This window comes from Scyliorhinus canicula, chromosome 16 (assembly GCF_902713615.1).
Source record: "Scyliorhinus canicula chromosome 16, sScyCan1.1, whole genome shotgun sequence".
Taxonomy (NCBI): Eukaryota; Metazoa; Chordata; class Chondrichthyes; order Carcharhiniformes; family Scyliorhinidae; genus Scyliorhinus; species Scyliorhinus canicula.
In genome coordinates, this window is record NC_052161.1 from 11629049 (window position 1) to 11773227 (window position 144179).

At 46.3% G+C, this 144179-nt stretch overlaps 2 protein-coding genes across 5 annotated transcripts; one reads left to right on the forward strand and one right to left on the reverse strand.

Annotated features, from left to right (window-relative positions):
* Positions 1-4015: 4015 nt before the first annotated feature.
* Positions 4016-86393, reverse strand: sfxn2 (sideroflexin 2). 3 transcript variants are annotated; one of them, XM_038773331.1, is made up of 12 exons: positions 86257-86393; positions 60024-60209; positions 57032-57202; positions 47222-47320; positions 44733-44808; positions 35455-35540; positions 32031-32091; positions 27682-27748; positions 14166-14215; positions 8898-8947; positions 6317-6364; positions 4016-4548 (listed from the first exon to the last, which is right to left on the reverse strand). In XM_038773331.1, exons 2-12 carry the CDS (start codon positions 60191-60193, stop codon positions 4449-4451), a joined length of 978 nt encoding a protein of 325 aa, XP_038629259.1. In that variant the 5' UTR covers positions 60194-60209; positions 86257-86393; the 3' UTR covers positions 4016-4448. The 3 variants fall into 3 exon arrangements, with proteins under 3 accessions (XP_038629259.1, XP_038629258.1, XP_038629260.1); XM_038773330.1 differs by having other exon boundaries at positions 86201-86329; XM_038773332.1 differs by lacking the exon at positions 86257-86393 and adding an exon at positions 72866-72944.
* Positions 86394-86564: 171 nt separating this feature from the next.
* arl3b (ADP ribosylation factor like GTPase 3b) lies at positions 86565-119795 on the forward strand. Of its 2 annotated transcripts, none has more exons than XM_038821438.1 (6): positions 86565-86681; positions 96014-96157; positions 102920-103036; positions 105379-105429; positions 108354-108539; positions 115077-119795. In XM_038821438.1, the coding sequence occupies exons 1-6, from the start codon at positions 86679-86681 to the stop codon at positions 115122-115124; spliced, it is 549 nt and encodes a 182-aa protein (XP_038677366.1). In that variant the 5' UTR covers positions 86565-86678; the 3' UTR covers positions 115125-119795. The 2 variants fall into 2 exon arrangements, with proteins under 2 accessions (XP_038677366.1, XP_038677365.1); XM_038821437.1 differs by having other exon boundaries at positions 86665-86763.
* Positions 119796-144179: the final 24384 nt, after the last annotated feature.

The following is a 144179-nucleotide window of genomic DNA, read 5'->3' on the forward strand; positions in this document are numbered from 1 at the left end:
AGACACACACTGATTGACACACAGCAAGACCAATCAACACACACAACACCGCAGCCAATCACCAGTTATGATGTGGAGATGCCGGCGTTGGGACTGGGGTGAGCACAGTAAGAAGTCTTACAACACCAGGTTAAAGTCCAACAGGTTTGTTTCAAACACGAGCTTTCGGAGCCTGAGGAAGGAAAGCTCGTGTTTGAAACAAACCAGTTGGACTTTAACCTGGTGTTGTAAGACTTCTTACTGTAATCACCAGTTAGAGTACACTCACTATAGAGACAGAGGGCATCAGTTTTCCAGCTCATTCAGGATGCAGCCTCTTAGAAGGATAGAGCTTACAGCTTACAGCACAGATCTTCACCATGTGCTGAGAGCATTGACTGGTTAGGATAGGCAGAGGTCTTTAGTTTAATCTAACATAGTGTCGACCCACAGTGAAAGTATGTTCAACAGTTTCTAGCTTAATAAAATAGTGTTGCACTATTTCAAGTGTTGGTAGCCTGTATGTGTTTCTGCTGAGGTAAACGCAGTCTCCACAGATCCAGAGTACCCAACACATCATGGGGGTGAGTGAACAGCCAGAGGTCTGTCTCCACATTGCTCCGGTTTCCTCCCACAAGACGTGCTGTTAGGTGAATTGGACATTCTGAAATCTCCCTCCGTGTACCCGAACAGGAGCCGGAGTGTGGTGATGGGGGGCTTTTCACAATAACTTCATTGCAGTGTTAATGTAAGCCTACTTGGGGCACTAATAAAGATTATTATATTGAAACCTTAAAAAGACTTATCAGAATTTATCACGTGTACCTAATTCGCTACTCACTTGGCTACATCTCACTCAGGCAGAGTCCCTTGAATGTACCTCCATTGCTCTTCAGGGCTGAGGCCCCTACGCTTCTTCAAAATAATACCATGAGATCTTCTGCACCCACCTGAGTCTCACCTGAAAGGCAGCAGCTCGGACATTGTAACATCCTTACGGTAGTGCATTGGGACTACTAGGGCGGGATTTTCAGGGCCTGCTCACCGCTAACTCTCGAAAGAGGGCCATAGCGGGATTTGAGGTGGCATGTCTCCTGAGCACAATGTTTCCAGCCCTCCCCGAGGACACGATCCAAGTTCACGCCCAGAAAGGATGCAAACCTGGTTTCCATAAATTAGAATACATTTAAATGTAGTTAAACAGCCTGAAACCATGTTACATAGAACGTAGAAAACACAGCACAGAACAGGCCCTTCAGCCCACGATGTTGTGCCGAACTTTTGTCCTAGATTAAGAACAAATCAATCTACACCCCATCATTCTACCGTAATCCATGTACCTATCCAATAGCCGCTTGAAGGTCCCTAATGTTTCCGACTCAACTATTCCACAGGCAGTGCATTCAGTGCCCCCACTACTCTCTGGGTAAAGAACCTACCTCTGACAATCCCCCCTATATCTTCCACCATTCACCTTAAATTTATGTCCCCTTGTAATGGTTTGTTCCACCCGAGGAAAAAGTCTCTGACTGTATACTCTATCTATTCCCCTGATCATCTTATAAACCTCTATCAAGTCGCCCCTTATCCTTCTCCGTTCTAATGAGAAAAGGGCGAGCACCTTCAACCTTTCCTCGTAAGACCTACTCTCCATTCCAGGCAACATCCTGGTAAATCTCCTTTGCACCTTTTTCAAAGCTTCCACATCCGTTCCTAAAATGAGGCGACCAGAACTGCACACAGTACTCCAAATGTGGCTGTACCAAGGTTTTGTACAGCTGCATCATCACCTCACGGCTCTTAAAGTCAATCCCTCTGCTAATGAACGCTAGCACACCATAGGCCTTCTGCACAGCTCTATCCACTTGAGTGGCAACTTTCAAAGATCTGTGAACATAGACCCCAAGATCTCTCTGCTCCTCCACATTGCCAAGAACCTTACCGTTAACCCTGTATTCCGCATTCATATTTGTCCTTCCAAAATGGACAACCTCACACTTTTCAGGGTTAAACTCCATCTGCCACTTCTCAGCCCAGCTTTGCATCCTATCTATGTCTCTTTGCAGCCGACAACAGCCCTCCTCACTATCCACAACTCCACCAATCTTCGTATCGTCTGCAAATTAACTGACCCACCCTTCAACTCCCTCATCCAAGTCATGAATGAAAATCACAAACAGTAGAGGACCCAGAACTGGTCCCTGCGGTATGCCACTGGTAACTGGGCTCCAGGCTGAATATTTGCCATCCACCTCCACTCTCTGACTTCTATCGGATAGCCAGTTCGTTATTCAACTGGCCAAATTCCCCACTACCCCATGCCTCCTTACTTTCTGCACAAGCCTACCATGGGGAACTTATCAAATGCCTTACTAAAATCCATGTACACCACATCCACTGCTTTACCTTCATCCACGTGCTTGGTCACCTCCTCAAAGAATTCAATAAGACTTGTGAGGCAAGACCTACCCCTCACAAATCCGTGCTGACTATCCCATATCAAGCAGTGTCTTTCCAGATGTTCAGAAATCCTACCCCTCAGTACCCTTTCCATTACTTTGCCTACCACCGAAGTAAGACTAACTGGCCTGTAATTCCCAGGGTTATCCCTATTCCCTTTTTTGAACAGGGGCACGACATTCACCACTCTCCAATCCCCTGGTACCACCCCTGTTGACAATGAGAACGAAAAGATAATTGCCAACGGCTCAGCAATTTCATCTCTTGCTTCTCATAGAACCCTTGGATATATCCCATCAGGCCCGGGGGACTTGTCTATTCCTAACAAGTATCTCCTCGAGCTTACCAGTCTATTTCACACTGTCCTCTTCAACGATATGGCCCCTCTCATTCGTAAATACTGAAGAAAAGTGCTCGTTCAAGACCTCTCCTATCTCTTCAGACTCAATACACAATCTCCCGCTACTGTCCTTGATCGGACTTACCCTCGCTCTAGTCATTCTCATATTTCTCACATATGTGTAAAAGGCCTTGGGGTTTTCCTTGATCCTACCCACCAAAGATTTTTCATGCCCTCTCTGATGTTGTTGGGCCATGTCAGATGCTCCCGCCCCCTGCCGGCGCACCAACCCCCCCCCCCCCCCCCCCCCAAAAGCCCACCACCAGTGTGACATCATGCCAACGGGAATAACTACTGGCTTCCAAAAACGGAAACCAGTCACGATTACCACGCCAGGGATGTGGAGGTGAGTGTAGCCCCCAGGTGGTGAGCAACATGGCTAGGCCCTGGCAGTGCCAGGGGTCGTGGCCCCTGGGGAACCCCGTTGGGGAGGGAGGGGGGTTCACCATTATGTGGCAGGGGACAGGGAGCTGTGCTTGCATGGTGGTGGAGGCAGACACTCAGAATGTGATGGTGCCCCGATGCCAGCAAAGAAGGAGGGGGGGGCAGAGATTGGGTCACCCTGATTCCTCTGTGGTGTGGAGGGATGACCTGACCGTTATGTGGTCTGGGGGAGGGGGAGGCTAGCCCTCAGCATTGGAGGGTTCGAAGGGATCCCCCTTGTCTGCTGGGAGGGGGTTCCGGTAACCTTTAACCTTACTTGGAGATCGGGGCACCCTATTGAATCCCAGCTTTGCTGGTGAGTTTAGCGCCCCCCCCCCCTCCCCCCCCCCCCCCCCCCCCCACCCTCCCTTCTGACTCCGAGACGAGACTGCTCCCCACTGAACCATAACCAACATGGAACCATTTGCGAGGGAAGGCTGTGCCTGGCCACTGCAAAGATTTGGAAAGGACTCACGAGGTATTCAAGCAGCAATCAATTTACACATATAATTAATACGGTGACTGACTGGGGTCGATGAAAGTATGAATGGGCTGAAAAGAGACAACTTGGAACATCTCAGAAAATACTCAATGCACCAGGCAGCATCTGTGGGGCAAGGAACAGTCAAACTTTCCAGCATTTTTAAAATTTCAGATTTGCAGCATGCCCAATATTTTGCCTTTGTATTAGTGTTTAATTCATGGACCCACCATCCTGATTTTGGCAGCAAGACCAAAATAAGACAATAAATGCACAAGCAGTGTAAAATGTTTACTGCCCCCTCACACTCTTTTCATTTTCAACTGGGAAAGTGCCAGGACATAACTTGACTTCCAAGAAATTGCAGCTATCTATATATGATCTGGTTCGATTCAGTCTTGAGGTTTCTCAGCTTTCCGTGCGTGTGTGAAGCGACGTTTTGTTCCCTCTGCCAAGTCACTGTGTTAAAAAACATTAACAGATGGCAAACACATTGGAGAGAATAGCCCAAAAGTGACTCTTGAATTTGATGGGATCTCAACAGGGGGAGGGAGGAGGGAGGAGGGGGGGGTTGGGAAATGGCAACAGGAGCTTCAGACACCATAGTGAACATGGGCTTTTCCTTTTTGTGATCTGCACCCTCGATTCTGTTGAGGTGAGTTCGAAAAGTGAAGGAGTTCTCAGCTATTCCTGGGACATCACCTCCTACAGCCCCTTGTTGAAGTAGACAGAGTTCACTTTGTCTCCGTGCTTCGTGGATATTGAGTTTCTCAGCTCTGGTTCCAATTTAGAAACTGACATAGAACTGCGGAAAGACAGAGAAAAAATTAAACCTTTCAGAGTGCAGCTGTGCTTCCACAATAACGGTTTGGACTCTCAGCATCCCGTGTGGATGAGGGTTTGAGACGACAATTAACTCATCACCAATCGTCTTGCAAACAGGTAAACGTTTCAATCCTAATTTGGAAGCAACCCAATACGTCCCCCCCCCCCCCCCCCCCCCCCACCCACCCCCTTCCCACGTGTTAATGAAGACCTGTATATCCCATTCTCTCCCCCACCCCTCACCACAAACACGCAGGCAAAGTGCAGCCGACTTGCTGGGTGCCAGCCTGCCCTGCAGCCATAATGCCCTGCCAGTGGGCCAAATAGCCTGCCAGTGGAACCCCCCGCCCTCGCTGGGGAGGACGTTCCGCCCACGTGGGAGCTGCTGCCTAATTCAAGTGGCCAGCAGCCCGGGCAGGCCCGGCTGCACCAAGAGCACATTAGTGGGCATAGCCAGGATTGCAAGCAGGCCCAAGAAGGTGGTCCATGGAAGGAGTTCAGAGAGCGCGACAGTGGGGCTGTGTATTATTGAGCGGTTCTGTGGGAAGAATGGGGTGGGGGGGGGGGGGGGTTCTATCTTAAAGGGGGGCTGCACCTTCATGTCTAGCCCTTAGACTTTGGGAGTGAGTTTGGGGGTGGGTGGGAAGGTGGAGGGGTTGGCACCTGCTCTACTTTACATGCCCTCCCCCACCACCAAATGCACACAAAATCCAGCGTCATGTTCCCACATCCCAATCCACGGAATGCTCAGACCCCAGCGCCTCCACACCCTACGGTCACTCACAAGGTTAGGACTCCACACCTCCTCCTCTGCCATTGACGCCACCCTCCAGAACTGAAGGTTGAGCCGGTCTAGCTTATGAATTCAGAGGGCATTATCTGGGCAGGGTGATGCCAGCTGATGCCAGCCCGGCACCCAGCAGTGCCGCCTGGGCTCCTTGGCAGCACCATCCAGGTGCCACCCTGGCACTGCTCGGGTTCCCAGGTGGCACTGGTAAGGGCACCGGCAGGGTGCCAGGCTGGCAGTGGCGAGGTACCCAGGTGGCATTTTGCCCGTGCCAGGGATCGTCTGTCCGCATGAGGTGGGGTGGGGTGGGGCTTGAGGAGCCCCCAGCAGGTGAGTTGGGGCGATGGGGGTTTCAGGGGTCACGTCGGGGCGATGAGAGATTGGGGCCTGCACTGGCGAGCAGAGCTCGACTGAGTGTGGCCTCAGCGGGGTGTTCCCCACTAAGGCTCGGGAAAATGACAGTGCCGTTCGGTAGCGGGATCTTTCCTGACGCTTGTAATGCTGCCCAGAAGGCGCCCCTGTTTTTCCGCTCTGTTAGATTTCCCCGTGAAGCATTCACTGTTACAACACAAACATATATGCCCATTTATAAACGTCTGCCCAATTTCCCTCGGTCATGGTTTAGAGCCGCGGGTTATAGGCAGGGTGGGGACCGGCAGTCTGACGGACACCTGTACCCGCTGCTGTATAAGAAAGGGGTCTTGTGGCTCACTCGTCGCGTTCTTATTCTTTTCACAAGGATCCTTACCTCGCCTCCGTCCAGCCGTCTGGTGTTGATTTTGAGCACAGAGAGAAACCGAGTTCAATCCAGATTTGTGGATTGCTCACTGGGTGGTCTCCAGCTCCCCTCCAGCAACTCCACACAAGTGCTTCTTTTCACGCATGAATTTTAACAAATAGTAGTTTGAAAAAGCAACAGCCCTCGAATACCAATGTTCAGAACTTTAAATAGCTAACTTACCACTTTTGAGGGAAAAGGGAACAGGCAGCAGGCACCATGAAGATCAAGCTGTGGGAAAAAATAGAGTAATTTCTATTCAACATTTTTAAAATGTAGATTTACAGTATAAAGATAACAGAGTGAAAATCTTGAAAGGATGGTAAAGTCCGTTAGGTACAATAATATATACACACACATACACACACACATACGCAAGGTCACACCTTGCTTTCAGTAGGAGAGTTCAGGCCTTTTTCATTCTTGTACAGGTTCCGGACGTCACTAGCAGAGCCAGCAATTCTTGTCCATCCTTAATGACCCTAGCGAAAGTGGTAGTGAGCGACCTTCTTGAACCACTGCAGTCCACGATGGGGGGTGGGAAGACGACAAGTAGGCTTACATTAACACTACAACAAAGTTACTGTGAAAATCCCCTAGTCGCCACATTCCGGCACCTGTTCGGGTACACTGAGGGAGAATTCAGAATGTCCAATTCACCTAACAAGCACGTCTTTCGGGACCGGAGCCCCCGGGGGAAACCCACGCAGACATGGGGAGAACGTGCAGACTCCGCACAGACAGTGACCCAACGGGAATCGAACCTGGGACCCTGGCGTTATGCAGCAACAGTGCTAACCACTGTGCTACTGTGCCACCCACATAATTGTAACTGCAGAATTACAGGGTTGGGTTTTTTTTCTTGAAAGACCTGGGTGGTACTGCAGGATTCTATCAACACTGAAGAGATGAGGCCAAAATTGGATTAATTGTGATAACCTTTCCAGTTGAATAGCTTGTAGCCATTTAATCAGGAGACGTGGGAGAAATGGAACTTTAATGAGGGAGGAGAGAGAAAGGGAGGAGAGAGAAAGGGAGGAGAGAGAAAGGGAGGAGAGAGAAAGGGAGGAGAGAGAAAGGGAGGAGAGAGAAAGGGAGGAGAGAGAAAGGGAGGAGAGAGAAAGGGAGGAGAGAGAAAGGGAGGAGAGAGAAAGGGGGGAGAGAGAAAGGGAGGAGAGAGAAAGGGAGGAGAGAGAAATGGAGGAGAGAGCAAGGGAGGAGAGAGAAGTGTAAACAGTGACTTGTGTTGTTTCTTTAACCAGAACAGAGTTTTAAAAAATTTATTGGCGATGTTATCATTTTTTGCTCATTCCGTTTTTAAAACAATGCTTTCATTGGTTTGACATTTGTACGTTGTGCCCATCTTCAGGGCTATCACACTATATACTAATGAAGTCTTTCAATAAATAAAGTGGATGGATATACCAGGAGGAAAACAAACAAAAGGAGACAAAACTATACAACAAATGAAGAAGTATACACACAAATGTAGTCTATGTATAGGTGTGGGGGGGCCCCTATTGTTGTGCCCCTGGTGGTCAGTTGCTGCCACAGCAATGTTTTGGTTACAGACTGCTACCTCCTGGTATTAGAACATACCGGAAGGGGGCGCCTTGGCGTTGCTGTCGAGATTGTTCATGCCCCCACTGGCTCTCCGCTTGCCCTGTGTTTTGTTGATGTCACCCCCCCCCCACCCTTCCTCCCCACTTCCTACCCCCAACCCCTTGCCCCTCCCCTCCTGTCCCGTCCGCCTACCCCCTCCCCTCCTCCTTTCCGTTGCCTTTCCTGTTTCTCCGCAAATCCCCCCCCTCTTTACTTATTGGCTGCTGGTCACGAACAGGTCTGAGAAGAGGCTGGTGAATAGCCTCGAGTTTTGGAAGCCTGCCTCTCAACCCCAGATAGCGTACTTTACCTTCTCCGGTTTGAGGAGTTCTGCTAGATTGGACAGCCAGTCTGTGGCCTTGGCCGGCCCTGCCGCTCGCCATCCGAGCAGGAGACTTCGGCGGGTGATCAGGGAGGCAAAGGCTGGGGCATCTACCCCTCTCACCGTAAAGAGCTCTGGCTGCTCCAGTACCCTGAAGACTGCCATGACTGGGCATGGCTCCACCCTCACCCCCACAACCTTGGACTTGGCCTTGAAAAAGGTGGTCCAGTACCCGACCAGTCTGGGGCAAGACCAGAACATGTGGCTGAAGTTGGTCGGGCCTCCCTGGCACCGTTAGCACTTGTCCTCCAACTCTGGGAAGAATCCGCTCATGCATGTTCTGGTTAAGTACATCACCTTGAGCTACGTTAGGCTCAACCTTGCACATGAAGAGGTGGAGTTTGCCCTACGCAATGCTTCGATCCAGAGTCCTCCCCCTATCTCCATGCCCAGCTCGTCCTCCCATTTCCCCCATGTCTTGTCAAGGGTTGTGCCTCTTACTAGACACACTGCGATTATAAATGCTCATTTTCGGTGATAAACGTGTTTTCAGCTGCATTATTCAAACTGCACCTAGTTACCTCTCTTAAATGCATCAAGAAATAATTTTTAAAGTGAGTTTTAAAAACTTATGCAGTAAAATGGCAAATTATGCAGACAGTGGTGCGTAAATGAGTTTGAGTGGAAACTCCAGAAAGGTGGAAATAGCTTCTCCTGAATGGTGCAATTCATGCCCAAATTGCCCAGTTGAGCTCAAAAGTGGAAACTCTAACCGCAGGCACACAAATTTACACAGGAGACAAGACAAGGCTTTTAAAGGCAATAAGTGCTCCTACTTACAAGCATCCAACGAGCATCACTTGCATCGGTGCATGAAGAAACTTAATCCTCTACAAACAAAGAAACAAACAAACATAAATTCAAGATCAAAGGGAGTAAAAAGTGATGTTTTCGAAGATGCGCCTGGACAAAGTGTTCTCACTCCACGGCAGACACACTGATCAAAATTGAGGAAACAACAGGGCGCCACAGGTTGTCTTTCCCTGCAAATTATTAGGCAGAAAATACTTTACTGTCCCCGGTGTAGAGGACGGTACTGTTCTTGAAAATACAGAAAAATGTGTCATTTGAAACATGGAAGTCTGGCAATATCTGGTCTGAGAGGGTCACAGGGAAAGATCCCCCAAAAGGTTAATAGCAGCTGCAAAGAGCAGGGTTGTAAAATGCAGATTATCAAACATACAGGTTTCATGTGGTAAGCTAAAACAATGGCTCACACCTTCATGGAATGTAACTATCTCAGGAAGTATCTGGAAAGGCATGGGTGAGAGTTTCAATTGACGAATGTTTAAAACAGGCAGGTCTTTCAGTTAAATTTTAGCATACAGCTAAAAGCAAAGTCTCACACCTTAATTGAAATAAACTCTTAGTAAACAGCTGGAAAGGATGGAAGATGCTCAGTCGAATTTGGTGTAAATTCTAAAGTGTAAAATTCTATGGACATCAAGTCAATTAAAAGAAAATTGGAGACGACCTGTCTACGGGAGACACAATTTGAAGTCAAAATCAAAGGCAAAGTTATGAGCTGGGGACAATTGGAAAATTAAGCGATTCAAAAGCAGGAAGTGGAGGTAACACCTATTGAAACCGGGGCGTTTTGTAATCAGATCTGAGAGGTGACGTTATGCGCAAAGTGAATAGTTGGTTGTATTTGGATGTTTGCATCAAGGATACTTTTTGACAATCAAAGTGAAACAAGCTCATTTACAATAAAGTCGTTAAAACTTGGTGACTCTTCGAAAGAGAATATAAACCCGAAGAAAGGGGACAGCCAGCAGCGCCAGCTCTCACAGCTTGGTGCATGGGAAGGATAGGACACAGCAACCGAGTTCACCAGCGAATACATCTCAAGAAGACAAGATTTTAAGAAGATCGATTGTCAAGGTGGGCCTGAAGGTCCCTTCAACCAACAGGAAGGATCCCGAAGCAAGATCTTTTTTCCTTTCTGTAAAGAAAGTGTTTGCAGCTTTTAAAAGAAAAAATATAATAATAAAGTAACTTAACTTAACCTGAAAAAGTGGTTATTAGCCTACTTTACTTCCTTAACAACGCAGGACCTAGGACATCGATGCTACTAAGGGGTAAGTAGGTAAAATTCTTCGGTGAAGGTATGGGTTATACGGGGGGATAACTTGAAAATATAGTTTGACCTAAATAGCACCCACCGAAGCCTGCATCGGAGTCAGGGAGTGAGAATCCCTGTTCACCATTTAGAATATCGACCTTTTTTTGGTATAGGGGGAATTCTAAGAATAGTGGTGAGTTTTAAATTCAGTACAGTTCGGTGAAAATAAAGGCATGTGTCACAGAATGTTTTCCTAGCTGATGAATGATCAACTTCAGGTGTACAACCACGAAAATCTAATCAGTGGAGCCCGGTTTCTCCCACACCAGGGGAAATGGGAAGAGAGGGCAATAAATCACGCAGTCACACCCAAGTGGAGGTCAATACTGAGAAGTTAGAACACAGAAGCAGGCCATGCAGTCCAACCAATCAGCATATTCACCCTGTTCCCTTCAATCACTTTAATTAACGCATGAAGCCTGTCTAATTTTCAATCGTTTACACCTCAACCAGTAATCCAGGAGGTGAATACAGTACCTCACAGCTCCCTCGAAAGACCAGTTCCTGCCCTCGGTTCGAAATTTAGCAAAATTTCATTTTCATTTCAAATTAGTCCTGTGTCTCCGGCCCCTCGTTCTTGGCCCATCAGCTACTGGAAGCTACCCCATTCTATTAACGTGTTAAACACTTCTACTGTATCACTTTCTAAGTCAAATTGTTCTAACGGGAAAAGAGTCGCAATCTACGGAGAGGATCGCCGCAAGGATGACGAGGGAATGAGTCAATCCCAAGAAGGGGCAAATAAATCAGGGAGAGTGTCTCCTTGGGGCAAATGTCCCAATACTTCCTTGTTTCAGTTAAACTAAGCTACACTGTTTAATCCCACGTCAGCAACATTTACACCCAAACAATGGTTCTTACGTACCTGACAGATGAAATACCGAAGTAAGTTTGCTGGAATCGCCGACAGCTATAGAGGGGGCGAAATTGGACTTTAAGCAGGGACCTGGGGGAGGTGGTGGCATAGTGGTATTGTCACTCGATTAGTAATCCAGTGATCTGGGTTTGAATCCCAACACGGCAGGTGGTGGAATTTGAATTAAATTTTAAAATGGTCTGGAAAAGAGATGAAGCCATCTACTTCACTAATGTCCTTCCCTTGCGGAAGGAAATCTTCAATCCTTCCCTGGTCTGGCCGACATGTGACTCCAGATCCGCAACAATAACTGAGTGAATTTTCAAAAAATAACAGGAAGAGTCACGCTTTACACAGCATGCAATGTCCAGTCCCGTTGAAGCCAACAGAAGTGGCAATTGGTTGGTTGGTTGGTGGTGGTGGTGGGGGTGGGGGGGGGGGGGGGGGGGGGGGCTGTAGAATGAGTTTATCATCCACCTTGCATCTCCACCCTTGTCCAATTTCACCCCCTGTGGCCCCAATGAATCTGGCAGGTTTTCTTTGGTTGATTTGGCACAGGTCAAAGGTTAAAATAAAAGCAGCTTCACCAGTGGTTGTTTACCCACCTTACCTCTGACTTGGTTAAGCCATGGGCAAGAGAAGAAAATAAAGTTTAAAGCTTTATTTTAATATTTAAAATAAAAACCTTGCCTCGAATCCAACTCAAGAGGTTTCACAGCTTGCTCGCTTGCTAGTTTCGGAGATGTGTGTCACCTATTTAACTAACAAATTCACCGACTAATGGCTCATAATCTATTGCAGAACATGCTACTTTTGGTAGAAACAGCACTGAACATTCGGTTCCCTAATCTTGCAAATCCTTAAAATGAATCCTTCCTGAATAGCGCCTGTATCATCTCTATTTTGCTTTTGAGAAATTATGAAATAAAAACTTCCTTATTTCAATGACGGTCAGGTCAGACACTGGATAGTCCCTTCGTGTGGTGTGTCAATCTATGAGTCTATGGCATCAGCTCTTTCATTTATTTTAGAAGTAAAAAGGTATTTTAGAATTCTCCAAATATTTTAGCAAAAGGACAGACACTATCCATTTTATCAAATGGGTCTTCCCTGGTCTGAATTTCCCTTAGTTATACTGCATCAACAGATGTGCTTTAAAAAACAAAAAAAATTCCAACTAAGGGGTAATTTAGCGTGGCCAAGTCACCTAACCTGCACATCTTTGGGTTGTGGGGGTGAGACCCACGCGGACACGGCGAAAATCTGCAAACTCCACATGGACAGTGACCCGGGGCCGGGATCGAATCTGGGTCCTTAGTGCCGTGAGGCAGTAGTGCTAACCACTGCACCACCGTGCCGCCCTGATAGTCCTAAGGAGGAAGGTCAAATAGGGGAACATTGCACGTACTGTTTCCCAATAAATAAACATGCCCAACCAACAGATAGTGGCAATCAACACAGACTGCACAGACAACAGTAGAATATAAACTAGGTATGGTAGTAAACACATTTTATAGCGTAATGGGCAACAGTATCTATAATACTGTCTCTAGTTATTGTCACCAACAAACAAGGTGGTCATTCAAGCACTGGATACTATGCAGAGGGGAGCTATGAGGCTGATCCCTCGTTCCCAAGAGCTACCGAGAGTTACAAGGATGACTTGAGAAAGCTTTTCAGACTAGAAACGAGGTTACTTTTGTAGCCGTACACAGGATTGTCAAGGAAATGGCAAAAAAAATAAACTGGAAATATCACTCCAAATAAAACAGATAGAAACAAAGGGAAACTTGTTTGAACCAGGAGAAGGCAAAATGCTTCTAGGAAATACTTCTTTGTACAAAGAATGATAAACATAAGGGACAGATTTACAGGTAGAAAAGTGGATGCAGAATCATTTGAGAAATGACTGGATGCCACAATAGGGCGGAGGGGTGGGGGGTAATTTATAATGCTTCTAGATGGATGTGTTAAGATGGTCTGAGTGGCCTCAACTCATCATAATTATGTTGCGACGAGTATTAAACCTGGCTATATGGTGATCTAGTCTCAGCTGGTGGGTATAATAAAAGCCTTATAATTGGCAGATCCTAGTCCTGACACTTAGCAACGCATAATGGGATTCACAAATAACTGAGCGATAGGTGAGACAAAGTCAGTGTCAGTTCTTTAACACCCTCCATTCCCCCATCCATACCCCAACCCCATGTCACCCATTTACTATTGAACAGCCTGGTCACATTGGCCGGTTGGCTTATTCATTGGGAACGCCAAATTAGGCAAATACAGGAGAGCACCTCCTGGGGCAGCAGGGTAGCATGGTGGTTAGCATAAATGCTTCACAGCTCCAGGGTCCCAGGTTCGATTCCCGGCTGGGTCACTGTCTGTGCGGAGTCTGCACGTCCTCCCAGTGTGTGCGTGGGTTTCCTCCGGGTGCTCCGGCTTCCTCACACATTCCAAAGATGTGCGGGTTAGGTGGATTGGCCATGCTAAATTGCCCGTAGTGTCCTAAAAAGTAAGGTTAAGGGGGGGGTTGTTGGGTTACGGGTATGGGGTGGATACGTGGGTTTGAGTAGGGTGATCAAGGCTCGGCACAACATCGAGGGCCGAAGGGCCTGTTCTGTGCTGTACTGTTCTATGTGGCACAGAGCTGCACCTTAGCCAGGGTCAGCGTCTTTAGCCCAAGGTGGAGGGGAGAAAAAAGTAAAAGTGAGAATAAAGGAAACATATATCACTTGAATTATCCCTCCATTGTTGACTAAGTTGTTGACAAAGTGAGCAGCTACAATACTGGCACTATGTTCCCGTACCAGCCTCCGCGAACAGGCGTCGAAATGTGGCGACTAGGGGCTTGTCACAGTAACTTCATTTGAAGCCTACTTGTGACAATAAGCAATTTTCATTTCATTTCATGTTCCTGCTTCACCACATATACTTATAATATTGCCTACAATTTAACACTGAGGGTCATGATAGCTTTGGGTAATTCTTCAAAATGGCTTCCTCTTCAGCATAGCATGTTTTACTGTAAATTTGGATTTTATTTTTAGAAACAGGTTCCACTTACTTGCATAAATGGATATTTCTCCAGACGCTCCATCATGATGGGGAGAATAACTAAAAAAAAAGATAGGAAAGCGATGAGAATGAAGTTCGGCAATCATTTTTGTTAGAAACTTCGATCAAAGGTCATTATTGACATGAAATTTTAACTCTCGTTTCTCTCTCCACAGATGCTGCCAGACTTGCTGATTTTTATTCTGATTTCTAGCATCCACAGTATTTTGCTTCTGTATCTTTCTTTGTTGGTGGAAGGCACAGTGGTTAGCACTGTAGCCACCTGGGTTGGCCACTTCCCGACTTTAAAATGGAGATTCGCTAAGAATGCAGGGAAAAATGGACAGGTACAGGGAAGCAAGCAGAATGCAAAGCTTCCTGTATATTAAGACTCGCAGAAAGCAGACAGCACTGAAACTGACGACCATCTGCATATTGATGAGCGATCCCCAGGAACAATAGCAACAGTTAAGATAATCGAGGCAAAGCCAAACTCCTCTGTGCCAGCAGGAGCCAAAATAAAAGAAGCCAATGGACACTTAGGAACCGCCCAGCGATCAGCCCCAGTATTGGGGAAATCAAACCAATCGATTGGAACATGGTCCAATCAATTGGAACCAGGTATGGGGTCCGCCCAAAAGGGTGCAAAGCCCCTGAGGACTATAAAGTAGAGTCCCCAAGTTCAATTCGGTCTCTTGGCAAGTCTTCTTAGCAGCCCTCAAAGAACTCGACCGTGACTCTCAACTCGGAAAGACTTGCCTAGCAGCTACACCAACAAGTGTCCAGTCAACGCACGCTACGAGATAGGCGCTCCTAACCCTTAGTCCATACCAGCTGGAAGCCTGCAGTCTCAGGATTGAACGAGAGGCCATTGTTCCCTGACCCAGTGGGTTCCTTTTCCAAAGCGAAGTATTGGCCTTTAGTGGTAGAAATAAGTCTAGTTCTGTAGTATTTTATGCATGAGTAGCGAGTGACTGCGTATATAATAAATGTGTTTTGATTTGAACCTTACTAACTAGCGTATTGAGTTATTGATCAGCACTTGAACTTGAACCTCGTGGTGGTATCATAAAAATACCTGGCGACTCTAGAGCATGGTTATAAAAATTAAGTGTAAAGCACACTTAGCAAAACGAGCAACAGCACTGTTGCTTCACAGCTCCAGGGTCCCAGGTTCGATTCCTGCCTTGGGTCACTGTCTGTGTGGAGTCTGCACGTTCGCCCCGTGTCTGCGTGAGTTTCCGCCGGGTGCTCCGGTTTCCTCCCGCAGTCCAAAGATGTGCAGGCTATGTGGATTGGCCGCGCTAAATTGCCCTTAGTGTCCAAAAGCAGGGTTACTGGGTTATGGGGATAGGGTGGAGGCATGGGCTTAAGTAGGGTGCTCTCTCTCGGGGCTGGTGCAGACGCAATGGGCCGAATGGCCTCCTTCTGCAAATTCGATGAAGTTTATGAAGCAACAGGGGAAGGGTTTTACTTTGCAAAGTGAGAATTTGAGAGCCTATGCAAACTCTTCTGATCTTAATTGAAATTTGCCTTCTTTCCAGAGGACATAGTGAGCAGGATTCTTTGGTCCCCAGCTATGTATTTCTCGGTGGTACGGCGTTCGCTGGCAGCTGGATTCTAACATTCCGCCGCTTGTCAATGGGCTTTCCCATTGAAGACACCCCCAGGCCGCCGGGAAACCCGTGGGCTGGAGTTCACTTCCCGGGGGAAAAGAAGCAGTCAGGTGCTGAGTTTCAGAGTTCTCTTTTAGTTTCAGATTGGGATGTGAACAGACAAGAAACTGTGCTCTCAATACAGTTCAGATAAAGGTCTGTCTGTGAACAGACCAGCAGTTTCCGGGGGAAAGAAACAGTTCAGTTAAAGACTTGACTGGGGCCAGACCAGATCAGACAAGCAGCTGTTCCAGACAGTGAGTTAAAGATCTGCCTGTGAACAGGAAAGGAACAGTGCCTCAGGTTGGCAGTTTAAGCAGTATTTTGAGACAGGCAAGATTCTGCAAGCTGGGTCCTGGTGGATAGTGGTTTACCCAAGACATCGCTTTACAGCAAGTATTCCTGAGTCTGCAAACTGTATTTAAAAGTGGATTGTGACCCGAGATATGTCGGTGCAACTTATGGCTGTTGCGAGTCTACTGTTGGGAGCTGCAGGAGGGGTTTGGAGAGAGGCGGACCGGAGAGGCGGACCGATTCGACTGAGCAATTTGATGAAGGTGTTGAGGAAATGCTTTTGCAGATTGCTGGTGACTTTTTATTGTACTGTTGACTGGTTTAATGCCTGGAGGATGTGTGTTTGTTTACTGCTGCCCCTTTGCTTTTGAGGCCTGGAGTAAGGAAAGGAAGGATGTAAGATGACTTGCTGCCAGTGCTGGGGGGGGGGGGGGGGGGGGGGGTAGCTCTTTCTATCATCTGGTGTGTTCTGCGTCGGTGTGACTTTCCGGTGTTAGTGATGCACCCCCAAGCGACTTTCTACTGTTAAGACTCTACTGCTGGGAGGTGTGATTAGGAGACAGAGAGGCGGGTTGATCTGAATATGCAACTTGATGAAGGTATTGAAGAAATGCTTTTACCGATTGCTAGTGATTCTTTTGTACTGCTGATTGTTTAATGTTTATATGAATTGCTGTATCTTTGTGTTTGTTGATTGATTGTCACATGTACCGAAGGACAATGAGGGGCCGTTAAGGTCACTGCAGCACTGAACATCTATGCTGCGGGTTCATTCCAGAGCTCGAGCGGGGACTTATGTGGCATTTCCCAAGCTACAGCTGACAAGTGCATGCATGAGGTAACGGATGCCCTGTTTGCCCGGCCAGCTGGCTATATAAACGTTGACCTGGGCCAAGCCCAACAAGGTGCCTGGGCTGCAGGATTCTTGGCCATCGCTGGGATGCCTCAGGGGGTAATGGATGGCACGCATTTCGCCTTGCGCAGACTGGGCCAACAGGGGTTGAATAGGAAGGGGTTCCACTCCCTGAACGTTCAACTCGTGTACGACAACCACCTCCAGGTCATGCATGTGTGTGCACGCATCCCAGGGAGTGTGCGCGACAGCTGCATCCTGGGGCACTCGGAGATTCCCAGTGTCTTCGATGAGGATTTGGCTCTTGGGGGATAAGGGGTACCGAGGTCCAGGTTGATGATGCTCTCTAGTGACAATTGCATAACAAGACTTCCTAAAACCCAGAGTGTGCTCCAATTACTTCAATTAATCCTGCCACTTCAAGCCAGCCTTTTAGACAATCCTTATCTTATCCTGATTGGAATGCTCTCTGCTAGCTGATTGTGCAGCAGTAATCCAGATCCTAGTGTTTCCTTGATCCAAAACAGATTCCTGGCCCTCCATGAAATGATGGCTCGACCTGGACAGACGCAACACGTCCTTGTAGCTAATATCATTGGAATACTTCAGGTGGGGAGGAAAGGATACCAGGCTTTCTTTAAGTAAGCAATTGAAGGTGTTAACTGTAGCTCAGTGGGTGGGTACCTCTAAGTTAGATGGTTCAAGTCCCACCAGGGTATATGCACACAATCTAGGTTGGTATTCCAATGCAGTATTGAGGGAGTCTTGTTGCTGTCAGAGAAAACATTCAACTGAAGTATGCCTGCCTTCTAAGTGCAACTAAAAAATCCCAAGGCCCTATTTGAACAATTCTTTTGACTAACAAGTGCCGCTTAGAACAAAATTTTGATCATGCCATCATATTGTCGTCGTGGAATCTTGCTGTGTGAAAATGATCACTTTTCCGACATTCCAACAGTGAGTAACTACACTTTAAAAGTACGTTACTGGTTGTAGCGAATTTGGGGACATTCCAAGATCATGAAAAATGCCACATAAATTCAAGTCTTTCTTTTTTAATTATTTTGGCACCAGTGTATATATTAATTGGGGTCATTCCTTGAACAGATAATATTCCTTCCAATGGACGCAGTTAAAAGTTAAAGTGGAGATGCACCTGGACTGAAGTCCCTTCTTGTCACTGTCCAGCGTTCTTCTGTATTTGTTTGTGGAGAGGCGAGGGGTTATAACCACGTGTGTTGCTTTGCAGAACTCTGAGGCAGGTTTACCTTTAATTAGCCTGGTTGCTGTAGCAATTCACTGACAGCATCCCAGTCTTGTGACTTAGAATGGACGGTTTATCGCTCGGCACAGCAGAAACTTCAGCAGCTCCGAGAGATCAGACCCCCGATTATGCCACGGTTCTAAGATTAGATTTGCCTGTTCATATCACCAAGGACTACGCTCCATTTTAGCAGTAAATAGCAAAGTACAACACCCATCCTGCTTCAAAAGGTCATTCCCATGTTGCCAACACTGGAGTTGGCATGGACTGTTAATCAGGAAATAGGCATTAAGTTAGCATAGTGGCCTGGTAACCTGTTGCACAAGCTGGACAATCATTTAAATGGATAGAGTTAAAAAGCAGAGAGTTAGATGAAAATGCTTTTGAACCTTGGGCAGACCACACATGGAATACAGCGCACAGTTCCTGTCTCCATATCAGAGAAAGGATGTTGAGACACTGGGGCAGCTGCAGAAAAGATTGACAAGGATGATACCAGAACTGTGAGGTTATACCTATCAGGAAATATTGAACAGACTGAGGTTCTGTTCTCCAGAATAGAGAAGGTGAACTGACTGGATTTCTCTGAAGAGAACAGGCATCAGCTCAATGGATCTTTCTTTAATGTCTCATGTGGCCTGATTGAAGTCTTTAAAATTCTAAAAGGATTTGAAAGGGTAGATGTAGAGAAGATGCCTCCATTTGTGGAGATGATCAAAACTAGGAACAATAAATATAAGATAGTCACTAATAAGACCATAAGACCTTATTAGGAGCAGAAGTAGGCCATTTGGCCCATCAATGAGATCATGGCCGATCTGATGTGATAATCTTCAGTTCCACTTTCCCGCCTTATTCCCACACCCTTGCTGATTAAAAATCTGTCTATCTCAGCATTGAACATAATCACCAACCCAGCCTCGATAGCCCTCTGTGGTAAATAATTCCACTCATTACCGTCTGAGAAAAGAAATTCCTCCTGATCTCTGTCGTAAATGGGTAACCCCTTACTCTGAGATTGTGCTCTCTGGTCTGGGACTCTTCCACAAGAGGAAATATCCTCTCAGTTTCTACCCTGTCAAGCTCCCTGAGAATCCATTGTCTCAATAATGTTGCCTCTCATTCTAAACTCCAATGAGCACAGGCCTGACTTACTTAGCGGACAAGTTTTTGTCCACTCACCTCACCTGTCTACATCCCTCTGTCGACTCTGTGTTATCCTCACCACTTGCCTTCTCACCTATCCGCAAAATTGGCAATAGTACATTCACTTCCCTCGTCCAAGTCATTAATATATATTGTGAATAATTGGGGCCCCGGCACTGATTCCTGTGGCATTCCACTAGCTACAGGCTGCCATCCTGAAAATGCACCTCTTATCCCAATTCTATCTTCTATTAGTTAGCCAATCCTCTATCCATGCCACGTACTAGACCCAACACCATGGGCTCTTATCTTACTAAGTAGCCTTTTGTGTTGTACCTTATCGAATGCTTTTTGGAAATCCAAATATATTACATCTAATGGTTCCCCTTTATCTATCTTGCTCATTAGCACCTCAAAAGGAATTCCATTAAATTTGGCAGGTATAATTTCCCCTTCACCAAGTCATGCTGATTCTGCTTGACTTTCTTCAGCATTTCTAAATGCTCTGTTAGTACATCCTTCGTAATGAACTCTAACTTTTTCCCAATGCCACAAGGAGCTGAGATGAATACTGGATACATTTAAGGGGAAGCTAATAATAATCTTTATTGTCACAATTAGGCTTACATTAACACTGCAACGGAGTTACTGTGAAAAGCCCCTAGTCACCACATTCCGGCACCTGTTCGGGTACACAGAGGGAGAATTCAGAATGTCCAATTCACCTAACAAGCACGTCTTTCGGGACTTATGGGAGGAAAGCAGAGCACCCGGAGGAAACTCACACAGACACAGGGAGAACTTGCAGACTCAGCACAGACAGTGACCCAAGCCGGGAATTGAACCTGGGACTCTGGATCTGCGAAGCAACAGTGCTAACCACTGTGCTATCGTGCTGCCCTTAAATGTGAGGGAAAAGGAATGGAAGGATATGCTGATTGGGTTAGACGTAGGGGATTGAGAGGAGGTTGTGTGGAACATAAACATTGACATAAGACCATAAGACATAGGAGTGGAAGTAAGGCCATTCGGCCCATCGAGTCCACTCCACCATTCAATCATGGTTGATTTCAGTTCCTGTGCTGGATCAGTTTCTGTGCTGTACATTCCAAGTTATTTTCCTTTAGTTTTACAATTAAGGTTCCAAGCTTTTTGGCCCCTTTTCACTCTGCTGATTGACATTATGGGGCCAAACTACTCACAGGTGATGGTTGGCATTGCCAAGATGCCTGGCTGACAGTGCCAAAGTGTCAAGGGGAATGCCAGGGTCCTAACCTGCCTTCTCCCCGACCATCCTGGTGACTCTAATGGCCTGCGAGACCCGCCAACGTGCCTTACGCCTGATCCATATTTGGGGAGACCAGTATTAATGGCTTTGACAAAGGGTCACCTGGACTCGAAACGTTAGCTCTTTTCTCTCCCTACAGATGCTGCCAGACCTGCTGAGATTTTCCAACATTTTCTCTTTTGGTTTCAGTACTAATGGCATCCTGGCGAGGGATCGCAGGCACGGCCCTGGACTCCTGGACACTGAGTGAATTCGATGTCCGAGTATTTAAATGAGCCTAGAAATGCCAATCTGGATCTCGCCCACACAGGTCGCGCTGTGTGGAGAGAGTCGGGTGACTAGCGATTGGCCCGGTGCCCGCTGCAGAGCCCAATTTGGGGGTCTGACGGGGTTCACCCGTTGTGCCCTGATCTGAACCGGGTGCAATAAAGGCGCTGAATTGCACCCGTAGACATTTTATTGGAGCTTGGGGAGATTCTCACTGAATTGTCCCGGCAGGAGATGCTCCTCAGAGAATGGGCACATTAAAAAATTTATTTATACTTTCTTTTTCAATTTTAAAAATGTGCAATTTTTTTCCAATTAAGGGGCAATTTAGCGTGGCCAATCCACCTCCCCTGCACATCTTTGGGTTCTGGGGGCGAAACCCACGCAGACACGGGGAGAATGTGCAAACTCCACACGGACAGTGACCTGGGGCTGGGATCGAACCCGAGACCTCAGCGCCGTGAGGCAGCAGTGCTAACTACCGTGCCGCTGGGGCACCCTTTTTAAGTTGTGAGTCCCTCACACCCCCCCCCCCCCCCCCCCCCACCCCCCACCTACAGACATCGTGCCGGCCTGGAGGGGCAACCTCTCCCCCCCCACCCCCCCCATCACTAAACACCTGCGTGATACCCCCACCCGCCCCACCACCCAGGCATTGGGGTGACCCGGACCCCCCACCCTCATCCACTCCTGTTGGCATCTCTACCCACCCACCAAGTGAGCATGCCCGCTATGGGTCGCTGAGGACTTCACCCCTTTCAGATGTCTCCATGCGCCCATTCAGGCTTCCCCTTCACCACCCCCCCCACCTTTCATACCCACCCCACACTTTATGCTCCCACCCTCATATACCCCTTCAGGCCCCCCCTCCCTTAATGCACCCCCTTTCATGGGCATGGCCCCCTTCAGGCCCCACCTATTGGCACAGCCCCATGGCACCTGGGCAGTGCCAACCTGGCACCCCTGCTGTGGAGTGCCAGTGCAGTGCCCTGTCCCCGGCCACCCGGGGACTCCAATGGCCTCCGGGACCCCAGCCATCACATCTGGTGTCCGTTTTTGGAGACCAGTCCTGCTTCGGGCTGGCCTCAGGCTGTGCTGCCGGGAGTGGTGAATCCCGGGAGCCGGGGGGGGGGGGGGGGGGGGGGGGGGGGGGGGGGGGGGGGGGATCGGGTGCAGCGCGGCCAGAAAACATGCTCAATGTCTCCATTTCACTGAACCAACAGAAAGTCACTATTCAGTGAAAAGGGAGCACCAGTTTTCAGCAGAATTCTTGAGCCAAGACATCAAGCTGCATGGAAAAACGTAAGATTCACAGTGACACCGGCAGCATTAACTCAACATCGGGGAGTGAGAAATGGCCAGGAACTCTCAAATAAGTTTTTTAAAAAAAATTTCATACCTCTAAACACAATACACGTGGGAGAATGGATTGTCTCGAGGGTTCCGGCAACATTTACGAAGCTCTGGAAATTGGCTTTGATATTTTAGGGTGTCATCTGAACCCCCTTCAACATGTTACGCCCTAGCAATGGCATTCCTCGCTATCTGTTATTCTCTGTGAAAATACAGGCTGGAGTTCCCATTAGGATAAGAGTGCGAGTACATAGCCGTTCCATTTTGATTTAATCCTTCAATTTTAAGGGATGACCTTAGTGAATGGCAAAGCAGCCTTGTGTGTCCCTAAGACCTACTCCGGCCCCTATGTCTTACGTTCCTATGACAGGAAGCAGCCTTGCTCAACAGTTTAAGCATTCACGACCTCCATTGCTCCCATTCTCAACTGTGTGGTGATACGCATCACTGTAAATAAAACAGGGGCTGTTTTAGCCCAAGTAAAACAGGGGCTGGTTTAGCTCACTCGGCTAAATCGCTGGCTTTTAAAGCAGATCAAGCAGGCCAGCAGCACGGTTCGATTCCCGTACCAGCCTCCCCGGACAGGCGGCGGAATGTGGCAACTAGGGGCTTTTCACAGTAACTTCATTGAAGCCTACGCGTGACAATAAGTGATTTTCATTTTTTTTCATTTTCAAATACACAAGGGGTTAATGTAAATACACTACGACTCAGTAAACACTAGAGGGAGCACCAGACACGTCATGACATGCAGGCATACAGCTAATGAACACACAGAATAGGACACGACCAATGGGCAGTCAAGACACCGAGAGGTGACACTATTACAACGGGACATTACACAACCCATATAAAACGACAGGCACACATGCTGTCTCTTTTCACAGGCGACACTTAGAGAGTAGGACAGGGGCAGTTCAAAAGCATCACACCCACCACATGGCTTAGAGCAGACTGGTTAGTTAGACTGAGTTACTATCGCAAAATTAGCAGGAGTGTCAATCTCATAGAGAACTGTGCTAATGGTTCAATAAATCACATTGAACTTACTTCAAAGTCTGGAGTATCTTTTGGTCAAAGCTGCATCGAGTTGCAGCCTGTGTTATCCCAGAGTAGATAACACAACAAACTGCACAATTAGTTCTCAGCTCCCTCACTCACGTTTTCTTTACATTTGTTTCTGCCAGCTTTAGATTGGATGACTAAATCTCGTTTTAGCTTTTGAACTGGAGCTAACTTTGTCATTGAGTACAGGACGGACTGGGATTGAATCACAGAATAATATAGTGCATAAGATCCTTCAGCCCACTGAGTCTGCACCGACACTGTGCCTGTCTGGGGGGGGCCGTATAAGCTGGGGAACTGGAGCACGAGCAGATGAACATCACACTGGCAACTGTGACCAAGAAGGTAAGTGGGGAGTTTGACTACAACCGATTTTAAAATGAATACCTCTCCCAATAAGGGGCGAGGGTTGGAGTTGTGGAGGAGAGTTGTGTTAGAGAAGTGTTATACAGGGAAGGAGGGAGAGGGAACAAAATGATGGATTAATGATGATTATGTCAGGCATCCATGCAGGGCAAATCTAAAGATTTAGCCTTAATAAAACAACAAGGCGGGGGGGGGGGCTTCCTAAACAGGCCTCACGAGGCAAGGGAGATCCACTCATCCTGAACAGCTTCAACAACCAGCTCCACAGAGATTCCTGTGTTCTAACCCTCGCTCTGTCTTAAATCTGGGCAGAATCTTTGGTGTCGAGACTGTGATGTACCATCAATTGAACACGAGACGAGTTGCTGAACAAAAGTATGGCTTTAATATACTAGATGTTAAGCCCTGCGGTTGATTACAGTAGAAGGACGACTGCCGGGAGTACTGGGTATTTATACCCCGCCCTGGAGGCGGGGCTAACTCAGCCTCTCGACCAATCGGGGAGCCGTCACGTGACTGGTCTCAACCAACCGGTCGAGGGGCACATGACCGACCAGGGCCAATGGTAAGCCGGTGTTCTGCACCAATGGCAGGCAGCTATGCTAATCATACCACCACAGACTGGGCCTTGACTCGTTGAGAAACTCGGTGCACAAATCGAGTATTCATGCTGGAAGCAGCAGGTAGTATAACAGATAGTCTATTCACTAACCTATACCATGCCTCTTTACAGCACTCCTAAACTAGCCTCCAGGACTCAAAAGCTCTTGGTGAAGTGAAGTCTGAGTGTTGCACTCAAAATGAAACAGGGTCAAAGGAAGCAGGGAAGCTTTGTTCACTGTAGCGCAGGTAACCTGCAATGTGGACACATCAACAGCGCGCTCCTGTCACGCTGCAGCAGCTAAAGGGGGAAGGCAGCTCCTGAGAAAATATTTTGTATCAATGCAATAAACGCAATGACTGAATAGCTATTTCTGGAGGCAAAACTGGCGTTTGCGTAGCAACAGTCATAGATCCACCCTGCCAAAGAGTGATCAGTAGCACCTGGGTGCGGCCTGATCCGTGACTTGTTTGAACAAGACACGCTGAAAAACATCGGCCTCTCTCCCTGCAGACTGAACCCAGTCGGATTGCCAAAAAATAAAATCCCTGCATTCTCTCGAGAGGAACATTCTGTGCCATGGTAACATCAGTCAGATTGGTGCAAATTGCTAATCAGTATGATAGCTGGGAAGGAAACCTCCCCATTACATTCATGCTAAAGAGAGATCCAATTTCAGCTTTTAAAAACCTAATGACCTGATCTCATCGCCTGCAAGAGATGCCCCTGCTGAGCAAGTTGCTCAGAGGAGGTCAGCTCTGATCTTTTATCAGACAGGTCACCTGCAGAACGATTCCCTGTGCGAGCGAGACAAAGGAACATGTATTTCCATCCCTTCACCGGGGCTGGGAAACGGAGGGGATATAAATGCAATTTGATTTTCCAAATCGTTTTGTTTCTGTCCCACAGATTCAGGATCTGTACCTCCTGACTGACCAGCATTAGCACCTGCAGTGAATATTGGGATCACAAAGCCAGTCCAAAAGTTTGTAACCTCTGCGGGAGGACACAAGGCCATGTTTGCGGGGATTTCTGGGCTATCGGCCAGGTTCACCTGCTTTGTAAACAGACCAATCAGCTGGAGCCTCTGGCTATGTAGAGGAAATGTCAAAAAAAGGTTTGTGTAGATGTTGGCCGGGATTCTCCATCCCTCCGCACCGCACGCCGTCGGGACTTTCCGTTTGGCCGGCTGGTCAATGGGGGTTTCCCTTTGTAGGGCAGCCCCACACCGTCGGGAAACCCCCCCCCCGGGCTGCCGGCAAAACGGAGAATCCTGACGGCGGAGAATTCAACCCGTTGTGTTTGGTCTTCTATACCTTGCAAAGGACTCCAGCAAACACCCAGGGTGGGATTGTGCGCCAGCGGGGTGCTTCATTTTGCTGGTAGCCCGGGGGTTTCCCGACGGCGAGGGGCTGCCCCATACTGGGAGACCCCATTGACCGGCCGGCATAACAGAGCATCCTGCCGGCGGGGTGAGGCAGAAATGTGGCGCAGCGGGGCGGACCATCCCTCCCTTAGACTTGTCCAAACCGGGATCTTTATTGGATCACACGTGGCAAGATAGCGATCTGTTACAGAGCAAGTTATCATGGAGCTTATTTGTACTCCTCTGGAACTACACCTCGCACGACTGTTCACCTGTATGCCTTACTACCATCTCCTACAACTTTCTCCTGATGGCCAGATGGGTCACTTATATGGGAGACCCGGGTCACGTGACCACGGTCTTGAGACCGCACGGTGTGCCTGCACCACCACCTGCTGGTTGGAGGTTGCACACCATCCATCTATGATATTGCTTGCAGGCATATCACCACAATAGAGGTTGGGATTACTTTGGGCTGAAGCTTCTGCCCCCATCTTGCTTCATGCTCATTCAGAACCCTAACACGTGTACAGGAGTTTGTCACAGCAACTATCAGAGCAACCTTTTGGGGAGGCCCAAAACGTTATTTCAAACTTCTTGCCTCCCACTCTCTTCTCTGGTTTAAGCATGATCAGGTTTTGTATGTCATTGGTTAATGGCTGGAATAAAAGAAAAACACAAAAACTATAGTTTTTTTGCACCCATTCCTAGGATGTGAACATTGCTGGTCAGGCCAGCATTTATTGCCCATCCCTTATCCCCCTCAAAATGATGGTGATCCACCTGCTTGAACCACTGCAGTCCGTCTGGTGTAGGTGCACCCACGTTGCTGTTAGGGAGGGAGCCCCAGGATGTCCACCCAGCGACAGTGAGGGAATGGCGATAAAAGTTCCAAGTCAGGATGCAGCGTGTCTTGGAGGGGGGTCCTGCAGGTGGTGGCTTGTTCATTTCAGCTAGCTAACTAGGTAGAGCTCCTGTTTCTGTCCATGATCCAGGTAGCCCTGCTGGAAGTGGTATCATATATTGATATCGGTAACGATAAGATTGAGCCTGCAGGCAAAGCTGAATTCCTTGCCCAGCTAAGGTTACCCCATCTGACTGGCATACTAGGCCAAATCAGAGACTATTAAGGGTCAACCAAATTGCGGGCTGGAGTCATGGTTAGACCAGACTCAGTACTGGCAGCTTTCCATTCCCATGAACCAGTAGTGTCCTTTACACCAATCCAGCAGCTTACATTGTCATTTTATTTCAGGTGTCAGTGAATAAATGACCAGCAGGACTTTCACTCATCGCTTTTGAATTGCGAATACGATAAACGCCAAACCCCTTAACCACTGGAAGTTTATACAAGGTGCAGGAGGGTGACAGATATCCAGGCAGCGCTGATCAGGAAACAGTCAAATCCAACACCAGGGAAGAGAAAATTGATGGGAAAAGAGACGGGGGGAAAGGGGCATGATTGACAGGAATAGTAATAACACGAATGGCAACAAGACTACAACAACAATTTACATGTAAATAACTTGGAAGTACTTTTAAGTTAGCAAAGGAAATAAATGTGTCTTGAATATCTAAGGCTAATGGATCTAAACTGGAAGATAATAATGAGTATATAGAGATGTGACTCCGGTATTTTAAATCATGAAAATAACTGGTGAGGGTTAAGGGTCATTATGACCTGACTTAATTTAAGAGTTAACAATACTTAATATTTCCCAAACAGTCACACTGAGTATTAAACTTGTTGAACTAACTAATGGGTATATTCCAATTTCAGAAATAGGAACTAGAAGGATATGGGTTTAAAGCGGAGTAAATGAAGCATTGAGAATGGAATAAAGTGCCTCAGTAACAGTGAGTTGCCAGGACTGCAGAGCAGTTTAGTCTAAACAGCGATACAGTCTACCATCTTGGCCCATTACCTCATCTGAAGACCATCTCCCGTCTAACCAAAGATGGGTCCGAGCTATCTACAGATTGAAATGGTGTTTATTTAGATACTTACTCATTCCTGGAGCGGCCATGGTAACTCTAGAGATCACCACTTGTGTGATACCCTGTATGGCAGCAGTCTAAAACACAGATGCACACATAAGACATGGGCGCATTAGAAAGGGAAAAATCAGGTGGCAGGATTTTCACCTACTTCGTAATCTCTATAAAGATCACATGCAAACACATAGGTAAAGGTTATTCTATGATGGACACAGGTTACATTATTAACTCTGACAATGGTGATATCTGATCCAAACCTACATCTCATGTGCATTCATGTTTGTTTGCTCTTAATGTAAGGAAGCAACTTATACACAGCAAGACTTTGACTAATTGTTAACTAAGTGGAACAATGATTCTGGAAGAGGTTTGTACGTTCAGTAATGCTAAAAAGAATAAAGTTCTCTATATGTGCTTTATCTATAGCACAATTTTGTTAACAGAAGCTTGGTTGTGTCCAGCATCCAAGTGAGCTGCAAAGATTAGAAAGGATTCAGCTTTGATCCCAAGTTTGTACCAAGTTTGTTAATCTTGGGCGAGTTAAAATAAGTCCAAAGACGTGTGGATTGGCCATGCTAAATTGCCCTTAGTGTCCAAAAAAGGTTAGGAGAGGTTATTGGGTTACGGGGATAGGGTGGAAGTGAGGGCTTAAGTGGAGGGCTTAAGAGGGCTTCGGTGCAGACTCGATGGGCCGAATGGCCTCCTTCTGCACTGTATGTTCTATGTATTACTATCTATGTATTAACTCACGAATTAACCTCAGTTTCCCCCGCTCACTCTCCACCCTCCCCACAACTGGGCTTGAGACGGGGGACAAACAAAATCAGCCTGAATTCTCCCATTTCCCACCCTCTCACACAAAGTGCAACATGTGGGCAGCAGGGTAGCATGGTGGTTAGCATAAATGCTTCACAGCTCCAGGGTCCCAGGTTCGATTCCCGGCTGGGTCACTGTCTGTGTGGAGTCTGCACGTCCTCCCCCTGTGTGCGTGGGTTTCCTCCGGGTGCTCCGGTTTCCTCCCACAGTCCAAAGATGTGCGGGTTAGGTGGATTGGCCATGCTAAATTGCCCGTAGTGTCCTAATAAAAGTAAGGTTAAGGGGGGGGGGGTTGTTGGGTTACGGGTATAGTGTGGATACGTGGGTTTGAGTAGGGTGATCATGGCTCGGCACAACATTGAGGGCCGAAGGGCCTGTTCTGTGCTGTACTGTTCTATGTTCTATGTGTATTCAAGACGCGGAGGTGAAGAGAGGAGCAAAGGAAAAGCTCCACTCAATGGTTGCCTTCTTCTCCCGTTGGTGCAGGTTCAAGCTGGGGTCGGGTTCTGATTCTATGATGTCCTCTACTCTTGTGGCCATTTCTCATTGGATTTGGATTTGTTTATTGTCACGTGTACCGAGGTACAGTGAAAGGTATTGTTCTGCATGCAGTCCAGACGGATCATTCCATACATGAAAGAAAAACACAGGGCGTACATAAATACCCAATGGAAATACATAGACACAGGCATCGGGTGAAGCATACGGAGTGTAGTACTACTCAGTAGAGAAGATGTGTGAAGAGATCAGATCAGTCCAGATCAGGATTGTTTAGGAGTCTGGTAACAGCGGGGAAGAAGCTGTTTTTGAATATGTTAGTGCGTGTTCTCAGACTTTTGTATGTCCTGCCCAAGGGAAGAAGTTGGAAGAGTGAGTGAGCCGGATGGGAGGGGTCTTTGATTAGGCTGCCCGCTTTCCCAAGGCAAAGTAGATAGGGAGAAATTGTTTGCATTAGTGGAAGGAGCAAGGCCAGGAGGACACTGACTTAATGTGGTTGGCTAAGGAAGCAAAGACAACAAGAGGAAAAAATGTTTTTATACAGTGTGTGGTTAGGATCTAGAATACATTGTTTTTGAGTTTGGTGGAGGCAAATTCAATTGAGGTCTTTAAAGAAAAAGGGTATTGGCAACCATTTTTAAATGAACAATGCTTATTGAAATAATAAACCAATATTAAGTCATTAGAGTATCACCAATACAGCACTTAATTATATAATTGACAGTGCAAAAGGAGTCTGCACCGGCTCTCGGAAAGAGCACCCTACCCAAGGTCAACACCTCCACCCTATCCCTAGAACCCAGTTACCCCACCCAACACGAAGGCCAATTTTGGACACTAAGGACAATTTAGCGTGGCCAATCCACCTAACCTGCACATCTTTGGACTGTGGGAGGAAACCAGAGCACCCGGAGGAAACCCACGCATACACGGGGAGAACGTGCAGACTCCGCACAGACAGCAACCCAAGCCAGATATCGAACCTGGGACCCTGGAGCTGTGAAGCAATTGTGCTCACCACAATGCTACCATGCTGCCCACTTGATGCGGAGATCAAACATCGTATCCAGTCTGCAAACTCCTCCTTCCAAAGGAAGAGAGTCTTTGACAACTGCGATATCCGTGCTGACATCAAGATCCTCAAGTAGAAGGTAGTTGTCCTACCAACTCTTATATACGGCACAGAAACTTGGACCAGATACAGACTCCACCTCAAGGCCCTGGAGAGGTACCATTAATGCTGTCTGAGACAGATTCTCTGTATCAGCTGGGAGGACAGGCGTGCAAACATCATTGTCCTTGAAGAAGCCACGAACACCAGCATCAAGGCCATGACCATCCGAAACATACTCTGCTGGGCCGGCCACATGCTTAGGATGTCACAGTCCTGACTGCCAAAGCAAATCTTCTTCGCCCAGCTCGAAGAAGGCTTCCAAATAAGAGGAGGGCAAAGGAAGCACTTAAAAGATACCCTGAAAGTTTAAGAAATACAATATCGACATCAAGACCTGGGAGATCCTTGCCCAGAAGTGACCTACTTGGAGGAACCTCCTGATTGAAGGGACAGAATTCTTCGAGGACACCCCGACAGCAAGAGGAGGCCCGGAAAAGGGAGACTGAGAAAGGAATACCAGTGATCTAAATTCCAAGGAATCCCACCTCCCGGACACTGTCCACACCTGCCAAGCGTGCGGTTGAAGATGCGGCTCATCAGCCTCGAAGGACCCGCAGAACCAATGGAGTTCTTAGGTGGGCAATCATACTCATTATCGCTGAAGAAGAGAGTATATATAATTGTCATAATCTACCCCTAAATCTTTTATTCCCTCCAAAGTCAGATTTGTCCACTGAAGCCTCCTGCTGGGATTCAGTTCCACGTGTGGTCACAGTGCCATTGTCCATGCACCTCTGTGAAATTGAGATTGCTGTGGCCGTAGGCTATTTGACATAGGCAAAGACATAGAACATAAAGTGCAGAAGGAGGCCATTCGACCCATCGAGTCTGCACCGACCCACTTAAGCCCTCTCTTCCACCCTATCCCCGTAACCCAATAACCCCTCCTCACCTTTTTGGTCACCAAGGGCAATTTATCATGTCAAATCCACCTAACCTGCACGTCTTTGGACTGTGGGAGGAAACCGGAGCACCCGGAGGAAGCCCACAAAGACACAGGGAGAACATGTAGACTCCGCACAGACAGTGACCCAGTGGGGAATCGAACCTGGGACCCTGGCTCTGTGAAGCCACAGTGCTATCCACTTGTGCTGCCGTGCTGATCTTAGGTGATAGCACAGCTGAGCGTGACCATGTATGCACTAGCTCAGCACAAACAATGGGCCAAGCCTGTGGTCTGTATTGCGGGGCCATTGCCCACCAAGTCATTGAAAAGCCTTACAAAAGGTTAAATCCATCGCTACGTTGTTAGCTGAAAGATGTATTTGACGACGAAAGGGTTAATAAAGCTGGACCCCTTTGTGCTTGAGCACTTATAAACCAAAGAAGGTCGAAGCTGATGGGTGTGTGTTACCAGGAATGTTTTTTTTTAGTACCTGTGTCTTTGAGCAGGGGATTTCTGAGTTCAAGTCACATTCCAACACTGAGCACATCATCTAGGCTGACTCATCCAACACAATGCTACATTTCAATAAGACTATTCAGGTGGATTTTAAACATCCCATGGTGCTATTTCGCAGAAAGAGAAGTACTGGGCCACAACATTCTTCTTGTCAACTGACAGTAAAACCAGATTAACTACTCATTACTTTCATTTAAACTGGCCTTGCTGTGTACAAAATGTTTCTTGAGTTTGCGTCTGAAATAAGTCACTGTAATTCCTTATATTTAACAAACTCCAAGTCACAATGAAATGCGACATAAATGCAAGCCTTACATCTCTGAAGATAAAAAAAAACACAAATAATGTTGATTTTAATAAGCCTGACAATATTGTGAGGTTGAAATAATATTTGTAACATTCCTGATATATCAGACACCAGTGAAATATTCCATTCATTTTAGTTCCTTTTACTCAAGTGTACACTTACCCTGGATTTTCCCAGTTCATTCTCATTTTCATCTGTCACAGCGATTCCACTTATTATTTCCCTAAAATATAAAGGTAGAATTATTCTAGCGGGTGCAAATACCAGCTGCTGTGGGGAATGTTTTCACACCAGTCTTAGCCTGACCTCTGCTGGTTGACAAAACAATTGTCCAACCGACTGATACTGGTACTGCTATTAAAACAGTGATTCTCGGCTTCCCACCCCTTCTCACCCGAGGGTGCTGGCCCATGTCACTTTAACGGATGTGCAAGGAATCATTCTTTACCTAAAGGCTGGGGCGTTGAGTGTGAGCTGACTGTTTCACTGAGGATAGCTGAGCATGTTTCTGCTTTTATCAAATAACAGCACACATACACAGGGGCTGGTTTAGCACACTCGGCTAAATCGCTGGCTTTTAAAGCAGACCAAGCAGGCCAGCAGCACGGTTCGATTCCCGTACCAGCCTCCCCGGACAGGCGCCGGAATGTGGCGACTAGGGGCTTTTCACAGTAACTTCATTGAAGCCTACTCGTGACAATAAGCAATTTTCATTTTCATTTTCACATGCTGTCACCATTATTAAATCATTTGTCCCCCTCGCTCACAAACATTCCGCGGAAGATTCTGATTTCTTGCCAATTGTGCTCCGATGTCACTGTCCCAGTGAGTACTGAGCAGCTCAACTACATGGGGCATCACACCAGAGTCCAATGCTGTTTTTGCCCATCACAGAAGACATCTTGGGCGCAATTCAGTGATCGCGTTGCGCCTTGTGTGGATCCAAGGGCGCCGGGTGAAACCCGGGAGAGCCCCGAATTGGGCTCCGCGCCGGGGCGAACGCAAATCACCCAACCCGCTCTGCCTGGCACGCTCCGAATGTTGCTATTGCTGAGCGAGGCCCAGATCTGCATATTTAATTTTAAAACCCAGACGCCGGATTCACCCGGCGCCCCGGGAGGCAATGACCACACCCGCGAGAGCTCGCCAGGGCGCTCTTTAGTACTGGTCTACACACACACGAGGATCAGGCGTAACGGCACCTCGGAGGGTATCACAGAGCACCAGAAACCCCTGGCTGGTCGGAGACAGGGCAGGATGGTACCCTGGCACTCCCCCCGGGCACCCAAGCACCTTGGCACTGTCAGGGTGGTAGGCTGGAAGTGCCAGGGTGTCCAGGTACCAGGTTGGCATTGCCAGGGGTCAGGTCCAGGAGGGTCCTTGCTAATCGGAGAGGGGGCTCCCAGGGGCCTAGAGAAATTTGGGTGGTATGGGGGGGGGGGGGCGCAGAAAGCAGGGGTGGTGGAAATATTGGGACTACCGTTCAGAATGGAGCTTTGACCTACAAACAGCCGTTCCTGCTGGCGAGTAACTCTCCAAGGTGAAAACAAAAACAGCAAAGTGCCGTTGAATAGTGGCATGATTCTTGGTGCTGCAGCCGCCGAGAAACATGTGTCAAGGGTGGACTTAAACCCCTGTCTGCTAAATCGGGTCCAATGTCTTCGGCAAACAGCCCAATGCAGAGTTCAGTAAGAAGTCTTACAACACCAGGTTAAAGTCCAACAGGTTTGATTCAAACACGAGCTTTCGGAGCGCAGCTCCTTCCTCAGGTGAATGGCGAGGCATGCCTCGCCATTCACCTGAGGAAGGAGCTGCGCTCCGAAAGCTCGTGTTTGAATCAAACCTGTTGGACTTTAACCTGGTGTTGTAAGACTTCTTACTGTGCTCATCCCAGTCCAACGCCGGCATCTCCACATCAATGCAGAGTTGATTGAGGGCAGGACTTTCTCTCTCTCTCTCCTGCCCTCGGGCTGTTAATTGTACTGTTTCTATCATTGTCCCAGTTTTGGATCAGAACAGACCGGGGCCGGAGCAACTCACTTGTTGAGCCATTGTGGGAGTATATTCGGCACAAACAGATAGCTGGAGTTGATGGCCAATCCTATGGCCTCACCCCTACACTCCAATCACTTCCTCCAATTCAACCTGCCATATCTCTGTTTGATTGGTTCTACTGTGGTCAATGATGATTTGAATATTCCTCCCTCATTCCTCTGAAGATCCAAAGGTGCGACACACTCCTCTTCCTCCCTCGATGCTTCACATGTTGGGGTTTTAAGGCAGCTGTCACTCTATTCCATTCTTTCCCAGAGGCTTGTGAACTATAACCTTCCCCCGTATTTCATTCCGCAGACAACCCAAGGCTTTCAAAATTCAAGGTTCACATTACCAAAAGATTCTTCCAGATTTTGTAGTTGTGACAGTGGAACTGACATTATTTGTCGTCATAATTCCTCCGAAACTGACTGTAATTTCTGGGGGGGTCCACACACACCCGGCTACACATAGAAATCCAAAGTCGTTAATTCGGTGCTACCCATAGGGGTCCCCCCAACAAAAATTAGTCAGAGAGAAAAGCAAATTACTGCGGATGCTGGAATCTGAAACAAAAGGGAAAATGCTGGAAAATCTCAGCAAGTCTGGCAGCATCTGTAGGGAGAGAAAAGAGCTAACGTTTCGAGTCCGATGACTCTTTGTCAAAGCAATTAGTCAGAAATCATTGAACTGATGTGAATTTCCGCTCTTAGAACATAGAACATTACAGCGCAGTACGGGCCCTTCGGCCCTCGATGTTGCGCCGACCTGTGAAACCATCTGTTGTCCTTAGTCTCAATGTAAAAGCACTTGAAAAAGTTACACCTTGTTGAATAATAATAATAGTTACTAGTGTCACAAGTAGGCTTCCATTAACACTGCAATAGACTTACTCTGAAAAGTCCCTAGTCGTCACACTCTGGCACCTGCTCGGGTACACAGAGGGAGAATTCAGAATGTCCAATTCACCTAACAGCACGTCTTTCGAGACTTGTGGGAGGAAACCGGAGCACCCGGAGGAAGCCATGAGGGGTAACTGACTTTTTAAACAGTATCCTAATTTATTACCTGCTGCTAAACGGATGCTGAAAGAATACGTTTATGTTAGCTGAATGTCAAATGTCTCTATCGCTGTAAGAAATTCCACCTAATTTTTAAATAGCCAAAATGTTTCTCTTTTTAAAGTTTGCTTGTAATATTTTGATTTCCACCTATTTGCTCTCTGAAAAACTTAAAAATTAAAGATTTTGTGGTCTTTACTTCCTGTTTTGCTGTCAGTGAGAAGACTTAAATGTGATTGGCTGCCAACTCTGCTTGACTGCATCATGGCTGCTGCAGACCTCCTTATGTTTGCAGCAGATTCAATCTGGAGTTGGGAAAGGGGAAGTCCACACCGCCAGCATCGCTAGATCCTTTGACCACAGAATTCAGCCTCTTGATTCATCGGCGCACCAATGATGCTGTTCCAACAACCTTCTCACAAATGCACGACAACGGGCACCATTTATTGAGGCATCTAAAAATTCAAGTGGATATACAGGACGGAACTTACTGTTGTCGCATCATTGGAACGTTCACACAGTTTGCAGCTGCCACGGCAACAAAAGGAACCCAGCGGGCCAATAAGGGTGGAGCTTTCTGGGGAAAGAGAATTAAAATGAAACATGTGCATAAACCTCCGAGGTTAATTGTCCGCCGAGACATTCAGCTCATTTTTCCTAGTCATCGACTGGAAATATTGGGGGAGGGGGATTTCTCCATGCGCCCCTGCAGGGTGTTTTGCGGCGACAGAAGTGGTCCCGCATTGGCCAGCGACGCACGAGGTTTCCCGTTGTTCCCACCCTCCGCCACTGGGAAACCCGCGGGGGTCGCCATTGGCGGGATCGGGAACGTCTGAAAAATCCCACCGTTAACCTGGTTTCCCTCCACACCGATGCTCTCCGACTTGCCGAGTATTTTTGGAACTTGCTGCTTTTATTTCAGAAATCCTGGAATTCTTTGCCTTCGTTCACCTAACTTTCTGCCTTGAGCTCGGAGGGTTTAACTTCCTGTTTCTGCAAAGGCCTCGTGAACCAACCTGCTCACGATTACCCTTCTGCAAAATTACTGCAGTTAAGAAAATACTGAAATGAAGTAACCTAGAAAGCCACTTGGTCACGAGGTGACCCTTCTAACAGCAAGGATGCACAACTCTTCAATTTTAAAGAGGGCCCTGTTTTTCTACTGCAGGTGCCCAGGACAGAACCCTGAAGCAACCCACACAGTATACTGCCTCAACACAATATCACTGACACTGCCAATACCCACTTAGCAAAATAACCAAGGAAATTGATGAGATGGGATCTGTGTCTTTTGAAGATGTTATTTCCCAAGTTATTTTCTACAGATATTTTGTCTATTATTTTGACAGTAAGAAGTCTTACAACACCAGGTTAAAGTGCAACAGGTTTATTTGGAATCACTGGCTTTCAGAGCGTAGCTCCTTCATCAGGGGACGATTTTGACAATTTTCAGTATTTTGACAATTACTGGTGCAAAACAAGTTATCCGACTTTCTTATTTTCAGATTGCTAGTTACCAATGACATTAATTTCAGTTACGGAACCTCCTATGATTGCCGGTGCCTTCCCCTGGTAAACAATTGCCACACGTCATCATTTAACACATTAAAACCAGTTAATACATCCTTTGTAGAACCGTCAAATAAAGCCGCACAGGAGACCACCCGGCCCATCATATCTGCTGCTTGGCAGAGCTTCCAATTAATTTCACGCACTGCTCTTCACCCCACAGCTGTTTCATTATTTCCCTTTCAAGTATTTATCCAATTAGTTTCTGAATTTTACTGTTGAATCTGCTTCCACCAACATCTTTTCAGGCAGTGCATTCCAGATTACAACTCGCTGCACAAAGTGTTTCACCTCTGTCGTGCGATTGTGTTTATAACTGCGACTACCTCACTGCCATTTTTGCTTTTTTCTTCCCTCGGAAGAAGTTCCTCTAGTCTTTCCAGTGATTCTCATCAGCTTGTCCCTCGGGGTTTTGCAGAGTTTGTTTTGTCTCCTTGTTTCTCTATGGCACGTGCACATTAATCGATTGACGGTCACTTTTCTTTCATCTTCAAGCGTTGACTGACTGGTCCTTGTTATGTACTTACCCAACAGGCAGAATAGAATGCCCATGAATGGATGCCACTTGTTCGCGAGAGACGTTTTCCTGAGTATTATCCCACCCGCCCCCACCCCATCAATACAACGGAGTTCTTCGTCCATTGCCTTGAAGTTATTTTTTTCCCCCTTGTCATAATATTGATTCAGGTATATAATGGAGTGCAGACAGGCAGTGATTGACACACAGGATGACCAGTGAACACACAGAACACAGCAGCCAATCACCAGACAGGACACGACCACTATAAAGCCAGAGGGCACCAGTTTTCCCGCTCTCTCGGGATCCAGCCTCTGAGACAGTCAGAGCCCGTGAGCAGCAGCCAGTGCAAACACCATGTGGTAGCTAATAAGTCTGGTCAGGCTAGCCTCAGGTCTCCAGTCAAGTCAGCATAGTGTCAACCCACAGTTAAAGCATGTATTATAGTTAAGTGTTCAATAAAATTGAGTTGCATTTCTTCAAGTGTTGGAAGCCTGTCTCTCTCACTGCTGCAGGAAACGCAGTCCTCGCAAGACCCAGCTTACCCAACACATCACCCCCCAAAGCAAGAAAGCCTGGGCAACTGTTACAGTTTCTGTTTCAGTTATATTTCTAAGCTTGTATTTTGTCTAGCTTGAATGTCCCGGAGGACTGGATGAGGACTGTTATTTATGGGATTTCTTCACTGGTAGGTGAATCCTAATCCAGGGGTAAAACCCATGGACAACTTAAATCTTAACAGTGAAGCAAAGGTAGCATTGTGGATAGCACAATCGCTTCACAGCTCCAGGGTCCCAGGTTCGATTCCGGCTTGGGTCACTGTCTGTGCGGAGTCTGCACATCCTCCCTGTGTGCGCGTGGGTTTCCTCCGGGTGCTCCGGTTTCCTCCCACAGTCCAAAGATGTGCAGGTTAGGTGGATTGGCCATGATAAATTGCCCTTCGTGTCCAAAATTGCCCTTAGTGTTGGGTGGGGTTACTGGGTTATGGGGATAGGGTGGAGGTGTTGACCTTGGGTAGGGTGCTCTTTCCAGGAGCCGGTGCAGACTCGATGGGCCGAATGGCCTCCTTCTGCACTGTAAATTCTATGCAAATCAAAGCAGAAACCTATGCTATTGGAATAACATCTTGTATTCAGGTTACAAGGTTTGTTGAACCACGGTTAATTTAGAATTAATTTAGTGCAGTTTTGACAGTACCAGATGCCCGGGACTAAGATAATCTAGAACAGGGGAGCCTCTTTTTCCCTCTTCCTTGATTATTTGTATGCAATTATTGAGCATAGAAGTCTACAAAGGAAGTTAAAACTTGTGCTCCCATTAATTTGAATTAATCTCACACAATTAAAGATGGAATTAGGATTGGCGTGCCAGCAGTTTTTCTCATTGTTCAAAGACCTGCCTTTCCATTGTATATTCAGGACATCAATGGTCACGATGAAAGAAAACATTTTAAAGGAACCTCTGTTGGTAGGGCTGAGAGTACACAATTTTTCTGCTTTGTTTTCTGCTTTGCTTCACTGTTAAGATTTAAATTGTCCATGGTTTTACCCAACATATCCCTTGCAATCCCACCCTATTCCCAAAACCCTCAGAGATTCTTACCTTCCTAACTTGGAGATATATCGCCGTTCCTTCACTCGATTAAAATCCTGGAACTCCCGTCCTAACAGCTCTGTGGGTGTACCTACACCATGTGGGTTGCAGCGGTTCACCACCTTCTCAAGGGCAAATAGGGGTGGGCAATAAATGCCGGCCTAACCAGCAACGCCCACATCTCATGAACGCACTAATTAAAGAAAAACAATTCCAGCCCATCCCAGATTCTCATCGCTCCACCACTGGGAACCGTACTTACAGCTGGCTCGGCCGCAAGGTCTGGAATTCCCTCCCTGAACCTCTTTTCACCTCTCTCCTCCCTTAAGTCGCTCCTTAAGATTAACTGACAAGGCTTTTGATCATCCGCCTTAATATCAGTTCATGTGGCATGGTGCCAGGTCTAATCTGATAATGCTCCTGTGAAGCAATTTGGGATGTTTTTTACCATGTTTTTAAAAAAATGTTACAATTAAGGGGCGTGGTCAATTCACCTACCCTGCACAACTTTGGGTTTGTGGGGGTGAGACCCACGCAGACATGGGGAGAATGTGCAAACTCCACACGGACAGTGACCCAGGGCCAGGATCGAACCCAGGTCCCCGGCGGCGTGGGGCAACAGTGCTAACCACTGCACCTCCGTGCCCCCCCCCCCCCCCCCCCCCGTTTTATGCCATGTTAAAGGTGCTATATAAATGCAAATTATTGTTTTTGACATAGAACAGAATGCTAACACAGGGAAGAGAAAGAAGGGCTTGCATTTCGAAATTCTTGATCAAGCCTCTGAGTAATGTTCCAAAATGTTTAATGTACAATGAATTCCTTTGCTGGGCCAGCACTGTCACTCTATAGGCAGTTGGACAGGTCATTTGCTCACAAAATGCGATGAAAAATAATTCTGATGAATGTTGACTGAGGGGGCAGCATTGGCCGTTCCCTGGTCTTTCCCAAATTGTACCATGTGATCTTAAACATCCATCAGAGCCAATGGAAAAAGAGGGTGTTGGAGTATTTTCTTTTGATTTCCCTTTGCTCCCATTTCTTTTATTTTACCATTTTTTTTGGTCCGGGAATCATTAATTGAGATACACCTTTAACTCGAACAGAGGAAGAACAGAATTTAAAGTTTTAAACAGCTTGACAACTGGAACACTATGTCCTCAAGGTTTATATTTGGAAAAGGAAATCCCAGACTTTTTGTTACCCAGCAGATTGAAGGGATTCAGTATGATTGGTTGGTTGGCTGGCAGCCAAAGGGTTGGCCTGGGGACAGTGTTCTGCCTGGGGACAGTGTTCTGCCTGGGGACAGTGTTCTGCCAGGGGACAGTGTTCTGCCAGGGGACAGTGTTCTGCCAGGGGACAGTGTTCTGCCAGGGGACAGTGTTCTGCCTGGGGACAGTGTTCTGCCAGGGGACAGTGTTCTGCCTGGGGACAGCCTGGCAACAGACTGCAATTGGTTCCTGCCAGGCGCAGTTTTTTTTGGAGAGAATTCAGCAGAAAATATGAGAGCTTTGAAGTAAGAAGCTCTCTCTCGACTGCTGGCTGCCTGCTGTCTCTGCAAGTCTCCAGTGACAACCATTATACGTCGAAGGAAAAGATAACATTCAACTGAGGGCCTAAATTGGAGAAAGGAACTAACTGGAAGGTATCAATCTGAAGTCAAAAACCCCTATCTTTTATTTTTCATCATTATTTTCTTCCCTCTCCACCACCCTTCCCTTATATGTGTGGGACGAGTTAAAAAGGGTAATTGGGTGGTAGTTAACCAGTTGTATTGTTGCCTATTTAATACTAATTACTGTTAAATAGTAAAAGGTTATTTGTATTAAAATTTACAAACTTGGTGACTATACTTAATCGGGATCAAACCAAAGACATTGGATATTTAAGTAACTTTAATTCCCCCTGCGTTGAGCCCCCCCCCCCCACTCTCCCGGTGAAGTGGGGCTGGAATTGACCACACACTAGCCCAGGGTGTCGTGACAAGGGGCAGAAAAAAATAAATCAACCAATGAGCAGGTAAACAATTTGAGAGCAGGTTAGCTGCATGGTCCACTTGGCCAGTGCAGCAGTGCAGCAGAGAAAAGGAAGTAACCTTAAAAGACAAAAAGAAATTAAAAGTAATTTTGATTGAGTCAATTTTATTTGCAGGTTTCTAGTAATGTTGCTCCCGGACCAGATGCTAACATAGAACATAGAACAGTACGGCACAGAACAGGCCCTTCGGCCCTCGATGTTGTGCTGAGCATTGTCCGAAACCAAGATCAAGCTATCCCACTCCCTGTCATTCTGGTGTGCTCCATGTGCCTATTCAATAACCGCTTGAAAGGTCCTAAAGTGTCCGACTCCACTATCACAGCAGGCAGTCCATTCCACACCCTAACCACTCTCAGAGTAAAGAACCTACCTCGGACATCCCTCCTATATCTCCCACCCGGAATCTTATAGTTATGCCCCCTTATAAACAGCTACATCCACCTGAGGAAATAGTCTCTGAACATCCACTCTATCTATCCCCCTCATCATCTTATAAACCTCTCTAAAGTCGCCTCTCATCCTCCTCCTCTCCAAAGGGAAAAGTCCTAGCTCCCTCAACCTTTCCTCATAAGACATATCCTGCAAACCAGACAGCATCCTGGTAAATCTCCTTTGCACCCTTTCCAATGCTTCCACATCCTTCCTAAAGTGAGGTGACCAGAACTGCACACAATACTCCAAATGTGATCTCACCAGGGTCATGTACAGTTGCAGCATAACCTCACGGCTCTTAAACTCAAGCCCCCTGTTAATAAACGCTAACACACTACAGGCCTTCTTCACGGCTCTATCCACTTGAGTGGCAACCTTCAGAGATCTGTGGACATGAACCCCAAGATCTCTCTATTCCTCCACATTCCTTAGAACCCTGCCGTTGACCCTGTAATCCGCATTCAAAATGTTTCTACCAAAATGAATCACCTCGCACTTATCAGGGTTAAACTCCATCTGCCATTTTTCGGTCCAGCTCTGCATCATATCAATGTCTCTTTGCAGCCTACAACAGCCCTCCACCTCATCCACTACTCCACTAATCTTGGTGTCATCAGCAAATTTACTGACCCACCCTTCAGCCCCCTCCTCCAAGTCATTGATAAAAATCACAAATAGCAGAGGACCCAGCACTGATCCCTGTGGTACACCGCTGGTAACTGGTCTCCAGTCTGAAAATTTTCCATCCACCACCACCCTCTGTCTTCTATGTGATAGCCAGTTACTTATCCAATTGGTCAAATTTCCCTCCATCCCACACCTCCTTACTTTCTTCATAAGCCGACCATGGGGAACCTTATCAAACGCCTTACTAAAATCCATGTATACAACATCAACTGCTCTACCTTCATCCACACACTTAGTTACCTCTTCAAAGAATTCAATCAAACTTGTGAGGCAAGACTTACCCTTCACGAATCCGTGTTGACTATCCCGGAATAAGCTGCATCTTTCCAAATGGTCATAAATTCTAACCTTCAGGACCTTTTCCATTAACTTACCGACCACGGAAATAAGACTAACCGGCCTATAATTACCAGGGTCATTCCTATTCTCTTTCTTGAACAGAGGAACAATATTCACCACTCTCCAGTCCTCTGGCACTATCCCCGTGGACAGTGAGGACTCAAAGATCAAAGCCAAAGGCTCTGCAATCTCATCCCTTGCCTCCCAAAGGATCTTTGGATATATCCCATCTGGCCCAAGGGACTTGTCGACCCTCAGGTTTTTCAAAATTGCTAATATATCCTTCCTCAGAATATCTACCTCCTCCAGCCTACCCGCCTGTATCACACTCTCATCCTCAAAAACATGGCCCCTCTCCTTTGTGAACACTGAAGAAAAATATTAATTTAACGCCTCTCCTATTTCTTCTGACTCCATGCACAAGTTCCCATTACTGTCCTTGATCGGCCCTAACCTCACCCTGGTCATTCTTTTATTTCTCACATAAGAGTAAAAAGGTTTTCCTTGATCCAACCCGCCAAGGACTTCTCATGCCCCCCCCTAGCTCTCCTAAGCCCTTTTTTTTAGCTCATTCCTTGCTACCTTGTAACCCTCAAGCGACCCAACTGAATCTTGTTTTCTCATCCTTACGTATGCTTCCTTTTTCCTCTTGACAAGACATTCAACCTCTTTTGTGAACCATGGATCACTCACACGGCCATTCCCTTCCTGCCTGACAGGGACATACCTATCATGGACACGCAGTATTTGTTTCTTGAACAAGCTCCACTTTTCATTTGTGCCTTTCCCTGACAGTTTCTGTTCCCATCTTATGCTCCCTAATTCTTGCCTAATCGCATCATAATTACCCCCCCCCCCCCAATTATAAACCTTGCCCTGCCTAATGGCCATATCCCTCTCCATTGCAAGAGTGAAAGACACCGAATTGTGGTCGCTATCTCCAAAGTGCTCTCCCACAAACAAATCTAACACGTGGTCCGGTTCATTACCCAGTACCAAATCCAATGTGGCCCCCCCCTCTTTTCAACCTATCCACATATTGTATCAGGAAACCCTCCTGCACACACTGTACAAAAACTGCCCCATCCGAAATGTTCGACCTATAGAGGTTCCAATCAATATTTGGAAAGTTAAAGTCACCCATGACAACTACCCTGAGACCTCCAAACCTATCCATAATCTGTTGTACAATTTCTTCCTCCACATCTCTATTACTATTTGGGGGTCTATAGAAAACTCCTAACAACGTGAGCGCTCCTTTCCTATTTCTAACTTCAGCCCATATTACCTCAGTAGGCAGATCCCCTTCGAACTGCCTTTCTGCAGCTGTTAAACGATCCTTGATTAACAATGCTACTCCTCCACCTCTTTTACCACCTTCCCTACTCTTACTGAAACATCTATACCCCGGAACTTCCAGCAACCATTCCTGCCCCTGTTCTAACCATGTCTCCGTAATGGCCACAACATCATAGTCCCAAGTACCAATCCACGCTCCAAGTTCACCTACCTTATTCCGGATGCTCCTTGCTTTGAAGTAGACACATTTTAATCCATCTTTCTGTCTGCCGGTACACTCCTGCGACCTTAATACCCTCCTCAGTACCTCACTACTCTCAAAACTGGCTTCTGGACTACAGCTCGTTTTCCCAGCCCCCTGACAAATTAGTTTAAACCCCCCCGGAGACATGTAGCAAATTTCCCTCCCAGGATATTGGTGCCCCTCTGGTTCAGGTGCAAACCGTCCTGTCTGTACAGGTCCCACCTTCCCCAGAATGTTCTCCAATTATCCACGTAACTGAAACCCTCCCTCCTACACCATCCCTGCAGCCACATGTTTATCTGCACTCTCTCCCTGTTCCTCACCGCGCTAGCACGTGGTACCGGCCACAAACCAGAGATGACAACATGGTTTGTCCTGGCTCTCAGCTTCCACACTAGCTCCCTAAATTCCTGTTTTAAATCCCTATCCCTTCTCTTACCTATGTCGTTGGTACTGATGTGTACCACGACTTGTGACTGATCCCCCTCCCCCTTCAGGATTCAGAAAACACAATCCGAGACGTCACGGACCCTGGCCCCCAGATGGCAACATACCATCCGTGAGTCTCTTTCGTTGCCACAGAACCATCTATCTGTCCCTCTAACTAACTATCGAGTCCCCAATAACTATTGCTCTCCTGCTCTCCCTCCTTCCCTTCTGAGCCACAGAGACGGACTCAGTGCTGGAGATCCGTTCACCGTGGCTTACCCCTGGTAGGTCGTTCCCCCTCAACAGTATCCAAAGCGGTATACTTGTGACTGAGGGGAATGACCACAGAGGATGTTGGGGGCGGTTACTGCAGCAAACTAAAGGTGAATCGTCATTCAATCCCCTCTTTTCTGTCTGTGCTCCTTTCTAAGAATTGAGATCCCTATTACAACACTGGGCGTAACAGGAGTGGGAGGCAGAGAAGAAAAGCTCCAAGTGCTCAAAGCTTCAGCGGAATCTCGACAGACAGGATGAAGTTCTCCAAAGGGGGTTTTCACAGTGACTTAATTGCAGTGTTAATGTAAGCCTACTTGTGACAATAAAGATTATATATTATAATGTACCTTTGTGTTTAGATTCAATCCAATTGCCGTTACTAGAGCAGCGCTAGTTGCGGTGAAATATGCTACTCCTATTTGTCTAAATAAAGAAAAGGAGAGAACAGTTATTTAAAAAGAAAGTTAATCTCAGCAATTATAACTTATCATAATATACAAATTGACTTTTTTTTTCTTGAGTATTTTCATTACCAGATACTTGTTAACAGTTTAAGGAAACTCATAACTTGGAATCTATAAAAACAATTTCCTGGCCAGACAAAGTGCACACACGAGACAGGACATGAACACAACTCCATTCCCAAGATGAGATGATGGTAATGGGCCAGGTGTCCTCAGGGCCTGATAGGGCCCCGTCCCTAGAAGCTTAGAACCCTTCTCAGACCCTCCAACGTGAACAAGGCCCAGGGCTAAATTGCGGGCTGTCCTCCCTATGAACTCCAGCATTAACCTACCTATCACTGAGCAACATAGGGAACTAAGCGAGCTGGAGTTGGGGGTGTTGCCATTTTTGGGGACCTGGAAATCCGAGAACAGTGCAAAGGTGTCACAGATCTCTGGGCCATTGCTCATTGCATTGTACCCAGGAAAATGAGCATTCCTTGGACATATAGCAAATGAAAGTCCCATGTATAGGAACAAAGGTAAAAGCTGCACACTGCAAGATTAAGAATTTAATATTATTATTAAATATAATATAATATTAGTTTTATTATGGTCGTGAAATCTGGCCGCAATCTAGTGGCCGCATTGCGCCCGGGGATTCCAACAAGTCAGTTAGATCGCGGGAGAAGCCGAAATCGGGATCCGCACCGGCGCCGATCAGTTTCCGATCGAACCGTCCTGCCCCCGTTGCCGAGATCCGGAGTGGATTGTCTTTTCCTGTGATACTTTCCACAGTCTTAGGTTGACATCTATTGTCTAGACTCAAGCAAAGAACATGGTGTTGGGAACATGGGACCTCAACCATTTGTGGGTCCCAGTCCTACATTTCAAGGGCAGTTCCCTAACTGGCTCAGAGGCAAGCTTGGCGCCCAATTGAGTGCTGCCAGGGTGGAAGAACCAACTTCAATCAACCTGCGGCAACTCTCAGTCCTCAAAGAGAAGCACTTCGGGGATCCCACTGGCTATGAGCTAATAACCAACGCAACACAACCGTACCGGGCACAAATCCATAGCCAACCCGCAGGCAAGGGGACACAAACTTTGCCCAATTCCTGATGCACAGGAATGGTGGACAGCGTGGGCACAGTCTGAAGTCACGCGGGAATGGAGACCATCCAGTCTGATAACTGACACACAAGAATGAGGGACAGAGTCTTGCCTTCAGCCAGTCAGCCCCCAGTTCACAAGTCAATTGTTCCCAGTAAACCACACCTGGTCACAGCCAAAGTGGGCTAACAAAACCGGTTGCCAACTGATTTTTGGTGGAATTTTCCAGTTGTTTTGGCTGGTCCCAGTGCATGCTGGTTAATTCCAGTGCAGGCCGGTTTGATGCAGTTGCTACTGGTTTCAACTTACTATTCCTTCTGGGGACTTAAGGCAGATAACTGGGCTGGCCGTTGATCTGCAGAATAGAGGAGGCAGGAGATTAGAGGGTCAGCAGCCTCACGGTGTAGGGAAGTGGCCAAGTGGCCAATGGAACGGTTAAAGCCCCCTTGGTGTGAACAACACTTTTTTCCTCCAACTAGTTAACTTCAGCAGAAACTCTAATTAATGACTCCTTGAATTGCTTCCATCACAGCAGCATGGTAGCATAGTGGTTAGCACTGTGGCTTCACAGCGCCAGGGTCTCAGGTTCACGGCTTGGGTCACTGTCTGTGCGGAGTCTGCACGTTCTCCCCGTGTCTGCGTGGGTTTCCTCCAGGTGCTCCGGTTTCCTCCCACAGTCCAAAGATGCGCAAGTTAGGTGGATTGGCCATGCTAAATTGCTCTTAGGTTAGATGGGGTTGCTGTGTTACAGGGATCGGGTGGAGGTGTGGGTTGAAACTGGGTGCTCTTTCCAAGAGCCGGTGCAGACTCGATGGGCCGAATGGCCTCCTTCTGCACTATGAACTCACGTGCAACAGAAATTGTTCACTTCTCGTAATTTGCGATTTGAAAATCACTTTCTGGCCATGCCCAGTCCATTAACCAGCTCTTCAAGGAGCTTAACAGGAGGTGTTAGACGACTGGGAGTACTATTTTCAAAACACATTTGCACCTGACCTCACCAGCCATCCCGCGACAGGAGATTGATAACCAAGTTCCTGGTGTCGGCATGACAGCGGCAGCCAAGGTCACCAAGGGAGAAAAGTGTAGAAAACATTGGCTAAAGAAAGCACAGCTGCAGTGTGAAACACAAAATAGACCTGCCAGCTCCAATAAGGGAAGCACAAAATGTCCTGTTTCCTCGGAATTATATCAGCCAGTTTTCTGGTTCTATTAGCAAGTTGCTGCCTGTGGATTAACAAAAGGATACAGAGACAGTGACAAATTAGATCTGAAACACTTACTTTGCGCTTATTGGCGATGCTGCATTCCTATTGGTGTAGTTGACCAAGGCATTGAATGACTGGTTCACCCACTGCCAGAATACCACAGCGGGAACCGATCTGAAAGAAATGGGGAAAGATACCAGTCACAATGGTGGCAGAGAAATGCGTCAGGGGGATACACGGGTGCAGCCAGAAACATCAGTAGCTGTTTTTCCCTTGATCTTCTCACGCGGTGTGGGCGTTACTGGCAAGGCCAGCATTTGTTGCCCATTCCCGATTGCCGTGGAACTGTGCGACCAGGCCACCTCAGACGGCAGCTGAGGGTCATTCACATCAATGTGGGCCTGGGGTCACCTGCAGGTCAGACCAGGTAAGGGCAGCAGATTTCCTTCCCTAAAAGAGATTAGTGAATCAGAAGGGTTTTTACGCCAATCGGTGATAGTCGTCATGGCCACTACTACGGAGACAATAACTTCATAATCTAGTTTTAAGGGCAGCACGGTGGCCTAGTGGTTAGCACAACCGCCTCACGGCGCTGAGGTCCCAGGTTCGATCCCGGCTCTGGGTCACTGTCCGTGTGGAGTTTGCATATTCTCCCCGTGTCTGCGTGGGTTTCGCCCCCACAACCCAAAAATGTGCAGAGTAGGTGGATTGGCCACGCTAAATTGCCCCTTAATTGGAAAAAATAATTGGGTAATCTAAATTTAAAAAAAAAAAAAATAATCTAGTTTTATTTTAATTTTATTATTTTATAAATTTAGAGTACCCAATTCATTTTTTTTTCCCAATTAAGGGGCAATTTAGCCTGGCCAATCCACCTACTCAGGACACCTTTGGGTTGTGGGGGTGTGACCCAAGCAGACACTGGGGAGAATGTGCAAACTCCACACGGACAGTGACCCGGGGGCGGGATCGAATCCGGGTTCTCGACGGCGTGATGCAGCAGAGCTAGCCACTGCGCTACCGTGTCGCCATAGTCTAGATTTATTAATTGTAATTAAATTCCAGCACCTCAACAGATTAGTTTTTAAACTTGGTGTGTAGCTCCACCTATTGAATCATTCTGTGATGCACACTGCACAACTTAACAGTTTGCTACCTCCAGCATGAAATTCAATACTTGGTTCTTAGTCGCCCCTGTGTTGTAAGGTATGAGTAATGGTGGAAAAATCTTCAAAAGAATTAAAACAAAAACTCTTCTGATTGGCATCGAGTGACCGTTGCAACACCCTGGGTTAGGGCACGGTCAATTCCAACCCCCCTTGACCCTGAGTCACAACACAATTGAATTAACCTATAAAGATTCTTAGAAAAATACTCTTTGGCCCTTGGCTGCCCAATCATTACAGTCACCAGGTTTGTAAATTTAAAGACAATTATTTTTAATTGAAGCAAGAACTATAATGAAATATGTAACAAATACAACTGGTTAACTACTACCTAATTCCTCATCCCTCACTTTAACTTGCCCCACTCTACACACGCACACAAGACTGAAAAATACAGAGAGGTGGAGAAGGTGTGAAAAATGTGAATAGAAGTAAAAGATACGAGGTAGTTGTTTCTAGCTCGCCTTGCTTCAATCCTGGAATTTAAGATGGTGCCGGAGCATCTCTGCAAGCTCTCTCAGCCAGATCCTTTTCTTTTATCTCTGATCACCATTACCGTTTGTCAATGTACTCTGTTGATTATTCTTTTGTCTACTATGTACGTACTGTGTATGTTCCCTTGGCCGCAGAAAAATACTTTTCACTGTAACTGGGTACATGTGCCAATAAATATCAATTAATCCAAAAAAATAAATAAGTAAATAAATAAATTCCAGCACCCGCCATGTTTGAATTTGAGCCCGTCACTGCAGGACAGTAGCCTGGGCCTTAGGATTATCGGACCAGTGACATTATCACTACGCCCCCCATCACCCCCCCCCCCCCCCCCCCCAATACGACTCGCAGCATAGCGAATAGTCAAACTCAAACATCCTAACCGGGGATTGCGGCAGGGTACAAGGAAGGGTGATCCTCTGCTCAGTTCGGCTTGTTGTTGGCAGCTTCTGAGTCAGAGGTTTCTGAGTTTAAGAACCAGTTGCGGGTATCAGAGGTGCCATAGGCAGAGATTGTTAAACAAGAGCGAGGTTCATGTGACCAGGGATAATATATTAACACGGGTGAAAGATTGGTTGGTGCACAGAAAGCAGAGAGTAGGAATGAACAAGTCATTTTCGGGATGGCAGGGAATAATTAGTGGAGATCCTCAATAATTAGGGCTTGGACCTCTGCCACTTACAACCTATATCAATTACCTCGATGAGGAGAGTGTGTGTAATATACCCGAGTCTGCTAATGATACAAATCTAGGTACGAATATAAACCGTGAGAAAGACATAACAAGGCTGCGAAGGAATACAAGTTGCTCAAGCAATCGGGCCAGAAGGCAGATGGAATGCTTTGTCGTGAATTATGAAATTATTCACTTTGGTCAGAAGAAAGGAAGAGTAGAATTTTTTCAATACGAGAGCGGAGTAAACATTTGGGATACATTCAGAGGGTTAGTGTGTCCCTGCATGAGAATTACAGAACGGCAACATGCAATCAGGTAGGCAAATGGCATATTTGCTGTTTACTGCAGTAGGATCGCAGGAGAAGATTGAGGAAGTCTCATTGCAATTCTCGGGATATATAGGCCATATCTGGAATCCTGGTCTCACTACCCAAGGAAGGATATACTTTTCTTTGATGGAATGCAAGATGGTTTCACCAAATAGATTCCTCGGGAGAGAAGGCTGTCCGGTGAGGAATGATTGAGTGGAACGGGTCCACACTCTCTGGAGGAGAGGAATGAGAGGTGATCTCATTGAAATGTATAATGTTCTTAGGTTTGACTGGGTAGACAATGAGAGGACGTTTCCCCCACTTGGAGAGTCTGGGGGGGTGCACAAACCAGTTGGCCAGCGAACTGAGCTCATCTGACCCACATATAGCAGTGAGACAAACAATAATCACTTTCTGTAATATTCAATTTGAACTGGATTAGAATCACTACAGTGCAGAAGGAGGCCATTCGGCCCATCGAGTCTGCACCGAACACTGGAAAGTGCACCCCACCTAGGCCCGCACCCCCACCCCATCACTGTAACCCCATCTACCCTTTTTGGACACCAAGGGGCAATTTAGCATGGCCAATCCACTTGACCAGCACATCTTTGGACTGTGGGAGGAAACCGGAGCATCCGGACGAAACCCACACAGACACAGGCAGAATGTGCAAACTCCACAGAGGTCAGAATAGAACCTGGGTCCCTGGCACTGTGAGGTCAAATGCCTGAAACATATACAATTATGAAGGGAATAGATAGGATAGATGCGGGCAGGTTGTTTCCACTGGCAGGTGAAAGCAGAACTAGGGGGCATAGCCTCAAAATAAGGGGAAGTAGATTTAGAACTGAGCTTAGGAGGAACTTCTTCACCCAAAGGGTTGTGAATCTATGGAATTCCTTGCCCAGTGAGCAATTGAGGCTCCTTCATTAAATGTTCTCAAGATAAAGATAGATAGTTTTTTGAAGAATAAAGGAATAAAGGGTAATTGCGTTCAGGCTGGAAAGTGGAGCTGAGTCCACGAAAGATCAGCCATGATCCTATTGAATGGCGGAGCAGGCTCGAAGAGCCAGGTGGCCTACTCCCAGTTCTTATGTACATTATAAAAATCAATAGTTTTGCAATTATATTAAGGCACCTTCAACTGGAGCTTTCCGTTTGGAGCCTCTTTCTGGTGTTTTTTGGTGGCATTTGTTGAAGAAAGAACAAACAAAGACACTTGCATTTTTAAAATATCATTCGCAGCCTCGGGATTTCTCAAAGTGCTTCACAGCCAATGAAGTGCTTTTGAAGTGGAGTCACTGTTGCTATTGGAGGGAAATGCAGCAGCAAATTTACAAAGAGCGAAAGACCCACAAATAGCAGTGAGGCCAACAAAATCAGGTAATCTGTCTTCATGAGCTTGCTTGAAGGGTGTATATTGCCCCGAAGAGTCGGGGGAATAACGTCTGCTCTTCTCTGTCAATAGTGCCATGGGAGCTATTACACCCACCACTTATCCAAACGGGTACAAGGGATGGAAGTAACCTACAGGAAATGATACAGAATTGGGAGCTGGTGTTTAACTGGAAAATAATCTCTGCTCTATCAGCACAATTTAAAACAGTGGAGAGAAAGGCCGATACAGCACAATTGGTTCAAGGCAGGAATGAAGGAACACATTTATCGCTTCTCGGCCTTTTGGCTAAGATCAAGTCTCGGCCTTTTGGCTAAGATAGAGCGTAGATTGAGCCTTTTGGCTCAGATCTGGTATGTCTCCTTTATGGAGACCATGAATTGGATTCAATTTGAATTGTTTTTTGGAGCAGGCAAGGAGCTGGATTAGGGGTTCGCCTCTGTCCACACTCTGAGCCCTGGCTGTGTAACTAAGATAAAGTAATTTATTTTTTTTTAAAATGAATGAACACATTTGAGGCATTCGCATCCTCACTATCTCCCATAGCACTTTATAGCCAGTAAACAAAGTGGAGTCACCGTTAATACTGGTATATAGAAAGTCTGCTCTGCCTCCACTTCGACCTTTGTGTAATGTTCTACATACCATACTATCAGGTCGCATTCTTGGTCTGGGTTGCAACGGACAACCAAATTGATAAATGTGGTCGAGCATCAGCGCAATGGGGATATACCAGGGAACGTTACACTGGACAAAGAGGGCATTTTATTTGAGGTCCTGAAGAAATGCTTAATATTAACACAAGGTTTAAGAGGTGGGAATGCAGAATAGACAGGACAAGGCAAATGTAGTTAAGAGATAGCAGAGGTGATATTTAGCTCGAGGTCAATGGGGCTGAACCTTGGGCAGGACGTATAACGGGTGTCAGAAACGGTATTGCCCAATTTGCATCGCCAGCCAACATCTTTGCAGCTGATATGGGCAGCAACCGACCACGAGATCGTGTTAGTGGATGATGGCATTCATTTCAATATCATCCAGGGTCACAGATAATTGTGATCGCCTGAAACCCAACTTCTGGAGCCAGGGAAGACATTTCAGACGTTTTCCTGAAATTGATCATTTTTGGCCAGGAATGAGAACTACTAGCGAACGGAGAGTATGATGCATAAAGACAAGCATTGAAAACATTGTTCTGCCAACAATTGTCGAAGAAATATAAAATAATAATATACCTTAGTGGGGGTCAGGGGTTACGGTGAGGAGGCGGGAGAATGGTGATGAGAAACATATCAGCCATGATCAAATGGCGGAGCAGACTCGTTGGGCCTAATGGCCTAATTCTGCTCCCATATCATATGATCTTACGGTGTTCCCACATTGGCAGGGGGAGAGGGGGGTCAGTGTATTGGGGGGGGGGGGGGGGGGGGGTGGCGAGAGCACTTATTGATGATGAACTATTGATATTGAATTATTTCCAGTCTTACTTGGCAGGTAGGTATCAATAAGCTATAGGGAGAATAAAACAAACTGAAGCCAATATTTTTTGCGTTTTGTCAAAACACTTTTTGTGTAATGCAATATTTCACCTAAGTATTGCTGAACTGAAAAGAGACATGTTGTCAAAGCTTTTTGCCTTGCACTCATCAGGACAGATAAAAGAATGGCATGTTTCAAACTGTATTTATACTGCATGAGCAAAGGGTGCTGATTGATTGGAAAGTCAAGTCTAATCAGTCAAGGCATTGTCATGGCAAATGTACCAAGACATATTGTTCCCTATTCTTTTGTTTAATTCAAAAAAAAGATGCAATGCCTGGACATTTTCCCTTTTGCTTGCAGAAGGTGTACGATTATATGTAGCTTCTTACAAGCATTAGTGAACCACATTGTGAGCCTGATAATCTTAAATTGATTGTTAGTGTAATTGCTGGCACACTTGGGATTGCTTAGCAACCACAGAATCACATCCAAAGTTAGGAATTAAGGTCTGAGTTTTGCAAGCTCGGGCTGGTCGAGTATAGTCAGTGCTCTGCCAGTTGTGGGCCCCTGTGCTGTTTGATATGATTTGCCAGTTGTTGGAATGTACGGCCTTTCTATCTGGCATCAGAGCGACACTGAAATTCACCCACACTGATGCCACCCCCCACCTTTACCTCTACATTTAATGGGGACTGAAGTTCAAATTTCCCAATTCTCCCTTCCGCCATGGCCTTCTGTCCTCTGACACTGACCTTTTGGAAATCCCATACTCCCATTCCATCCAGCGTTAGTGACTCAACCTTCAGCTATCTAGCCCCTACTCTCTGGCAAGTGAGCTCTTGGAAGAGTCACTTGCCAACATTTAGAATAGTGACACTTTACAGGAGCTCCACACAATGTGGTACAAAGAGCACACACAAGGTGGGGTTAGTTTATTTAGGTTTCCATAAATTAACTATGCTTATAGCAACAAGCTAAAAAAAAAACTGAAACGACCTAAATCTTTCAATGATTTAGTTCCTATATTAATAAGCTACAGGCCTCTAACTTTATAACAACCTGCAAGGACAAATGCAAGGTACCACGTAGCAATATAAGGAACTTTGAATCATAAAACATCTGGCACTGGGCTGTGTTGATTTACAGCATGTGTCAAAAACATAGAGGAGGTTCGAACAAATAATTTGTAAACAATGATCCTCGGGGATATTTTCCGTCCATTTTGCTTTAATTTAAAACTTGTAAAGGTGGCCACTCATAGACTCCTCAGTATCATCACTGCTTTTCTTTATTCAGAATTTATTTTCAAATCAACCTTTTTCAAAAAAATAAGAAATGGGGGTACACATAAATGATGCAGTCATCGAAAAAACGTGGATCAAAGGAGGCTATTCGTCCATGATACCTGAGCTGATCCAAACTCCCACCTAATCATAGAATTTACAGTGCAGAGGGAGGCCATTCGGCCCATCGAGTCTGCACCGGCTTTTGGAAAGAGCATCCTACCCAACGCCACACCTCCAACCTATCCCCATAACCCAGTAACCCCACCCAACACGAAGGGCAATTTAGCACGGCCAATCCACCTAACCTGCACATTGATGGGCTGTGGGAGGAAACAGGAGCACCCGGAGGGAACCCACGCAGACATGGGGTGAACGTGCAGACTCCGCACAGACAGTGACCCAAGCCGGGAATTGAACCTGGAACCCTGGAGCTGTGAAGCAACTGTGCTAACCACCACTGTGCTGCTCTAATCTAGGGGTGTGAAAACGGTTTCCCTGGGACCATGTGATCTCCAAACACTCTAATCGAGCCCTCTAAGCTCGGACAACTCAGTTTCATCTACATTTAATGGGAGCGAAGTTCAAATTTGCCAATTCTCCCTTCTGTTCAAGCTCGTGCAGAAATGGGGGTGTAAAACAGGCAGCCAATCAATGGCCCTCCGTATTGTATCCTGACAGAGTTGAATTTCACCATCATTCATTCTCGTTAGTTAGTTTAGTCTGTGGCAAAAGAACCAGAGGGGTTTATTCTGTGGGGAAAGAGCCAGAGGGGAAATGAAGAGAAATAATTTTACATTAATTTGTCACAATCCGTAATGAACTGTCTAATAGAGTAGTGGAAGCAGATTTTACCGTGACTTTCAAAAGGGAATTGATCGTCACTTGAAATGCTTCATTCTTCATCTCCAGAAAGCCCTGCCTGGGTAGGCCACGTCTGGAGTCCCTGAGCATCACTGCTTGCAGTTCATTCATCTTCACCTTGTCTCTGACTTTAGCTCGCACTGTAAATCAACACAGTCCTGTGCCAGAAGTTTTCTGGTTCGAAGTTCTTTCTATTTCTGTAGTCTACCCTGTCTTTATACTTGCAAGTACAACGCCTTAGGAAGGAAATATGGCCTTGGAGAGAGGGGAGCATAGATTTACTAGAATGATACTGGGGCTTAAAGGGTTAACTTACCATGGCTTGGAGTTAGAAGATTTTTTAAAATATAAATTTAAAGTACCCAATTATTTTTTCCAAATTAAGGGGCAATTTAACGTGGCCAATCCATCTGCCCTGCACATCTTTGGGTTTTTGGGATGAAACCCATGCAGACATGAGGAAAATGTGCAATCCACATGGTCAGTGATCCAGGGCCGGGATCGAACCCGACGTAGGCGGCAGTGCTAACCACTGCGCCACCGTGGCACCCTGAAATTTCGAAGATTAAGGGGTGATTTAATCAAAATTTTCAACATATTAAAGGGGAACAGACAGGGTAGATTGGGAGAAAATATTTCCACTGGTTGGGGAGTCTAGTACTAATTGGTATAGTCTAAAAATTAGAGCCAGGTCTTCAATGTGTGAAATTTGGCAAAGTGTGCTGATGTATTGGATTATGGGCAGGAGAATGGGGATGAGAAAATATCAGCCATGATTGACTGGTGGAGCAGACTCGATGGGCCGAGTGGCCTAATTCTGCTCCTATGTCTTATGATCTTATGAAACTCTATTCGGCAAATGATAATTGATGCTGGATCAACAGTGAATTTTAAATCTGTGGTCGATAGGTTTTTGATATCCCAAAGGTATTAAGAGATGTGGTGTAAATGTGGTATAGAATCATAGAATTTACAGTGCAGAAGGAGGCCATTCGGCCCATCGAGTCTGCACTCGCCCTTGGAAAGAGCACCCTGTCTAATGCGTGTTGCGGAGTTGGATCACAGTTCAGCCATGATCTCAATGAATAGAGAAACAGTGTTGAGGCACGAGGAGGGGGAGCAATAATATTGCACGGTTTGATGAGTGGGGTACCTCAAGAATCAGTGCCTGGGCCCCAGCTATTCACAATCAATATCAATGATTTAGATGTGGGGACCAAATGTAACATTTCCAAGTTTGCTAATGACACAAAAGTAGTGGGAATGTGAGTTGTGTGGAAGTTGCAAAGAGGCTTCAAGCGGATTTAGACAGACTAAGTGAGTAGGCAAGAACTTGCCAGATGGAATATAACGTGGAAAAATGTGAAGTTTGGTGGGAAAAAAAGAAAGGTCAAGGATTTCTTGAATGGTGAGAGATTGTCAAGTGTTGACATCCGAAGGGACCGGGCTGTCTTTGTCACTGAAAACTAGCTTGCAGGTGCAGCAAGCAATTGGGAAGGCAAATGGTTTGTTGGACTTTACCACAAGATATTCTGAGTAACGAAGATGTCTTGTTGCAATTGTAAGAAGCTGTGGTGAGAGTACAGCTGCTGTATTGTGCACTGTTTTGGTCTCCTTATCTGAGGAAGCGCATACTTGCCAGACAGGGCGTGCAACAGACGTTTACCAGTCTGATTCCTGGGATGGTGGGATTGTCCTACGAGGGGAGATTGAGGAGACTGGCCTGTCTTCTTGAAAGTTTTGAAAATCATTGAAACTTCCAAAACTCTTACAGGGCTCGACGGGGTAGATGCAGGAAGGATGTTTCCCAATGGCTGGGACGTCTAGAATCAGGGGACAGTGTTAGAATAAGGGGTAGGCCATTTAAGACTAAGATGAGGAGGAGGTTCTTCACTCAGAGGGTGGTGAACCTTTGGAATTCTCTACCACAGAGGAGGCTCAGTCATGACCTTCAAGACAGAAACTGAATAGATTTCAAGGTATCAAAGACATGAAGAGATATGGAGTTAGTGACGGGAAAATGGGGTTGAGGTAGATCATCCATGATCTAGCTGAATGAGGGACCAGGATTGAGGGGCTGAATGGCCTACGCTTGCTCCTAATGCCCATGTTTCTACATCTCCTACTCCATACATCTTGGCTATGGCTGGGTAAACTCACTGGCCCATCGGCTCGCAATGTATCTGTGGACCAAATCCTAGGGTAATACCTGTAAAACTGCAGCATTAAACCAGTGATAGCCATACCACCGGGTACCTGAAACGACATTCGCCCAATTAAATTCATCCTTTCTCCACTGTCGGGGTGGAATGCAGAGTCGTACAGTTTCTTTGCATAGTATAACTGCTCCTCTGTTGTTCCTGGGGGCACTGTGCCAGCTCTGGAAAATAAAACAATGCCAATAATGCACATTGTCAAATATTTTCATCCTTTCAGATTTGCCTCTCTTCTGGCGCCTTAAGACAGGTTAACGGGCTGGATTTTATTCAGCTCAACATGGCAGGAATCTCAGTGGTCAAGCCCATCATGGGAAAGCCCCGCGCCAGCCTCCCACTGTCGAGAGAACCTTCCACGATTAAGTGAGGGGTGGGGGGGGGGGGGGGGGGGGGGGGGGGGGTCCCAGCTGTCAGTGGTGGGTTATCAATTATGCCCATTAATGAGCCAATTGACATCCAATACCCCAAGGCCATCACAATATGATGATGGCTCAGGGATTTAATTGGGCGGCACGGTAGCACAGTGATTGGCACTGTTGCTTCACAGCACCAGGGTCCCGGGTTCGATTCCTGGCTTGAGTCACTGTCTGTGCGGAGTCTGCACGTTCTCCCTGTGTCTGTGTGGGTTTCCTCTGGAGCTCTGGTTTCCTCCCACAAGCCCCGAAAGACGCGCTTGTTAGGTGAATTGGACATTCTGAATTCTCCCTCAGTGTAGCTGGACTGGCGCCGGATTTTGTGGTGACTAGGGGATTTTCACAGGAACTTAATTGCAGTTTTAATGTAAGCCGACTTGTGACACGAATAAAGGTTATTAAATGGAAGCTGCGCGGGTCGCCTGCACCGTCTGAAGGACCCCCAGCAAAGCTGGTCAGGTTTTCCAGCGGCCTCCTGATTAAGGGCCTCTTGGTAGCAGGTACTCTGTGCCCAATCCAGTGACCCATCATCGGGCAGGGAGATGGCCACTGAAACCACATCCCACATCGTGGTCAGCGCCTGGGCAATGTCGTCAATGCTCCCAGCCATGGCCTGCTGTGACTGGGCCACGCTCAGGAGCACCATTGCAATTTCCAGGTGGCTCTGGTACATGGCTGTCCACAAATTCCCCCCGGGGAACCGGGTTAAAAGGGCCAAAATCAAAGGTCTCTGGCGGGAGATACCGTGCGTGAGACCTCCTTCTACATGCCGCCAGCAGATGCCTGTTGGGATAGTACTTAACTGAATCATCAGTTCTGGAGCTCAGTAAAGTGATCAGTTTTGCAGAAGTGCTACTGGAAGACTGAGTTTAGGGAACTAAGTTTGTTTGTTCTGCAGTTGAAGACACAGTGAGTTTAGAGTGCGGTTTTTGGGTGTCTCAAGGAGAGATGCTAGTTGGTTAAGAAGCTGGAAGTGAATGCCCAAGGATTCACCAACAGAAAACCCTTTGCAAATGTGTCAGTCCCAAGCCTTTATATCAAGCTAGTGGTAACGTTTCACTCGTTTGTGTGCGCTGGGATAAAGGGATAGTGTGAATTTGAAGTGAGCTCTTGTGTTTATGTTGAAATCTTTCCAGTCCTTTTTCTCTGGCGTAACATGGCTTATTTTTCTTGTTTAATAAATATTTTATTATTTGTATCAAATGTTCATCAGCAGACTCTTATGAATTTGTTCAGTCACTTATATCCAGGGTTTCTAAAAAAGAAGTTAGGAGCCATCAAACCAGGTTGTTTTTTTAAAATTTAGAGTACCCAATTATATTTTTCCAATTAAGGGACAATTTAGCGTGGCCAATCCACCTATACTGCACACCTTTGGGTTATAGGGATGAGACCCATGCAAACACGTGGAGAATGTGAAAACTACACACAGGCAATGCCACAGGGCTGGGGGATCGAACCTGGGTCCTCAGCGCCATGAGGCAGCAGTGCTAACCACCGTGCTGCTGATCAAGCCAGATTTTACACTGGGATTAGACTTGTTCAGTATTATCAGCTGAGTCAGTAACAGGCTGTTGCAATTTTCTCAGGGAGCTGGTCTTAATATTTAACATAATAATCTTTATTGTCACAAGTAGGCTTACATTAACGCTGCAGTGAAGTTACTGTGAAAATCCCCTGGTCGCCCCACTCCGGCGTCTGTTCGGGTACACGGAGGGAGAATTCAGAATGTCCAATTCACCTAAAAAGCACATCTCTCAGGACTTCTGGGAGGAAACTGGAGCACCCGGAGGAAACCCACGCAGACACGGGGAGAACATGCAGACTGCGCACAGATAGCGACCAAACCGGGAATTGAACCCTGGGACAATGGAGCTGTGAAGCCATAGTGCTAACCACTGTGCTACCGTGCTGCCCGATGAATGGCCATCGACTTAAAAAGTTCGCTCGGTTCCTCTTTTTCCGATGTTGACTGACCTACTGAGTATTTCCGGCGTTTTCAATTTTTACTTTGTTGAATGTAAACAGTTTGGGATGTCCGGAGTGGTGGTATAAGAGTTTTGTTTCAAATAATTAGTCTTCCAAGGGATGTGGGTGGCACTGGTAAGGCCCCTTTATTGCCCATCCCTAATTGCCCCTGAAGTGAGTGTTTTTCTTGGCCATTTCAGTGGGCAGTAGAGACTACCTGGTGGGTCTGGAGTCACATGTCGGCCGAGTTCCTTCTCTAAAAGGGACATTAGGGAACCGTATGGGTTTTTACAATAATCAATAATAGTTTCTGGGGTCCGAGGTGAACTTTATATTCCAGATTTATTTATCTGAATTGAAGTTCCTCCAAATGCCGTGGTGGGATTTGAACCCGTGACCCCAGAGCATTAGCCTAGGCCCCAGGATTACTGGCCCAGTGACAGTTCCACCGTCTCCTCCACATTTCTTTCTTTCTGTATTGAATTGCGGCGATTATGTTTTTGTATTGATGCCCCTCGGTTGGCCAATGCTGGGAAGTTGACACATGAAAGACCCACTCTGGCCCTCGCATAGCTGAATTTTATGCCGGAATACCCCCTCGTACCTGCAGCTGTCCACCAGGTGCTTTGCTTCATCGAGGTTTGCATTTGACACGACCACTGTCCTTGGATCAGTGACGTTGAAGAAGTGCTTTAACCTGCCCACAAACGTCGTCTGATCCCAGCGGGGAGCATCGATGTTAAATTTAGTGAGATCCACTGTACCTCCTGCCATCTTGGGGCCTTCAAACCTGGAAGAGAAAATGCAACCTTCTTTTAATGCCTTTCTCTTAGTACTTGGTGATATGAGGAAGAGTGTTAGTCCATCCTGAAGGATTGCTCAGGAATAACCTGGGTAATCGCAGAAGCCATGCTTCCCCCCCACTAGGGTGAGTTAGCTCAGTTGACTAGATGGCCAGAGAGTGATGCAGAATGAAACCCGTGGCAAAAGGTCAATCTCCGTACCGGCTATGGTAGTCCGTGGAGGGATGTCTCTTTACCTGGCCTCTGGCTCAATGCAGAGTGGTGCCCTCAAGCTAAATAATTACTCGTCTCCCTCTAATACCAGGAGATGTTTTTAGTTCCTCGTGGATGATGGCCAATCACCGTACCCTGTTTTCGACTTGCACTCCCTGATCGAGATGTTGCCGTAGGCACCTACGGAACTGAGTCATATTGAACAGGAGGATCGAAGGTTTGTATCCAGTCTGTCCTGGGCTAACTATTACAATAGACCCAGTCATCTTCGATTCAGGATTAGAGGGGGCGGGTACATGGTAGGAGAGAATGAATATCAGTATGAATTGCTTACAGTTGACCTGTGAGGTTTGCTGCACGTCCTTCAAGAAACAATAGCTTGCTAATAATCAATACAAAATCTCACATTGGATAGCGGCCACTTTGGTGACAGATAATACTTGCACTTATCCAGTGCTTTTCACAACCTCAGCATGTCCCGTAGTGCTTTACAGCTAAAGTACTAGTGAAGTGACGTCAGTTGTTGTAGGAATCAGATAAATTGCAGACAAACAGCAGCATGATAATGACCAGGTAATCAGGGTTTTCTGTTGAAAGTGATATTGGTCGAGAAATAAATATTGGGCAGTTCACCTGCAAGAACTCTCCTCATCTTTCTAACAATGCTTCAGAACATTTTGAATTTGTTCATGGAGGGGTGGACATCACTGGCTAGGCTAGCGTTTCCTGCACATCTCTGATTGTTCTCGACAAGCTAGTGGTGGGTTGCCTTCTTGAACCGCTGCAGTCCATGTGGTGTAGGTACAGCCACAGAGGGAATTCCAGGGTTTTGACCCTGAGACAGTGAAGGAATAACAATATATTTCCAAGTCAGGATGGTGAGTGACTTGGAGGGGGGGCATGCAGGTGGTGGTGCTCCCAGGTATTTGCTGCTCTTCTGGGTGCTAGAGGTTAGAGATTTGGAAAGTGAGTTAGGGATTCAGGAGGGGAGTTACTCTTCGCAGAATTCCCAGCCTCTGACCTGCTCCTGTTGCCACAATATTCATACGATTGATCTAGTTCACTTTCTGGTCAATGGTAACTCTCAGGGGGGATTCAGCAATTGCAAAGCCATTGAATGGGGACTTTGTTAGATACTCTCCTGTTGGAGATGGCTGTTGCCTGGCACATATGTGGTGCGAATATTGCTTGTGACTTGTCAGGCCAAGATTGAATATTGTCCAGGTCTTGTTGCATACGGACACAAACTGCTTCAGTAACTGAGGAGTTTGGGGGGGGGGATTCATTAAAAAGCAATGGCTTGTGGTCTGTCACAATGATGAATGAACGCCAGTACACATACTGGTGAAATTTCTTCATCGCGAATGTGACAGCCTGGCCTTCCTTTTCTATCTGGGCATAATTGCGCTCCGCAGAGACCAATGTCCTTAAGGCGAGGTGTCACCAGAAGAGGCTTGGAGGGGTTATAATGTGTCAACAATCCGGACTGCGTTAGCCGCTGCTTTACCCTGGCAAACGCTTCCTCCTGTGGCGCTCTCCAGGCCCATTTTTGGTGCTTCTTCAGCGATGTGTGCAGAGGGGCGAGGATGGTTGCTCAGCCAGCAATAAATTTGCCCTAATAGTTTACGAGACCCAAGAACCACCGAGTCTCTGTTCCGTTTTCCGGAGTGGGGGCTTGCCCTATCACCCGCACCTTCTCCTCTACTGGGTGTAGTCTGTCCCAATCCACACGATACCCCAAGATACCCACGCAAGTGCAAGCTGATGACACTGCTAATGGCAGCGTTGTGTATTCGCAGAGGCCTCTGTGAGTATTAATGGCTACGTAATGCCTGGAATCAGCGTCTAGTTCCAGCTGGGGAACGATGGGGCTCATGCTGAGCTTGGAAAAGGAATGACCCCCCCCCCCCAGCTAACATTGCCTCTAGGTCTTCTATCTGTGGTATTGGGTACCTGTCCAGACAGGAGGCCCTGTTGACAGTCAACTTATTATCTCCGCACAGGCGTACAGTTTTGTCAGGTTTCAGTACCGGGACTTTTGCCGAACCGGTCGGAGGATCACGAGGCCTTCCAGTTGGCGGAGTTTGTCCTGGACTTAGGTACTTGGGCTATGCCTCAGGGTCCACATATATTTTGGCCACAGCTCCCATAATTTTTTCCAGGCCTTCCTGAAAGACTTCAGGTTATTTCCCCAATACTTCATAAAGTGGTCCGGTATCCATCCGGGAGACCTGTTGCCAGTCCAACTGGAGGGCCTTGTAGCCAGTCACGGCCAGTAGACGGTGTCTGGGGCCCTTCAATATTATTAATGGCAGCCTAATGGACTCCTTAGGTCACCAGGGTCATAGCCGTGCCCGCTATGGCTAGGGGTTACCCTGTGTAGTTCGCCAGCCTTGTCTCAGTGTCCCTCAAACTCTACTGTTGTACTCCAGTTCTAACTCTCTTGAACGTCTGTCTCCCAATTACCTCTCAAAAGAGGAAATACCGGTTCAGGAACCACCCTGTCAAGCACCCTCAGGATCTTACATGTTTCAAGGAGATTATCTCTTCAAAACTCCAGTGTTTGCGGGAAAAACCTGTCCAAGCGGGCGGCACAGTGGTTAGCACTGCTGCCTCACAATGTTAGGGACCCAGGTTCAATTCCGGCCTTGGGTCACTGTCTGTGCGGAGTGTGCACGTTCTCCCCATGACTGCGTGGGTTTCCTCCGGGTGCTCCAGTTTCCTCCCACAGTCCAAAGATGTGCAGGTTAGGTGGATTGGCCACGATAAATTACCCATTAAAGTCCAAAAGATCAGGTGGGGTTCCAGGGTTTTGGCGAGGGCTCTTTCTATGAAATTGACCTTTCCTCATAAGGTAACCCTTCATCCCAGAAATCAGTCAAGTGAACCTTCCCAGAACTGCTTCCAATGCAATTATATTATTTCTTAAGTAAGAAGTTCAAAGCTGTACACAGGATTCCAAATGTTCCATCAACTATGCAACTGTAGTAAAACATCCCTACTTTCATGTTCCCCTTGCAATAAACAACAATATTCTATTAGCCTTCATAATCACATGCTGTACCTGCGTACAAACATTGTGTGACTCATGTGCCAGGTCCCACGATACACCGAGTTCTGCAATCTCTCCATTTAGATGATCTGCTGTTTTTCGATTTTTCCTCGCAAGTGACAAGTTACATTTTCCCACATATTTTCTCCTTCTGCCGAATTTTTGCCCACTCACTTCACCTATCGCTATCGCATTGCAGACTCTTTGTGCGCAATTTTCCCAAAATTATGTTGGTTCAGTTGCGAAAAGCGGAGTGAAACTCGCCACTTTCACAGGTGTCTGTTCTGTCCTGAGTTAACAGGGCTCGGTGCAATTTCAAAGTGCTGGTGACGATCACACAACCGGCTGAACGGGTGGGGCTCAAAATTAAATTTAAGCCCCCTCCAACAGCACAAGGACCCTGCCACAGAGGCCATGGCCACCCCCCTCCCCTTCCCACAAAGTTTGGGACTCCCCCCTCTCCCCAACCGAGATCTGGATCCCCCTCCCCTGTAGAGTTCACCCCCCCCCCTTCCCCCAAGGTGATCAGGATCTCCCTCTCTCACCCAAGGACCTCCCCTTGCACGGATATTAGGACCCCCACTCCCAAAACCCAGGGCAACCTCTCCGCCACCACATCACCACCCTCCCACCCGCCCAAGGAGGCCAGAGCTTTCCCGCCCCTGCATGGAGATCAGGACAACCTCTCCACCCCCGCCATCACGCAAAGATCAGGCACCCCGCAAACACTACAACCAGCGGGGTGCCCCAACGCTGCACCGCCCAAAGGCATCACTGCCCCCGCCTCCGTCTCTGGCACAGACCCCCTCCCCATCACAGGTACTGTCCCTCCCTTCACAAGCTCCAGCCCACCCTGCACCCCCTAGCAGCAGGCTGAACCCCCCCCCCCAACTAGAATCGGGGCACTTCCCCCACTACACAGGCACCCCTCCCCCACCCCAGGGGCAGCACGGTAGCACAATGGTTAGCACTGTTGCCTCACAGCGCCAGGGTCTCCGTTTCGATTCCCAGCTTGGGTCACTGTCTGTGCGGAGTCTCCGGGTGCTCCAGTTTCCTCCCACAAGTCCCGAAAGACGTGATGTTAGGTCATTTGGACATTCTGAATTCTCCCTCCGTGGACCCGAACAGGCGCTTGAGTGTGGCGACTCGGGGCTTTTCACAGTATCTTCATTGCAGTGTTAATGTGAGCCTACTTGTGGCAATAAAGCTTATTATTATTATCCCAATGCAGTCACCAGAACCATCCTCCCAACCATCGCACCCCCCCCCCCCCCCCCCCCCCCCACGCTGTCCCTCCACGTAAGGGGAACTCCCCTCCCCTCTCCCCCCATTGGGCTCCCCCTGAGGGCCAGCACTTGGCACTGCCCAGCCATGCCCTGTACCACCTGGGGGCTACACCTCACTGTGTGCCCCCCCCCCCCCCCCCCATGTGGTCACCAGGCTGGTTTTCGTTTTTGAAAATTAGTAATGATTCGTGCCAGCTTGACGTCATGCTGGGTGGGTGGGAATACATGTTGAGGGCGGATGTGGTGGCATGGAGCCTGCTAATCACATTTAAATTTATTATAAAATATGCTAATCAGAGTCATTCCCTTCATGGTTGTGAACCTGATCGCTCCAACGGCGGGGCATGAGGAACATCGCGCTTGAGATTCTCGTCATTGCGAATCACGTTTTTGGCCTCATGTGAGATTTAGCAGTCATTACAGGATTTGTGTCTGTGGCTGATCACAGCCTTTATGTCCCCTTCACAATTTACGGTCCTACCTATCGTTTTGTTATCAGCAAATTTAGCAAATGTACATTCTGTCCCTTCATACAAGACATTGATATAGATCGTAAATAGTTGAGGTCCCAGCACTGAACTGTGTGGCATTCCACAGGTTACATTATACACCTAAAAATGACACATTTAACCCTACTCTCAGCTCCCTGTCAGCAACCAATCCTCCATCCATGCTAATGTTATCCCCTGCGCTCCGAGCTCTTAATTTGTGTGGTAACTTTGTCAAATGCCTTTCGAATATCCAAGTACACCACATCTACAGGTTCCCCTTTATCCATTGTCGCTTGTTACATCCTCAAAAACTTTCATCTCCCTTTCACAAAACCACGTTAACTCAGCCTGATTGCATTATGATTTTCTAAGCACTTCTTTACCAATGGATTCCAGCAGTTTCCCTTTGACAGATGTTAGACTAACTGGCCTGCACTGCCATGCTTTCTGTCTCCCTCCTAACAGGGGAAAGAAGTTCTGCTTTTAGAATTTATAATTAGCAGTTTCTGTTATTATTTTTATCTGCTTAGCAATGCAAGGAATGTCAATAATGCAATATGACAACCCAATACCTGCATCCATTGCTCCCAGTTAGCATCCGGTTCGGAAACACTAGAAACCTTTATTGGTAGAGGGATCGAGTTCCGGAGCCATGAGGTCATGTTGCAGTTGTACAAAACTCTAGTACGGCCGCATTTGGAGTATTGCGTACAGTTCTGGTCGCCTCATTATAGGAAGGACGTGGAAGCTTTGGAACGGGTGCAGAGGAGATTTATCAGGATGTTGCCTGGTATGGAGGGAAAATCTTATGAGGAAAGGCTGATGGACTTGAGGTTGTTTTCGTTAGAGAGAAGAGGTGACTTAATAGAGGCATACAAAATGATCAGAGGGTTAGATAGGGTGGACAGCGAGAGCCTTCTCCCGCGGATGGAGGTGGCTAGCACGAGGGGACATAGCCTTAAATTGAGGGGTAATAGATATAGGACAGAGGTCAGAGGTGGGTTTTTTACGCAAAGAGTGGTGAGGCCGTGGAATGCCCTACCTGCAACAGTAGTGAACTCGCCAACATTGAGGGCATTTAAAAATTTATTGGATAAGCATATGGATGATAAGGGCATAGTGTAGGTTAGATGGCCTTTAGTTTTTTTCCATGTCGGTGCAACATCGAGGGCCGAAGGGCCTGTACTGCGCTGTATCGTTCTATGTTCTATGTTCTAAGGCTCCCTCAATGGAGACCGAATAATACTCTCAATTCTGCGCCCGCCAGCTCTGGTGGCACCAATTTGATGTTGCCTTTTTTTCCACACTAACCATCCTCCAACCGCTCAATGAGATTGACAATTTGATATCAAATTACTACAAATTTTAGTTGTCAGTCTTAATGTTAACTCTGCCCCATCGCCTTAAAGGCTTTAAGAGGTTGAAAATTATCTCACGAGCTTGTCCTGAATTTGAGCCCAGAACACAAAACACTGTGTTAACACACTCCTTCAATCAGTCCCATCGCCTTTCTATTGATTAGTATTAGTGGACACTCTTATTGTGATTAGAGAGTATCTCACGAAACAGAAGTCAAGCACAAACAAAATAATTCCTACTATATTGCGCTGTCAGGGCTGCAAAGCATTTTGTTATCTATTGGGGAAGGGTTCATTGAGGAGACAGGTTGCCCCTCCAAACAACAATCTTACTTTTCCTGAAAACTCTTGACTTTTCCCACGGTATTGTTTTATGAGCGCTGACAGGGGTCATTAACAGGCTGGATTGTGCCCTCGGGCAACCTTAATCTTCCAGCCCGCAAAATGTGCAAAAGAGATGCACAAGGGTGATTGCAGAAATGCAGGGCACCCTTTACACCCACCAGGAAAGGAGGAACTGACAGGGTCTCTTTTCCCTCGAAAGAGAAGGCAGTCAGCGTGAGGTGAAATAGTGAATGCAGAAGAATCTTATTTACCCCGAGAGGGATGAGAATGTGCAACTTGCTACCTCAGCCAGTGAAGCAAATAGTACGAATGGCCTAATAGAAGTATTTAAAATTCTGAAAGGTTTAGCAGGGAATGAATTCTTCGACATGGGTGAAGGGCAAAACTGAAGGCCGTGAATATACGATAATCAGCAAGAAATGCCTCTTTATTAGGGAATAGGGAATTTGAAAGAAATGTATTTGCCAAGAGACTAATGAGAAGGTGAAACTTGCTACCAAAGAATGGTTGAAGACAACTGTACAGATGCACTTAAGGGGATGCTGGACAATGTACGAGGGAAAAGGAATAGAAGGTTATGCTGATAGACTCAGCTCAGGTGAGTAAAGATGGAAGGAGACTTGAGTGGAGCATACTTGTACGTTGTATACACAGTGTAATCAACTCAAGCTTCCTTTCAGCAACAATAACTGGAGGCCAGTCAATCATTAGCTGGTTGTGTTTGAAACCCCTTTGCACACAGGCCAACTGTGCTACCCTTACTGGCTGAGATCAGTAGATTTAGCTCAGAACTGGGATCTTAGGTTGGACAAAGGGTCATCGACTCGAAACGTTAGCTCTTTTCTCACCTTACAGATTCTGCGATTTCCCAGCATTTTCTCTTTTGGTTTCAGATTCCAGCATCTGCAGTAATTTGCTTTTATCTTATGTTGGACCTTCTTTGTCTCTGTTACTCATTACCACACTGAAAGGTCAATGAATGCCCCTTCAGCTTTGAACCATTCAACATCCTGAATGTCAATGTCATTTCTGCCTCACCCATGTGTTATTGACTCCTTAATACACCCTAATTTGCTGAAAACATGTTCTGCTTTATACTGATAAGAAAGGGCATTACTTATTGAAAGATAGAGTTCTCCGGTGACGGTTAATGACATCTCACTTTACAAGGGTTGTAAACAAGAGGCGTATAAATAAAGAGATTTGCGCCTGTGCTAAATCATTTAAAACGGTCTTAAAAAATTAAGAACTGGGTAAGGCACTGTGTAAACTGCGTGACTAGTGAAGTGAAACTTGGAACAGACTGGCATAGATCTTTAATGTTAAAATCTAATGGCCTGGATTTTGCAGGGGTAATGATGGCAAAATTATCAGCATAACCATCATTATTCTTCTGAAACTAACAGCAATTTCTGCAATTAAATGCAAAATCCAGAAGTTGCTGTCAGTGATTCTACACTTCCCCATCAATATTAGACAGTCAGCGTGAAGTGAAAAAGTGACTTCAGAAGAATCTTATTTACCCGGAGAGTGATGAGAATGTGCAACTTGCTACCTCAGCCAGTGAAGCAAACAGTATGAGTGCATTTGAAGGGAGGATAGATGATTCTGCTGATGGTATTAGATGAGGAAGAATGGAGGGAGGACTATGCTGTTGAAGATTCCTCAGTCTGCAGTCCAAGCAAAAATCACACAACTGATGACAACATTCCTTTTTTACGTTATCAATCTCTGTAGAAAACTTTGAAAAAGTTACACCTCATTGAACGAGATGTAATTGGGCTTTTAATAGTACACTAAGTTCATCATCACAAGTAAACAGCTTACTGATACTGAAAGACTCATTTTTGAATTGTTGAATCTCGAATTTCTCCATTGAGCTAAATGAAAAATCAAATTTTTCAAGTTCATGATATTTTAGCTTCTACCTTAATCGCATGTAAATATGCCAAATCATTTATTTCGCTATCAGTAGAATTTTGAATTAGATTTGATGGTAACGTGTACAGTTTACTTCCTGGTTTGCTGTCTGTGAGAATACTTCAACGTTATTGGTTGCTTATCCTGCTTGACGATGTTACTTTTTCTGGACACCTGGAGATCCCCATAAATTGGCACCAGATTCGAAGCGATGGCGGGCAAAAGGAAACCTGCGCCCAGAGATCGCTAGATCTTTGGAAGCAGTTTTCTTTGAGGTCAGAGGCAGATGCTGTTGCTTCATCATTGATCGCAAAATCCAGGCCATTAAGACACTGACAGATCAGAGATTCAGTGCTGCTCTTGTTCCTTCTGTTGCGTATGCTTTGCCTGACTGATCAGCATCAATGCTACTGGAAAACTGATCTAGCCGAACAGTAAATTAAAAGACTACAGAAGTCCAGATTTAAATGAACAATTAATAATGTATGACTTCTCCGGGTTGCCTCCATCCCAATGCATCTCCAGGGTAGGGTGTCTTGCCTCAGATCAGACTTGCCAAGTGGCACTTCCGAAATCAGCTGGCCATTTTGGTCCCTGCAGGAATGGTCAATCACTCCATGGAACTTTGTTGAGGGCAGCTTTTGAGCAGGGTTGTAGTCCGAGCCAAATGTTTAGTAACATTGTCTAATGTCATCTGTGCCTAATATACAAGGCAGTGTTGCATTCCAATTTCCATTGCCTTTCTATTGGTGGATGTGCCTTCAGGTGCTTTGGCCTGAAATTTTCTACCGCTCTGTTCTCCTTTGGCACCTATCTATTTGACCAAGTTTCTGGTCACCGGTCCTGATATCTCCTTTTGGCTAGATAAAACACCAATGAAATACCTGGAGACATTTTTTCCAACAACTGCAGCAACACTTCAAAAAGTACATCATTAATTATAAAACCTTTTGAGATATTTCAAGTGCACAAAACATACTCCAGTGCAGAAATATCAGTCGTTCATTCTTATCTGGCTCAGTTTAAATAGTGATCCTGTGAGGCACCGTGGGACATCTTACTAGGTTAAAGCTGGAGTTTAAATGCAAGTTTCCGTCATTGCTGCATTGGCGTAAATAATATTTATTACTATTTATTAATGGGGGCATAGAGTACAGGAGCAAGGAGGTTATGCTGAACTTTACAAGACACTAGAAAGACCTCAGCTGGAATATTGTGTACAGTCGTGGGTCCTACACCATAATAATAATCGCTTATTGTCACAAGTAGGCTTCAATGGAGTTACTGTGAAAAGCCCCTAGTCGCCACATTCCGGCACCTGTTTGGGGAGGCCGGTATGGGAATGTGAGGATGTGAATGCTTCGGAGAGAGTGCTGAAGAGGTTGACAAGCATGGTTCCAGGGATGAGAAACTTCAGTTATGAGGATAGATTGGAGAGTTTGGGACTGCTCTCCTTGAAGAGGAGAAGGCAAAAAGGAGATTTGATAGAGATGTTCAAAATCACGAGGAGGCTGGACAGAGTAGACAGGGAGAAACTGTTACCACTCGTAAGAGGATGAATAACGGGGGGTGGACACAGGTTTAAAGTGATTTGCATAAGAAGCAAATGTGATGCGAGACTAAACTTATTCACACAACAAATGGTTTGGGTCTGGAATGCACTGCCAGGAAATATGATGGAGACAAGGTCAAGCGAGGCATTCAAGAGGGCATTGGATGCTCATTTGAATAGAAACAATGTGCAGAGGTGCAGGGAAATGGCAGGGGAATGGCTCTAAGTCATGATGCTCATTTGTAGAGCCGGTGCAGATACAATGCGCCAAATTGGCCTCCTGCTGTGCCGTAACAATTCTCTGATTCTGTGATGATCATCCTGCCCCTCCTCTAGCCCAAGCCCCCTTTTCCCTCATGTAGCTTCAATCTTGAACTGTTTCAGATCCTTTGACAAAGAGTACCAATGATTGGAATAGGAGCGCATGGCAGGTATTTTAGACAATGGTAAATGTATTAATGCGCTAGATCACTATTTGGACAAGATAAGAACATAGAAGCAGGTGTAGGCCATTCAGCCCTTCGAGCCCAGTCTGCCATTGAACTATGACTGATCTTCTACCTCAATGCCACCTTCCCGCACTATCCCCATATCCCGAAATGTCATTGGTGTCTAGAAATCTATCAACTCTGGTTAGGTAGCACAGGTTTGGTGATGGTGCCAGTGAGGAACCATATCTTAGCTGATCTACATCTTAACTCCATCCACCTGCCTTCGCTCCATATACTTTTATATTCTTGGCTCGGAAAAGGTAACTGATTTCAGCTTTAATATTGTTAATTCAGCGTTTTTACTGTTTTTTTTGTGTGAGAGAGTTCCCCCCACTTCTGCCACCCTTTGCAAGCAGAATGTTTCCCGATGCCTCCTCCAAATACCAGGATTTAATTTTAAGACTACGTCTCCTTGACCTTTCACATCAGCAGAAAATGTTTCGGTCTACCTTATTCGTTCTTTTTTAAAAAGGGCAGAACGGTGGTGTAGTGGTTAGCACTGCTGCCTCATGATGCCGAGGACGCGGGTTCGATTCCGGCCCCGGGTCACATTCCGTGTGGAGTTTGCACATTCTCGCCGTGTCTGCATGGCTCTCACCCCCACAACCCAAAGATGTGCAGGGTAGGTGGATTGGCCACGTTAAATTGCCCCTTAATTGGGGAAAAAAGAATTAGGGACTCTCAATTAAAATTAAAATTAATTATTTTCAAAAATTCAGAAGTCCAGCAATCACACCTTGACCGACAAGCTTTGGTTAAAAAAAAAGACTCCCGGGTTGCATGATGCTGCTCTGGGTAAAGAAACTACACAATTGCACATTTCACTCTGGAAATACCATCAGTTCCATGAAATGATATATACAGGCACTTGAAGTATAACAGATGGTTGGTATAGAGTTGCAAAGATAGGAATTCAATCGAGCAGTTCTGATTGTCTTATAAATAGTTTGTAAACATTACTGGAGATTGAAATGTATCTTCTGAGATTGAGATACTGTCAACTGTTTATTACACTTCTTTTTAAAAACTCACTTTCGACATTTTAAAATGACTATTTATGTGTGCTGTGCGAGCTAGAGGTCAAAAGCAATAGAGCTTAAAAGTAAGTGGCCTGGCTTTTTTAGCCTGAGTTCTTGGTGAAAGGAACTATTTATACTGTATTATGAGCTTTCCTTTTAATTATGTGTCTATTCTAGAAACATTGGAGTTTACTGGGGCCCACTGTGTGGCAAGTCCCATTATGGATTCAAGTTCTACTTCAATAACTCCAATAGCACACACTAAATATCCCATGGCAAGGTCTGAAGAGGAGCAGGGCCAGTCTCCTTGTGTCCTGGCCAACATTTAATAATCTAATAATCTTTATTATTGTCACAAGTAGGCTTACATTAACACTGCAATGAAATTACTGCAAAAATCCCCTAGTCACCACATTCGGGTACACAGAGGGAGGATTCAGAATGTCCAATTGTGGGAGGAAACCGGAGCGCCCGGAGGAAACCCACGCAGACACGGGGAGGATGTGCAGGCTCCGCATAGACAGTGACCCAAGCCGGGAATCGAACCTGGGACCCTGGAGCTGTGAAGGAACAGTGCTAACCACTGTGCTACCATGCCGCCCCGTTAATATCAATCAATAAATGTAATAATCAGCACAGGACACACAGTTCGGGGGGGGGGGGGGGGGGGGGGGGGGGGATTATTTCCCCCGTGCTCATTGTGGAGTACGAGCTCCCTCTCTAGGGGCAGGGTAGCTTACCCGTAACTTGTGCGAAAGTTCGGCCAGTGTGGAACCGACCGATAAAGAGAGAGAGAGAGAGAGTAACCGGTGAGGTTCTACCTGTTCTCATTTGTACAATTGTTGCAAAATAAATGTCTTTTACTTTTACTCACTTTGGACTCCCCATGTCTCACTAAAATACAAAAACAGAGTACCTGGTCACTCTCACATTGCTGCATGGCTGTTAAGACCCCTTGCCTATAATGGCAGCTGCTGCGCTTTCCGGGTCCCATAAGTTAGAATAATCACATTTTAGTCTCAAAATGACAGAGCACCATCGGGTGTATTTCTCGCTCATCTCCATGTGACTGAGACACCGATACACTGTCGCCCAGGATATAACTGCGGTACAGCAGTGAATGTGGCACCCCGGGATATATATTCACAACTATTAGTTCCAAATTCATTACAAATAACAATATAGCAGCATAGCAGTGACTAGATCGTGAAAATACTTGGGGGCATCTTCAGGGCGTGGAACGTGCTGTGGCTGACTGTCGCTGGGTCAAAATCCGAGAACTCCCTCTCTAACAGCACTGTGAGTGTACCTACGCCATACGGACTGCAGCGGTTCAAGAAGGCAACTGACCACCACCTTCTCAAGGGCAATTAGGGATGGGCAATAAAAGTGCTGGCTACACGCACGTTCCGTCAAATAATTGAAACAAATGGCAGCTTTTTTTTAAAAAGCTGACCTTCTTCAGGAAAACTCCCACCACAGCTGAAGCACAAATATAGAAATAAACAAGGGCCAAACAAGACAAGAAATTAGGTTTTTTTTGTAAACCCATGCTCCCTGCAAAAGTAATTAATGCCAGGTCAACTCACTTGTTTTGACAAAAAATACTGGCTGAACATCTACTCAATAAACTTGAACTTCAGATGGATAAAAGGAAACGATTTAAAAACTCGGTCGAGTGTTATGGTTTCTATGCTGCTGGAAGTACAGGGCCTGCCATCCCTGACGTGCAAACAGCCATGTAAGATTGATATCCTTGGATTTCGGGATACAATACAGGTATTTGAATGTTTAAACCATTCACCTGAAATGCTTCTCTCTCTAATTTTGAGCAGGGCCATCAACCTGTTCATATAGCAGAGAGGAGTTTTAGATAAATGCATCTGTCAGAGATATATCTCCCTGGACGTTTCACCTAGATATTCATCTCCCAGCAGAGATGAAACACGTGGGGCGGAATCGTACCAAAACATGGCAAAGTGCCTGTCCCGGGGAGGAAATCCGGTGCCAAACCCGCAGGTGTTGACGGAGGGAAATCTCTCGGAAATTTGACCTTCTTCCCATGGATCACACCGCCTGCCTGGCAGCCTCCCGCTGATTCTCTCGCCTCGGGGAAAGTTAATATCTACAATCAGCGAGAGGTCCATTTAACAGCCTCCCCAACACTTCTTCCAGGTCCAACCGAGGGCATAGCAGCCAGGGAGCTTGATCTAAGGTCCTCGGAAGGAGCCCCCACCAGACTCCTGGATGGAGTCCAGCAGAGGAGGGACCTCCTGTTCCCGCATTCCAGAAGGCTTCACCCCAGCAAGATGACCCCTCCCTCCTGGGAAGCTGTGGCTGTTTTACTGAGTGCCAACTCCCTCCAGAACAGGATGGGGCAGCAGTGCCAGGGAAAAATCAAGGACGAGGCCAAGGCAAGTCTGCCACCTCCAGTCTCTCGATGCACCCCCTCACCCACTCCTCTCACCTCCAAGGTGATCTCTCACCCAGCCACCTTGCAGGTTGCCCACCTGTCAAGAGGCCCTCTTCCCGCCCTGCCCCCCCATCCCAATGGTGCCCCCCCCCCCCCCCCCCCCCCCCACGGTCGCTACTCTGCTCCTCACATCCCTGCTCCCACTCCAGCCCCCATGCATGCCACTCCCCAGCTACCTGAACTGGCAGGACTCCCGCCTACTATCCACCCACCTGTCTCTCCCCAAGACAAACTCATGCACAGCAGGTGTGAGAGGGCACAGCCACCCAGAGTCGGAGAATGCTCCGCACCCTTATGAGGAAAGATCCCTTGAGCTGCCCAGGGAGGAGCAAGACAGCATCTGTGCGGTTGGCGAAGGTGAGCAAAAGTGTGAACCCTACGATACTCAGTCATTCCTCAAGCCTCACCCGAGTAAAATTTGACATAATTTATCCCGGAGATGTACTAATGCCATCTCGCTTCCTTGCAGGGTAATCACTCGAGCAGCTGGACCATCCTCACGCCCTCTGACCCCAGCAGCTCAGAGGGAAAATTCTCGGACATCGCCTTGGAAGAGGTGTCACAGTTGTCACTCGCAGCTTCCACCAGCGCAGATACTCACATCTCGGAGAGATTAAGTGGGCTTCTGGTTTCACTCCTGCCGAGCAACTCACAGCTTAAGATTCACAGCGCACGGAGGTAGGGATGTCCCAGGGATCTAGCAAACAGAGAGGGATGCCAGAGCCCAAGACACTGCAGAGCCCCTGGCCGATGGCATGCTCCTGGGTCCTACATCCGAGAGCTGATGCATTTGCAAAGGCAGACTCGCTCGCATCAGGAAGGGATGACAGCATCCCTCCTCAAACTGCAAGGCTGACTGAACGTGTCCCATAACTTCTGTCCGAGTTAGATGGGGATGTCACTCCAATGCAATGAGGCCAACATTGTGAGGATGGAGTCCGTGGTGGAGACGTTGGTGCAGGATGTGCACTCAGTGGCAGGGGATGTCTACTCCTTGGCTCAGTTCATGTCCTCCACGGCTGAGGGCACAAGATCCAAGGAGCAGAGCTTCAACTGCATAGTGCATGCACTGGAGGGATTCCATGGGTAGCTGCAGCAGAGGATGGAGGGGCTTACTCCAGCTGGCCCTCTAACACATGGAGGAACACAAGAACCCCCTGGAGACCCAAAGGGAAGAGGGTCACCAGGAGCACAGCCTGGGGCCCTCCACCAAGCAGACCATGGGGGTGTTCAGCCCGTTTAACACCCCCCGCCCTGTGAGTGACACACCTCCAGCCCAGCACACAGTGGAGTGTAGTACTGCAACCACTGTGCTGCCTGAAAGCAGACCCGGAGCCTCAGATGCAGGCCTCTCACAGGATGCCCGCCAATGTTATCTCAGGCAACAGGATGTGGAAGGCAGCAGACTTTGCAACCTCAGCTGTGGTCCTGGGGGTACACCGAGGGGTAACGGGTGAGGAAAAGTAAGAAACAGTAGACACCTAATTAAGACAACGCTTGTAAATAAACACTTTGATCACCAGCAGATCCACCACCCTGTCATTTCATGGCACCATGCTCCGCAAAGCCCTGGGCCACACTCGGCGCTTCAACTCAGTGCAGTGAATGGCAGCGCTGTGTCTCTCCCACCTCCCACACTGATGACTCGGTAAAGACTGGCAGCACCTCCCACCACCCTCCCCCTTCCCAATGCTCAGACCTCTTACTTCTACCACACTTCTCCAGTGATGAGGAGGCCATGGGCTGACAATGTGCAGGGAGGCCGAACGTTAGTTGGAGGAACACACCAGGACCCCTGACCTCGAAGTGGGTGGTAGCGTAGAACGTAGATGATAGTTCATCCTATGTCTCTAAACCCCATGATAGGCGCACTCACTGACGGGACGCATTCAGCTCTGTGTCAGGCAGGAGTCAGACATATCGCTGAGGATGGGCTCTGTCCTCAATGCAAGTCATCACCATTCTACCGCAGAGCTGACCAATGGCTTTGGCGCCAGCCCATGGAATTGGGCCCCATCATGTGAACCAACCGCTGGCAACACAGGAATGATGAAAATCACTCCCCATGGTGGGAGAGCCCCTCACTCCCTAGTTCTGGCTATCCGCAAATCAAGAGGCGATGAGGGCATCCCTACCTCATCAGCCAATATGGCCCGAGGTTGTTTCTCCTCCTCCGCCACAGGGTGTACTTTACCGCCCTTCTCAACCTCTTGTCTTACTTATCTGAGATGTGACACTCCTCCATCTCCTCCTGGTCCAGCTTCCCTCTGAATTGCCAAGTTGTGGAGAACGTAGCAGACCACAACAATATAGGACACCCTCGGAGGGCTGTACTGGAGGGCACCCCACAACTGGTCCAGGCATCGGAATGGCATCCTGAGCTGTCCAATCGGCTGCTCGACCAGTGTGTGCATTGACAGGGAGGCCCCTCAGCAGCTATTTGTGCGTTTGGTATCCTGACTGGTCGGGAACACAAGAGCCGGGTGGGAAAATGCCCTGAGCCTGGTCCTTGGCTGGAGATGGAAGAATCCCCGATTGTGTTTGAGAATTGGCTTCCTTGCTTTCATAACCTTGATTTGGAGGCTGGGTGCATCAGGTCGATGAAGGACAGACCCCCCCCCCGGGCTTGGCTGTGCACCGCCTGGGTGTCAGTGAGACGGCAAGGCAGAAGTAACGATGCCTCGTGCTTCGATTGATGGAATTCTAGAGCGTGCTCATTGATCCTGCCTTATCCTTTGCTTTCTCAAGTGACATGGAAGATGTCTTTATCCTGCAATCTGCGGTTCTTTGCGAATCCGGATGATGACTCTCCCCTGTTGATCATGTTGTTGACTTTTTTACATTATTGTCTTACTTCCTGAAGGGGAGTGCGAAATGCGAGTGTGATAGCCTGTGCTGTTGATTATCCTCAACCTGTTGTCCTGTGTTAGCAAGACCATTTTGAGTCAATATGGGAAGTATGATTTGTCCATCGTCTTACTCCTGCTGGCAATACAGTCCTGGTGTTTGGGAGGGGGGAGTGACTTTTGTCACCTCCCGTTTCTTTTATGAAGATGACGAGTGGAGCTGGGACGGAGTGACGGGTGGGTGGATATGGTTGGTAGGGCTATTTTGGTCCTCACTGAGATTAAGGATTGTCTCTCCAGTTAGAGCTAATCCGAGTCTGGGGTGTAGGGCTGTTCTTTTTTTGGGGTGTGCTGGAGGCCCTGGGAGTAGAGTCTTTTGTATGTCGGTTGGTGCTAGGCCTAAAGCCCAATGCTGTGGCTGATATCCTGTTCCACCTCAGGGCTTGGGGTGTCCCTCTCCAAGGGGGGAGGGAGGAGCTTCCTTGTCTCTTTGACGCAGAGGGCTTTGGAGATGGGTCAAGCTCTGTAGCTTACCAAGTGATACCCCCCTCGGGATGTACGTCCCCCACCTTTTGTTGATTGTGGCCTGTTCTCTTCTTAGTTGGTGAGTATTGCCAACTGATGGGATAGCCGGGTGAGCCCGTTTCTCTGCTCTTCTTCCCTTCTTTTCGACCTGGGGAGGCCCTGTGGGCCGGACTACAGTTTGAATATACACTCATTGTTGCTGGTCCTCTTTTCCTCTCCTTTTGTTATAATTGTGGTTCTACCTCTGGCCTGGGTTTGGGGTTTGCGTTATATAGTATGTCTGTAACTCCCCGTAGATTTGTGAGGGGCTCTCCCACCATGGGGAGTGATTTTCATCATTACCGTGCACTTTGTGTTTTTGCAAGGGTGGGTACGACCCGTCCTTTCTCCTACGTGGTCTGGAATGCGGGAAGAGAGGGTTGTGCAGGATGACAATGGAATTGAGCCAGATGTGACGTTCTCTTTTCCATACTCTGCTCATGTGGGTTAAGCCATTTCCGTTCTTCTCTTCCTTTCTTTGGGTGGCGGTATTATCAGAGAATTTACAGTGCAGAAGGAGGCCATTCGGCCCATCGTTATTATGTTGTAACTTTGTGGTGTTCTTTCGTTTAAAAAATGTAAAATCTCAATTAATATAACTTTTTGAAATAATAACATCTTCGCTTTTCTTGGCATGTTGATGCAAATTACAAGTCAAAAACCTGTAAAATTCATTGATCACAGGGGAGGGAGAAAGCCATTCCAATAATGGAGAGGATTCCTGTATTGGGGCTGGTTTAGCTCACTGGGCTAAATCGCTGGCTTTTAAAGCAGACCACGCAGGCCAGCAGCACGGTTCGATTCCCGTACCAGCCTCCCCGGACAGGCGCCGGAATGTGGCGACTAGGGGCTTTTCACAGTAACTTCATTGAAGCCTACTCGTGACAATAAGCGATTTTCATTTCATATTTTCTATTTGTACCAGTTAGATGCATACATTTTTGTGATTTAACTGCAAACATCTAAAAAGGGAAATCTCGCCCTGTTGATGTGCAGGCAGTGGCGTAGTGGTAATGTCGCTGGACTCGTAATCCAGAAGTCCAGAGTCATGGTCTGGGAACTCAGGTTCGATCCCGCCATGGTAGATGGTGAAATTTGAATTCAAGTAAAAATATCTGGAATTAAAACACTAATGATGACCATGGTCGATTGTTGTAAAAACCCACCTGGTTCGCTAATGTCCTTTAGGGAAGGAAATCTGTCTTGTATATCCGATCTGGCCTACATGTGACTCCAGATCCACAGCAATGTGGTTAACTCTTAACTGCCCTCAGGGATGGGCAAGAAATGCTGACTCAGCCAGCAACGCCCGCATCCCATACAGAAAAGAAAATGTTGAAATAAAGTGGTAAGCTCTACACTGCCTCTTACTAGCACACAAAGAAAAGCCGGTCAGCAGTGAAAATGGTGATTAAAAACCTCTCCAAAATGTTCTGGGGCAGACTTGTCTCTTTGACCACATTTTATATTTCACGTTCCATATGTTTTCCTAGTTTTACCAACACGGGTGCTTTCTAGAGCAAACCACTTTGCCGTAACATCACCATTAAAAAAAGAGGTTAGCAGTTGTTAAAGTATTTAGCTCTGTTAATAAAATTTGGACTTTGTGAGTACCAGGTCCATTCAGGTTTCTTTGAGCAACATTTTAAGAATGAATTGACGGCCCCTAACAAATTGCACAAAAGTAAAGTAACTACCATCTGCACAATGACTCTTTTTATGCATAAAGATGCATCGGATTTTCACGCAAGACAGCATTGGTGTTTTTCCCCTTACTCATTCCTCTTTCATGTCAATCCAAATTCTTCTCTCACCATTCACGTGCTGTGCTGGAAGAGAGGGCATGAACAAAGACGGCACATCGAGACTGACACCCAATGATAATTCGCAGGAACAAAAATATGTGGGGAAGCACTCTGCAAAAAATTCATCCACCGTCCAAAAAGCTTGGTATTGTTTCAATTGAAAATTATCGTGCATGTCAGAGGCGTCACCGATTCAGATCATGTACCATTCTTTTTTTAAAAATAAACTTAGAGTCGCCAATTATTTTTTTCCAATTAAGGGGCAACTTAACGTGGCCATTCCACCTAACCTACACATCATTCCCGTAACATCCTCCCCGAACAGGCGCCGGAATGTGGCGACTAGGGGCTTGTCACAGTAACTTCATCTGAAGCCGACTCGTGACAATAAGCGATTTTCATTTTCATTTCATTTCATTCGGTTGTGGGGTGAAACCCACGCAGACACGGGTATAATGTGCAAACTCCATACGGACAGTGACCCGGGGCCGGGATCGAACCCGGGTCCTCAGCGCCTTAGGAAGCAGTGCTAACCACTGCGCCACCGTGCCGCCCTTAAGATCATGCACCATTCTTGCAGGAACCAGTCATTTCACGCACTCAGTTGACTGCCAAGGAGCTCCCACAGAGTTCGGCCCAATTACAATTCAGCCAGTTTGCTATAGTTATTTCAATATGCCGGGTGCTTGGCACCAGAATCCAGAAACACGGAAAAGTCTAAAAGTGGCTTCCCCAGAGGTATCAGGTTTCCACAGCACTTGCGCTAGAAAATTGGTCAACATTTAGTCGGCTTAAGAAAACGTAAGTCAGAATATTGCAGGGCAAATAGGCAACTGGTGGTGTATGTGTCAAGGAGTTCACCACGTCTATCAGATTCGTGGATCTATGCCAAGCAGCTGATCTTTACTTGGCACCAGCACACCACAGCACGAGTGATAACCTTCTGAAGAGGAAGAAAGGGGTAGAGAGTTTAAGGAGTGCAAGGGCAAACATTGTATTTTGAGAGTTCCCCCGGCTGTTGACTGCCCTTAATTTGATTTTGTCCATTTCTTCCCAGGCCACCAAATGGACAACTGTACCTTTTCAGGTGACCAAGACTGATGTGTCTTCAATTTGCCCCCTGACCTCCACCATTCACTCCAGACAAGCAATGCATGACCAAGTTTGAGAACTTCCAAAATTTCAGGAGAAAGCCATTTTTACTGTGGCGTGTTAGCCGTGCAACTCTGGGTTGGTTCTGGCTCTAAACTCACTTTTTTTTTAAATAAACAATTTTATTGAGGTAGTTTTTGGCTTTATAAACAGTTACAGACATCATCAGAAAGGAAGCAAAAAAGGCAAAAATGTGCAAACATCCACGTACTTTCAATACTTCCATCGTAACATATTGCACAAGCCCGCTCCCCTCCCACCGGTGCTACCCGCCATATTTTCCCTCCTACTCTACTCTACCCCCCAACCCCTCCCCCCACCCCCCTGCTGACGCTCACTCTCCTGCAAAGAAGTCAATAAATGGTTGCCACCTCCGGATGAACCCCTGCACAGATCCCCTCAAGGCGAACTTAATTTTTTCCATCCCCAGGAAACTCGACATGTCCGCAAGCCACCACTCCATCTTCGGGGGCTTTGAGTCCCTCCACGCCAATAATATTCGTCGCCGGGCTATCAGGGAAGCAAAGGCCAGCACATCGGCCTCTTTCTCCACCTGGACCCCCGGGTCTTCCGAAACCCCAAAAATTGCCACCCCTGGACTCATCACCACCCTTGTTTTTAGCACCTGGGACATGACCCCTGCAAATCCCTCCCAGTACCCCCTCAGCTTAGGGCATGCCCAAAACATGTGAACATGGTTCGCTGGTCCTCCCGCGCACCTAGCGCATTTGTCCTCTATCCCGAAAAATTTGCTCATCCGAGCCACCGTCATATGGGCCCGGTGAACGACCTTAAATTGGATCAGCCCGAGCCTAGCACATGTCGCGGTCGAGTTTACCCTACTCAGGGCCTCTGCCCACAGCCCATCCTCCATTTCCCCGCCTATCTCCTCCTCCCAATTAAGTTTCAGTTCCTCTGTCTGGGACACTTCCTCCCTCATGAGCACCTTATATATACCCGAGACTCTGCCCTCTCCTTCTTCCCTCCTAGAGACTATTCTGTCGAGGATCCCCATTGGCGGGAGGCGCAGGAAAGATGGGACCTGTCTACGAACAAAGTCCTGCAACTGTAAGTATCTAATATCATTTCCCCTTACCAACCCAAATTTCTCCTCCAAGCTCCTCAAACTCGGGAAGCTCCCTTCCAGGAACATATCACCCACCCTTCCCGCGAACGCTCGCCGCCATACTCGGAACCCCCCCATCCATACTGCCGGGGGCAAACCGATGGTTGTCGCAGATTGGCGCCCAGACAGACGCCCCCATCTCCCCCACATGCCTCCTCCACTGGCCCCATATCCGCAGGGTCGCCACCACTACCGGGCTGGTGGTGTACTTGGCCAGCGGCAGCGGTAGAGGAGCCGTGACCAGGGCTTCCAAACTGGAGCCCCTGCACGAAGCCGCCTCCACCCGCTCCCAAATAGACCCCGTACCCACCATCCACTTCCTTATCATAGCGATGTTGGCCGCCCAGTAATAATTGACCAGACTCGGCAAAGCCAGCCCTCCCTCGCTGCGGTTCCTCTCCAACATCGCCTTCTTCACCCACGGAGACTTTCCCGCCCAGACAAAGCTCATGATCAGCCCGTTAACTCTTTTGAAGAAGGACTGTGGGATAAAGATCGGGAGGCACTGAAAAATAAACAAAAATCGAGGGAGGATTGTCATCTTTACAATCTGCACCCTCCCTGCCAGCGACAGCGGGAGTGCATCCCATCTCCGAAACTCTCCCTTCATTTGCTCCACCACCCTGGCCAAATTTAACTTATGCAGCCTGCCCCAGTCTCGTGCCACCTGGATTCCCAAATACCGGAAATTTTCCTCAACTAGCCTAAACGGTAGCCCTCTCAATCTGTTCTCCTGGCCCCTTGCCTGGACCACAAACATTTCACTCTTGACCGTATTTAATTTGTATCCTGAGAACTGGCCGAATTCCCTCAGCATTCCCAGTATAGTTCCCATCCCGGCCACTGGGTCCGACACGTACAGGAGCAGGTCGTCTGCATAAAGAGAGACCCTATGTTCAACCCCGCCCCTCACCATCCCCTTCCAACCCTCTGCGGCTCTCAGCGCAATCGCCAGCGGCTCTATGGCCAGCGCAAACAGCAGCGGGGAGAGCGGGCAGCCCTGTCTGGTCCCTTGGTACAGCCTAAAGTACTCCGACACTTCTCTGTTGGTCCTGACGCTGGCCCTCGGGGCCTGATATAATAATTTGATCCAATCCACCAATCCCTCCCCGAACCCAAACCGTCCGAGCACCTCCCATAGATATTCCCACTCCACCCGGTCAAAGGCCTTCTCGGCGTCCATAGCCACCACTACCTCCACCTCTCTACCCGCCGGGGGCATCATTATCACATTGAGCAATCTCCTCAGATTGGCCGCCAGCTGCCGACCTTTCACGAACCCAGTTTGATCCTCCCCAATCACCTCCGGTACACAGTCCTCCATTCTCCCCGCCAGTACCTTTGCCAGGAGCTTGGCGTCTACATTAATCAGGGAGATTGGCCTGTAGGACCCGCACGCCTCCGGGTCTTTACCCCGCTTCAATATCAGAGATATGGTGGCTTGTGACATTGTCGGCGGCAGGGTCCCTCGGTCCCTTGCCTCATTGAAAACCCTCGCCAAGACCGGGCCCACCAGCTCAGAAAACTTCCTATAGAACTCTACTGGGTATTCATCCGGCCCTGGGGCTTTCCCCGACTGCATGGCCTTTTGGCCCCCCAATACCTCCTCTACTCTAATCGGGGCCCCCAACTCTTCCACTTCTAAACTCACTTTTAACCAACACTTTGCCTTTGGACTGAGGAGTAAAGAACCTCATGCAGTACAGCTTTTCCAGAACTGCGGCTCCTCTTTTTCAATTGTTGGAGTGGACAACAAATACTGCTTTCACACTGTAGAAATGCCATTTGTCTCCCCTCGGCCTCAGCTCTTCCGAAACCCTGATCCATTACTTCCTCAGCTCCATACTCCGTTACCCCAGCGCTCTCCTGGCCAACTTTCATCTTCTAAACTTCAGCTCAGCCAACATGGCTTCTTATTGCCTGTGCACCAAGTACCCCTCATTCTTCACCACTGTCTCTGCTGGGCCTAAATTGGCTCCCAACACCCCAAATACCTCATAGCTAAAACCTCATCCTTTTGTTTAAATCCCTCCAGCTCATTTATTTTTCTTACACTTTAGTGAAATGCCTTGGGCCACATTTGTGGAATATAACTGCTAACTGGTGTTGGCCGAGACAAGGCTCCTGCAGTTCTCATTGGTCAGCACCAGCCGTCTTGGAACTCAAACTGGTCTAGAATGTAGGTATATGCAGGGCTTGCTAACCATGTTCGGAAATTCAGTAAGGTGGCATCAGAGAGGGTCGGGCAGAAAAAAACCTCCCCTGCTCTCCAAACATACAATAAGCTCGGGCGCAATCTACCGGCCTCGTCAGCACCCCACGCGAGACTTCTTGTGAGAATTACAACACTCGTAACGCCTCGTGAGATCGGACAAGATCTCGTGAGGCGTGGTGATCTGGACCTTGCCCTCATAGGGTGCAACGCAGATTTGCATATTCAAGTGAGTAGTTTTGTCTCACTTGTCTGTGCTGGAGTTACCCAAGGCCCGGGATCGAACGGGCTCACCTCGGAGACCCTGCCATGGCACCGTTTAGCACTGGTTTCCATAAACGCGGACCAGGCATTACGGCACTTGTGGTGGGGGAGGGGGGTCTCTCTGGCGATCGGGCTCTGGGCAGGGTAGTACCCTGACGCTCCCGAAGCCACGGGGTACTGTGGCACACCCCAGCCTGGCAGTGCCACCCAGGCAGTGCCACCTGGGCACCATCCTGGCAATGCCATGATGCCTAGGTGGTGCTGGCAGTGCCCGTGATAGAGACTGGGCCCAGGGGTGCCCTGCCTTTATGAAATGGGGTGCGGGGTGCTCAAGAACTCCCTAATTAGTAAGTTGGTGCATTGGGAGGTTCCAGAGGCTTGGGGTTGGGGGGGGGGGGGGGGGGGGGGGGGGAACCGGCGAGCTGAGCAGCAAATGCGATTAAGTGCAGCTTCGGCCGGAGATTCCTGGCTGCATGCGCCGGGAAACACCCTGCTAAACGTGCCCAAAACAGGACTCTGCTGTTTTTCCATCAAATCGCACCCTAGTTCTTTATAAATGGCCTAGTTGTTTCAATCTACTACTAAAGAAGTTTCCCTAACACTTCACGTTACGGAGTCCAGGTGCAAAGTTGAAACTCTTTCACACCAACAAAGAAAAACAGCGCTCACAAGATGCAATATCTCACCAGTCTCTATGTTGCTATAAATTTAAAAGAAACACTATATCACATCAAAGCTTCTTATGCACGCTTCAGAATGCTAATGACCATAAACATGTGAGCAATACTGAATTGCATAAGACTACCAGTCTATTTTGTAATCATAGAATTTTTTACAATCTTTGATAAATCGTTTCTTAGAGATTGTAAATTGTAACACAAAACATTCATATATTAGTAAACAAAGATTGCAATCCAAGCAGCAGTTACTAAGAAGAAACAAACTCCTAACGCTCATATTATTTTCTCTGAAATATTTTGCCTGCGCCTGAAAGTTTTAATTTCATGTCCCATTCCCAAGAATTGACACGAAAAAAACTTGGTCAAACACTAAGTCCAGCTCTGCTACTGGAGTAAGAAGTCTTACAACACCAGGTTAAAGTCCAACAGGTTTGTTTTGAATCACTAGCTTTCAGAGCACAGCTCCTTCCTCAGGTGAACAAAGAAGTGGATTCATTCGCCTGACTTTACTGTGCCCACCCCAGTCCAAAGCCGGGATCTCCACATCATTACTACTGGAGGACTGCACTGTCAGAGGTGCCATTTTTTGGATGAAACATTTTCCAGGTGGCTTTACCATTTCAAAGAAGAGCAAGGGAGTTCCAGCATCCCGGTCAAAACGTATCCGTCAACCAACATGACGATAACTGACCAGCGGGGAATACAATCAAATTGCTGTCTGCTGGAGCTTGCTATGTGCAAATCGACAGCTACATTTCCTTTATTACAACAGTAACAAATTTCTAGAGTACGGTTTTGGCTGTAATGTGCATCGGGGCATCTAGAGGTCACAAAAGGTGCAATATAAATGCATTTTTAAAAAAGTTTAGAGTAACCAATTCTTTTTTGTTCTAATTAAGGGGCAATTTAGCACGGCCAATCCACCGACCCTGCACATCTTTTCGAGTTGTGGGGGGGTGAGACGCAGGCAGGGGAGAATGTGGCACTATACAAATGCAAATCCCTCCTGTGTCACGGGTAGCCGCCCAGTTGGGGGGGCAGGAGTTTGTGTGACACATGTGCACAGCGGGAGAGAGAGAGGCGCGGGGGCAGAGAGCGCAGGAAGACTGCCACACAGTTACTAACCTACCTGGCCAGTTACAATCACCACATTTGTTACATTCACAAAGTAGCCACTCCACTCACTCTTTCCCTCCCTTTCGGCGACAGCTCCCCGTCCAATCAGCGCGCGCCGGGCGGGGGAGCCGCCCACCGTCATCGCCCCTCCCCCTTGCTCGCGACGCCTCACCGCTTCGGGGGGCCAAGGTGCCGTCTGTCTGCCACGTCACAGAGACACGTACGCTGTCGATGGCCTGGTGACGTAAGAACGCAGAGCTCCGGAGTGGGGCGTCACGGACGGCGGGCGGCGAACGTCATCTCAGGAGGCGGGGCTGAGAACGCCACCGAAGGGGGCGGGGCGGGGCGGGGAACATCACCTCAGGGGGGCGGGGCGGGCGACGTACGTCACCTCAGGGGGGCGGGGCGAGCGGGATGTCACGTGGCCGTTGCGTCGCGGCTGCGTGCTGACGTCGCCGCCCATAGTTACCCGGAGCCCCGAGGAGGAGAAGATGGTGAGTGAGTGAGGGGACGAGACGGGGAATGGAGGGGAGAGCTGGAGTCATGGCCATTGAGGCGGGCGGACCGGGACGACTGGTGGGTGTGGAGCCCGGCCTCCCCTCTCCGGGTTTGTGGGGGCTGCTGCCTCCTTGGGGTTTGTTTCTCGCCAGGCCTCCCTGTTGTTAAGTGAGCGGTTGCTGTGACGCCATGGCCGTGGAGCTCAGGCTGCAGAGTGTGGGCCTGAGGCCTGGGATTAGCCAGAGAATTACCAGGCGGGGGCGGCCGATTTCTCCCTCCCCCACCCACTATTATATAAACGGTACATGCTTGTTCCTCCCTATTGGCACCTTGCAGAGTAAACTGGAGGGCCCAGAGCTCCCTCGGGCTTTTCAATGCAATCCCCCAGGCCAGCAGCAGTTCTGTATGCAGTTCACCCCAATGAAATAATGATAACCTTTATTAGTGTCACAAGTGGGCTTACATTGGCACTGCAATGAAGTTACTGTGAAAAGCCCCAAATTGCCTAATTCCAATCTCCAAACCCAGACCCCAAATAGGGAACTACACCCATCGTTAGGTCTGTCATCTCATTTAGAATAATCAATAATTTTCTTTCATGTAAGAAATGTAAACTTATTTTTACATGCATCGCTCACTCTCCCTCGGTTGAATTTAATATATTGGCACCCATAATAATGGGAGAGTTAATGATTTCCTGGTTTGCTCCATGGAATCCCTAAAGTGCAGAAGGAGGGAGTCTGAACCGACCCTCCGATAGAGCACCCTACTTAGGCCCGCTCCCCTGCCTTTCCCAGTAACCCCACCTAACCTGCACATCTTTGGACACTCGGGGGCAATTTGATGTTTTCCAATCCACCTAACCAGCACAGCCTTGGTCTGTGGGAGGAAACCGGAGCACCCAGAGGAAACCCACGCAGATGTGGGCGAGAAGTGCAAACTCCACAGTCGCCCAAAGTCGGAAATGCACCCAACTCTCTGGTGCTGTGAGGCAGCAATGCTAACCACTGTGCTGCCCTTAATATGATCTTGTGTTGACCGGTCATGATGACAGTCCCTCTTATGTTATTGAAGAAGGTGTCTCAGTTGTATTTTAGGTTCTTTCTTAACATGCTTCACAAACAATTACTTATTTTAAAGTTCAGTGACTTGTTATGTAGTCAGACACCGCAGCCACTTTGTGTGCAGAATCATCCCACAAATATCAACATGGTGATTTTCTTTTTTAATTTTGGGTGGTTTAGTTTGAAGGAAAATATTTGTCATAACCCTAGAATAACTCCTTCAACCATTGGAGCTTAACCACTAGTAGGTTTAATATCTCCTCCAAAGGACTACTTGTTTTGTATCTTGGATAAGTTTTTGAAAGAAAATTTGACAGGATTAAGTTATAAAATCTTAGTGTGATCTTGATGAATGTTATTATGTTAATTATTATTTGGTTATGTTTGTGGTTATCAATATATGAACAAAAATGGGGGGCTCGATGGAGGCCCCGATACGGGGGAACCATCGGTTCGTCCCAGGGAGCATTGATGGCGGATTCCGGGGCTGGCACAGGGCAGGGGTTAGGAGTTTGAGGGACCTGTTTGTGGAGGGGAGGTTCGCGAGCTTGGGGGAGTTAGAGGGGAAGTTTGGGCTCCCCCCGGGGAACATGTTTAGGTACATCCAGGTGAGGGCGTTTGCCAGGCAGCAGGTGGAGGGGTTCCCCTTGCTGCCCCCACGGGGGGTGCGGGATAGGGTGCTCTCGGGGGTGTGGGTCGGAGGAGGGAGGATCTCGGACATATGGTGATGCAGGAGGTAGACGAGGCCTCGGTGGAGGAACTGAAGGGTAAATGGGAAGAGGAGCTAGGTGAGGAGATTGAGGAGGGGACATGGGCGGATGCCCTGGAGAGAGTGAATTCCTCCTCTTCCTGTGCGAGGCTTAGCCTCATACAGTTCAAGGTGCTGCATAGGGCCCACATGACAGGGACAAGGATGAGTAGGTTTTTCGGGGGCGAGGACAGGTGTGCTAGGTGCTCGGGGAGCCCAGCGAACCACGCCCATATGTTTTGGGCGTGCCCAGCGTTGGGGGAGTTTTGGAAGGGGGTAGCAAAAACGGTGTCGAGGGTGGTGGGATCCAGGGTCGAGCCAGGCTGGGGACTCACAATTTTTGGGGTGGCAGTGGAGCCGGGAGTGCAGGAGGCGATAGAGGCCGGTGTTCTGGCCTTTGCGTCCCTAGTAGCCCGGCGGAGGATCTTGCTCCAATGGAACGATGCGAGGCCCCCAAGCGTGGAGGCCTGGATCTCGGATATGGCGGGGTTCATTAAATTGGAGAGGGTGAAATTTACCCTGAGGGGATCAGTACAAGGGTTTTTCAGGAGGTGGCAGCCGTTTCTGGACTTCCTGGTGGAACGGTAGGGAAATAGGCCGACAGCAGCAGCAGCCGGGGGGGGGGAAGGATTGGGGGGAGGGAGAACTGTGCACATGGGTTTGTGGAGGGTGCTATCTCTCTTGTTTTTTTTTTCCTTTGTTGTTCTTTCTTTTTGTTTGAAGTTGCTCTTGAAGCTGGGGGGGTATTGTTCATGGGGTGTTACCGCAGTTGTATGTTAATAGAACTAAGATGTTTATATTTTGTATTTTATTTTGTAAAAATTTCAATAAAAAATATTTTTTAAAAAAATCAATATATGAACAAAACAAAAGGGGCCATCTCAGAATCTAAGGAACATAGATGAAAAACTGCATGGATGTAATGTTCAGATAGAAATAAACTGTCTCATGATTCAACAAAGGATACAGAAAATAACTGCAGGGCTACAGGGAAATTGTAGGGGAGTTGTACTAGCTGAATTGTTCTTGTGAGCTGGCATGACATGATGGACCGAATGGTCTCCTGTGTTGTAACCATTTTATCAACCTAGAAGTGTAGAAATAGCTGCTGCCTGAGATTTGGCCTCAAACTGAATTTAACATGTCATTGCTAAATTGCCGATTCGATCTTTGTTCTCACATTATCTTTTTTCCCATTATAATCCTCAAATTTCCATTTAATACTAACCTGGCCCCACCATCTTTTCAGTGATTATTTAATTAAAGAAATGAGGTGTTCCTCCCATTTGCTAATTACTGTAACTGTTCTATTTGGGGTTCATACTGGTGTGTAATGCACATCATAGTTAAAATGGTGTATGATTTGAAAATCATAGTATTCCTGTGACATTATTGCACTTGTTGGCACTGTTGACCACATCATCATCCTCCAACACTTCTTGTCCAACTGGATGGGACACACAAGCTTGTTCCATTCTCACCCATCTCGTCATGGCCAGAGAATTGTCTAGCTTCTCTTCCCACTCCCGCATGATTACCTCTGGAATCCCCCAAGAATCAACCCCTAGCTTCCTCCTATTTCTCATCTACATGTTGCCTCTTGGCGATATCATCCTAAAACATAATGTCAGATTTTACATGTACGCTATTGGCACCCTGTTCTACCTCGCCATCACCTCTCCTGATCCCTTTACTGTCTCTAAATTTTTTAATCACTTGTCTGATATTCAGTACTGGATGTACAGTAATTTCCTCCAATCTAAATATTGCAAAGACGTACAATATTGTCTTTAGTCCCTGCCACAAACTCAATTCCCTAGCACCGACTCCATCCCTCTCCCTGGCAACTATCTGAGACTGAACCAGACTGTTTACAGCCTTGCTGTCATAACTGACATGGAGATGAACCTCTGACCATATGCCCTCGCCATCACTATGGCAACCTATATCCACCAACATAATATCGGCCGACTCCATCCCTGCCTCATTTCATCTATTGCTGAAATCCTCAGCCTTGCCTTTCTTACTTTTAGACTCGACTACTCCAATGCTTTCCCAGATGGTCTCCCAGCATTTTCTCTTTGGTCGTTTTACCCATGAGGTTGATTTGGCTGGCCCATGCCAGCAGCAGCCCCCCCCCCCCCCCCCCCCCCCCCAACCACCACCACCACCACCACCACAACAAAATGTTTATGGTTTAGACTTTGATGGTTCTGCTGTTGACTGTCATGGAGAGATGGCCATAAGCTGCCATGTGTTTACACAAATGTTACCATCAGACATCAACCAAGTTCTTGCTGCAGGCTGGCATAGCTGCTTCATTATTAGAGGAGTTGTCAAAGAATGTATATGCTGTGAAGTCATCAGCAAACAGTTCTACTGCTGACCTTTTGATGGAAGGAAGGCTATCACCTTGACTTTTGCTCAGACTCCATGGTTCCATTCTTCGTTATATGCTGCCTACTTGAAGGCAGATACCCTTCTACTCTGCCTTTCTACTCCGCTCCTGTGCCCATGTTTGAATTAAGGTTGTGCTGAAGTCTGGAACCAAGATGTGATGACAATGTGGAGATATACAATTCTACTGCTGATGGCTCACAGCAGCATACGTTTTGGACTGCCAGGCCTATCCCCAGTTAAATCCACTTCAGTGTCACACCCCTTGAGAGTGAAAACCTTATGGTGACGACTAGATTTTGTACGTGCAGCAACAGTGTGACGTTCACTTCTGGTTCTCTTGTGGACAGACAACATCTGTCACACACACATTGGTGAGAACAAGGTTTTTTTGATTTCCTCCCCACCTAATAAAAGTGCAATTTGGTAGCTGCATCCTTTGGGACTTTGTACAGGTCAGTTTGTGATGATGCTACTGAGCCACTCGTGAATGTTGAAGTTTCCCCTTCCTAGTTACATTTGGTGCCCATGTTTCCCTCCTAGAGTGATGTTCAGTATGCATTGTGCCGCACTATAAATGCCACTCGCGTAAGTAGGTCCTCAATTTCTGATACTGGTCAGCACTAGACTTGCTAAGATTTACAGATTGGAATTTTCCTATTAAAGGATTAATTTTAATATAGTGGAAATCTTAATGTACAGCCATTAAGAATTAATTTTCTTTCTTTAATGTATTTAAAATCAACTCTTACATTATCTAACATGGTCTCTGGGAATAGTGAAGATGAATTTGTCATTTCCATTTAAGTGAGCAAATTACTTAATAATTGCAAGCTTCAGTAAAATATTCTAATGTTTGAACAATGGAGACAAAGGTACAGTGAATAAAACTAGATTTACAGTTGTTAGAACATGCTCCTGTATTTGGCTTGGCAGTAAATGACGGAAAGATCAGACACACATGAATGAAACTTGATGTATAGAGCAATGGACTAACACTAATGTTTAATCTATTATGCCAACATTTTTCTGTGCAGTGATTGGTTGTAGGGAATCATAGGGACTACTGGCCTTTATTTGTATAAATTACTTACAATTTGTTTAAATGTCTAAATATGCAGATTACAGGAAAATGGTAAATGATGCGGTACCGTGTGCATATATTTGAAGGATTTGGAGGTAATGGATTGATGGGCAGCTGGTGTCAGATACAGTTTTATTCAGCTAATTTAAAAGTGTTGAAGTTTGGCAAAAGGAAGAGAGACATGGAAGAAATACTCAACATGAGTATGTTGCAGAAAAGGGAATAGCTTTCAGGATATTGCTGTACAGGTTTCTGATTCCCTCAGTCCACTGCCCATGTGGTGGTGAAAAGGCGATGAAAGAGTTCAGCATATATATCAAAAGGGGGTGATTTTAAAATTACATGTGTCCATGGCATGTTGTCTGGTTTTCATAGAATTTACAGTGCTGAAGGAGTCCATTCGGCCCATCGAGTCTGCATCGGCTCTTGGAAAGAGCACCCTACCCAAGGTCAACACCTCCACCCTATTCCCATAACCCAGTAACCCCACCTAACACTAAGGGCAATTTTGGACACTAAGGGCAATTTATCATGGCCAATCCACCTAACCTGCACATCTTTGAACTGTGGGAGGAAACCGGAGGAAACCCACGCGCACACGGGGAGGATGTGCAGACTCTGCACAGACAATGACCCAAGCCGTAATCGAATCTGGGACCCTGGAGCTGTGAAGCATTTGTGCTATCCACAATGCTACCGTGCTGACCATGGTTGTGGTCTGTCCTCCATTTCAAAAGTGATAAAATTGGATAACACTTCAATAATCCACAGTTAATTATAGACTTTACATCTGAAGAGAAATGGTGTGCTCCGAGCCTTCTCTCCTCAGAATACAAAGTGTAAAGTTAATAGAAAATTAAGATTTTGAAAGATTGAAGCAAATTATTTTTCTCTGTGAAATTCCATAACTGTAGCAACAAGGTGAAGAAAACAAAATTGTCTGAAATCAATTCAGCGAAACGGTGCTAAACATGGGGAGCAAACTGTCGGTTGAACAGAAAATGTCCAGGTGTTTCAAAGGGAAGTGGAAATGGTCCTTGTGTATGAAATTTATTGGTATATTTTATAAATGGCATCTCATGGAAAAGAAGTGGTAAAGCTGTTTTGTTGATCCTGTTTGTCTAGCCTGCTACTGTACTGGGAAATACATAAGACAGTGATAGGAATGAGGGTCTGACTCTGGGCAATAGAAACTGGGGCCTGATATCAGTTATGTTGTTCAGGATAGCGAAGAGAGACACTTCCAAAACCCAAAATAGATGAGAAATGTATTGCACTTGAATCTTGAAATCAAGTCTATGCAATGGTTTTCAGTTACCTTTGGTTGTTACGTGGTTACCATGAGACCAAGTGTTTTGATGAAATAAATTTGAATGATTCATGGCAACACGTACTGTATTGAGTAAACAGTAGCTGCAAGGATGTGGTTAATGGAAATTGAGCAGGGTGCCACACAGGAATCGTTTTCATTTTTCCAATTGCCTAGTTACCTGTCAAAGTTGAAAGGCAGGTCATGACTGCAATTCCTGGGAAAGTGGATGGATAAAGTAACTATTCCCAAGAATGGGAAAATACAGGATCATTTTCACCCAAGTGTGAATGCACCAGATTTGATAACATGCTTAAAAGGTTGTGACTGCCACATTTGTTTTAAAATCAAGAAATCCAGAGGTAAAGCTCAAAGCTCAGGACAGCTGTACAGTCTTAATGTGTAGGATTACGTAAGGCAGTTTCTTTCAAACTTCTTTTCCCAGGACCCACGTCGGCCAGCCTTTGCGACCCATGCCATGTTCACTTAACTTCAAGCGTGAACCGGGAGCCTGCTTTGTCCTCACAATCTCGCTTGAATCTGGTTCAAAGGAGCAACGGGCAGTACAGATATACGGTGCAAATTTCTGCCTGTTCCTTTGTGCTGTCTTCCACCTTTATGAAAACAGAAGATCCAACCTCATGCATTTAGGTCATTGTGAAGGGCAATCGCAACAAAATGCAAGTTTTACTCAGCACTGGATACTCATGTGAGATGCTACACCAGAATGCTGACAACCTTATGGGCTTTTGGCATGTTTTAATGTGGTATCACAGGTCAGGTACAGCAACATAATCTTTTCATTTGGAATCGGCTCAAAGTTAACTGACTCTGCGGCGTCAACCTGAAACGGAATTGTTCACACACCACTTCTCTTTCAAAATCAGAAGCTTCTCTCATTTGCCAGTATTTCCCTGAATAAAACACATGTGGGCTTTGCTTCCTTATTTGCATTGTCACAATTCACAAAACCATATCTCAAGAAATCATCTTTATACTTCTTTGTTCTGAGTTAAGTTTACTTTTTCAAATCCGTTAACCAGAGGCCCTGAAGGTCTAACATCACCACAGCTCTGTCCTGACTTGGAGTCTCCTGTGCAGCTCACTCCAGCAGATTCTGTTGTGAGATCCTGTCCATAAATAGGTAAACTGCCTATCTGAGTCTCTGGCGGCCTATTACTTTTAAGAAAACCATTGATCTTCACAGTTCACTCGTCTTGCTTGCCAGCAGCTGCAAAATCAAACCAACTCTGCCCTCTGCTTTGACGCCAAAAGCACATATTGGACGGTGACCACGTCAATTCTGCGGGCATGGTGACCTGCTGTTGCTTCTGGCCGGAAGACTCCACACAGCCTAATGTATCTCCATTTAAAGGGTGGCAGCGGCTGAAATACCCGATGTAAAAGCTGGTAGCGGCTGGTGGGCGCTTCCCCGCGATCGGAGCCACAGAGGAAATGGCGTGATCCATCGCTCCGTTACCCTGACTTTAAAAAAACCCTGGCATAAGGAATGCAGTATGTGGAGCGGCAAGGTGCCGCAGTGGTTAGCATTGCTGCCTCACGGCGCTGAGGACCCAGGTCCGATCCCGGTCTCGGGTCACTGTCCATATGGAGTTTGCACACTCTTCCCATGTGTCTCACCCCCACAACCCAAAGATGTGCAGGTTAGGCGGATTGGCCAAGCTAAATTATCCTTACTTGGGGGAAAAAAAGAATTGGGTACTCTAAATTTGTAAAATATTTTTTTTAAAGATATGCAGTATCTGAGTCAGATATGAGTCAGACCGAACAGCCAATGTCAGTTTCTACTCCTCTGAAGCCACCTCCTGTCTTTCCTCATCAAACGCCTATCAGCATAATTCTCTATTCTCCCTCGTGTACTTGTCTCACTTCCCACTGAAAGCATAAGAATAGGAGCAGAATTAGGCCACTCGGCCCATTGAGTCTGTTCCACCATTCAATCATGCCTGATATTTTTCTCATCTCCATTCTCCTGCCTTCTCCCCATAACCCCTGATCCCCTTATTAATCAAGAACCTATATATCTCTGCCTTACAGACACTCTATGATTTGACCTCCTCAGCCTTCCGCGGCAAAGAGTTCCACAGATTCAACACCCTCTGGCTGAATAAATTCCTCCTCATCCTTAAAGGATCGTCCCTTCAGTCTGAGGTTGTGCCCTCTAGTTCTAGTTTTCCCTACTCTATACTATTTGCTTCAGCTACTCCCTGTGGTAGTGAGTTCCATATTCTCACTGCTCTTTGGGTAAAGATGTTTAAAATGGGTGATGAAATCAATTAGAGCACAGCAAGTAGGTAATGCTGAACCTTAGCTTTAAAAGCTTGACAATTTAGGGTGGCAGGAATTAGTGGGAAATGAGGAATTTTCAAAAAATGATTTGAAGTAGGAGAATCTGAAATGGATCTCGATTTTAATTCAAGTGAGGAGTAATTGGGGCAGCTTCGCCGTTGTTAGTTTCTTTCCATATCATGTTGGAGGTGGCATGCATGTGTGTGTACACACGTTGATATACAGTGGTATGAATAGAGCGGAATAATTACTTTCTCCATTGTTAATTGATAAATGTAGCACTACAGTAAGTGTAAAAACAAGAATTTTGTTTCTATTCTACACAACAGTATATACCTATGTAGATCATTAGTGGGGAAATGTCAATACCTATCTAATATATACAGTTAAGGATGGCTACGTTTTCTTGTTTTTAGGGTTTGCTATCAATCTTGCGCAAATTGAAGAGTGCCCCTGATCAAGAGGTTAGAATTCTCCTTTTAGGTTTGGACAACGCAGGGAAAACAACATTACTCAAACAGCTGGCTTCAGAAGACATCAGTCACATCACACCTACACAGGTAACGTTGTATTTAAGTGATGACTCCAAATTTCAAGGTTTTTTAAAATTTTAAATATTTCAATGTAACTGGACGTTGCAATGGATTAGACATGATTTTTCATCCGAGACCTGAATTAAGATTCAGCCCATGAGAAGGAATTCTTGTCTGTCTGCTTATGGGAATGGTTCATACATGTAATCAGTTTTAGCTCCTAGTTCGCCAAGGTGTAGGTAGACTGCAGGAAATCATCCCTAATACAGTTGTGAAATGGCAATCTGACTGGGAAGGCCACTGGATGGCAGGTGTGGGAAATGCGCTAATTTTGTGTACAAGGAAATACCTAAATAGCCTGAAAATATAAAGATCTTCTGAAGCAGAATATAGAGAACTTTATTTTTGGGATTTAACAACATTATGCCCAACCTTCGAATGTGCAACACTGACGAGCATGTCCGAAGCAGAAAATATTTCATTCCCAGCCAAACATCCCTCACTTTGAGCACAATTTTTTAAAAAAGTCATTAAAATATATAATTTGACGGTAGTGTATCTGTCCTGCATGTGTAATTTGAAGAGTTACTGACCTCGTACCTAAATACTCAAAGTATGTGACACCTTAAGAGTCAAGTGAAAGATGCAAAGCAGCTGAATATACTTGTGAGCAGTGCACTGGATTGAGTTTGTTCCTGCAATTTTCCCACGTGATGTGTTCCTGATGTCGACTGCCCAGTAGCACCGAAGCCATTGTGTTCTGTGAAATATTTGATGAAGGTGCCCACATAGCTGATTAATTTGCCCTGGACTGGCTCCCATTTACCTTTACCGTTTCTGGGTGTCAATTACGAGAACTGAAAATTTTAATGTAAAGGTCGCAGATGGCAATCAGCCAGCTGCCTTGCAGAGGATATTTCAATTAACCTGCTCTCCCCCCCCCCCCCCCCCCCCCTTGAATCAAGAGAAATATACATTTTCTTTCTAACTCCTTTGCCATGAACCCTCCCCCACTGCTCCTTGTGTCTAACATTGCCATTTTGAGTTAGATACCATTAGGAGAAGCAAAATAACTGGCTCCCCACTGGCAGATGACTGACACTGCACCATTGTGATTTACTCCATGGGTCCCATTGACCTTTCGAGCTGTCTGAAGGTTGTTTGTGGTGTTTTCCATTCTTGAGGTGAAGCAGCAGGCCTGGCTGACTATATCATGTGTTTTTGGGAGAGCTGTTATTTGGTAACCACCTCCGATTATTTAAAGTTTGTAACTAGCAATTAAAACCAGTATTTCGAAACTTAAGTGAATTACTCCGGTTTGGACATCTCTTTTTTGGTTATTTTGGATGCTTTTTTTTCTCAGTCTCCATTTAATTTTCATTCAGTTACATATTAGGTTAAAAAAAACTGCTTGAAAACTGAGCACAACTAAAGGATGCTTCGGCGGGTTTCTCTATTCCGCAGTACCATTCCTTTGAATGTGTTCCTCACTGCAGGGGTCAGAGAGAGCAATGATGCATTCTGGAAGCATATGAAGGAGGAATAAAAATAAAGTTTTTCCTTTAAGCCAGGAATACCCAAACCGTTTCTCTTTATGGGTTGCACAGTTGCTTATCTTTGAGTCCTCGAGTTTTGTCTGCTGTTGTGCTAATACCAAACTTGTTTGGATTGTCCCACACTTACTGTTTTTTTTTTAGGCATCTCTTTGATGTTTTAACGCATTTCTCCTGCCTGCCCATATTCAACCTGGCACCCTTTGCTCTCCCCATTCCTCCAGCTCTTCAAACTTTCATCCTCTCAATGTTTTCTCCTGTTCAAGCCAGCACTCTTGCTTTGTGTTACTCTCATTGCCCAACTTCTCCAATTAAATGACAGCAGCCTCTTGCCTTTGCTGGAGGTGCTACTTCTACGCACTGCTAACATTTCCTTATTATATGCTGCAACCCTGATATTATAATTCCTCCCATAGTGTTCAACAGTGTTTACGTGGAAGAGCAGCAACATCATGTAAGAACGAACAGCTGGTTGTTTAGCACAGGGCTAAATCACTGGCTTTGAATGCAGACCAAGCAGGCCAGCAGCACAGTTCGATTCCCGTAACAGCCTTCCCGAACAGGCGCCGGAATGTGGTGACTAGGGGCTTTTCGCAGTAACTTCATTTGAAGCCTACTCGTGACAATAAGTACTTTTCATTTCATTTCATTTCAGTGTTGAGAAGGGAGCTGAGGAGAGGTGCAGGTAGCCTCTGCTCATAGGTTGGGTTTAGACCGTTGTGGACCATAGCCAGTCGTGGCTGAGACTGTACATTTTCATACTATAGACTCCAGGGTGGTTTCTATTCACATTCTATAGATTAACATCATTTCTGCTAATAAGATTTTTTTGGAATTTTAAAGTGTCACAAAATGCAACATCGCCATATTTAATTTGTACAGCAATAATTTAACAAATTTGATAATGTTGCTGAAATTCATACCCATTAACTGCAAAGAACTTTCTTTGTTGAGGTCCTCTGATGTTTAAGGAAAATAAGTTTGCAAGCCAACTGAGGAAAATATCCTTTGCCCAAACTTCTGTCAGTCAGTATATTAGGCAAATAATTGCTGAGCAAACAGCAGAAACACTTCAAGAGAACTGTGATTAACCTACAACCTCAGATGAAATGTGCATTGTTTATGGCTCCCTTAATCCTACGGATGCCATTCAAAATGCACTTGTTCAAGGTGGCACAGTGCATTTATGCTTGAAATGTCTAATAAATAATGCCATTCTTATTATTTTTGTGCAATTCACAACTATTTTCTACAGCGACTATGGATAAGGAGCGTGGGATCAGATTTGTATTGCAATAAGTGTGCTGTTCACTTTAATGTGTTTTAGTTATGATTAGTTGTGCAGATAGAACAAATATAGATCCTCTTCATTCTGTTTACACTAAATATTAGGTAAGATAATTAAAATGTTTTAGGATTAATATAATTCTTGAATTGGTCCACAAGCTTTGGTGTGATTCCAATCACATCACTGAATCTCTCAGTTATGAAAGGATTGGCTTGAAATGTAAAAATCATGAATCCAGTCGAACAAATGTGAAGTTACCAGCGTTTTTAAGGTTTAATTTAAGATATAGTTTGGAGTATTAACACCAATAAGTTCTCAATACTAAACAATTCTCCCAAAGTAAATGTTTTGATTGTTTGTTTAATATCTTCTCCCATTATTTCTACCTTCATAAAGCCACCTTCCTGTGCTCATACCTCACCCCATCTGTGGTCAAAATTGTTATTCTACTAACTGACTGCACATATTCTGTCTTCTGTAAATCTTATCTAACCCCAAACTCCGCTGTCCATATCCTGTCCTGCATCATATCCTGCTGGCTTTTGACACCTATTCCCACCGACCACTTTATTAGCTGCTTCAACAAGCGATGCTTCAAATTTAAAATTCTTGTCCCATAACCTCCTGTTTCGCGGCATCACATTTAGAGGATGCCCCAGTGATGCACGAGGGAATCTCTCAAGGAAGTTCCCATGTTAGGATTTACCCGGTAATTGCCTATAAGTGCTAAATTCCTCTGGACCATTGCGCTGGACTGGGAACCATCTGACAGAAGTGATTTAAATCGCTAGCTTTGGGTGGTTAGAAGGGGAAAAAATCATCTCTAACTGCCGAGTAACTATTTACAAAATCCAGACATAGCCTCACACAGAGCACCCCACATACACGCCCCCCCCCCCCCCCCCCCCCCCCCGCCCCCAAGGGACCCACCACACCACCCTGACCAACCCCCCTTCCTGGTCCCCCACCTCCCCAAACAGCAGCTCATGTTGTAAAAAGGGTGGGTGGTGTGTCTTACCTCTCTGCAACCAGTTACTCCACGTCGGGAGCGCGCTTCGCTGCTCCTATCTCACTCAGCCTAAGTGAGGAACGTTTAGCGAGCCGGGGCTTTGCAGTTGCATCGTGGGGAACTCGTCAAGAGTGGCAATCCACCAGAGATTGCCACTAAGAGGAAATTACGGGCCCTTGTACCTTGTTCTGTCCTACCTCTAACATGTTCCAATGTTACAATTTCTTGATTCCTCTGACTTTGGCCTCTTGAGCCCCTTCTTTCTCCCCATGGCCAATATTGGCCAAGTCTTCATACACCTTGTTTCGTTACGCTCTAGACGTAGCATAAGCTGCTTCCTTGATGTGCACTCTGACAAAGGAAGGTTCAGACTTGTTGTTAGCTTTAACACGTTTATTTAAACTGTTAACAATTCTCCTACTTGGATTCGACTCTCCAGTTAATCCTACTATAGCTACTCAGACTGACAAATCAGTCTGCTACAATCCAGGTGGTGGGTGTGATGTGTTTCAATCAACCCTGTGCACACACTGAGTGTCTCCACTGGAAAGAGGAAGATCATGTGTGCTGTGTCCTTTATATATGGGTTGGTGTCATGCCCCCCTGAGTGTCACCTCTGTGTGTATCATGAATGCCCATTGGTCATGTCCTATCTTACTGACCTATTGGTTGAATGTCTGTGTGTCATGTCTCTGGTGCTCCCTCTAGTGTCTAGCTAGTCTACATGCATTTACATTAACCCCTTGTGTATTTACAGTGATTCATATCACCACACACCTTAGGTCAGGGTTTTTCAAACTCTGGGCCGTGATCCTCGGGTGGGTCGCTGGCATCACCGAACAATCAGTTGCTGCATTCCCGATCGCAGGAGAAGTGCCCAATGACTGTGACCGCTTTTAGGAATGCCCCCCACCGTCTGAGGCAGAGCTGAAGGTGATAGAGATCCGCCATGAACGCCAGGACAAGATCACCAATCTAATGGGGATTACCTGCTGGAAGAATACAGGATGTTGGCAGACAGTTGTCAGGAATGTGGAACAGTCCTTCTTCAAGACAAGAAACAGAAACTGTGTTGCCTGTCAGGAGCTGGATTCTGACATGGACAAGGACAACCCAGCTTTGAACCCACAAATGGCCCTGTCTCAAGTGAGGGAGCGACAGTGCATTTTCAGTGGTCAAGAGGATCTCTCTTTCCTCCCCCCCCCCCCCCCCCCCCAAATCCCCACTCCAGATCTTTCTGCCAGCTGAGACCAAGGCTCTGCCCACCCCTTTTCCCAAGCTCCCTGAGCCAGCCCCTCCCGGTGCCAAGGCAATCCGGCTCCCATCCTAGGTAGCCTGCGGGCCCCCGCCCACGGGAAGGCCGACCGGGTCATCCTGCAGAAACTGGCGTGGGCCAGTGCCGAGTTAGAGCTGGCTTTGTCCATGGAGTACAGCTCGCAGCTCTGCATCTTGATCAGGAACTCCCTGTATAGCCTCAAGTGCCTGGTTTAGTCGTACGCCAGGTGTGAGGGATTGTGAGTTCTCTGTTAGTGGCTCCACCTCCATCACAATGGACATGCCCTGAATCCGATAGAGCAGTTCCACATCAGCTCTGCAAGAGGCACAGTTCTCTGTTACATTGGCTCCGGCACATCCTCCCAAGCCTATGTGAATGTCCGGCTATGACCATCTGACCCCCTCAGCCATATTTAAGTTTGCCCTGTTGGAGAGCAAATGTAGCCTAGATTGCCAATGGGGCATTTAGCATTAACTACATTTACAAGGCTTCAGTCCACCTGGCCTCAAACAGGTCTAGTGTGATCTGTATACAGAGGTACAGGGACTCTGATGAACAGCCTACGAATAAGAAACCGAAATCGGGAACAAAGCGGCATGAAGATTATTTCTTGAAGTTTGGCTTTGTTAATTTTATCGATGCAAATCAGGATACAAAGTCCATGTGTGTTATATACAGGGAAGGACTGGCAAATGAAAGTTTAAAATCCTCAAAACTTCAAAGGCATTTGAAATGGCGAGTTCGAGGACAAACCTCTTGATTTTCTTTCAAAGGATTCAGCGAGAACTTAAATCATCAGCTGAAGTCCTTAGTAGAAATGTCATATTGAATGACAAAGCAGGTGAGGTCGTGAGGATCAAGCAGGCTCACCAGTCACATTAAAGGCAAGTGAAAATGGTGGGTCGCGAAGGTCAGCCGGTGTGGGTCCTGAAGATCGGCCTATTGGTAAATGTGGGTCCTGGGGGAAGAAAGTTTGAAAAATACTGCCTGGAATTTCTCTCCTAAACAACATCATCCTCTTCACCTCCTTTCTTCCATTAACACCCTTATTAATGCTTTTGATCACTCCTCCATAAATCCTTCCTTTTGTATTGGCGTTCATTTTTCTTTTAAAAAAAAAACAAATTTAGAGTACCCAATTATTATCTTTTTCCAATTAAGGGGCAATTTAGCGTGGCCAATCCACCTACCCCACACAACTTTTGGGTTGCGGGGCTGAGACCCACACAAACACGTGGAGAATGTGCAAACTCCACATGGACAGTGACCTGGGGTCTTCGTGCCGTGAGGCAGCAGTGCTAACTACTGAGTCACCGTACCGCCCCCATTTGTCTTTCCTGGCAGTCTGTGAAGCAGCTTGTTATAGGTTCTATATGAATGCAAAATGTTTTTTTATGGGGTCTGCGTTACATTTCATTCTATCTGTTGAGATCTTCCATAGTCCTCTGGACAATTTAAATATTACCTGGAAAGGAGGAAGATAAAGACTGCAGGTTTTGTAACTTTAACAAAATCGTATTAGCTGTTCAACAAGAATGTTAACAAGGCTTTGCAGTAGAGCAACGCACCTGATGGCTCGTTTGTTTGGGTTAAATGTTGATTCACTGTAAACTTGACTGGAACAAACTTCAAAAATAAAAAAAATCCTTTTTTATCTCTCCAGGGATTTAATATTAAAAGTGTGCAGTCTCAAGGTTTCAAGTTAAATGTTTGGGATATTGGAGGACAGAGGAAGATAAGGCCGTACTGGAGAAATTATTTTGAAAATACTGATGTGCTTGTGAGTATTTGCATACTTACCCATGTTCTCTTTTGCATTCAACCCTATTGTCTACTGAATATTACTGATATACGGTCACTCTTTAACTTGTACATTCCTCTGTTAATGTAAACAAAATGTGACCAGAAAGGTTGATAGGATTTTAATTTATTTATTAGCCACCCAATGCTACTCGGTTATCATTGCAGCAGAGAAAAGAAGTGTTGCACATTTATTCCTTTTTTACCTTTCTGAATTTGTGAGGAATTGCAGACCTGCTTGCAGCAATATTGGCTCATGCATCCCTGGCTGCATTTGTTGGTGCAAATTGTGTTCTTTACTACAAAGGTGTAGTGTAAATCCAGATCTCGGGCAGTGAAAACCTGAAGCCAATGTGAAGCAGAGCAGCACTCCCCTCCAGGGAATGTCACTCTGCTTTGCAATGGAGTTGAGTCAGGCCCTGATTTTCAAGTTACATATTTTTTGAAATCCTTCACAGGAGGTGAGCATTGTTGGCCAGGCCAGCATTTTTATTGCCCATCCCAAATTTTCCTTGAGAAAGTGGTGGTGAGCTGCTGCTTGAATCGCTGCCCAGTACTTAATAACAATCTTTATTGTCTCAAGTAGGCTTACATTAACACTTCAGTGAAGTTACTGTGAAAACCCCCTAGTCGCCATACTTCGGCACCTGTTCGGGTACACAGAGGGAGAATTCAGTATGTCCAAATTACTTAACAGCTCGTCTTTCGGGACTTGTGAGAGGAAACCGGAGCACCTGGAGGAAACCCACGCAGACACGGGAGAACACAGACAGTGACCCAAGCCGGGAATCGAACCTTGGACCCTGGAGCTGTGAAGCAATGGTGCTGACCACTGTGAAGCAACAGTGCTAACCACTGTGAAGCAACAGTACTAACCACTGTGCTACCGTGCTGCCCATTAATCAGATGGCATTGCTAGGGAGCAAGTTTCAGGATTTTGACCCAGCCACAGTGCAGGACTGGCGTTATAGTTCCAAGTCAGGATGGTGAGTGGCTTAGAGGGGAACTTGTAGGTGAATGTGTTCCATGCATCTGCTGTTCTTGCCCTTCTAGATAGAAGAGGTTGCAGGTCTGGAAGGTTCTGTCGAATGAACTTTGTTAAGTTGCTGAAGTGCATCTTGTAGATGATGCACACTGCTACCACTGCATGTCCATGGTGGACTGAGTGGATGTTGAAGGTGGTGGATGGGGTGCCAATCAAGTGGGCAGTTTTGTTATGGACACAAGCTTCTTGTGTGTTGTTAGAGGTGCACTCATCCAGGCAAGTGGAGAATATTCCATCACACTCTTGATTTGTGCCTCGTAGATTGTGGACAGGCTTTGGGGCTTCAGGAGGTGAATTACTCTTCTCAGAATTCCCAGCCTCTGACCGCAGTATTTATATGGCTAGTCCAGTTCAGTTTCTGGTTAATGGTAAAACCCCAGAACATTGATACTGGGAGATTCAGCAGTGGTAATGCCATTGAATGTCAAGGGCAGGTTGTTAGGCTCGTATAATATCCGTATCAACTGGAATACAACTGTCAAATAAAAGCAGCCTCAATAATGATTAAAACTCAAAGCAAACATGGGGAGAACATGCAGACTCCACACAGGCAGTTACCCAAGCCGGGAATCGAACCTGGGACCCTGGTGCTGTGAAGCAACAGTGCTAACCACTGCTACCGTGCCACCCTTGCGAGTGACATCAAGAATTAATTGAGTACCATAACCGTACCGTATTTAATTGAAGTTTTCTGCAAAGCCTTTTGTTTCATTCATGACAGTGGCCTGTTGCTATGTCTGATCAACAGGCTTAATACAGTAAATGTTTCCAACTCAACTCAACCATGTGTGCAAAACCTTCTAACCTCCAAACCTTTTCCATGGAGCAAACAATTAAAATTGACTGTGTATTGATAGGAGCACTGCTGAAATGTTGACTTGTCTGTTCTCTCCACAAATTTGCTGAATGTTTCCAGCATTTTCTGTTTCTGTTTCCCCACATATGCAATATTTTGTGTTTGTGTTGGGACAGCAGTACTGATTCTGTTATTCTTTTTGGTGTAAAAATGATTGCACCTCTGCACGTTTGCCATAATTAGGATCTTGATATTCTGTTGTGAATATCTTTTTTGCTTTTGATTCAATTGCGACATGTAGCAGTCAGGGCAATCATTAAATTTTCTCACCCTGGTCTAAACCGGGCAACACATCATTTTGTTCATACCACCATTGGAATAGCTACTCTCCGGTTTGAGTTGCATTATGCGGGACTTTTCCTTGCTTTTGCAATGGGTCTTTACTTTTCTGTCCTGTAAATCAATTTCAATTTTCTTCCAGATCTACGTCATTGACAGTGCGGACCGAAAACGGTTTGAAGAAACGGGGCAGGTGAATTACTTTATGTTTCCTCCTGAAGTCGTACACGCACAGCTGCATCAATCCATGGCATGGCACACGTTTACTCTACAATAGACCTTTTTATTTTACCATAACCAACTACCAAAAGCAGGTTTATAACAAATAAAAATTAAGTTGGGGATTCACGAGTGAGTTCTGAAGCACATAAATGCAAAAGTTTTTTTTAGAACCCATACATTGACCAAACTATTCATCACTTGTCTCAATAACTCCGCCTTTGGCTTAGTGTCAGTTTTTACCTAATTATGTTTGTGAAGCACCTTCGGACATTTTTCCACATTAATGTCATTATATGGATGAAGTTCAGTAGAATTTGTATACTAAATTAAAGGATGGAGCAGTTATTTCAGCTTAGCGATGATATAATGAGGAGAAAGCACATATCAAACAGCACTTAGGAAGAACAGGAAGAAAAATGTGAGGAGTTAAGTGGTAACGTAGGGTTTTGGAAGCAGAAGGTTCATCTATTCTGTGGTAAAATTGATCATAATGTATGCACAGTTATTAGGGCCACAATTTAGTGGGAGATTCCTGTAATGTCCGCTAAAATAGCGCAAAAACGCAAATCTCAATGGCAAGATTTGAGTACCTTCTTCCCCCCCCCCCCCCCCCCCCCCCCCAAATCGATGATGTAACTAGGTTCACTCACTTTTAACTAAGTAACAATGCCATTAGGATGTTCGCCAACGACGTATCCCCTCCACCTACCCCTTGCCGACGTAATGACATGCAGGATGCAGATGTGCCTGTAGCCCCTGGGGGGGGGTGAGAGTCATGCCCTGACATTGCTCCATTGGGAGAGTTGCCCTCCTCCATTGAGGGGAGAAGTTCCCCTTATTGATGGGGCGTTGCCCTTATCCTCTGGGAGCTCTCAATGTTCATGTTGGTGGGGGCAGCACAGTAGCACAAGTGGATAGCACTGTGGCTTCACAGCCCCAGGGTCCCAGGTTCGATTCCCCGCTGGGTCACTGTCTGTGCGGAGTCTGCACGTTCTCCCCATGTCTGCGTGGTTTTCCTCCGGGTGCTCCAGTTTTCTCCCACGTGCAGGTTAGGTGGATTGGCCATGATAAATTGCCCGTAGTGACGGAAAAGGTTAGGAGGGGTTATTGGGTTACGGGGCTAGGGTGGAAGTGAGGGCTTAATTGGGTCGGTGCAGACTCGACAGGCCGAATGGCCTCCTTCTGCTCTGTATGTTCTATGTTAAACTTTGAGATTGGGGGTACTGTTTAGAAATAGCACCACAATCTAAGATTCCCAGTGGCCATGTGAACCAAGCTAGCCCTTTGAAATTAAACAGACTGCCGTTAGATCTGGCGGGAAAAAGCCACTGTGAAACCTGATCCAGCACTCTGCCAATTTTGGGGAAGATTGCACCCTAAGTGCCCCAGCTCAGAAAATAAATTGGTCTTTCAATTTATCATAGAATCATAGAATTTACATTGCAGAAGGAGGCTAATCGGCCTATCGAGTCAGCACCGGCCCTTACAAAGAGCACCTTACTCAAGCCCAAGTGTCTACCCTATTCCTGTAACCCAGTAACCCCTGCTTAACCTTTTTTGGACACTAAGGGCAATTTAGCATCACCAATCCACCTAACCCGCACATTTTTGGACTGTGGGAGGAAACCGGAGCACCCGGAGGAAACCCACGAAGACACGGGGAGAACGTGCAGGCTTCACCCAGACAGTGACCCAAGCTGCGAATCAAACCTGGGACCCTGGCGCTGTGAAGCAACTGTGCTGACCATGTGCTGCCCACGCTATACCTAATGTAGGAAAATGTCAAGTTATGCACTTTGGTAGGAAGAATAAAGGAGCTGAGTATTTTTTTTAATGGCGCAAGACTGCAGGAAACTGCACAGGGGTCTGGGGATCTTTGTGCATAAATCACAAAAGCTAGCTTGCAAGTTCAGGTAATTGGGAAGGCAAATGGAATGTTGGCTTTTATTTTAAGGGAGGCGGAATGCAGGATAAAAATAGAGAAATCTTGCTGAAACTATGCAAAGCACCAGTTGGATCACGCCTGAATACTGTGAACAGTTTGGTCCCCTTATCTAAGGAAAGATAAACGGGCACTCGAGGCAGTCCAAAGAAGGTTCGTGAGGTTGATCCTGGGTACGGAGGGATTTTCTTTTGAGGAGAGGTTGAGCAGATTGGCCGTGTACTCACTGAAATTTAGAAGAATGAGTGGTGACCATTTTGCGACATAAAGGATTCTCATGGAGACTGTATAGGGTAGATGCTAAGCTTTTGATTCCCCTTGTGGGAGAGTCTAATAACATGGGGCATAATCTCAGAGTAAGGGTCGCCCGTTTAAATCAGATGAGGAGGAATTTCTTTTCTGAGGGTAATTAATGTGTAGAATTCTTTACCACAGAGAGCTATGGAGGATGGGTTGTTAAAAATGTTCACGGCTGAGATAGACAGATTTTCAATCAATAAAGGAATCAAAGCCCATGGGGATAAGGTGGAGCTAAGGATTACTTCAGATCAACCAAGATCTCACTGAATGGTGGAGCAGACTTGATGGACTGAGGGGCTTACTTCTGCTCCTACGTTTTATGGTCTGATCTGCTGCACCATAACTCATCCGGGATTTAGAATTTATTGAATGTCTTGTAATTGATGAATTTAAAGGCAACAAGTGTGAGGTGAATACTGAACTCAGGAGTGCTACTGTGAGATTTTAAAGTGGGAGACTGCAAAATGCCTTCTGCTTTGCCATAGCAATGGGATTCTTGTCACTTTGGAATATCAGGAACGTAACTACCAATTTAACATGCTGCAGCTTTTTAGTTTCGGAGCACCTTCAGTTGCGGAGAACGGTAGATTCCAGTTTCATCAGCAGATCCACTAAAGGATCAGTGTAATATTTTCATTTGAATATGCTTTCAGGAGCTTGCTGAGCTGCTGGACGAAGAAAAGCTGAGTGCTGTCCCTGTTCTCGTGTTTGCAAACAAGCAGGACTTGCTCACAGCTGCCCCAGCCTCTGAGATAGCTGAGGGATTGAATCTGCACACAATTCGTGACCGTGTCTGGCAAATCCAGTCTTGCTCTGCGCTCACAGGAGAGGGTGTACAGGTAAGCTTCTCTCATCGGTTTTTTGTATCCAGAAAGGATGCAATTATTTTACAGCATACATTGTATCCTGTTTTCCTTTAATCTTGGATTATGGTGACAGGTCAAAGATGGCTTTTTGAAGATAATCAGCGTAGTTTAGAAGCAGATTATTGAACTGTGTTGTTCCTAAGGGTGTTAGCATTCTGATATTTTTCAGATTTAAGTAGCATTAATGCTAATAAAAGCAAAATATGTTAGTTTTCCTGGCAATAACAGTTGATTGTAATTCAATTAAGATTAGTGATTTACATATCCTCATAATTAGATTGTCATTTCTATGCCATCATAGTCACTGAGGGGGAAAGCACTTGACATGTATTAAAACAGTTGTGTAGTATCACCAGCAATATATATTGTGTAAGTAGTTCACATAATTGTTATAAATTGAGGTCTGCATCTTTGAATTGACATTTCACCCCTTGAGATTCCAGTGTTTGATTCATTCCCTGGAGCGCATTGCATTGAAGAGATAGAAAGAAAATCCCTATTTTTATCCTCTTGTTTAATCCCAAGTTATCCTCATGTCAGTAATTTTTACTAGCCCCATTAATAGGCAGCTTCATCCAGGTCTCTGCGAAGCATTTTGACAAAGAGATGGGTGAAATAGAATGCTGACATCTTCCTTCAAGAGTTATCCTTGCATTCAGTGGGGTTGGGCATCACTGGCAATGCCAACATTTGTTACCGACCCATATTTTGCTTGAGAAGGTCATTGTGAGCCACTTCCTTGCACTGCTCCAGTTGCTCCCACAGTGCTGTTAGGTGGGGAGCTCCAGAATTTTGACCCAACATTAGTGACAAAATGACAATATATTTCCAATTCAGAATGGTGTGTGGGTGGCCTGGTGACGCAGTGGTTAGCACTGCTGCTTCACGGCACTGGGGACCCGGGTTTGATCCCAGCCCCGGGTCACTGTCCGTGTGGAGTTTGCACATTCTCCCCGTGTCTGCGTGGGTCTTGCCCCCAAACCCAAAGATGTGCAGGGTAGGTGGATTGGCCACGCTAAATTGCCACTTAATTGGAAAAGAAGAATTGGGTACTCCAAATTTTTTTTTAAAATTCAGAATGGTGTGTGACTGGTGTTCCCATGCATCTGCTACCTTTGTCCTTCTAGATGGTTATTGTCACACATTTGGGAGGTGATCTTGATGACTTGATAGTTGCTGCATTGCCCATCAATGTTTCCCAAACCGTTTCCTGATCTTTTTAACGCCTTGGGTTTTGTGTGACCCCAGAGTGACAATTGGGTGTTAGTGAGTTGTGAGGGGGTGGATGGTTACTCAGGCTGAGGGGGTTCTAAACTATTGAGTTTGTCCAGGAAAATGCCACCATCCATATTTTTACTCTTAAACCAGTGGGGTACAGCAGCAATCAGGCCTCTGAGAACAGGCAATTACGTCGCACTCACTGACAGAAACATAGACAAAGGCCCTTCAAGCCTGCTCCGCTGTTCAGGATCCCAGATGAGAACCGAACTATTTGCAATTTGTAAAACTATGAGTAAAGCTGACTGCATCACAGGAATGATAACACAGACCAATAGCTTTATAGATAAAAGTTACAACAGTTCTTCAGTAAAAGGAAAATCTTTAACTTACTCCCTACACGTGACACTATATATTCCAATTAAGCAAATCAATATAGTTCAAATACCACTTATAAATAAAGTTAAGAATTAGGTTCTCTCTAAGTAAACCTTTCAGAAGCAAACTGGAAGACTTAAAGCCTGTGGCAAACTGCAACTGCAGACAGACCTGGCTCCTCCCCTTAATTACATAATCTGTATCCAAAGCATAAAACATTCTACTGTCTCTACCCACAGATGCTCCATGATCCGGTTGGCCAGGACCAAATGCAATATCTCTCATAAATGATCTACACTCCAAAAACCTCCCAAAGCAAAACAATATTCCATTAGCCACCCATCTATTTTTTTTTTAAATTTAGATTAGCCAATTATTTTTTCCAATTAAGGGGCAATTTAGCGTGGCCAATCCACCTACTCTGCACATTTTTGGGTTGTGGGGGCGAAACCCACGCAGACACGGGGAGAACGTGCAAACTTCACACGGACAGTGACCCAGAGCCGGGATCGAACCTGGGACCTCAGCGCCGTGAGGCGGTTGTGCTAACCACTAGGCCACCGTGCTGCCCTTGCCACCCATCTATAAACAAGAAAATGTTCCTCAAATCTATAAGCAGAACACTCGCGCTGTAAAATCAAGGATTACCCCCCCCCCCCCTCTTTATAACCCCTTAAGCACAGGTTTGGCAAACATACTGGCTTTAAGCATCTTAAATCTGTTTTATAATAACAGTACGGCAACAATTTCCAATATGTAACAATTTTTCATTCATCTATGACTATGATTATGATTTATGTGGCCATTACTGAAACATGGTTAAAGGATGGTCACGACTCGGAGTTATATATCCGAGGATATCAAACTATTCGGAAGGACAGAGTGGATGGTAAGGGAGTTGGTGTAGCTCTTTTATTTAAGGATGACATCCGGGCAATAGTAAGAGATGGCATCAGTGCTATGGAGGATAAGGTTGAATCCATTTGGGTGGACATCAGGAATAGTAAGGGGATAAATTCACTGATAGGAGTTGTCTATAGGCCACCAAATAGTAACATTATAGTGGGGCAGGCAATAAACAAAGAAATAACTGATGCATGTAGAAATGGTACAGTAGTTATCATGGGGGATTTTAATCTACATGTCGATTGGTTTAACCAGGTCAGTCAAGGCAGCCTTGAGGAGGAGTTTATAGAATGTATCCGTGATAGTTTCCTAGAACAGTATATAATGGAACCTACGAGGGAACAAGCGGTCCTAGATCTGGTCCTGTGTAATGAGACAGGATTGATTAATGATCTCATAGTTAGGGATCCTCTCGGAAGGAGCGATCACAATATGGTGGAATTTAAAATACAGATGGAGGGTGAGAAGGTAAAATCAAACACTAGTGTTTTGTGCTTAAACAAAAGAGATTACAATGGGATGAGAGAAGGTAGACTGGGAGCGAAGACTTTATGGTGAAACAGTTGAGGAACAGTGGAGAACCTTCCAAGCAATTTTTCACAGTGCTCAGCAAAAGTTTATACCAACAAAAAGGAAGGATGGTAGAAAGAGAGAAAATCGACCGTGGATATCTAAGGAAAAAAGGGAGAGTATTAAATTGAAGGAAAAAGCATACAAAGTGGCAAAGATTAGTGGGAGACGAGAGGACTGGGAAATCTTTAGGGGGCAACAGAAAGCTACTGAAAAAGCTATAAAGAAGAGTAAAATAGATTATTAGAGTAAACTTGCTCAGAATATAAAAACAGATAGTAAAAATTTCTACAAATATATAAAACAAAAAAGAATGGCTAAGGTAAATATTGGTCCTTTAGAGGATGAGAAGGGAGATTTAATAATGGGAGATGAGGAAATGGCTGCGGAACTGAACACGTTTTTTAGGTCGGTCTTCATAGTGGAAGGCACAAATAACATGCCAGTGACTGATAGAAATGAGGCTATGACAGGTGAGGACCTTGAGATGATTGTTATCACTAAGGAGGTAGTGATGGGCAAGCTAATGGGGCTAAAGATAGACAAGTCTCCTGGCCCTGATGGAATGCATGGGAAATTGCAAATGCTCTAGTTATAATTTACCAAAATTCACTCGACTCTGGGGTGGTCCCAGTGGATTGGAAATTAGCAAACGTGACACCACTGTTTTAAAAAAGGAGGTAGGCAGAAAGCGGGTAACTATAGGCCAGTGAGCTTAACTTCGGTAGTAGGGAAGATGCTGGAAACTATCATCCAGGAAGAAATAGCGAGGCATCTGGATGGAAATTGTCCCATTGGGCAGACGCAGCATGGGTTCATAAAGGGCAGGTTGTGCCTAACTAATTTAGTGGAATTTTTTGAGGACATTACCAGAGCAGTAGATAACGGGGAGCCAATGGATGTGGTATATCTGGATTTCTGGAAGGCCTTTGACAAGGTGCCACACAAAAGGTTGCTGCATAAGATAAAGATGCATGGCATTACGGGTAAAGTAATAGCATGGATAGAGGATTGGTTAATTAATAGAAAGCAAAGAGTGGGGATTAATGGGTGTTTCTCTAGTTGGCAATCAGTAGTTAGTGGTGTCCCTCAGGGATCAGTGTTGGGCCCACAATTGTTCACAATTTACACAGATGATTTGGAGTTGGGGACCAAGAGCAATGTGTCCAAGTTTGCAGACGACACTAAGATGAGTGGAAAAGCAAAAAGTGCAGAGGATACTGGAAGTCTGCAGGTGGACTTGGATAGGTTAAGTGAATGAGCTAGGGTCTAGCAGATGGAATACAATGTTGACAAATGAGAGGTTATCCATTTTGGTAGGAATAACAGCAAAAGGGATTATTATTTAAATGATAAATATTAAAACATGCTGCTGTGCGGAGAGACCTGGGTGTGCTAGTGCATGAGTCGCAAAAGTTGGTTTGCAGGTGCAACAGGTGATTAAGGCGGCAAGTGGAATTTTGTCCTTCATTGCTGGAGGGATGGAGTTTAAGACTAGGGAGGTTATGCTGCAATTGCACAAGGTGTTAGTGAGGCCACAGTACTGTGTTCAGTTTTGGTCTCCTTGCCTGAGAAAGGACATACTGGCGCTGGAGGGTGTACAGAGGAGATTCACTAGGTTAATCCCAGACCTGAAGGGGTTGGATTACGAGGAGAGGCTGAGTAGACTGGGACTGTACTCGTTGGAATTTGGAAGGATGAGGGGGGATCTTATAGAAACATATAAAATTATGAAGGAAATAGATAGGATAGATGTGGGCAGGTTGTTTCCACTGGCGGGTGAAAGCAGAATGAGGGGGCATAGCCTCAAAATAAGGGGAAGTAGATTTAGGACTGAGTTTAGGAGGAACTTCTTCACCCAAAGGGTTGTGAATCTATGGAATTCCTTGCCCAGTGATGCAGTTGAGGCTCCTTTATTAAATATTTTTAAGATAAGGACAGATAGTTTTTTGAAGAATAAAAGGATTAAGGGTTATGGTGTTCGGGCCGGAAAATGGAGCTGAGTCCACAAAAGATCAGCCATGATATCATTGGATGGTGGAGCAGGCTCGAGGGGCCAGATGGCCTATTCCTAGTTCTTATGTAATCATATCGTGACTGATCATCCAGCGCAGCAACCTGTTCCCACTTTCTGCCCATATCCTTTGATCACTGTCGCCCCAAGAGCTATCTCTATCTCCCTCTTGAAAACACAATATTTTGGCCTCAACTGCTTTTTGTGGCAGCAAATTCCACAGGCTCACTCAGGTGAAGAGATTTTGTCTCACCCCATATCCTTAGACCGCAACCCCTGTTCCTTGACTTCCCCAGCCTCTGGGAACATCCTTCCTGCATCTACCCTGCTTAATCCTGTTAGAATTTTATAAGTTTCTATGAGATCCCCCCCCCATTCTTCTAAAGTCCAGAGAATACAATCCTAGCCGACTCATGCATCAGTCCCACCATCCCAGGAATCCGTCTGGTAAACCTCCGCCGCACTCCCTCCACAGCAAGAACAACCTTCCTCAGATAAGGAGACCAAAACTGCACAGAATATTCCAGCTGTGGCTTCAACAATGCCCTGTATCCTGCACTCGAGTCCTGCTATGAAGGCTATTTGTCTTCTTTACTGCCTGCTGCACCTGCTTGGTTACCTTCAACAATTGATGTACAAGGACACCCAGCTCTCATTGCACATTCCAAAAGGAAGACAAACATTCAAAGCAGCCTTACAGCTGTCAAAACACAGTGCGAGTCCCACAGCCATTTCTGCCTTGGTGCTCATGGACTCAGAATCCCCTCCATTGTGATGGCGAAACTCTTTCTCTCTGTAGTCATTTCCACTTTTTCTCACCAGTCCACTTCTCAATCATTCATCTTGTACTTGGGCCAGAGGAATCCCTTTTATTGCATGCCCAGAATTTCTAGACCCGTGGAGCAGAATTATTTAGACATGTGTCTTGCACACCAAAACCTCAATCTGCTTTAGGACGTTGCCATAATTGAAGGCAGCTCAAAGTGCTTTTCTGCCCCCCCCCCTCCCTTATCCGTATGGTCCTGATAGACTGTCTGAGCTGAGCACGCCATGGCCCAAGGGTTGATAGAAATGACCAGTTGGAACATAGGCCACCTGCATCTTCCATTCAATACCTTTGAGATCTCGGCTATGCTAAGTTATTGTACTGCACTTTGGGTGGGGCACCAAGCATAGTGTTGGCCCATTGTTCAAAATGGTGAGTCGGGCACATTGATTTGATATGATTTAATTTCATTGCATTTATTGTCACATGTACAGTGAAAAGTATTTTTCTGCTGCCGAGGAATGTACACAGTACGTACATTCCTCGGAGACCCAATTGTCTGCCATCAGCACCTGTTGAGTAAATTGTATTTGGATTTAACACTCACCAATACCTGCTAACAGGTGTTAAAGCGACTATGTAATTTTATATTTTTCAGGATGGAATGAACTGGGTCTGCAAAAATATCCATGCAAAGAAGAAATGAACCACATCCAAGCGCAAAGGAGGGAACCAGAGACACCATTCCTAGCTTGATGACACTAATTAATTGTTCCTGACCAATATCTTCATTACCATTCACAGGTTTAGCTATGTACCAAGGAGAAACCTGGGAGTACCCTTGCCCCAATACACTACCTGAATTTCCACAACCTTTTTTATAAATACTGTACTTGTTCTGTAAATGTTGCTATGATACATCAATTTGTGCGTTTTTTTGCACTATGCATGGACTATGCTGATGTGCAATAATAACTCTTGTGGAACATGCCTTTTTTTTTTGCTGGAAAGTTTAAAAAATAAATTGTAATTCTCATGATTGGGTATGTGTTTCTCTTATCCAGATTAGTCTTTCTTTTTATAAAACTTATCTCTCTTTCCCCTCCTTTTGTGGAGCTGAACCAGTCTCCTGTATTTTAAATTATACTGACTTGTATGCCCCTTTACAGAGGGCACCGATCCATCTCAATGTGTACAGTTAAATATATATTTTCTTAATTAGAACTGGAATGAATTACTGCCGTCGCTCCCAATGGAAATATTTTGCTTTCCTTTCCTACACCCTCATGGATGCAAAAGGTCCTGGTGCATCATTGCTCCAAACCTTTTAAGCTGTCACTAATTCTTGGAGGTACAGGAGAGATGGGAGTGAGTGGATGTAATTCAGACTGAGTTTGCAGGTACCCTGCTAATAAACTGAACCCAGAAGTATAGCCGTGAAATTTACCGAAAGGTCTGTTACAAGCTTTGATGAATCGCAAACTAGCCCAACATTATAGACAAGTGCTTCGACTAAGAATGGATGCAATTGATGAGTTGCCTCAGTTGTCACTTATTTCATCTGAATTTTTCTCATAATAAAATTCATTTACCATGGACTAATTTTTAACTCCTAGGTGGGAGTGTGGCAAAGCCAGCGGCCGGTCCGTCTAGGATAGATAGCAGGGAGATTTGGCAGATTATAATGGCCGAGCCTCATTAATTGTTAACTTTGCAAAAAAAAAGGATTGGTGGCCGCAGGAAACAGTTGCTTAGTTAAAATTAAATGGTGGGACCACTTTCAGGCTAGGTACTCCAGGAGGGCAAATTCCAATCTTGAGAGACCCAATGTTTCCTCTAGGAAGGAGGTAGTTGAACTCAATCCCTGTGTTTCAGTGTCTGACCGTTCTAATTGTTGGTTGTTCTGTTAGTGCAGTTATCTCTCATGTTTTGACAGATTCCTTAACTATTTATTTGCTATAATTTTGGCCATAGTTTTGATTGGATGAGCCATGTTCAGTGTACATACAGTGTCCTAAATAATTTCAATGGGTTAAAGCTGGTTTCTTTAAATGTAGTAGGTTGAGTGACCTAATTAGCTTGCTTGAACTGTAAAATATTGTTAGACCTCGTATTGTAAATTACGGCGATTGGGGGAACCGGCTTTTTACATCAGAGTAAAAACACAAGGGATCAAGCCTTTGCAAACAGCAGACAGCCTGACTGCAAACCATGATCTAGGTTATTGGTGATATTAGTACACTGACGTGCACACTTTTGATGGGAAAAGGCATATCTCTGGGTATAATTACAATTGGGTTGAATAAAATGCAAGTTTAGTTTGCAGCAGTTACCTGATGCACATCTTTGCCAGAGCTTTATAGATAAAGTTTTTGGATTTTAATTTCTAGCTTAACTTGCTTCCCACTCAATCCCAGTCAGCAAGGATTTCCTGTTTGTTGACTACACGCTAAGTTACACTACTATACATTCACAAAACCTTTTAAAATTGTACTGAAGACTATCAAAATCTAAACTGAACTGTACAGCATTAGCCATACGCTATCTAGAAAGTGGTTCCTAGTCTGTCATAACATTACCCATTGAAGCACTCACCAAAGGTTTTGCGGCTTCATCATGCAGACTTGTTCTGACTTCAGTATATTCCTGTGGCAGCATGGTTTCTGTGATGGAAGCCAAGTTGGCACTCAATCCCCCAAATTCTCGGCCTGTTATAATTTCACAGTGCTGATGAAGTCTGAGATTGTGCCAGAAAGTATCCTAGCTTTATTTTTGTTCCGTGGGGCAACTATTGATATTACAGAAGATTCCATAGCCTACAGCAGGTGCTGTAGCCATAGTGAAGCCCAGCTTAAGTTTCCATTCTGATTTGGTGATCAAACGAGCACGCGTGTATGTGGTTCCTTTACAATATTAAGGTTTTTTTTATGGTTTAAAAGATTAAAAATTGTTCCCGTTGATGTAATACACTTAAATAATAGATGTGAAATAAACTGCTTTGATTTCCTTGGTTATGAAGTAAATTAGGCTTCACCTTTCTTCATTCGATCTCTCTAGCCGTGTTACTTCTCATGGTGCTTTACATATCACCAGTGTGCTGTTTTGCCCTAGTCTTTACTGTTTTCAAGCTCAGGTGCATTCCTTTTCACCACAATTTCAGGGTCTTGTTTTACAAAGGTGTATCTTGTTCTTAACTATTTATTTCACTACGAGTGAATATTCTGTACAGAATACACAAATATTTTCTTTGTTATTCGTAGCATAGTTGCTTTTCCTAAATACTTAAAAGTTTGGCAAAAAATAATTCTAGGAAGAATCTTTCCTCTATTTCATTGACTAGGCTTTTAATTACTTTGTGAGAAATTTGTATTTACATAAAGGAGCTGTGTATCCCTTCCAAAAATGAAACATTTGCTGTGACAGTGGGTGCATGTTTGAACCAAACTTTTTGATTGTGGAGAGTTCGCAAAGGAATGGGACCACTTGGTGCCAGTAATTGGCCACTCCTGTCTGGTTAAGAGTAATGACACTAAAACCAATAGATATGACCCAATAATCATCCATGTGCCTGACATGCTAGGCTGGATTGTGGTGCCAGTAGTTTGCTGACGAGCTTGTTGTTAAAGTCTGAAGACCTATGTTTCTGAATAAAATATGAAAATTTTCTCTTTTGTCAGCAATAACTTGATGCAGCCCTTGATACCCGAGCTGTTTGGCTTAAGATTTAGGCTGCACGTTTTGGAAACCTGAAAACAAAAACAAAAAATGGGACGTGAACAACAGGTCAGAAAGCAACAAGGGAAAAGTAGGTTGGTACTTTAGGTGGGATATGTTCCCGTACCGGCTGAGATTATTCACGAAGGCCCCGAATTCTCAATCTTTCCCCTCACCTGGGGTGTGGTGATCCTCAGGTTAAATCACCACCAGTCAGCTCTCCCCCCTCAAAGGGGAAAGCAGCCTATGGTCTACTGGGACTATGGCGACTTTTATCATTGGAGAATATCTTTTTTTCTGGTAACTGTCTTGCTGTACATTTTTAGTATATTTTGAATGAGTAAAACTAATGCGTGACTGCTGATATTTATCTGTCCACGAGCATTTCACTTCTAAATTCATAGGAAGACGCATTGAAGGACAGATTGCCATTTTAGTCTATGCTTGTGTGGTCTTGGAGTTCCTTGAGTTTCTAAAGTTAATCATAATTAAAGTGACACATAACCAAATGTTTACCCCTCATTGTATTTAAATAATTTATTTAGCATCTAGCTTGCAGAAATATCTATAAAACGTTTTCCGTATTACTGGATTCACAGACGTGTTGAAGCCAGTTAGTGTGGTCTAAACAGTTAAGCTTGTTGAAAAGGAACATGAGGCAGCCTTGGTTTAATTTGGTGGTGAAAGAGAATCTGTACCAGCGACCTGTTACATTAGTTAAGGTTCTGGTATGCAGTGATTATTCTTAACTATGCTCATGGAAAATGAAGCCATCCCTATTTAGGGAGGGAAAAAAACTCTCGACACCTTAGTAGCTAAAACCAACTTTGGTTCAATATGGTTACAGATAGCACAGACAGCCATGTGGCAATAGACGGTCTGTTGGTCTCAGATTTCAAACTGGCAAAATGCTTCTTTTCTGCCCTTTTGGGATTTTTATGGAGTTACACATTCGAATTCTTCTACCTAATCCCTCTGGCAGTAGCACACTCCATTGGGATAGATGAAATTCCATAGTTGCTGACAATCTGATCAATCTTCAAAGTCCATGATTTTGCTATAAACTCCGGATCACTGGTGTAATCCTTTTTCCATTTAAAGCCAATTATCTACAATTTGCATTTGGGATTTTTGTCCATTCTGTTTGGTAAAGATGATACAAGAATAGGATAGAAGGGTGAAGGAAGATTTTGAGGATTAAACTTCAAAGAGAATGATACAGCATTTAATTTTGTTTATTGCCCGATGCATTCTCTACGTGTTAATGTACTTCAGTGATGTTGTACAATATTACATTTCCAATCTAACTTGAATGGCATGCATTTTTATCAAGGAGTTCCTTCCCATTTCCTACTGCTATGCTTTTTTAAAAAGTATATGCTTGATAGTTAAGCTTATCCTGGAGTGCATGTGTTTTGTGTCAGTAAAGTGTAAATAATTGTGCACGTTTAACATGCAAGTCACCGTACATTCTTTATTTGGCTGTAGACATTCTGTCTGTGGTTTTAAGTTTATATTGTTACGATGTTACAACTGTTTGCAGCTTTTATATTCATTAGTCCAGAAGCAAATAAAGATACTGGTATTTTGTCATAGTCCATACTGTATATGTAATTCAAATGCAGAATGTCTTGTTCATGAAATAAAGACTATTTAATAGAAATTAAATGAAATTGAATTGATTTATTTCCCCCATCTCCTTCACCTGTCAAACTTAATCGAGAAACTCGAGGTCAAAAACTTATGTGCTGAGGCACATAATGCAGTTCAGCACCATAGGTAGAAATAATTGCTGAAAGAGAAACCTCCAATTTAATAATAAACTTTTCTTGCCCAGAAGAGCCTTCTCAGAAACAGGAGCTGGATGCAGGCCCTATGGTGTGAGCTATGGATAGAGCCATTAACACAATAGAACTCCCCAAGGTGCTTCACAGGAGAGTTACAGATCAGCATGTAACACTGAATGACACAAGGAGATATTCGGACAGATGACCAAAAGATTGGACAAAGAGGTAGGTTTTGAGGGAGAGGGTCTACCAGAAGCAAAGAGATAAAAAGGTTTAGGGAGGGAATTCATTAAGTAATGCAGGGGAATAGTCTTTGTCACAGATTGGTAACTTGGCATCTTGGAGGCAACCGGTAATGTTGAGATGGATGGTTACATGTACATCAGGACAGGTTATATGTACATGCATAGACAAAGTTCATCTGGGAAACTTTGAAACTGACACATGCAGTGTCCATTATATTTGCTTCACGGCTCCAGTTCATTAAAAAAATTACATCGTCCGATTTGACTCAATTTTTAAATGGATAAGAATGCGGACAATGCAAAGACAACAAACAATGAACAAATAGGAAAATGAAATAGGTTAATATTTGCCAGCTGTCATCTTCCTTATTAACAGGATATTGGTACTCTATATTTCTAAGTAGTTCCATTGATTTGTCTTACCACATGCTCACCACATCTCAAAGCATTAGTACGAGTTAATTATTTTTGAACTGTAGTTAGTAAATACTGATTTACACGTCACAGGGCTAGGTGAACTGCATACGAAATGAATAAACAGTTATTTTTGATAGTTGGTAGAAGGACGTGTTTGGGATGCAACCATGTACTAAACGTCCTATGTGGCTTGCTCTGGTCATGTGACCTGCCATGAGGCATAGGCTGGGGGCAGTCATGTTACATTCTGTTCAAACGAAGATACTGTGGGCAGCACGGTGGCGCAGTGGGTTAGCCCTGCTGCCTCATGGTACCGAGGTCCCAGGTTCGATCCCGGCTCTGGGTCACTGTCCATGTGGAGTTTGCACATTCTCCCCGTGTTTGCACGGGTTTCGCCCCCAGAGCCCAAAGATGTGCAGGCTAGGTGGATTGGCCATGCTAAATTACCCCTTAATTGGTAAAAAATGAATTGGGTACTCTAAATTTATATTTTTTTTAAATTAAGATATTGTACCTGAAGCACTTAACTGTGAGCTCATAACTGGATGGTGACCAGGAAGGATAGATGAACCCCGTGCTCTACAAATTGTGATTGGTCTATTTGTGTTTTTCAAAGTGGTGGTCACAAACTGTGGGTGTGTTAGAGATATAGATATAGAGAAATACAGCACAGAACAGGCCCTTCGGCCCACGATATTGCGCCAAACTTTTGTCCTAGGTTAATCATAGAATTTTGGACAATTTGTCATGGCCAATCCACCCAACCTGCACATCTTTGGACTGTGGGAGGAAACCGGAGTACCCGGAGGAAACCCACGCAGTCACGGGGAGGATGTGCAGACTCCACACAGACAGTGACCCAAGTCGAAATCGAACTTGGGACCCTGGAGCTGTGAAGCAATTGTGCTATCCACAATGCTACCGTGCTGCCCTTAAGAAGTTAACCTACACTCCCTTATTCTATCCTAATCCAAGTACCTATCCAATAGCCGCTTGAAGGTCCATAAATTTTCCGACTCAACTACTACCACAGGCAGTGCATTCCATGCCCCCACTACTCTCTGGGTAAAGAACCTACCTCTGACATCCCCTCTATATCTTCCACCATTTATCTTAAATTTATGTCCCCTTGTAATGGTGTGTTCCACCCGGGGAAAAAGTCTCTGACTGTCTACTCTATCTATTCCCCTGATCATCTTATAAACCTCTATCAAGTCGCCCCTCATCCTTCTCCGTTCTAATGAGAAAAGGCCTAACACCCTCAATCTTTCCTCGTATGACCTACTCTCCATTCCAGGCAACATCCTGGTAAATCTCCTTTGCACCTTTTCCAAAGCTTCCACATCCTTCCTAAAATGAGGTGACCAGAACTGCACACAGTACTCCAAATGTGGCCTGACCAAGGTTTTGTACAGCTGCATCATCACCTCACGGCTCTTAAATTCAATCCCTCTGCTAATGAACGCTAGCACACCATAGGCCTTCTTCACAGCTCTATCCACTTGAGTGGCAACTTTCAAAGAACAATGAACATAGACCCCAAGATCTCTCTGCTCCTCCACATTGCCAAGAACCCTACCATTAACCCTGTATTCCGCATTCAGATTTGTCCTTCCAAAATGGACAACCTCACACTTGTCAGGGTTAAACTCCATCTGCCACTTCTCAGCCCAGCTCTGCATTCTATCTATGTCTCTTTGAAGCCGACAACAGCCCTCCTCACTATCCACAACTCCACCAATCTTCGTATCATCTGCAAATTTACTGACCCACCCTTCAACTCCCTCATCCAAGTCGTTAATGAAAATCACAAACAGCAGAGGACCCAGAACTGATCCCTGCGGTACGCCACTGATAACTGGGCTCCAGGCTGAATATTTGCCATCCACCACAACTCTCTGTCTTCTATCGGTTAGCCAGTTTGTTATCCAACTGGCCAAATTTCCCACTATCCCATGCCTCCAGTTGTGGGATGGTTTAAGGTGCGTCGCCAAAGAATGACCCCCAAAGATCACCATATCATTTTTCCGTTTCTCTCTCTGGGTAAATTTTCACTGCAGTACCGTGTATGACCACATGAGGCTGATGTCAAAGCCATGGATGTTCTTGCCTCTCTGGGCCACTGTTTCAGTCACTACCGCCGACAAGCCTCCAGCAGCAACTTCCACTTCCGATCAGCCAGGTTAGTCACCTGCAACTAACAAAATCAAATCTCTTAAAATTTATTTCCGGAAGATACTCCTGCACAGTTAAGTTTCCAGTAGTGAGGGCGCACGGTGGCGCAGTGGGTTAGCACTGCTGCTTCACGGCGCCGAGGTCCCAAGTTCGCTTCTGGCTCTGGGTCACTGTCCGTGTGGAGTTTTCACATTCTCCCCGTGTTTGCGTGGGTTTCGCCCTCACAACCCAAAGATGTGCAGGGTAGGTGGATTTGCCACGCCATATTGCCCCTTAATTGGAAAAATGAATTGGGTACTCTAAATTTTTTTTAAATTCCAGTATTGCGGGTCGGCACGGTGACACAGTGTTAGCACTGCTGCCCTATGGAGCTGAGGACTGCTCTTTTTTTTCCTCACCCATGCAGCATTACGATGGATATCAGATACAGGGTCAAATGATTTTAACTTAAAATAGTATTCATAACAGCAGTGTACACCACCCCTGGTGCTATTAGACAACTAAAACCTGTCAGTAGAACATTTTGGAAGGCATTGATTCACTTACTAAAGGGAGGGCCTTTCTGCAGAGGTGTGGATGATAGTTCCAATGGAAATTGAGGAAACAAGGGGCTGGATTCTCTGTTCCAGTGGCTAAGTGCCGGCTCGAAGGGAGAATTTGTGGGCGTTTTACGAGGATAGAATTGGCGTTGACGCCCCACTGATTCCAGGACCCGGTGAGGGTTTAGCAGCGGCGCCGGGTGAAACTCCCGGCTCCCGCGCTGAGGATGGTGGGGTCCCTGGCCGCGCATACACACGCCAACGACCTGCAGCGGTCACGCCGTGCATGGCGCCAGCTTGTGCGGACCCGACCTGCCATTACCTCCCCCAGCCGTCGCGGAAGCGCCCCCCCCCCAGACAGCGGCACAGATCCTGGCCGCGTGTGGTGGCGCTGGACACATTCCGGGAACTTGGCCCATCGGGGCGGAGCATTGTGGGAGGGCCTGCCGATGACACACCCACGCCATTGCAATGGCGCATGGCGCGCAACACAATGACGCCATTTAGGATGGGGGTGGACTATGGCTGACCGGCGTCAAATCGGCACTGATTTGGCCGTCGGAGTTGATTCTCCACCCGATTGCCGATTACGATATCGCCGTCGGGCAACGGAGAATCCCGCCCAAGTTGTTTTCATTACTAAGACAAATAGGAACTTGCAGGAAAAGGATAATAAACATGGTTTCTTAAGGCCCACCGATTTTTAGAATTTTGCCCCGATCTCACTTGCTGGTCCCTCTGGTGCTCTGCTGTTTCCACACGAATAGGCCCTTCGGCCCTCCAAGCCTGTGCCGATCATCATACCCTAACTAAAGAAAAACCTCTGTCCTTACTCGGTCCATATCCCTCTATATCCTCCCTATTTATGTACCTCTTAAATGTTGTGAATGTGCCTGCTTCCACCACATCCTCTGACAGCGCACTCCAGGCGCCCACCACTCTTTGCGTGTAAAACATACCTCACACATCTCCCTTAAATTTTCCCCCTCTCACCTTGAACCTGTGCCCCCTTGGAATTGACGCTTGCACCCTTGGAAAAATCTGCCTATCGTCCTGTCTATGTCTCTCATAATTCTGCAGACCTCTATCAGGTCTCCCCTCAGCCTTCGTCTTTCCAGTGAAAACAATCCTAGTTTATTCAACCTCTCCTCATAGCCAACACCCTCGAGACCAGGCAACATCCTGGTGAACCTTCTTTACACTCTCTCCAAAGCTTCCACATCCCTCTGATAATGCGGTGACCAGAAATGCACGTAATACTCACATCGCAGGCCCTTAGAATCATGGAATCTCTACAGTGCAAAAGAAGGCCATTTGGCCCATCAAGTCTGCACTGACCCTCTGAAAGAGCACCCCACCTAGGCCCACTCTCCTGACCTATCCCTGTAACCCCAACTAACCTACACATTCCTAGATACTAACGGGCAATTTTATCATGGCTTACCCACCTAACCTGCACATCTTTGGATTGTGGGAGGAAACCGGAGCACCCGGAGGAAACCCACACAGACACGGGGAGAACGTGCAGACTCCACACAGACGGTCACCCAAGGCCGGAATTGAACCTGGGTCCCTGGCAGTGTGAGGCAGCAGTGCTAACCACTGTGTCACCGTGCCGCCCACTTGGCCGAGGAGCCCAAGGTGATTTACAGCGGAGGGGAGAAGGGGGAAGGACACCAATTGCACCAAGCTCATTTTTGTTTAATTACAACTGCCTTAAGGCAAAAGCATTTTGTGCCGCAAATATTTTTGTACGTGTATCTCATTGCACAACCTCTTTGGGCCAGCAGTACTACCCTGTTGCGTTCTCATGCAACGGCCCCTCCAGGCTTAGGAGACAACGAGCCGCCATGATACGGGCTCAAAACCAAGTATAACGCTGCACGGTCCGAAGAGGAACGAGGGATAACCCACCGCCGGTTTTCGGACATGACTGTGGGTTTCCTCGACTGAGAATTTATGTTGTGGCAATTGTGTAGAAAAGGTGCCCAAAGTGTGATGACGGACTGTGGGTGTGGTTATTGAGAGGCACAATGCTATCCAGACAAGAGGGATGACTCAACCTTCGGAAATGACGCTATCTGGCTTTGCTGTGTCTCAGACAATCTGTCGTCTGCACAAGAACATTTCTGCGCCAAATCATCTGCAGGTTTCACAGCTTTGTGGTTTTTCTTGCCTGCGAAACGCCCTCCACAGCTTCTTCGTCCTACCGGTAAATTAAAATGGGGGGGGAAAACTAGTGTTTGGTTGAAACTTGCAAGGGTAGGTTAGCTTCCACAAATTGCCAAATCCCTCAGGCCCTCTTGTCCTGTGCTCTTAGTACCAGACTCAAATCCACAAGATGCTTCTGGATGTACCTTGCTGCTGGTCCGCTCAACACTTTTTTAAACTCCTTAAAAAAAAAGGAAAAAAGAGTTGTAAGCGAGATGAAGACGTTTGAAACGATTGGCTGCGAATCGGTCAGGTTGAAGAAGGGAAGGCACAAGATAGGTCAGCTGGTGCTGGAGAAATGTGAGACGGCCAAGGTATTCTGTTTTATACCTGCAGGCTGCAAATAATGTCTGTCAGGACTTCACATGAATTTATCCATCAAAATGTGTAGATCATCTGCCGTCTACTCTGCTGATGGCTTCGTGTTGCCTTCTTCAAAACAATGAGAAAACTGAGGGGTGTCATTTACATTTTAAAGATCATAAAGTGGACCATTCTGCTGGTGGGGTAATGCAGAGAAAAATGGACCTGTTGCAATATCATTCTGGCCTGGAATACAATACAAAAGTCAAATCTTGACTCAAGGGCAGCATTCTGGCTAATGCACTCATCTGTCTGCAGGGATTATGCACAGATACACCACAGTGTCAGTCTGTTTTAAATATTTACTGTATGCTACCTTCCCATAGGTGCGTCTCCCCCTTCTGGAGGAGTGCCAATGAGGTTCGTCGTCCCCCCCCCCCCCCCCCCCCCCCCCCCCCCTCCAACAGCTCATATGAAGAATTGTGCTAAAGCGGAGCGTATGTTTGACCTTCTGGAATACTGATACGTTCCAATGTAAACTGTTTAAAAGTTCTACTTGAAACTCAGATTATATTGTTACAATTGGAATACAATTGCTGAGTGGAAGCATGTTCAATCAGCCCAAAGGGAGTTGGATATGTACATGGATAGCAAAAGAAAATTGCAAGACTGTTGGGGGAGGAATAAAGTGAAATGAGATGAATTGGGCATTTCTTTCAAACAAAGACCTGATGGGTTGAATGGCCTCTTTCTATGTCGTAAGTCCCTATGGCTACAAAATGTGGACCCTTGCACTGGGTTCTTCAACACTGTGAGTGCCCCTTTTGCCCACAAAATGGCGATGTGCAGCACTTGTGGTGCGAGCCATGCCAGGCGCCATTTTAGTGAGGATGTTAGCAGGGAGATCAGTAAGAACATTTGTTGTGAAGCGGTCGTAAGGAGGTTGCAGACGGATATTGATAGGTTGAGTGGGTAACCGTCTGGCATGAAGGAGCCTTGTTCGGGAAAGTGTGAAGCTGTTCACTTCGGCAAGAAGAATAAAAAAGCAGAGTATTACTTAAATAGAGAACGGCTGCAGAATTCCCAGCTGCAGAGGGATCTGGGTGTTCTAGTGCATGAGTCACGCAAAGCTAGTCTGCAGGTACAGTGAGTGATCGAGGCGACTAATGGAATGCTCTCTTTTATTACGCGAGGAACTGAACGTGAAATCGAGGATGTTATACTTCAGTTGTACAGGGCATTGGTGAGACTACGGGGCTGAATTCTACGCTTAGCGGTGCCGACAGCGAGAATCACCATTGGGTGAAGAATTGTAAGAAATGGAAAAAATGCGTTTTGTGCCGGGCGCAGATTCCGACGCAATTCTCTGGTCCGTCGTTGGCAGCCTTACCGAAGTGTGCGCCCCCCGCTAGTGTGGTCTATGCAAAGCCGTCATTCCCATGCATTGACGTATAATTAGCGGGTTGGACACTTCATACTCCATCCGTCTGCATTGCTCTGTCCCTCTAAGGAGGAGGTCTTGCTGTCGTGAATCGGTTCGAATTTTTACAAGTGGCGACTGGCACCAGGGTTGCTGAGAGGGAGCGAGAGGCTAAAAAACTCTTGAAAAGCCTCAGATACTGTTGGCTGCCTGGGCCGGGGCAGTAGCAGGGAACGAATTGGTGCCAAGTCCATGGACTCGGAATGTGTGTGCCTGGCTCAGACCGCCATTGCTGCAATGTGTGGATTGAAACACACCCCTTTGGTGCTACTGCCAGGCCTCTGGCTGCTCACTCTGCTGACTGCTCCCTGTGTCCTGTGAATTTTCCAGAGTCTCTGGTGATGTGAGCGCTCCCACAGGCTGCCCTCCTGGACACCTTCATACCCCAACTGCATCATCGATGGGCGTGGCCAAGCTCAATCAGTGGCCCATCAGGCGTTGGTGCTCCTCACAAGCACTGCCCCACGACAGAGGAAGCAAGGGGATTAGCAGAGCTCATCCCAAACAGAGGACACCCGGACCTTGGCATTTTGGAGTTAAATAGACTCTTGTTAGGCAAGGAAGTCACAGGATACCGGGAGTAGGTGCAAATGTGGAATTTGAAACACAAATAGATAAGCCATGATGTTATTGCAGGCTCTCGGGGAATATCCAACCGATGCAAAGAAGGAAGATCGTGATGTCAACCACATGCAACGCTGATTTGACATTTTGCTATTTTGGAGCTCAATGCTCATAATTAATGGTGCCACTTAAACAAGCACAGCCGAACACGTGTTCAGCAATATGAAGGAGCTTCTCACTCACATTGCCACGACCGCAACTATTTAAAGAGATCTATTATTTTTATTAGTTCATGGGATGTGGGTGTTGCTGGCTGGGCCAGCATTTATTGCTACGGGTCTGGGAACACATGTAGGCCAGACCAGATAAGCACAACAGATTTCCTTCCCTAAAGGACATTAGTGAACCAGACGGATTTTTACGACAATCGACAAATGGTTTCATGGTCACCTTTAGATTTTTAATTCCAGACTTTTATTGAATTCAGATTTTACCATCTGCCACGGTGGGATTCGAACCTGGGTCCCAGGACCATAACTCTGGGTCTCTGGATTATTAGTCCAGCGACAATACCACTACGCCACTGCCTCCCTTCATTGGCTACTTTCAGGTTAGTAACTGATTGTTTTCTACTGGTTGTTGTCATAGTGTCTGGTGGCTTCTGGAGTCCTTTAAAGTTGCGAAAACTCACAGGTAGTGGTGTAGCTCATGCTGAAATTCTTTCGTTTGCTGGCTTCAAGACATCTACACAAACCACTTGCCCCCAGTTATGCGTGCAGTGGTATGCATTCTCCTTGGAGTACCGCAGTGGCGTACCGCAGGGATCAGTTCTGGGTCCTCTGCTGTTTGTAATTTTCATTAACGACTTGGATGAGGGAGTTGAAGGGTGGGTCAGTAAATTTGCAGATGATACGAAGATTGGTGGAGTTGTGGACAGTGAGGAGGGCTGTTGTCGGCTTCAAAGAGACATAGATAGAATGCAGAGCTGGGCTGAGAAGTGGCAGATGGAGTTTAACCCTGACAAGTGTGAGGTTGTCCATTTTGGAAGGACAAATCTGAATGCGGAATACAGGGTTAATGGTAGGGTTCTTGGCAATGTGGAGGAGCAGAGAGATCTTGGGGTCTATGTTCATTGTTCTTTGAAAGTTGCCACTCAAGTGGATAGAGCTGTGAAGAAGGCCTATGGTGTGCTAGCGTTCATTAGCAGAGGGATTGAATTTAAGAGCCGTGAGGTGATGATGCAGCTGTACAAAACCTTGGTCAGGCCACATTTGGAGTACTGTGTGCAGTTCTGGTCACCTCATTTTAGGAAGGATGTGGAAGCTTTGGAAAAGGTGCAGAGGAGATTTACCAGGATGTTGCCTGGAATGGAGAGTAGGTCATACGAGGAAAGATTGAGGGTGCTGGGCCTTTTCTCATTGGAACGGAGAAGGATGAGGGGCGACTTGATAGAGGTTTATAAGATGATCAGGGGAATAGATAGAGTAGATAGTCAGAGACTTTTTCCCCGGGTGGAACACACCATTACAAGGGGACATAAATTTAAGATAAATGGTGGAAGATATAGAGGGGATGTCAGAGGTAGGTTCTTTACCCAGAGAGTAGTGGGGGCATGGAATGCACTGCCTGTGGTAGTAGTTGAGTCGGAAAATTTATGGACCTTCAAACGGCTATTGGATAGGTACTTGGATTAGGGTAGAATAAGGGAGTGTAGGTTAACTTCTTAAGGGCAGCACGGTAGCATTGTGGATAGCACAATTGCTTCACAGCTCCAGGGTCCCAAGTTCGATTTCGACTTGGGTCACTGTCTGTGTGGAGTCTGCACATCCTCCCCGTGACTGCGTGGGTTTCCTCCGGGTACTCCGGTTTCCTCCCACAGTCCAAAGATGTGCAGGTTGGGTGGATTGGCCATGACAAATTGTCCAAAATTCTATGATTAACCTAGGACAAAAGTTCGGCGCAACATCGTGGGCCGAAGGGCCTGTTCTGTGCTGTATTTCTCTATCTATCTATCTATCTACTGCATGACAGGGAGAATGAGCAGAGTCAACACAGAGTAGGACAAGTTGTTGGAAGAGGAAGGGGGAGGAAGGTGAGACAAGCTCTCAGAAGGGAGGCCCTATCCACCCAGGCTGTTCCGAGAGTAATTCTACCTGATCCCCAGCAAAGGACAGTGTTAGATGCCCGCACCTCAATCTGTACATCAAGAGAACTGAATACATTTCATTGCCTGCTCAGTGACCTCCCTTTTCAATAGTAGATAGCTGGGAGATGTCAAAAAAATTGCCTGCTCTAGCCTGGATGCTCATGACCACTGACAATGATGCCCTAGTGCTGTTCCGAGGTCGCCACTTGCTGGCTGGGAAGGACGTGAATTTAGAGTTGAGAAAACTGACTTTTGGTGTGAAGGGGAGAACAAAGGCTTTTCCTACTTAAATGTGACCCAACCAAAATAGTAACTTCATTGCGGTGTTAATGCAAGCCTCCATGTGACACTAATAAAGATTATTATTATTAGCTTGCTTCAACATTGCAGTGTATGATCTAACACCTGTTCTCCGCTGTGTCTCTGTAATGATGGTGTCGGTAATTATACCTTCACATTTTGCAGGCTGTTTTTGTTTTGCTGTGAGTACTTTTATCCTGTACGAGAGTTTAACTGTTTTTGGAAGAAATCGAGCAAAACAACAACAAAACGCGGTGCCTAAAAGGAAAGCTTGACTTGGTATCTGTACTCTCTCCATCCACACAACCCTCCGGGATATCTGCACTCCACCAATTCTGGCCTCTTGACCATCCCCAATTTTAATCTCTTCACCCGTGGCCCCATCCTCTGAAATTCTCTCCGTTCACCTCTCCGTCTCTCACTTTCCTTCTTTAAGACAATCCTTTAAATCAGGCATTGTCCCTTCTGGGGTACTATTGGGCAGCCAATGTGTCAATGGTGCGTAAATGGGTGATGGAGGGGGGAGGGGCGGCGTGGAAAAGAATGGAGATGGCGTCATGTAGAGGTACGAGCCTGGGTGCCATGGTAACGGCACCGTTGCCGCTCTCCCCTAAGAGGTTTACCACGAGCCCGGTGGTGGCAGCGACCCTAAGAATCTGGGAACAATGGAGACGGCATCGGGGGGAAACAGGGGGCTCGATGGAGGCTCCACTGGGTGGCAACCATCGGTTCATCCCGGGGAACACGGATGGGGGATTCAGGGGGTGGCAAAGGGCGGGCATCAGCAAATTGAGGGACCTGTTTATTGGCGGGAGGTTTGCGGGCCTGGGGGAACTGGAAGATAAATTTGGCCTTCCCCAGGGGAACATGTTCAGATACCTGCAGGCAAAGGCGTTTGCTAGGCGACAGGTAGAGGGATTCCCTTTGCTGCTCTCGCAGGGGACGATGGACAGAGTGCTTTCGGGGGTGTGGGTAGGAGAGGGGAAGGTGTCTGACATCTATAAGGTAATGCAGGAGGTGGAGGAGTCGTCAGTGGAGGAGCTGAAGGCTAAATGGGAGGAGGAACTCGGGGAGCAGATAGAGGACGGGACTTGGGCGGATGCCTTGGAGAGAGTCAACTCTTCCTCCTCATGTGCGAGGCTTAGTCTCATCCAATTTAAGGTGCTGCACCGGGCCCACATGTCCGGGACTAGGATGAGTAGGTTCTTCGGGGGTGCGGACAGGTGCGGACAGATGTTCGGGGAGTCCTGCGAACCACGCCCATATGTTCTGGTCATGCCCAGCACTGGAAGAATTCTGGAAGAGGGTGGCGGGGACGGTGTCGAGGATGGTTGGATCCAGGGTCAAACCAGGGTGGGGACTCGCGATTTTTGGAGTTGCGGTAGAGCCGGGAGTGCAGGAGGCGAAAGAGGCCGGTGTCCTGGCCTTTGCGTCCCTAGTAGCCCGTCGAAGGATTCTGTTACAATGGAAGGATGCAAGGCCCCCAAGCGTGGAGACCTGGATCAGTGACATGGCGGGATTTATAAAATTGGAAAAGGTCAAATTTGCCCTGAGAGGATCAATACAAGGGTTCTATAAACGATGGCAGCCTTTTCTGGACTTCCTGGTTCAGAGATAGGTAACTGGGTCAATAGCAGCAGCAACCCCGGGGGGGGGTGCATTATTGTAGTGTTTATTCTGTAACTTTATAGTGTGTTAATTTGCGTTGTTGTTAAAATGCTGGGTTGTTCATGGGGATGGGGCGAATGTATATGATTGTTAATATTATTGTTATTTTCGGTATTTTACTAAGGTGCGTCAATGTTGTATAAAATCAAAATTTCTCAATAAAAATTATTTTTAAAAAAATAAAAAATCAGGCATTGTCAAACTCAGGGGCGCGACCCACGGGTGGGTCGGGGGTGGGTGTCGGGAGGGTCGCGGAGCAGTCTGTCGCGGCGCTCCCGATTGCGCAAATCCGCGTGCAACAGCCGCAGCAGCCGGCTTTTAATATTGCCGGCTGCAAGCGGCCTTCAAAATGACCAGGAACAGATAAAAAATATTCAGCCGCACTGCGCATGCGTACTCGATCATTGGTGCGCATGCGTAAAACTATACGCATGCGCACCGATGATCGGGCAAGCAGGCGCAGTGCGGCCGCCTGTTTTTTTATATGGCCGCAGCCTTTTTTTTTCAAGTTCGGGGGGGGCCAAAGGGACCATGGGGACCAAAGGGACTTAAAACCATTTCCTCCATTTTTGTCAGCACGAACAAGGTAACAGGAAATGGTGGGTCGCGCAGGTCGGCCGGCGTGGGTCGCGAAGGTCGGCCGGCGTGGGTCGTGAAGGTCGGCCGGGTTGGGTCCCGAAGGTTGGCTGGTTGGTAAAAATGGGTCCACGGAAAAAAAGTTTGAGAAACACTGCTTTAAATCAAACTCTTTGACCAAGCTTTTGTTCCTTTGACCTAATATTGCTGTATGTGACTCTGTGCCATATTTTGTTTTTTAATGTCCCTGTGAAGCATTTGCGATGATCGACGTTCTGTAAATATATTTTTTTCTATAAATTCAGAGTACCCAATTATTTTTTTCCCAATTAAGGGGCAATTTAGCATGTCCAATCCACCTAGCCTGCACATCTTTGGGTTGTGGGGGCGAAACCCACGCAGACACGGGGAGAATGTGCAAACTCCACACCGGAAGGTGACCCAGGGCCGGGATTCGAACCTGGTTCCTCAGCGCCGCAGTCCCAGTGCTAACCACTGCGCCACGTGCCAACCGAACACAGATAGGCTTGAAGGGTTGACAATGGAGTGTCAGTCTGTCGGAAAACCATGTTGCATTGTGGGAATCTTTGTGGGGGTTAAGAACTTGCTAGGTTTATAGTTCCTTTCCACCTCCTTTAGAGTCATGGAAATATGTGTGCAGCAACCGTGGGTGTTCATTCTGAAACGAGCACTCCCTGAAGGGAGAGGTCAAATAGGCTGGGGCTCTTTGTTCTGCAAAAGAGACTGAAGGTGACCTGCTAGAAGCCTTTAAAATTTTCAAAGGGTTTGATAGGGTAGACATAATGGAGTGAGCTTCCACCTGTCAGCAGGATCTGAGCTAGGGGCTTTAAGTACAAGTCGTAACTAATAACTTGAATTCAGAATAAAGCTCTTCAGCCAGTGATGGGCTAGAATGGGGGCCGGTTTAGCTCATTTGGCTGGATAGTTGGTTTGTAATGCACAGCAACAGCATGGGTTCAATCCCCGTACCGGCTCAGGTCAATGCTGGTGTTAATGTTCCATAGGGGTCTCCTTTTTCATGTGATCCCATCAATATATCATTCTATTCCTTTCTCCCTCATGCGCTTAGGTAGCTTCCCATTGCATGGATCCATGTTATTCACTGCAACTAATAATAATAAGTCTTTATTAGTGTCACAAGTAGGCTTACATTAACACTGCATTGAAGTTACTGTGAAAATCCCCGAGTCGCCACACTCCAGCGCCGAATTGAGTACACAAAGGGAGAAATCAGAATGTCCAATTCACCTAACAGCACGTCTTTCGGGACTTGTGGGAGGAAACCGGAGCACCCGGAGGAAACCCACGCAGACACGGGGAGAACGTGCAGACTCCGCACAGACAGTGACCCAAGCCGGGAATCGAACCCGGGACCCTGGAGCTGTGAAGCAACGGTGCTAACCACTATTCCCTTGTGATAGGGTTGAGTTGCCATAGTACCAGATGACTATAGCCTACTTTCCCCTTTGAGGGGGAGAGCTGACTGGTGGTGATTGAACCCGGGGATCGCCACGCCTCAGGCGAGGGGCAAGGTTGAGAAAGCAGGCACATAAATAACCTCAGCCGGTACGGGAATCGAACCCGCGCTGCGTCACGAACCAGCTATCCAGCCAACTGAGATAAATCGGCCCGTAAATAATAAAGGAGGGAATGAATCAATTGACTTGATTTAAGGGAAAGATCTAAAAGAATAGGTAAAGAGAAATATTTTAGCGCCCATGGAGGGAGCAGGCAGATCATTTTGAGCATTGAACCGTAATATTACACAGCACTGAAAATGGCCATTCAGCCCATGAGGCCTGTGTTGCCCCTTTGAGAAAAAACAATCAAATAAGTCCCACTCTCCGCTCATGACCCATTGTTTTCCTTTTGTGCCTCTGTCTCCCGTTTCTGGCAGCGCGTTCCATTTTAGGATGGAGTTCCAGAGAGGAACAAAGTGCCCTGTAACTGAAAGAGCCAATGTTAACGTTAATGTGAATGGTAACGTCGATATTAATGGTGGAAAGTAGATGAACAGAGTGTTGGAGGAGCCAAGAACACAATCAGGGCTGTACGGCTGAAGGGGATCAATGAGGTAATTTAGGACTTGGCTTCCCAGTTAGGAACCTGGTGTTTCCTCCCCTTCGATATTTCCCTCCTGTACCAAAGATGGGCGGGTCATGCTGTTGGGTGGCTCCATGGATGAATGCAGCCCTCTAAGGACTTGTCCATGCGACCATACTTCCTGCGTAAAACCACCACTGGGACAGTGAGTTTTGGCAGGTTATTTTACCATGGCGGTGTGTGTGTGTGAGTGTGGGGGAGGAGAGGGGTGGTGCTGGGGTACACTGCAGCCCAGGTCTATTTGTCTCTCCACACAATCTGGCAGCTGTCCATGGATGATTTCTGGCTGGTTTCTCCTCCTGCTTCACCCAGGGCTGCTGAAACCATCGGCCAAACATCCCCCCCCCCCCCCCCCCCCCCCCCACCGCCCCCACGCCCCCGCCCACCCCAATCACTGGCACATATTCCCCCAAACCCCTGGCCACCAAATCCCACACTCTGCCCATCACTTCCCTATCTCTGCTGCAGGTGAGATGAGCTTTAAAATGCACAGGCCTGGGCAGCACAGTAGCATTGTGGATAGCACAATCGCTTCACAGCGCCAGGATCCCAGGTTCGATTCCGGCTTGGGTCACTGTCTGTGCGGAGTCTGCACATCCTCCCCGTGTGTGCGTGGGTTTCCTCCGGGTGCTCCGGTTTCCTCCCACAGTCCAAAGATGTGCAGGTTTGGTGGATTGGCCATGATAAATTGCCCTTAGTGTCCAAAATTGCCCTTAGTGTTGGGTGGGGTTACTGGGTTATGGGGATAGGGTGGAGCTGTTGACCTTGGGTAGGGTGCTCTTTCCAAGAGCCGGTGCAGACTCGATGGGCTGAATGGCCTCCTTCTGCACTGTAAATTCTATGATACAGACCTTCCTTTGTGAGGACACTCACCCACAGAAAGTTTTTTGTGAAGGCAGATCCCGACAACAAAGTTTATTCAAAGATTATTTCCATGAGAAGGATGTTCCAACACAAAGTGATTATGTAGGTCAAGCTGTAGTTACCGAGTTCTGATGTTATGCTTGGGAATTCATCTGTTTGATCTTGTCAGGGTCTTTGAACTATCTGCTGATTTAGAACAATATGGAGCATTTTAACTCAGTACTTTGATCTCTCCTAAAGTTTTAACAACTTGGGGAGTGAAATCTATTAAAAATTTAGCACATATGCTGAAAGTCTCAGATAAGATCTAATTTTGCCAAGTAACAGATATTTACAGCCTCACGATAATTAAATCCTTGATTTATGCTCAGAAAGATAAGTCAGACTGAATCTGCGTGCGCACATACTGATGTGTGAGCTTTGATTTTTTTTGCCTGTCTGTACACTTCGAAGCCCTCTCTGCCTTGACAGAATTTGCATGGCGTCACATCTCAAGCAGGTCGGTCGTATTTCATGTGGCTTCGCCTCAAGAAATCATTGACTCCAGTATCTCATAGGTTGACAAAATAAGCAATCAATCAGAAAATGAGGAGAGATTGTATTTATTTGCATTTTATCTGATCTCTTAGAAGCGCATCAGAAGCATTTTGCGGGCGTGGACTAACTTCAAAGTGGGGTTGCTTCGGGAGTCATGAATGATCTTTTGCAAGCATCACCGGCAACAGGAAGATGATGACCAGACCCTCTGCTGAACTAAAGGCCTAAATCATGGGAACCCCACAAGACTCAAGGTCAGGTCCCAGAGAGAGAGAGAGAGAGAGAGACCGTTGGCCAAACAGCACCTTGTTCCTCTTCCACCAACATTGTGACTACCCAATGCATGAAATCAACTAACTCGGACCTCAATTTAATGCGACAACTGAAATCGCTGACAATGCTGCAAGTCCCTCAACACCCCACTGGAGAGCAAGCCTAATTTACGTGCTCAAGAGTGGGTGTTGAACCTACGATCTTCTGAGTGAGAGGCATGACAGCTCCCAACTGAGCCAGGTTGACTCAAATACACTGGTCCTGACGTTCCTTTGCTTCTTTGCCACTGTTTTGCCACGGCTCTGAAGTGAAACAGAAATCCCTTGCGTCATTTGAAAAGGAGACTTGCGAGCTCATAGAATTTACAGTGCAGAAGGAGGCCATTCGGCCCATCGAGCCTGCACCTGCCCTGGGAAAGAGCACTCAGCCCACACCTCCACTCTATCCCCGTAACCCCACCTAACCTTTTTTGGACACGAGAGACAATTTAGCATGGCCAATCCACCTAACCTGCATATCTTTAGACTGTGGGAGGAAACCGGAGCACCCGGAGGAAACGCACACAGACACAGACTCCGCACAGACAGTGACCCAAGCCGGGAATCGAACCTGGGACCCTGGCGCTGTGAAGCACCAGTGAGAACCACTGTGCTACCGTGCAAGCTACTGGTTGCAGTCCTCTTTTGTGGATTTTTAAATTTCTAAGCACAAACAATTTTTTTAAACAGGCAGTTTACCACCTCTTGTAAATAGCGCCTGGCTACAAACACTCCTGGTGTATCGTGGGCACCTCTAGGGTGGGTAGAATTACTGCACTGCCAGAGATGGGCCGAACCAAGAGGACAGGGACGGTAAGTAAAGGCCACAATGTGTTAACACAAAATGCTGGAACAAGTATCTCACTGCCTAAACATGGATCCAAGTCGCCATAGGCCCAGAGAACCATAGACTGCTCTGTCCTTTATTGAGAGAGAGCTGACTGGCGGTGATTTACCACATCTCAGGTGAGGGAAGAGATTGAGAAGGTGGGAGGGAAATGATCACATTTCATTTCAAACATTTATATCAGCCAAAAGGAAAAGAGATGATGGAATCCCCACAGTGCAGAAGGAAATAATTAGGCCCAGCAAGTCTGCACCAAACCCCCAAAGGCGTAGCCTACCCAGGCTCACACCATCCCCCTAACCCCCTTAATCTTTTTTCCGCATTAAGGGACAATTTAGCACAGCCAATCCGCCTAACCCGCACATCTTTTGAGTGTGGGAGGAAACTGGGGCACCCGGAGGAAACCCACGCCAACAGCCTGCAAACTCCACACAGACAGTCAGAGACCCAAGGCCAGAGTTGAAACCGGGTCCCTGGCGCTGGGAGGCAGCAGTGCTAACCATTGTGCCACTGTGACCACACAACCAATTTGCAGCCACAAAGTGCATACTGGGGGAATCTCAGGGATCGTGATTATATTCAGAGGGTAACAAGTCTGATTGCTGCCTGCCACAGGGAGGATCATGGCAAGGACTTCATCTCAGTGGCTGATAAGCATCTTCCAGAAACCCTGACAATCAAAGCACTCAAATAAGTTTCTACAGATTCTTGTGTGGCCAAGTGGCTTGTATGTGCACAGGAACAAGAGCCACACAAACCTGGGCTGACATGTCTGTCATGATATGCAGACATGCAGATAATGATATACAGACAGGCACAGCAGGCAGCTAATGAACACAGAGAACAGGACATGACCAATGAGCAGGCAGGACACTCAGGGGTGGTATCTCACTATATAAGGCACGAGGCACTCACACTCCGCCTCTTTCCACTGATGAACATCTACAGAGTGAGTCAGGGTGTATGTACAGCATCACACCTCCAGCACGTGGCTAAGTGCTAGTCTGGTTCAGTCAGACAGAGTAACCACATTTAGGTTAGCAGAGAGTCGAACTCATGGAGAACTGTGCTAACTGTGCTACTGGTTCAATAAATCAGATTGAACTAACTTCAAGGTCTGGAGTATCTTTTGGTTAAAGCTGCATCCAGTTGCAGCCCGTGTTATCCCAGAGTACATAACACATCACATGTAATGAGACCATGGCTGACCCGTAACTTAACTCCAAATATCTCGCTTGGCCCCAAACCCCTTAACACCTTAGTGTAACAAAAAAAATCTATCAATCTCAGATTGATAATTCATAATGGATCATGTGTGTCCGTGTGTGTGTGTGTGCATGCACATGCGTTTGTGCAAATTTGCGTACAAGCTTGAGTGAGTGTACTTGTGTGTCCGTGTGTAGGTATGTGTGCGTGTACACATGCTTGTCTGCGTGTAAGCATGTTCATGTGTGTGTGTATGTTGTAGCTTTTGCTGTCTTCACCTTCTCCCGTGGCAATACTTCACCATGACTCACTTGAAAACCAGGAGGCAGATGTGCAACTAATAGCTGTGAGTTTTGTGTGGTAGGAAAAAACACCACCATTAACGTCAGCATGAACTGCGAAAACCACAGCAGGAAGTCAAAGACAGAAGAAAACATTTCAGAATCACACAAATAACAATGAAAGGAGCTGGGAAGAGGATAGGTCAATGAATAAATAAAAGCATTTGCATCCTAAGCCAGTTTTGCAAATTCACGATGGGAAAGAGGAAAAAGTAAATACATTTTATTCTGTGAGAAACTTGAGTGGAAACCATATTGAAGATGTTTCCTCCCATAGTCCAACAGGTTGGCTCGAAAATGTTCATCTTACAAACCCAACTTTTAACTGAAGATCTTGGAGGTGAATTATTGGTTATTCCGATCAAATCTGGGCGGCGCGATAGCACAGTGGTTAGCACTGTTGCATCACAGCTCCAGGGTCCCAGGTTCAATTCCTGGCTTGCTTATGGTCTAACTCGGAGTCTGCACGTTCCCCCCGTGTCGGCGTGGGTTTCCTCCGGGTGCTCCGGTTTCCTCCCACAGTCCAAAGATATGCAGGTCAGGATTGGCCATGATAGATTGCCCTTCAGTGTCCAAAAAGGTTAGCTGGGGTTACGGGGATAGGGTGGAGGTGTGGGTTTAAGTAGGGTGCTCTTTCCAAGGGCCGGTACAGACTCAATGGGCCAAATAGCCTCCTTCTGCACTGTAAAGTCTATGATAGTATGAAGCCTTTATGCAGACTCCATTGATTGGACGATTTTCCCAAATTTTAGATATCATTGTCATGTTATTTAATCTGTCCTTCCCAAAAGTGCCAACGCACGATAATGCACATCCTGCTAAAGAGCAGTAGTTTGGGTTAGAATGAGTGGTTCAGCTGTGCTGGTGTCAGATTGGCTCACTTAGGCATATTCTTACATTTGTTATGGGCCAGGGTTTAGAGAACTGGATTACGGTAGAATGATGGGGTGTAGATTCATTTGTTCTTAATCTAGGACAAAAGTTCGGCACAACATCGTGGGCTGAAGGGCCTTTTCTGTGCTGTATTTTTCTATGTTCTATGTAACGTGTATCATGGAGTTCACCTGACCCACAACTTTTACTAGATTGTGGTATGGGGAGCACACGGCCCACTCTATAGGTGTAGTACAGCAGAAATGGAAAAGTATTTTTTTAAAGCAAAACAATGTTTATTCTCTGAACGCAAGTTCACCTTTTTAAAACATACAGTGAACATCTCAGCAACCATTAATTCAAATACAACCCGCATAGACTACAACACTAAGTAATCCTTTAAGCTTTCCTTTTTAACATCCATACGACTTAAAAACAAAACCTTTATCAGAAGCACATCAGGTTAAAGTCACTACTGAAAACATTTATAATTCAGAATTCACCAAATGATCAAGAGATAGTCTTTTGATGGCAGAGAGAACAGCAGTACACCTGCTTGGTCCGGCTTCAGCTCCAATACTGAAAACGAAACTAAAACATACCCTGCAGCCTGCTCAAAAACGAAAGTAAAAAGCTGACAAACAGCCAGCTCCACCCACTCTCTGACATTACTGCAGCAGTAAACATCTATTTCTTAAAGGTACTCTCACTACAGATATTTATATACACACCCATTTATAAACATTGATTTCTTAAAGGTACTCTCACTACAGATATTTATATACACACCCATTTATAAACATTGATTTCTTAAAGGTACTCTCACTACAGATATTTATATACACACCCATTTATAAACACCCATGTCTTAAAGGTACTCTCACATGACACCTCGGACTGAGAAAGTTTATAGAAGAAGTTTGGAATTTTGCTTGATAGTCGCTGACCTGTGAGCTGCCTTTAGCCTTTTTATTATGCTAAATGTAAGTTGCTCATGTATTTTGTTGCATTATTGATTGAATGGGATGTTAAAGTAGAGCCATACATTCCTGTTCTGAAGATGTTAAAGATCCCATGACACTATTTGAAGAAGGGCAAGTTGTTCTGAGAGAAATCTGAGTGGTGATCACATTGAAATGGATGAAATATTGAAGGGAGTTGACAAGGTAGAGGCTTGGAGGCTGCTTCCATTGGCCGGGGAGTCTAGAACCGGCGGTAAAATGATGGGTCAGCCGTTAACTGAAATGGGGAAAGATTTCTTCATGCAAGGAGCTGTGGATCTTTGGTTTAATAAGGACACGGGGGGGGGGGGGGGGGGGGGGTGTCCACACAGAGTAAAATAAAGAAAAGTAGTTTTATTTACAACACAATATATACACTGCCTGATAGATCTCTACCGGGTTCCTGTTCTGGTCGGTGCTTTACCAGCCAAACGTTTAGCTTGTACTCTGCAAGATCCGTGGGGAAGATAAGCGCTCCCACCCTGTAGGCCCCATGTGGAATATTACATTTGGAACGAGGAGAAAGAGGCACAAAGTGAGAGATTGAAAGGATTAAACAGCATTGCTCTGCAGCAGAAATTCTTGGCTTCACAATGATTCCAACCCACAATGACTTCAATTCCTTAAAGTAGGTAAGGCCTGGGAATGATGCTGGGGGAAGGAACTGGGAGTGAAGCTGAAAGTAGCAGCACTGGGAGCACATTTGTGCCTAGCAAACATGGGGGAATAGACCTGACCCTGAAAGCACTGGTTGTCATAGGCAACATGGATGAAAAGCATCTGCGCACATGCTTTGCAAGTTCCAAGTTTTGAAAGGAAGCCATGGAACCGGTACCAGCGGAACACAGAGCACGGACTGCATGAATGAGTAAATGTTTCCCGTAAGAAGCAAATAAGCACAGATACTCTACACCAAGAGAGAAAGCATTGAAATTTCATCCGACTCCCACAGGTAATTGAGAAACAATCGATCAGCTTATCAGTCTAATATTACAACATGCATTATTTAACTTCCTCATTGGAATTCCAATGGTCACAAGGGTCCCTGCAACCAAAGTGCCCAGTTAATAATTGCACATATCCTGTAACCTATATGTCTTGTTCATAAATAAATATTTGCCTGGTCATTTTTAAAGGTCAACAGCACTAACTTTGTTCAGATTTTATTCCGCACATCTATTATTCTGTCTTGCTTGAGGCCTTCCACTAGTAATGCAATCAAAGTCTTGGTTAAAGAACCTAGTTAACTCTGCATTATCTATGCCTTTCATCATTTGAAAGATCAGAAACATATTCCCTCTCAGTGCTTCTCCATCCCCCCCCCCCCCATCCCCCCAACCCATAAAGCTGAATGAAGTTTAACCTTTGATTTACTTGGAGCAAAAAGTGCTGGCTTTACAAAGCTCAAGGAAGAGGAATTTTAATTAGGCAAGCCAAACATTAAATTGCATTTATATAGCATCTTTAACACAATAAAATGCCCCAAAACACTTCACACAGACAGTATAAGAGAAATATTAGAATAGGTTATTAAGGGTTGGTCAGATGGGTAGGTTTTAAGAAGCAACTTAAAAAAGAGAAGTGGGTTACAGAGGTTTAGGGAAGGAATTCCAACACTTAGGGCCTGAAAGTATAACCACCAGTGATGGGGCAATAAAAATCAAAGAATTTACAGTGCAGAAGGAGGCCATTTGGCCCATCGAGTCTGCACCGGCCCTTGGAAAGAGCACTCTACTTAAGCCCACACCTCCACCTTATCCCTGAAACCCAGTAACCCCAGCTAACCTTTTTTGACACTAAGGGCAATTTATCATGGCCAATCCACCTAACCTGCACATCTTTGGACTGTGGGAGGAAACCAGAGCACCCGGAGGAAACCCACGCAGTCACGGGGAGAACATGCAGACTCCACAAAGACAGTGACCCAAGCCGGGAATCGAGCCTGGGACCCTGGAGCTGTGAAGTAACAGTGCTAACCACTATGCTACCGTGCTGCCCAAGAGGCCAGAGATCTTAGCAAGTTTGCAGGTCTGAAAAAGTTACAAGGACAGCAAGCACAGGATGAACGGGATTTGGTGTGAGTTAAGATACAGACAGCAAGGTTTGAATGAGCTCATGTTTACAAAGAGGTGTAAACGATCAGGTTCATAGGGAACAGACTTAATCAGAAGGTGACCTCATTTACTGTCAACTGCACGTTGATATTTAAAAGTGATGCACTTCAACAGTGAAACTTCCTCACCTGATCGCCACTTTTGGTCCTTGGCACTCACCCACCATGACCTCCTCCCGCAGCCAGTCTTCAGTCTTGATAAGGTCTGGTCAGCAGGTCCAATATCCAGTGCTCCGTGAGTCTAATCACTTGTAGGCAAAAAGCGATTGCCCCTTAACATATCCCCGGTGGAATTAGGAAAGCCTCTTGATATAATTACTATTCGACCCATGTGTGGGAATATGTCTCACAACCTTCAATCGGCAAGCACAGATCTGACTGATGCTCACATTTCAGTTTTTGTCATGTTCAACCATAATTGGTACGAACCAGGTTCCGGGTTCAAATCCCGGACTTGAGCAGATAGGTCAAGGCTGACATTCCATGGAATGTGATGCAATTCCACTTGCCTGGATGAGTGCAGCTTGAGCAAGATTCAAGAAGCTTGGCACCATCCAGCCTACTTGATTGGCACCTCATTCAAAGAATCATAGAGTTTGCGGTGCGGAAGGAGGCCATTTGGCCCATCGAGTCTGTACAGGCTCCTGGAGGGAGCACCCTACTTTTTAAAAAAATTTAGAGTACCCAATTACTTTTTTCCAATTAAGGGGCAATTTAGTGTGGCCAATCCACCTACCCTGCACATCTTTGGGTTGTGGGGGTGAAACCCACACAGACACGGGGAGAATGTGCAAATTCCACACGGACAGTGACCCAGAGCCGGGATCGAACCTGGGACCTCGGCGCCCTGAGGCAGCAATGCTAACCACTGCCCCACCGTGCTGCCCAGGGAGCACCCTATTTAAACCCACACCTTGTAACCCAGTAACACAGTGGTTAGCACTGTTGCTTCACAGCGGCAGCGACCCGGGTTCGATTCCCGTCTTGGGTCACTGTCCGTGCAAAGTCTGCATGCACTCCCCGTGTCTGCATGGGTTGCCTCCGGGTGCTCCGGTTTCCTCCCAAAAGATGTACTTGTTAGGAGAATTGGACATTCTGAATTCTCTCTGTGTGTGTCCGAACAGGTGCCAGAGTGTGGGGACTAGGGGACTTTCACAACAACCTTATTGCAGTGTTACTGTAAGCCTACTTGTGACAATAAAGATTATTATTCCATGAGGGAAGGCTGCATTTTATTGTCTGAGATCCCACTTTTGGGTGGGACATTAAATTGAGGCCCCATCTCCTCTCTCAAGTGGACATAAAAGATCCCGGGCACCATTTCAAAGAAGAACAGGGGCGTTTCCCCTGGTGTCCCAGCCAACATTTATCCCTCAATCAGCATCGCATCATTGCTGTTTGTGGGAGTTTGCTGTGTGA

What these genes read in the sequence shown, in the direction of transcription:
- sfxn2 (XM_038773331.1), bottom strand. Translation starts at nt 60,193, where the DNA reads ATGGCAGGAGGTACAGTGGATCTCACTAAATTTAACATCGATGCTCCC. An exon ending in CACCTGGTGGACAGCTGCAG is followed by an intron (nt 57,203 to 60,023) that starts GTACGAGGGGGT and finishes TTTATTTTCCAG; the next exon opens with AGCTGGCACAGTGCCCCCAG. An exon ending in GCATCGCCAATAAGCGCAAA is followed by an intron (nt 44,809 to 47,221) that starts GTAAGTGTTTCA and finishes TTCTTTATTTAG; the next exon opens with ACAAATAGGAGTAGCATATT.
- arl3b (XM_038821437.1), top strand. Translation starts at nt 86,710, where the DNA reads ATGGAGGGGAGAGCTGGAGTCATGGCCATTGAGGCGGGCGGACCGGGA. An exon ending in CGGGCGGACCGGGACGACTG is followed by an intron (nt 86,764 to 96,013) that starts GTGGGTGTGGAG and finishes TCTTGTTTTTAG; the next exon opens with GGTTTGCTATCAATCTTGCG. An exon ending in TCACAGGAGAGGGTGTACAG is followed by an intron (nt 108,540 to 115,076) that starts GTAAGCTTCTCT and finishes TATATTTTTCAG; the next exon opens with GATGGAATGAACTGGGTCTG.